Source organism: Rhinopithecus roxellana, chromosome 11 (assembly GCF_007565055.1).
Source record: "Rhinopithecus roxellana isolate Shanxi Qingling chromosome 11, ASM756505v1, whole genome shotgun sequence".
NCBI lineage: Eukaryota > Metazoa > Chordata > Mammalia > Primates > Cercopithecidae > Rhinopithecus > Rhinopithecus roxellana.
In genome coordinates, this window is record NC_044559.1 from 37,696,706 (window position 1) to 37,839,902 (window position 143,197).

The 143,197-nt window shown below is 48.4% G+C and overlaps 3 protein-coding genes across 5 annotated transcripts; 1 reads left to right on the forward strand and 2 right to left on the reverse strand.

The window, feature by feature from the left end:
• Positions 1 to 4,096: 4,096 nt before the first annotated feature.
• Positions 4,097 to 5,687, forward strand: LOC104682317 (26S proteasome regulatory subunit 4). Its single transcript, XM_010388894.2, has one exon. It carries the CDS (start codon positions 4,126 to 4,128, stop codon positions 5,446 to 5,448), a length of 1,323 nt encoding a protein of 440 aa, XP_010387196.2. The 5' UTR covers positions 4,097 to 4,125; the 3' UTR covers positions 5,449 to 5,687.
• An 11,720-nt stretch (positions 5,688 to 17,407) lies between these two features.
• Positions 17,408 to 24,001, reverse strand: C11H10orf82 (chromosome 11 C10orf82 homolog). 3 transcript variants are annotated; one of them, XM_010388893.2, is made up of 6 exons: positions 23,779 to 24,001; positions 21,959 to 22,024; positions 19,370 to 19,588; positions 18,469 to 18,655; positions 17,889 to 17,986; positions 17,408 to 17,773 (listed from the first exon to the last, which is right to left on the reverse strand). In XM_010388893.2, exons 2-6 carry the CDS (start codon positions 22,011 to 22,013, stop codon positions 17,628 to 17,630), a joined length of 705 nt encoding a protein of 234 aa, XP_010387195.1. In that variant the 5' UTR covers positions 22,014 to 22,024; positions 23,779 to 24,001; the 3' UTR covers positions 17,408 to 17,627. The 3 variants fall into 3 exon arrangements, with proteins under 3 accessions (XP_010387195.1, XP_030796159.1, XP_030796160.1); XM_030940299.1 differs by lacking the exon at positions 23,779 to 24,001 and adding an exon at positions 23,625 to 23,689; XM_030940300.1 differs by lacking the exons at positions 21,959 to 22,024; positions 23,779 to 24,001 and adding an exon at positions 21,185 to 21,257 and having other exon boundaries at positions 17,414 to 17,773.
• A 921-nt stretch (positions 24,002 to 24,922) lies between these two features.
• HSPA12A (heat shock protein family A (Hsp70) member 12A) lies at positions 24,923 to 100,045 on the reverse strand. Its single transcript, XM_030940302.1, has 12 exons — positions 99,880 to 100,045; positions 62,919 to 63,004; positions 61,229 to 61,356; positions 57,390 to 57,576; positions 55,094 to 55,198; positions 48,656 to 48,772; positions 40,161 to 40,332; positions 36,109 to 36,195; positions 35,474 to 35,578; positions 33,496 to 33,754; positions 30,111 to 30,214; positions 24,923 to 29,132 (listed from the first exon to the last, which is right to left on the reverse strand). The coding sequence occupies exons 1-12, from the start codon at positions 99,917 to 99,919 to the stop codon at positions 28,495 to 28,497; spliced, it is 2,028 nt and encodes a 675-aa protein (XP_030796162.1). The 5' UTR covers positions 99,920 to 100,045; the 3' UTR covers positions 24,923 to 28,494.
• Positions 100,046 to 143,197: the final 43,152 nt, after the last annotated feature.

Sequence of the window (143,197 nt, forward strand, 5' to 3'; positions counted from 1 at the left end):
GAGGTCAGGAATTCGAGACCTGGGCAAGATGGTGAAACCCCATCTCTACTAAAAATACAAAAAACACACACACACAGACACACACACACACACACACACACACACAAATTAGTGGGACATGGTGGTGCACACCTATAATCCCAGCTATTCGGGAGACTGAGGCAGGAGAATCGCTTGAACCTCACCTGGGAGGCGGAGGTTGCAGTGAGCCGAAGTCACGCCACTGCACTCCAGCTTGGGCAACAGAGCGAGACTCAGTCTCAAAAAAAAAAAAAAAAAAGAAGAAAAGGCTGACTTGCATGAGTTATTCTTTAAGAGTAACAGATACCAATGACAAAGAGCTAAGACAGGCCATAGCCTCAGAGAAGCTATATTTTAAGTGGATGCAACTAAAGATTAGTATTCAGAATACATAAAAGAACAACCCAATAGAAAAATGGACAGAGGTCACAAACATGCAATTCACACAAAGGAAAACTGAATGAAAAAACTTGAGATTCAACCTCACTAGTAATCAGGGAAATACAAATGAAACCAATAAAATAACATTCACACTTGTCAGATTATCCAAAATATACCTTCATCAATGAAAAAGAATGAACTAGGATCCATATGTATCAACATGGGTAGATCCCCAAAATGTCCTGTTGAGGACAAAAGCAAGTGTCAGGAAGATATCATTTAGATACAGAAATTACAACTTACATACATTTCTATTTACAAAATACTGTTACTCACCACATATGAGCTACAAGATATCAAAACATGACCTACAAGGCCATTTAGAATCCTTCGTCATCCTGGGGGTAAGCATAGTACCCAACAGGTAGTTTTTCAACCCTCTCCACCCTTCTCCCTTAAGTAGTCCTCAGTGTCTATTGTTCCCATTTTTGTGTCCATGTGTGTTCAGTATTTAGCTCCCGCTTATAATTTGGTGTTCTGTTTCTGTATTAGTTATCTTAGGATAATGGCCCCCAGGTGCATTGCATCCATGTTGCTACAAAGGATATGATTTCATTCTTTTTTATGGCTGCATAGTATTCTATGGTATATACGTACCACATTTTCTTTCTCCAGTCCACCATTGTTGGGCATCCAGGTTGATTCTATGTCTTTGCTATTGTGAATAGTTCTGTGATGAACATATCAGTGCATGTGTCTTTTTGGTAAAATGATTTATTGTTTTGGGGGGGATATATACCAAATAGTAGGATTGCTGGGCCATATGGTAATTATGTTTTAAGTTCTTAGAGGAAGCTACATAATGCTTTCCACAGTGGCTGAACTAACTTATATTCCTACCAGCAGTATATAAGTGTTCCTTTTCTCCACAACCTCACCAACATCTGTTGTTTTTTGACTTTTTAATAATAGCCATTCTGACTGGTGTGAGATGGTATTTGACTGGTTTTTATTTGCATTTCTCTAATGATTAATGATGGTGAGCATTTTCTCGTGTATTTGTTGGCCACATATATATCTTCTTTTGAGAAGTGTCTGTTCATGTCCTTTGCCCATTTTTAAAATGAGGTTATTTGGTATTTGTTTGTTGAATTGTTTAAGTTACTTATAGATTCTGAATATTAGACCTTTGTCAGATACATAGTTTGTGAATATTTTCTCCCATTCCATAGGTTGTCTGTTTACTCTCATGACAGTTTCTTTTACTGTACAGAAGCTTTTTAAGCTATCCACTTGTCAATTTTTGTTTTTGTTGAAAATGCTTTTAGGGACTTAGTCATAAATTCTTTGCCAAGGCCAATGCCCAGAATGGATTTCATAGGATTTCTTCTAGAGTTTTTTTTTTTAATTTTAGATCTTGCATTTAAGTCTTTAATTCATCTTGAGCTAATTTTTGTATATGCTGAAAAAAAGGGTGTCCGGTTTCAATCTTCTGCCTATGGCTAGCCAGTTATCCCAGCATCATTTATTGAGTAGGGAGTTCTTTCCCTACTGCTTGTTGTCAATTGTTGAGATCAGGTGGTTGTAGGTGTGTGGCTTTATTTCTGGGTTCTCCATCTTTTCCATTGGTCTATATGTATGTTTTTGTACCAGCACCATGCTGTTTTGGTTACAGTAGCCTTGTAGTATGGTTTGAAGTCAGGTAGTGTAATGCCTCCAGCTTTTTTCTTTTTGCCTAAGATTGCTTTGGCTATTTAGGCCCTTTTTCAGTTCCATATAAATTTTAAAATCATTTTTTTTCTAATTCTTTGAAAAATGACACTGATAGTTTGATAGGAATAGCATTGTATTATAAAATGCTTTGGACAGAATGACCACTTTAACAATATCAATTCATCCCACCAATAAGCATGGAATATTTTTCTGTTTGTGTCATTTCTTATTTCTTTCAGCAATGTTTTGTAATTCTTGTTGTAGAGATATTTCACCTCCTTAGTTAGCTGTATTCCTCATAACTTTATTCTTTTTCTGGTTATTGTAAATGAGATTATAGTCTTGATTTGGCTGTCAACATGAGTGTTATCGGTGTATAGAAATGCTACTGATTTTCAGACATTGATTTTGTATCCTGAAACCTCACTGAAGTTGTTTATCAGTTGTAGGAGCCTTTTGGCAGGGTTTATGGGATTTTCTAGGTATAGAATCATATTGTCTGTGAAAAGAGATTGGCTTCTCTTCTTTTTTGTATGCCCTTTACTTCTTTCTCTTGCCTGATTGCTCTGACTAGGACTTCCAGTAATAATTGAATAGGAGTAGTGAGAGGGGGCATCCTTGGCTTTTTCCAGTTCTCAAAAGAAATGCTTCCAGCTTTTTGCCCAATCAGTATGATGTTGGCTGTGGGTTTGTCATAGGTGGTTCTTGTTATTTTGAGGTATGTTCCCTCGATGCTTAATTTGTTGAGCGTTTTTAACATGAAGGGATGTTGAATTGTATCAAAAGACTTTTTCTCCGTCTATTGACATGATCATGTGGTTTTTGTTTTTAATTCTGTTTATGTGGGTGAATCACATTTATTGGTTTACATGTGTTGAGCTAACCTTGCATGCCAGGAATAAAGCCTACTCGGTCATGGTCAGTTAACTTTTTGATGTGCTGCTGGATTCAGTTTGGTAGTATCTTGTTGAAGATTTTTGTGTGTATGTTCATCAGGGATATTGGCCTGATGTTTTCTTTTTTCACTGTGACTCTGCCAGATTTTTGTATCAGAATGATGCTGGCTTTATAGAATGAGTTAGGGAGGTCTCTCTTTTATTTTTTGGAATAATTTCAGAAGGATTAGCTCCTTTGTACATCTGGTAGAATTTGTCTGTGAATTCATATGGTCCTGGGCTTTTAGAGGTTGGTAGACTTTTTTATTAATGATTCAATTGCAGAACTTGTTATTGGTCTATTCAAGATTTCAATTTCTTCCTGTTTCAATCTTGGGAGCCTGTGTGTGTCCAGAAATTTATCCATTCTTCTAGGTTTTCTACTTTGTATGCATAGAGATGTTCATAATAGTCTCTGAGGATTTTTTTTTTTTATTTCTGTAAGGCCATTTGTAATGTTACTTTTGTCACTTCTGATTGTGTTTATTTGGATCTTTCCCCTTTTTTCTTTATTAATCTGGTTAGCAGTCTATTGATCTTGTTTATTCTTTCAAAGAACAAACTTTTGATTTTGTTGATCTGTTGTGTAGATTTTTGCATCTCAGTTTTGATCAGTTCAGCTCTGATTTTGGTTATTTTCTTCTGGGAGCTTTGGAGTTGGTTTCCTTTTATTCCTCTAGTTATGGCATTAGTTTGTTAATTTGAATTCTTTCTAACTTCTTGATTTAGTCATTTAGTGCTATAAACTTTCCTCTTAACACTGCTTTAGCTATGTCCCAAAAATTCTGGTGTGCTGTGCCTGTTTTCATTAATTTCAAATGATTTTTTTTCTGCCTTAGTTTAATTTTTTGCCCAGAAATCATTCAGGTGCAGTTTAACTTCCATGTAATTCTATGGTTCTAAAGGATCTTCTTGGTATTGATTTATATTTTCATTGCGCTGTGGTCTGAGAGTGTTGTTGTTATGATTTTTTTTTTAATTTGTTGAGGCTTGCTTTATGGCTGAGCATGTGCTCAATCTTAGAATATGTGCCATGTGGACTTCTGGCAGCGGCAGCTCAAGTGGCAAAGGCAAGATGGGTCAAAGTCAGAGTGGTGGTCATGGTCCTGGAGGTGGCAAGAAGGATGATAAGGACAAGAAAAAGAAATATGAACCTCCTGTACCAACTAGAGTGGGGAAAAAGAAGAAGAAAACGAAAGGACCAGACGCTGCCAGCAAACTGCCACTGGTGACACCTCACACTCAGTGCCGGTTAAAATTACTGAAGTTAGAGAGAATTAAAGACTATCTTCTCATGGAGGAAGAATTCATTAGAAATCAGGAACAAATGAAACCATTAGAAGAAAAGCAAGAGGAGGAAAGATCAAAAGTGGATGATCTGAGGGGGACCCCGATGTCAGTAGGAACCTTGGAAGAGATCATTGATGACAATCATGCCATCGTGTCTACATCTGTGGGCTCAGAACACTACGTCAGCATTCTTTCATTTGTAGACAAGGATCTGCTGGAACCTGGCTGCTCGGTCCTGCTCAATCACAAGGTGCATGCCGTGATAGGGGTGCTGATGGATGACATGGATCCCCTGGTCACAGTGATGAAGGTGGAAAAGGCCCCCCAGGAGACCTATGCGGATATTGGGGGGTTGGACAACCAAATTCAGGAAATTAAGGAATCTGTGGAGCTTCCTCTCACCCATCCTGAATATTATGAAGAGATGGGTATAAAGCCTCCTAAGGGGGTCATTCTCTATGGTCCACCTAGCACAGGTAAAACCTTGTTAGCCAAAGCTGTAGCAAACCAAACCTCAGCCACTTTCTTGAGAGTGGTTGGCTCTGAACTCATTCAGAAGTACCTAGGTGATGGGCCCAAACTTGTACGGGAATTGTTTCGAGTTGCCGAAGAACATGCACCGTCCATCGTGTTTATTGATGAAATTGACGCCATTGGGACAAAAAGATATGACTCCAATTCTGGTGGGGAGAGAGAAATTCAGCGAACAATGTTGGAACTGCTGAACCAGTTGGATGGATTTGATTCTAGGGGAGATGTGAAAGTTATCATGGCCACAAACCGAATAGAAACTCTGGATCCAGCACTTATCAGGCCAGGCCGCATTGACAGGAAGATTGAGTTCCCCCTGCCTGATGAAAAGACGAAGAAGCGCATCTTTCAGATTCACACAAGCAGGATGACGCTGGCTGATGATGTAACCCTGGACGACTTGATCATGGCTAAAGATGACCTCTCTGGTGCTGACATCAAGGCAATCTGTACAGAAGCTGGTCTGATGGCCTTAAGAGAACGTAGAATGAAAGTAACAAATGAAGACTTCAAAAAATCTAAAGAAAATGTTCTTTATAAGAAACAGGAAGGCACCCCTGAGGGGCTGTATCTCTAGTGAACCACGGCTGCCATCAGGAAAATGATTGGGAAATTTCTCAATCCCTGAAAGGGATGAGGTTGGGGGAGTTGCTCAGAAGAATCCCTGTTCCCATTGATTTTTATTAGCAAAGCATCCTGTGTCTTTTGGAGTACTATGTGTAAGTGCCCATTGGGTGGTCTGTCTGTTGGTCACTGCAGCAGTCTGCTTCCCAATAAAGCGTGCTCTTTCACATAAAAAAAAAAAAAAAAAAAAAAGAATATGTGCCATGTGCTAATGAGAAGAATGTATATCCTGTTGTCAGGTAGGGTGTTCTATAGATGTCTATTAGGTCTATTTGGTCAAGTGTTGAGTTTAAGTCTAGAATATCTTTACTAGATTTCTGCCTTGATGATCTGTCTAACGTTGTCAGTGGGATGTCAAAGTCTCCCACTTGACTTGTGTGGTTCTCTAAATCTCTTTGTAGACCTCTAAGAACTTTTTAAAAAATGAATCTGGGTGCTTCAATGTTGGGTGCATGTATATTTAGGATAGTTAAGTCTTCTTATCAAATCGAACCATTTATCATTATGTAATGCCCTTCTTTGTCCTTTTTGATCATTGTTGGTTTAAAACCTGTTTTATCTGATATAAGAATAGCAACTCCCCTGCTCTTTTTTGTTTTCAATTTGCCTGATAGGTCCTTGTCCATCCCTTCACTTTGAGCCTGTGGGTGTCATTGGTATCATTACTTGTAAGATGGGTTTCTTGAAGACAGTTGTTGGGTCTTGCTTCTTTATCCAATTTGACATTCTATTTCTTTTTTCTTTTTCTTTTTTTTTTTGAGACAACATCTCGCTCTGTCACCCAGGCTGGAGTGCAGTGGCGCGATCTCAACTTACTGCAACTTCTGCCTCCTGGGTTCAAGGGATTCTCCTGCCTCAGCTTCCTGAAAAGCTGGGACTACAGGCGCCCGCCACCACTCCTGGCCTTTTTTTTTTTTCTATTTGTAGTAGAGATGGTATTTCACCGTGTTAGCCAGGATGGTCTCAATCTCCTGACCTTGTGATCCGCCTGCCTCGGCCTCACAAAGTGCTGGGATTACAGGCGTGAGCCACCAACTCTATGCCTTTTAAATGGGGTACCTAACCCATTTACATTTAAAACCAATATTGCTATGTGAGGATTTGATCCTGTCATTTTGTTGTTTGCAGGTTGTTAGGCAGACTTGATTGTATAGTTGCTTTGTAGTGTCAATGGACTTTGTACTGAAATGTGTTTTTGTGATGACGGGTATTGTTCTTTCATTTCTATGTTTAGTACTCCCTTTAGAACCTCATATAAGGCAGGTAGTGGTAACAAATTCCCTTAGAATTTGCTTCTCTGAAAAGGATTTTATTTCTCCTTTTTTTATGAAGCTTAATTTGGAAGGATATGAAATTCTTGGTTGGAATTTATTTTCTTTAAGAATGCTGAAAATTGGCCCCCAGTCTCTTCTGGAGTGTAAGGTTTCTGCTAAAAGCTCCACTGTGGCCGGGCGCGGTGGCTCAAGCCTGTAATCCCAGCACTTTGGGAGGCCGAGACGGGCGGATCACGAGGTCAGGAGATCGAGACCATCCTGGCTAACATGGTGAAACCCCGTCTCTACTAAAAAAATACAAAAAACTAGCCGGGCGAGGTGGCGGGCGCCTGTAGTCCCAGCTACTTGGGAGGCTGAGGCAGGAGAATGGCGTAAACCCGGGAGGCGGAGCTTGCAGTGAGCTGAGATCCGGCCACTGCACTCCAGCCCGGGCGACAGAGCGAGACTCCGTCTCAAAAAAAAAAAAAAAAAAAAAAAAAAAAAAAAAAAAAAAAAAAAAGCTCCACTGTTAGCCTGATGGGATTCCCTTTATAAATGACCGGCCCCTTCTCTCTAGCTGCCTTTAGGACTTCTTCTTTCTTTTTCTTTTTCTTTCTTTCTTTCTTTCTTTTTTTTTTTTAGACAGAGTCTCGCATTGTCGCCCAGGCTGGAGTGCAGTGGCGCGATCTCAGCTCACTGCAAGCTCCGCCTCCCGGGTTCACGCCATTCTCCTGCCTCAGCCTCCCGAGTAGCTGGGACTACAGGCGCCCGCCACCTCGCCCGGCTAGTTTTTTTGTATTTTTTTTAGTAGAGATGGGGTTTCACAGTGTTAGCCAGGATGGTCTCGATCTCCTGACCTCGTGATCTGCCCGTCTCGGCCTCCCAAAGTGCTGGGATTACAGGCTTGAGCCACGGTGCCTGGCCAGGACTTCTTCTTTCATATTGACCTTGGAGAATCTGATTACAATATGTTTTGGGGATGGTCATCTTATATAGTATCTCACAGGGAGTCTCTGAATTTCTTGAATTCGCATGTAAACCTCTCTAGCAAGATTAGGAAATTTTTCATGGACTATATCCTCAAATGTATTTTTTAAGTTTGCTTGCTCTCTTTCAGAAATGCCAGTGAGTCCTAGGCTTGGTCTCTTTACGCAATCCCATATTTCTTGGAGACTTTGTTCATTTTTTAAAATTCTTTTTTCCTCATTTTTGTCTGCCTGCATTGCTTTGAAGGAGTGGTCTTCAAGTTCTTAGATTCTTTCTTCAGGTTGGTCTATTCTAATTGCTGTTAATGCTTCCAATTGTATTATGAAATTCTTGTAGTAAATTTTCTGTTTCCGGAAGTTCAGTTTGGTTCTTTCTTAAAATGGCAATGTCATCTTTCAATTCTTGGATCATTTTATTGTTTTCCTTGGATTGGGTTTCAACCTTCTCTTGTGTCTCATTGAGCTTCCTTGCCATCCAGATTCTGAATTCTATGTCTGACATTTCAGCCATTTCAGTCTGGTTAAGAACCATTGCTGGGGAGCTGGTGTGATCATCTGGAGGTAAGAAGACACTCTGGTTTTTAGAGTTGCCAGAGTTCTTGCACTGGTTCTTTCTGTGGGGGCTAATGTTCCTTTATCCTTTGAAGTTGCTGTCTTTTGGACGGGGCTTTTTGTTTTCATGTTCTTTATTGCCCTCGAGGGTTTGACTGTGGTACAGGTTGGGTATAGTTGAATGTTTGTTTCTGGATGCTTTCAGAGGGCCAATACTCAGCTTGACACTCCTAGGCTGCACGCTTTAACCCTGGGGGGCTGGGACTGGGCCCATAGCTTTTTCCTCTGGCCCCTTGAGGTGGAGCACCAGCTGCTGTAAGGGAACCAAGGTGCTCCCAGACTGCTGGCAACAGTACTCTATTGGATGCTGTGGGCTAAAGTGGTCCAGGAGGGCAGCAGAGGGGCTGTGGGTAAAAGGACTCAGGCGGGATAGCACAGGGGCTGCAGGTGAAAGCATTATGGTGGTGGTCACTGGTAAAAGTGCTTCAGTGGGGCGGCTGAGGCTGCCCTGTGAGCCAGCACAGATCAGACTCACCCCAGTTTGTTGGAAAAGACAGCTTTGCTCTCTCCAGGTCCAGCAGCTAACAAAGGTCAAAGCCACCAAAGGAATATAGAGAGCCTTGGGGGATAGGTGTCTGTGACCGTGTTCCATTGCAGCTGACCCTGCACAAAACCACCTGGGCTCCCTGCAGGTTCAAGCTCTGTTTCCGCCCACTCTCTGGGCAGTTCCCCCTGCCAACTCAATTGTCTGTGGATGTCATGATGTTTTCTGCCACTAGGATCCTGGAGGTCCGTGGTGGGAGTAGGCTGCTCTGCATTTCCTTCTCTCGCCCCTTCCTGAGGAGCCCTTCAGAGCCAGGAATGAGTCCTGGTGCTCCACAACCCCATGCAGGGTTCCCAGCTTCCTCCCCCTTCAGCCTCAGTGTCTGCATCATCTCTTTATCCACCCTCAGTGCATTCTGTCTGAAGACCTGTTCAGAGTATGCTGGTCTACCTGATACTCTGATCTCTTCCTGGCTGCACCTAGATAGCCATGTTGTCCCAAGTGCCATATTTGTTTACTTCTTACAAAAGAACTTGAAGAAAATATGATAAAACATTCACCTTTGCTAATTACAGTGGTTATAGTGGTGTTTGGCAATGTTATTTTGTGTTATTTTAATTTTTTATACACATTTTAGAGGAAAGAGAAAAAAAGAGAAAGATTTTGACTGACTGGTTCTAGGGAAGCTGAAAATTCAGAATACATAAAGAAAAGGACCAGCCGAGAGGGTTGCCCACGAGCCTAGATGGATGAGGTCTACAGTATTTTGGGATTCAGGACCTGTGGCTGGTGAAAGGTGATTTAGTGGGTTTCTATGGCTGAGCCTTTCCAAGATGGGCCCACATCTGTATTTGGATTTACATCCTGATTTAGCTGCCACTGTTCCCCAGATACATAGCAAGAGCCTCCCTCCTCTTTCTCTTGAGGACCTATGTCTGTCACATCAAAACTCTCCATTCTCAGTTTCTGACAGTCTTGCCACTTGTCCCTAGTGTCATACTATCATCCCTATACCAAATGGCACTACTGATAAGGACCAAAGCCAGGACCCGGGCAGCATCCTGCGGGAGCCAGCCAAGACTACAGTTGTGTAGACGTCTTTATTTCATAGTATTAACCTGCCTAGGAACAAACCACATAATTCCACGGAGATCTTAACTGAATCAAGATGTTAACAGTAACAAAGGTGCAATAAAAAGCCCTTCATTGAGAATCAGGCATCTTCCTCCTGTCTTCCCAGCCTCCATCGGGAGAAAAAAAATGAATACTTTACAAAGCTATTTCATAAAATGTCATGTTAAATGAACAACAAATTACTTTTTCTTTTACTAGCTTTTAATGCTAATAGTGCCATTTATTCCTGACCTTCAGAAATATGAGATATTTTAAATGACAACATAAAAAGGGTTCTTATTTGAAAACTCAGGCTACTTTAGACTGCATATTATTACTTATAAGTATAGCATGTGCCGGCATCATTCATTTCAGCATCCCATTGATATCTAACTGGTATATATTTCAGTTGACATTTATTGTTCTCCTGCATACGTGTCAAATTCCTTAATGCTGACTCTGACAAAGGCAGAGCACTTGGTATATATAAATTACATTTGCTACCATATAATCAGTGTTATCTATTAGAATGCTATTTGTGACAAATCATATTCAAAATAAAAATTGAATTGATTTTTCTGTTATTTTATTATTGTGCCACTCACAGCAAGCCTTTGATTGAATTTTAAACACTTTAATGCTCTATTTTTGTTTGAGGCAGATCAGAAATGGGGTTTGTACTATTCACAAAGCTAAAACAATTTGTAACACAACGAAAATCAAATTTCAAAAAGCATTTTTATTTTCAAGCCAAGGGAATAAATTTGGTAAAGCTCTAGTTACGGGGCCCACAACTTAACGACGAAAGCTACACACGCACGTTTAATTTCTATGCATCCATTTTCATCTAAATTAGATTTTAACTTTAATGCAGGGTATGAAAAGCCTCTACAATTCCTTTGTTTCTACCTTTTCTTTCAAGCAATTGCAGGCTTTCTCCCGATGAATACAAGCTACACATCATTCTTTGTCCCCCTCCCTCTTGCCAGTTGGTCTGGGCTACCTTCTCTGTGTTCTGGATACAGAGGATCTCTGTTTCTGAGCTGCTCTGAGGAGGTGTCTCTCAAGGAGTGCCTGCTTCACCCATGTTGCTTACAAAATAAATCACACAGCTGGGTGCGGTGGTTCACGCCTATAATCCCAGCACTTTGGGAGGCCAAGGCAGGTGGATCACCTGAGGTCGGGAGTTCGAGACCAGCCTGGCTAACATGGTGAAACCCCATCTCTGCTAAAAATTAAAAAAATTAGCTGGGTGTGGTGGCAGGCACCTGTAATCCCAGCTATTCGGGAGGCCGAGGCAGGAGAATCACTTGCACCTGGGAGGCGGAAGTTGCAGTGAGACGAGATTGCGCCATTGTACTCCAGCCTAGGCAACAAGACTGAAACTCTGTCTCTAAATAAATAAATAAATAAATAAATCACATACAACTAGATACTGGCTAGCATCATCCTCTTGGGTTAATTTTTAGTTTAAAGCAGGGGTCCGTGAATTAAAGCCCATGGCCACCTGTTTTAGTATGACTCAAATGTGGTTTTTTACATTTTTAAATGTTCTTTAAAAATTCAAGAGATAAGTAATATTTCAGGATACAAGAAAACTATATGAAACTAAAACTTTAGTGCCCCTAAATTTTTGTTGTAACACAACCACCTATTCATTTATCTATATAAGTATGTCATAGGTATATATATGAGATACGTTTGTGTGTGTGTGTGTGTAGCTACTTTCCTGCAAAAATGGTAGAATTGACTAGTAGTGACAGAGACCATATGGCCCATGAAGCCTAAAATATTTGCTATCTGGCCCTCTATAGAAAAAGTTTTCAAACTCTGGCTTAGAAGAGAGGGTCTTAGTGATTTACGTCCTATTAAAAGGGTTGGCACCTTCAGGACAGGAGGCTGAGGTGGCCCCCAAATTGCTGCATTCATGACAATGAGACTAATAGAAAAGTTTCTTGAACACACTGGTTAAAAGGTCCTCAAAGTGTTCATAAGTAGATAAAATGGAGGGGCAGGGAACAACCAAGGAAAACCAAACAACCCCAACCTTCACAAAGCTGTAGGTGTGAGATAAATATGCACGAATTGTCAGAATCGCCCTTAGGCAAAAAGGTTGAAAAATATTTTATGGTCACAGCAATTGGGTTGAGTTTAAGCACATGGAAGTGGTTTCAGACAAACTGGTACTGGGCAAGGGGTTACAGCAGATAGACTCCAGACCGTAGAGTCAGGGTCTAGGACTGTGGAGGGTAGAGGTTCCTGCAGTCAGACAGAAAGACTGGGAAGAGCGGCCCGTGTGTCCTTCAGGATAGCACCCATCAGAAATGAGGTGTAAAGGACATTGGACTGGGTGCCCAGCTCCCCTAGACCATGGAGTGCCTGGTGCCCCTTCCTCATGGTGCCACAGACTGGTCAGGAGAAGTGAGGGCAGGCTCCCTCTTCGTCTTTGGAGAATCCCGACAAATCTGGTTTGAATCTAAATATGGATGGAAGCTGGTGTACCCCCACATTCTTCTCCCCCACCTCCACATGCTCCATCAACTGAAAATAAGAGGCTACCAAGGAGAGGGCAGATGGATGGGGTCTGTCTGCCTGGGCAACCTTGCCTAATGATAGCTCACGCTCATGGGTTTTTCACTCTAGACCTGGAACCAAGGGAAACTTTGGATTGTTTGGGGATAGCTAATATGCTTAAGGAACCAGAGGCCATCTGGGAAAGAAGTCAAGACGCTGGCTCTTGAAATTCTGGGGGTGAGACAGGGGTCGGATGAGCAAGGCCTAAGAGCAGGGCAGGGAGAGCAAGGGTCTTCATCCCTAGTGAACCTTTCAGCCTTCGCCTTTGTGGCTATTGCTGTCTTCTAGTACTTTTCATTGTGGTCAACAGGAGATGGAAGGCCTGCAAGTTTTATGCCTGCAAAATGCCATGCTAAGCCCTTTGTGTGAGTTATTTCATTAAATCTTCCAAAATGGCCTCATGAGGAAGGTATTATCGTCATTTTATAACTGCAAAGACTGAAGCTTGGAGCAGTTAAGTTTCTTGCACTGGATTACTAGGCAGTTACGAAGCACAGACTGGTATGAGGACCCCCAAAGCCCAGCTTTCAGCATCGTTAACCCCAGTATACTGACTCCGGCACATTTATTATACTTTTGTGTTCCTTGCTTATCCTTTCATCTCTTTTCTAAGTTGATTCGATGTTGAAACCATGAGCCATTTAGTAGTAGTTCATGTTACTGTGACAATGGCCACTGAAGAGATCCACAGGACGTCGCAGTCCAGGCATGAAAGTTAAGTGTGAGACCCTGGCCTCAGACTGCCTGAGTTCTATTCCTGGCTCTGCCACTTATTGTCTGTGTGACTCTGAGCAAATTGCTTAATCCCTTTGTGCCTCAGTATCCCCACCTATGAAATGAAAGTGATTTATCCTGATTCAATAAGCTATTCCAGACAAAGAGCTTGAGCAGCAGCAAGCACTCTCCTCACTGGCTGTTGCTATTGCTGTTTTCCTTGTTAGCTAATCACACCTGTGCCGCTTGCCTCACAGGGCAGAATCCCAGGAAGAAAGCTGCCGTGGTGCAGAGGGCACCCCTTCAGGAGCCAGGAGCTCTGAACCCTGTTCTGCCAATAACTCACTATGTGGGCTCCAAGACATTACCCCTAATACTCTCAGTGCGTGTCATCTACAGCAATTTTTCCAGGTCCTTTTACCCAAATGGTAAATGTAATTGATATAACAATATTTACTGAGCATGTGTGGGCCAGACTGACCACCTGCCTAATCTCTTACTCTTTATGCCCACACTACTGGGTAGACTCTTTTGTTATCTTCATTTTAGAAACTAGGTATATGATGCTAAAGAGGTTAGGGAAGGTGTTCAGAGTCACAAAGCCAGAAAAAAAAAAAAAAACCAGAGCTGAGTTGGGATATGAACTCAGAGAGTCTGACTCCTGTCCACACACTTCACAGTTGTGCTTGAGTAAAGTTGTGTTAAAGCTGTGATTAAGGTCCCACTTATAGCCAGCTGGCCACGACTCTGCAGGATGGGGAGTGGGGATGGAGAACCATGGCATCCCCTCTCCACACTGGTCATGAAGAGAGCTGTCAATTCTTGGCCGGGCGAGGTGGCTCACGCCTGTAATCCCAGCACTTTGGGAGGCCGAGGTGGGCGGATCACGAGGTCAGGAGATCGAGACCATCCTGGCTAACATGGTGAAACCCCCGTCTCTACTAAAAATACAAAAAATTAGCTGGGCATGGTGGCGGGAGCCTGTAGTCCCAGCCACTTGGGAGGCTGAGGCAGGAGAATGGCGTGAACCTGGGAGGCGGAGGTTGCAGTGAGCCGAAATTGTGCCACTGTACTCCAGCCTGGGGGACAGAGCGAGACTCCGTCTCAAAAAAAAAAAAAAAGAACTGTCAATTCTTGCACAGAAAAAGGAAGAGAGGAAGAAGTGACCCCAAAGGAGCACTTGATTGCCATGGAGGTCAAACTATCCCAACAAAAGGCCCAAGTCGGCCCCAGGAATGTTCTGATCAGGTAATGGAAATTGTTTTTAGTGGCAAGAATGAGCTCATTACAGATGCAGCTTGTGCTAATAATGATAATTTACTGAGCAGTAAAATCACCTCTCTACCTCCCCCGCCAACAGACGACACTCTAGAAATTATAGGCTAGGGAGAAACAGAAAGGATAAAGATTAAGGAAAAGATTTGCAATGCGGAACTGCTTAAACAAAGGGAGTTACAGATTTGCACATTGAACTCGGTGATCTTAATCACGAAGTTGTAGAATAATTAGATACTGTTAAAGAATTGCTTAAATTGCCTTTATTCAATTTTGTTACCTCTATCACTGGGTTGTTTTTTCTGGTTTTGTTTCAGTTTTACAGCTCAAGTCATTTTTTAAAAGTTGGTGCAAAATGAATTAGTCAGTGACTTAAATATGGATGCACCATAAGATCCCATGGATGGAAGTAAGATATGGGCAGTTGCAAGGGGTCATTTCAGTCCTCACACCCCGTTAATTTCATGGGCAAAGACCCTCAATAATCTTGAGGCCCTAGGAGCTATCTGCAAACTGGGAGAGGGGGTCGGGCACACATCCATTCCTGTCTCTCATTCCTGAGAGGCCAGCACAGATGCAGCAGGCTGGGCCACCCCCTAGTCCTGGCAGTGGGGAGATCTAGCTCCACTTTTCCTTTACAAGATTGTGGGTTTTAACTCTTCCAGGGTTTTCAGAACACTGAGAAAAAATCCCGACAGTTCACTGAGTTTTGCCTCCGCCCTTGGAAGGGAATGCCAGCTACCCTCTATTGAGATGTGGCTTTTTTTCCTTTGAACGCTTTTTTTTTTTTTTTTTTTTTTTTTTTTGAGACGGAGTCTCACTCTTTTGCTCATGGCTGGAGTGCAGTGGTGTGATCTTGGCTTACTGTAATCTCTGCCTACACGGTTCAAGAGATCCTCCCACCTCAGCCTCCTGAGTAGCTGGGATTACAGGCATGCGCCACAATGCCTGGCTAATTTTTGTATTTTTAGTAGAGATGGGGTTTCACCATGTTGGCCAGGCTGGTCTCAAACTCCTGACCTCAGGTGATCCACCCGCCTCAGCCGCCCAAAGTGCTGGGATTACAGGCGTGAACCACTGCACCTGACCTTTCTTTAAACATTTAATCTCTAAAATATTAAAATATCTTTTAATTCAAATAGGGATATTTTTAATGACTTTTTTCTTGCTTATAAAAACAATACCTATTGTCTATGGAAAATTGAAAAAAGCATAAATAAATAAAAGTAACCAATAGGACCATCATCCAAATGACCACTGCTAGCATTATAGGTTAGTAACCCCCCCACCCTTTTTTAAAAACAAAAAGCAGGATTATAGTGTGTATGAGTTTGTGTGTCTGAGTAACATGCACAGGTCTGGTGTTATTGTACAGTTTTATGACCTGCCTAAGGGATCCTACGTAATTTTATACAACACCATTTTTCCATCATATCATTTAAAAATAATGAAATGTACCATAATCCTGAACCCTGTGGGGAAGGTGCCGTTATCTGGTTTTGTGTGAAAATCTCCCTTTACACACATTCCTGGTTGTTTTTCTAGACAAAGGTTCTTAACCATGCCTGTGGTGGGGACCCACGGCAGTCTAACGAAACCCGTGGGCCTCTTGTCAGAACAATATTTCCAAATGTTTAAAGCAAAATACATAAGATTACAAGGGAAACAATATTGAAATATTATCAAAATATTAAAAAGAACAAATTTATAAAACAGCCATTTGTTTCTTTATTCTTATATTGAATAACAGTATGTGAGAGAGTAGATATAGCCACTATATTTAACCACCATGATTATAAAGAGATGAGCTTTAACATCATTCAAGCTGTTTGCAGCCAGAGCCACGTGATACATAAAACATCCGTGACTGCTCTCAGGCTAAGGTGACAGGTCCTGCAGTGGTTTGTGGCTTACATTCATCAAGGAAGGAAATACTAAATTTCGCCTGGAGGTTAGTGAAAACAATGATGTAACTTTTTTTCTCATCAAAGTTCTCTGACCTTCTGACTTCTACCCATGGAATCATGGGAGCCCAGGATGTCCAGGTGAAAATTCTTGCCTTGGAAAAAACCTCCCAGACCCAGACCCAGCTTGCTGCCTCGTGTGGCTCTGCATGTTTCTGAGCAGATGACAAGCGGATGACAACGGTCTCATTGTCCCAGGAGCTGTTTTTTTTATTTCTTCTGCATGCGGATGGTTGCTGAGGGAGGTCAGGGTGCCTGCTAGTGGCAAGAGCATGTTATCCAGTGTTACAGCTTGAACCATGTCCCTCAAAAAAAAAAAACCGTGTGAAAGTCCTCGTCCCGGTACTTTATGTGACTTATTTGGAACTAGAGTCATTGCAGGTGCAATGAGTTACAATGAGGTCACAGTGGAGTAGGGCATGCTCCCGATCCAGTGCAACTGATGTCCTTGTGAGAAGATGGCCATGTAAGAAGAAGGCAGAGAGGCACCCAGGAAGCCTGGAGTTAGTAGCAAGAAATGCCAACATGGCTGCAAAACACAAGCTAAGAATAGGTGAGGAAGGATTCCCCCATGGGTTTCAGAGGGAGCAGGGCCCTGCTAACACCCATTTTGGACTTCCCGCCCCCAGAACTGTGAGACAATAAATTTCTGTTGTCTTAAAGCCACTCAGTTTGTGGGACTTTGTGGAGGCAGCCCTATCACACCAATATAGCTGGTATCTGCCAACTGGATATCCCCTTCTGGGGACCGGGATTCTGGAAAACCAGGGCTGGGGTGGGCGTGGTGTCTGTGTCACTGTCAGTAACATGCCAGGACCCAGAGACTGTTTGGTCTTCAGTGAAGATCCTGGCCTGGCTGCAGTGTTACCTCGGGGGTTAGGAACCCTAGCTCATGGTCAACATAACCTGGAGAAAACCCGCACAAGAAACTTCAGCATGCAGAAAGCAGCCTCTTTATTCCCACATGACAAAAAAAAAAAAAAAAAAAGGTCTTTATCATTAATGACATGCGACTGTCAACCACTCAGGATGCAGGCGGCAGTTAAAAAATTCTTATTAAATTTCTTTATTGCTCATTGGGCATGATTCCAACACGAGAACGGCAGGTTTCGGAAGCCCCACTTAAAGTTCACCTTTCCCTGGGAGACGCTGCGCTTCTAGCCTTCTGCATACTTTGCGGAGGACAGTGGCTCTAGGTAAATCTTCCCACTGCATGGTATACTTGGCCTCTGAGCACAGCCACATGTCAACGGAGTTCTGGGGTCCTCTCTCAGGGGCCTTCCAAGGGCAGGGCAGCTTCCATCTAGGAGAGAAACCATCCGTGTGAGTTGAAGGCACCTGGCCCAGCTAAGCCGAAAAGCCACTGCACACATTTCATCCCCTACAGTAGTAGGAAGGAAAGAGACAGCCCTCCTCACCTGGAATAGAAAAATCGGGATATTTTGGCAGCAGCTCTTCATGCTGCAAAACTTTTGGAGAAGGAGCAGAAGTTTTTGTGGAGCTAACTCCGTATATTCTAAAACAAGAACAGAAGTCACGAAGTTATGGACCTTTCATTCAGAACAGAATAAGAATAAATATAAATACAATATATAAGAGTAAATATGTGAACATGGTATGTTTATTTCCTTACAATTTATTCTAAAGGCAAAGATCATCCTCCTCATTTTGCAGAAGAGAAAACTGAGGCTACTCAGTACCCTTGGGCCGTAAGCCACTGCCAGGATGGTAGCCCTGCTGGTTTTTACTCCCAGCCCTTCCCTGCAAACCAGCAAAGACCACAGGTAGAGCTGCGGGAGAATGCTGAGCACAGGTCAGGAGCAGGGGGCAGCTGCCTACTGGGGAAGCCCTGAAACTACAAATGAGGCACCTTTTCTAAGACGAATCACACACATATCGTCCTAGTGCTGGGATGGGGACATCTGGTAAACCCCTGTCCTGGGTTTGCACTTCTCCCTTTGATCTTGTGCCTGGGGTGCCGACCCAAACCAGACTCACTCTTCATATGGTTTCAGATGTGCTTTCTTGGCCCTCTCTGTGATGTCCAGGAAGTCCTTGTAGCAGTTTTTGGCCATGACAGTATATCTTGTGCCACAGCCAAATTCAGTGACCCTGGCTCTCGGTAGGTAGCCTGCCCAGCCAGGGACTGGAGGCTCCTGGAGAGGTTTCTTTACATATTTGCATTCTGTAAAAAGACACCATGGCACAGAGAAAGCAACTAAAAAATGTTATCCACTAATCCAGAAGCTGAGGCCTGAAAACTTGTGACTTGCCTAGGGTCTCCTAGTTCTGAGACCAGCACCCTCTCCGTAACCAGGACTATGCTCTGTCCCCTAGAAATGTTTGTTTCTGGCCAGGCACTGTGACTCATGCCTGTAATCCCAGCACTTTGGGAGGCTGAGGTGGGCAGATCACCTGAGGTCAGGAGTTCGAGACCACCCTCGGCAACATGGTGAAACCCTGTCTCTACTAAAAATACAAAAAGTAGCCGGGCATGGTGGCATGCACCTGTAGTCCCAGCTACTTGGGAGGCTGAGGTGGCAGAATCGCTTGAACCTGGGAGGCAGAGGTTGCAGTGAGCTGAGATCGCACCACTGCACTCCAGCCTGGGCAACAGAGTGAGACTCCGTCAGAAAGAAAGAAAAGAAGAGAAGAGAAGAGAAGAGAAAAGAAAGAAAGGAAAGAAAGGAAGAAAGAAAGGAAAGAAAGAAAAGAAAAAGAGAAAAAAGAAAAGAAATGTATCTTTCTCATTTTAAGAAATGGAGCCTTTGCGTTTGGCACTGACCCCTGGGATTTGGAACTGTGTGGGATTCTGGGTACTCTGGGGCAGCTCAGCTGGCCTATGAGAATCTGCATGGGTGACCAGGGGTGAGGGGAAATGGTTTCAGGACACTGCTACCCAGGAGCAGGGGGTGGTGCTGCTGATTGTACTGGTGCAGGGCCCGCAGGACCATCTCCTCGGAGTTGACAGGCTTCAGTTTCGGGGCAGTGGCCACTGTGCAGCAAAATTCCCGCAGCTGGTCTTTATAGCGCTGTGTTTTCTCCTGGAAAGTTTTCACACAGTGGTTCATGTCATCCTCCCTGGACGTTCCTTGGCAGCTGAGGAATGGTACGAAGCCTGCAAGAGCCGAATGGCATCACGGCCTTCAGCAAGACTGGCCAGCAAGGAATTCAGAGCCCGCCTAAACTCCCCAGCATTTCAGCCCACCCTTTGGCATTTCTTCCTCAGCCAACAACACTACATTTTTCCAAAGGCCATTAATACAAACAGTGCTGTTGTTTCCACTGTGACTGGGCCCTCCCAAGGTCACAAAAAATGACCTTGGAGCTGGGGAGGGAAGGCCCATTTCAACAAAGGCGGTGACAGTAATACTCTTTGAATAGCAAAGCCCCTGATGTCAGCCTGATGGAAAATGGGGAAAGCATTTAATGGGCCAAAATGATAGTCTAAGGAGTAATTGAAATTATTCATCTTTTTAGAGAGAGAAAGCTTATTTTCCTCGACACTTCCCAAATGCAATTTGGGATCTTTCTTGCCGGACCATCAGGAAATTGCAGGCTTATTAAGAGCAGAGCCCTATTACACAAAAAGGTAAATTCATTATCTGCAAGACCCACTCCTAGCACAATTTTTCACCATTTCCCACCAAGTAACATATAATCATTACAATTAGTATGGGTAAAACACAACTATTTACTGAAACTGGAGGCTGAATCCTAAGTACTATAACATTGTCACAATAAAACCATTTTTTTTTTTTTTTTTGCAGAACAAATGAGGAAAACTGGTTAAGAACTTGGTTTTAAACTGCAAAATAAATAAATAAATCTCTCTCCTTATGGAAGCCCAACATTTTTGCCATGGTCTCCAGGAAAACAAAACCTGACTTGGGAGTTGAAAGTAGCAATCCTCACCCCCTGAGCCCTGCAATAACCCCCTCTGGAAGAATCTAATTACTAATCTTGACAGTGTTGGAAGCTTTCCACACATCGCCCAGTCTCCCCAACCCTTGGACGATTAAAAGATATCCTAATATTAGGAAGACTCTAGAGGCCTTGCCACAGTGGTTTCCCTGCCATCAGGGCCTACTTTGATCTGCCTAGGTTTTATATTAGTGCATATATGCACACACACAAACATACAAGCTACCTTTACTGAGTCTCGCTAAGGACCAAGACATTTAAAATAGGTTATGTATGCTGGCTCCTTTAATCCTCACAACAATCTTATGGTATCCCATGTAGTGGGTTGAACTGTATCCTCCAAATAGATATATCCAAGTCCTAACCCCTGGTACCTGTGAATGTGCTCTTATCTACAAATAGAGACTTCTCAGATGTAATTAAGGGTCTAGAAATGAGATCATTCCAGATTTAGGGTGGGTCCTAAATCCAATGACTGATGTCCTTACAGCTGAAAGAAGAGGGAGACTTGAGACACAGGGGGAAATGCCATGTGAGGATGAAGTGACTGGAGAGATGCTGCCACAAGCCAAGAACACTGGGGCCACCAGAAGCTGGAAGAAGCAAAGGTGGGAACCTTCCCTAGCGCCTTCAGAAAGAGCATGGCCCTGCGGGCACCTCGATTTCAAACATTTGGCCTCAGAACTGTGAGGGAATGCATTTCCATTGCTTTAAACCACCTAGTTTGTGGTAATTTGTTGCAGTGGTCCTAGAAAACTAATACATCCATTTTATAGAATGTTGTACTTACCACAGAGAGGCAAGTTACAGTCTCATCGACGGTGGCCAGAGATTCGAACCTCAGCTTGTCAGAACGCAAAGCCCATTCTCAACCAGCCGTTAGGACCAGGATGAGGCTGGGCAACCTTGGAATATCCCCCTAGCACCACTCCTCCTGAGAACGGCTGTATGGGAGAGCCAAGGGTCTGTGGGGACCACTGGGTTTGTCACCCACAGGGATATGACTTAGTAAGTTCTCAGTAGCCCAGAAGCCTGAGGAGGAATAGCCTCTAGGTAGGGCAACCAATTGTCCTGGTTTGCCAAGGACTGAGGAGTTTCCCAAATGCAAGATTTTCAGTGTTAAGGAAAGTCCCAGGCAGTCCCAGGACAAAGGCAGTTCCAGGTAGACCAGGGCTGTTGGTCAGCCTTCCTTTAGGGGATGCAGGAAAGGATGGGAGCACAAGGATAACCTTTGTGGAGGACTTGAGAAAACTTGGGGAGGACAGGGCCTCTACTTATTCGTGTGTCTATTCTCATCACATTGTGTCTATCCTGGTCCAGATTCTTTCAACAGGCATTAAGTGCTTCCTCTGCATACCAGGCCATGTTGTCTAAGTTCTGCCTCTCAGAACCCAGCCATCAGCCATCTTCAGCGATGGAATGCTCTCAATGCATGTCTCAAAAGCTAGAGCGCCTAGACTGGTCCAGTTGGCTGCACAGACAGAGACAGTGGGTCAAGGCAGGGACAGAGACCAGGACATGGGTTCCCCTGCCGGGCACAGCTGTAGAGCACATCCACACTTACCGCTGTAGCCTGGTGTGATTGGCAGGTTTCTCATGAAGGTCTTAGAAGGCTCCATGATTTCGCTCTCTGTTAGTGGAGGGAAGAGGGAATGAAATGATCTCATCAAAAGTCACTACCTTAAGGAATTACTGTTGAGTGTGCACAAGCTCTTGGAAGTGGAAGAATGACTGCCAGGGGTTGGGCCTGAGAGGCAGCACTACCATCTTACCCAAAGCCAGTGACATAGCTGGCTTCAGTCATAAACCAATGACCTATTACCAAGGGCCCATCACCTTTTCTGTTAACTTGGATAACAGTCTGTAGATCACACCTACCAGCGTCTCCTCTCCCTGGAAGCACCCTCCCCTCCATCCAACCTCCAGCCATCCAATAATTGTGAACTAGACTCATACTATGGCTGTGATACATGATAGAGGCTGGGAATGCAACGCTGAGCAAGCCCAGAAGCCCCTGTGTGAGGTTCATGAACCTCAGGGGAGGAGAGAGATGAGGCCTGCACACCCCAGGACTCCCTTCTTGATCCAGGTGAAATCAGGTTGCAGTGGTGATGTTTGCCAGCCCCCACCATCACTCCTGGAACATCTGACAATGTCCAGAGGCATAGTTGGCTGTCAGAAGTGGGGGATGGGATGCTACTGAACATCCTCCGGCACACACACACACACACACACACACACACACACACACACGCACACGCACGCACGCACGCACAACAAGGGAGAAGAAGTTCTGGCTTGAAGGAATCAGGAAGTCCCAAAAGGCAGACATGGAGTCCAAGGAGGGTAAGCAGAGGCCACCCTCTGCTTCAGCGGGCTCCACTGAAACATCAGTTTATGTGAATGCTGTTTCTGCAATAAGACACCTTTCCTCTTTGGGCATCGCTGGTCATTCCCCCCAAGTGGGCTGAGGCCTTGCCAAGTCCTGCCTGCTGAGCCAGTTCATCTCTTTAAAGCAATGCCCTTGAGGCTGGAAGAAGAGGATTCAGGGTAGAGGGGAGGGCCACAGTCATGGCTTAGTCAGCAATGATGGGGATTGTTAAGACAGTTCAGCCCCTGCCAGGCTGACAGCAGTGAGGACTGTGCCATGTCTAGGCCAGTCTAACCCCTGGCATCACGTACCTGGCTCCTGGGAGGAAGCACTGAGCCTGGAGTCAGACAGACCTGGCTGTGAGACCATGTCCCACCCATACTGACCAGCTGCTTACTTTTCTGAAAGCTTTCCACGCTTGTTTAGTCCTCTCAACAGCTCCGTGATACAAATGCTATATTATACCCATTTCCCGATTTAAAAAGGCAACAGACAGGGAACACGGGCTATGCCCATGCAGTTGCAGCAGAACCGCATTCTCCTTTAATCCCCACAGCTTCCCTAAGAATGAGTTCCTGTTGGAACCTCCATTTTATAAATGAGAAAAATAAGGCACAGAGAGGTGAGGTAACTGTTTCAGGGCTCCAGAGTGAAAGGGGGTGTGAACAGATGACCTCTAAACTCTCAGGGACAGGATATGTTGCCCAAAAGCATCAGCTGGGGTAAAAGCCTGCCCGGAGGTGGGCAGGGAGGAGGGTGGGGAGAGAGGCGATGTCCTGAGAAAGGGGGCTAGGAGGGAGTAGAAAGTACCAGCAGGACCCCTCCTACCACCCTCTTCCAATCCCACCCCAGCGCTCACCTGGGCGGGGCTGGCTGTATCCGGTGCCCACCTGGCCTCTGCCTGGCCGCCCAGGATCCCTGCCTTCCACCAGGCCTTTGTGCGCTCACCCCGTGGAGCACAAAGGCCCCACCGCTGCCAGCCTGCCCCTCCCCCACTCTTCCCGGGGTCCCACCTGGAAGGTGGGTGAACGGAGTGAATCTGGGGCGCTTCCCCCAGCGCCCGGCACAGCCCGCCCCGCCGGTGTAAAGTCGGGCATCTGCGCAGCAAACATCTGGCCTCGGAGCTGTCCTCCGCGCCTTGGCTGCCCCAGCCAGGGACAGGGTATGCAGAGGGCTCTAGGTCAAAGCGGGCGTTTTTGCGGGTGGAGACACCGCGGCGGCTGGGCCTGCTGGTCTGGCTAGGGAAGCGGGTGGGCGGGAACAGGGGGCGGGGCCGGCAGTGGGCGGGAGGAGGAGAGGCCTGGGGGCCCCGGCGCCTCCAATACAGAAGCTTCCTGGGCCTAGCAGCCCCTCCCTCACTCTCTTGTTAGGAGAGGCAGATTTTCAGGTGGCCGGGACAGGTGAAGGCAGAGAAGAGTGGCTGTGCACCTGGGGAAGGTGAGTCATCCTTCTTTCTAATCACCCTTGGTGGGGCACCCAGACTTCCTCTCATTGGATTGAAACCTACCAAGATGTCCGCCCTATGAACCAGATTTTGTGGGGGCGGGCACGCGCTGGCTGCTTCCTTTACAGAAAACGACGCTGAAGCTGCGCTACTTCCAGGACACGCTTGTTTGCTGCACCTCCAGGCCTTCCCTATCTCTACTTGTCTAAAAATTGAATTGCAAATGAAGGCTGGTGGAGCCTACCACCATTTATACCTCTCTTTTATCACCCCATTTAGAAATGCCTCGGGCCATCAGGAAGCTTTCAGAGCCAACTCTGGAGGGTGACTCAGGTGTAGGCTCTGGACACAGCCAGTTTCACGTGAAGGCTGGGATGCCCAGGGGCAAGAGCCCGGCCAGGCCTTCTGCATGTTTTAGTGACTTTCACTGGGGTGCAGTGGCATTGGCAGTGGTCACTCTGCTTACCTGCCCTCCTTCTGGCTAGATCACTTTCTTCTAGAGAAAACGGGCTCTGTGCATATCGATGGGGCCTTGGTTCCCAGCAAACAGAGGACCTAGTCTTGTTAAAGTAACTTAATAAAACGTATAGCACCTGGAAAAAACTGAAACTCTCCCTCCACCACCTGAGATGGGGTAGAGAGGGCGGTCAGTACTGATGTGTCCATCATGCAGTTTACAAACCCAGGATGGGCGAAAAACAATCTGGGCCACATGAGATTCAGAGTTTTGCTTTATTAGGCATCTGTGAAGACAAGAGTTTGCAGACACAATCCTGTCTGGTGGTGAACTGCTGCAAAGTTCTGTGAAGTTTGAATTTATCTTGTAGTGAACGAGACCCCAGTAGCTGATATTTTAGAATACTGGTCCATATTTCAAGCAGATGAGAGGTGTGACATTATGGCCAACAACTTTTATACTAGCCACCCACCTAAGCCATTTCCCAGCATACATATGCAGCTTAATCACAGCTATACATTTCTACAATGTGAAATTCGATCTTTGACTAATAATGCGTTTTGACTCCTGTTTACATTGGTGCATGCGATTCTTTGCTACCCTGGCAATTAACCAGACCTGGACTCTAAAAGCTAAACTTGGTCTAAATAACATTCTAAGGGTAAGGCAGCCTCTATAATCTGGACTCAGCCATCATTTTGCAAAAACAGTTGTATGGTTCCTCCTGTTTCCCCTCCTGTCTGTAACCTGTCTGTTATTCAGCATTTATTTATGCCTGCTGTGGTCGGAAAGGGCAGTTACAAGGGAAAGCCTTGCTGATTCCGCTTCCTAGAAAGGTGAATATCAGATAATATGTCGGGGACAATTGAGTAATAGGTCAAGACAACAGGCCTTGTAGATGCTTTCTACGATTAGAAAAATGTGTTCAAGTGTACTTATCCAGTGCTCTTATTCTAGAATATTCCAGTGGGGGTAGGGATGGATTTGGGGGTTTTGTTTAAGGACTTTGACAACTGGGGCTGCAACTCTGTGGCCAAAAGATAAAATTATCATCCTCTCCATCACCTGTCTGCCAACACTGCAGATTTCTATCTGCTCATTTAAGAGAAACAGTACACAGGGAGATAGCGTTAATGCAAGGCGGGAAAGGCTTTACATTAGCCCAAAAAAGAGGGGCTTGGCCATGTTACTCACACTTACACTTAGCCAAGCAGAAAAGCTGGGCTTATGTACCACTTGGTTTCTTTCTTTGACCCTAGCATCCTGAAAACATTACACACAGTGGACCACGCTTTGCCCTCAGAGTGACTACTCTGTCCCGGAAGGAGAGGTCAACGACCCCTGAGGACGCAAAGCGTTTCTTCATTTGTTCTGTGCAGTCACATTGCTTCCAGACCCAGAACATTCAGCTCTTAAAGTCTGCACAGGAGAATTGATAGAATCTGCTCCTTTCGATGGAATCTGTGACTCTTTGGGAAGGATGTGCATGGAGAAGGGTCTGATGAGGCTCCTGATCCAGGCGTTCCATGTGTGTTCAGTGTGTTCTGACCCTAGGCACCTCTGTCTATTGCTCAGTCTTGCGTACATAGTCCATAGCTTGGCATTAGCACAAACTGATGCTTAGTGAGCACAATTAAGAAATCAAACTGTGGAAAATTAAGGACAGTAACAAAAGTAGCATCAACAAAAATCAAGGATCATTTTCCTTTTTGAAACAAGAAAAGCACATCATAGAAACAAAGATTCTGTACAATATTCTAACATTATATGTACATAAAATTATATTACTCATAACTACATTGAAAAGTCTTATTTGTAGAATATGGCTGGCAACAAAGAAAGACCCATACCATTTAGCGTTTGAAGCAGGGCAGGTAGCAAGAGAACACTAGCAAAGACACCTTTGTGCCTGGATACACAATCCCGCTACTAAGTTACGTGACTAACCAGCACTCTCTAGTTCTGTGGTTTGTTTGTGTTTCACATTCTAGTAGGGAGTTCTGCAGCAGGCGATGTGAAAAAGAAGACATGGTCAAATGAAATGTGAAATGCTGTTTAAAATCTGCATATTGGCTATGATAATGGGTTTGTGAATCCAAGTTGCATTGGAAGTTCGCTCATTCTCCATTCATTATGCATGCCTCCAGTGATTTAATGAATTTCAGCAGGTGGAAAAAACAGCTTTGAACAGATCAGATGGGCTGTGAGTCAGATTCTTGATTCTTTTTCCTCATTTGGCTCCTGAATATTGCAGAAAACTGGTTTTGTACAGTGGGGAAGGAGAGAGTGAAGACCCTCCAATTGGTTCCTCAGTCAGCTCTGTTCTTGGTGTCCCTTTCTTGCAATTTTTTTTCCCTCCCTTGGCCCTTCCTGTGAGGGTTAAAAGTACCATCTCCAAGCCAGGTGGAGCCCCAATCCCATTGACCAAGAGGGCAAGGTATGGGGTCACCTTCACGTGTAAGCACTCTTCCTAAGGGAGCCCAAAGGGAACACCTGCAGAGTGCAAGCTGTGGTCTGTGTGTGAACTTTCACGAAATCTCAAGTTAGTATTTCTCCAATTTCAGTTGAACCATGATGCAGTCTACACTACAAATGCAGATTCTGGTGCAGTTGGCCTCAGTTAAAAAGGGCCCAGATCCAGGAACCCGTTTTGAACACGCACCCAGGCAATTCTGAGGCAGGCAAGCCACAGGCCTGCTGTGAAAAAACAAAACAAAACTGACTTAATCCATCAAGTATAGATCTACAAATTATTTTTAGAGAGACTTGAAAAACTGAAGGTTTTAATGAAACATTGCATAGCACAGATTCTCTTCCCAAATTTCACCCATGTATTCCTTTCAAAATGTGGGACTCAATGGCCAAAACTCTTAGGGAGATGAAGGTGAGTGGGAAGGCGGGGTTAATTTAAAATCTGTCTGCTTTTCAAGGTAAGGGGCTCTTCTGGATGCCTGGGCTTGGTGATGCAAACAAGACCAATGGCAACTTCATTTTCTTACCCAGAATTCCTACTAGGGTTCACTAGAGTTACTTATGAACTCAGAAATCAGGGCTGGGCATGCTGGGAATTTATATCACAGCACAGAATTTGGGATACGTCAGTAACTCTTTACTATCTATTTCCATCATGGCAAGTTTTCACCTGCTAAGAATGTGAGGTATCAGCTCTCCTACTCGCAAAAGCCCTGGTGGATTACCCAAGGCTACGGTTATTCTTCCCCAAACCTCCTTGCTATTTAAATTATATGAGAACCTAAAACAGTGCCCAGTGTAGGCAGCCTTCTACCACCAGCTAAAAACATTCCCAGTTCCCACTGAATCACCACTTTTAATCACATGATGATGAAATTAACTGCAGATGGGTGGCATTTTATATTGACTGCCATCCAAAAAATTTAAAAAGAAAAGTCTCAGATGAAGATCTCCTCCTGGTTCAAAGATCTCATTTTAAATCTAGAAAGACAGCAATAGGGCATCCTAAATTCTACTTAACGGAGATCTGTTCAAAGCAGTGCAACCACTGCTGCAGCAATGTACTGATTTCCCTCTCTGTGGCCGTTTCACCACTTTTGTACCTATGAAACTAGCTGCTCCTCCAGGATCCTTTAATTTTCTATGCCTAAACTTTAATCTTAATTTCTGTTTTTCTGACTCCAATGTGCCCTCAAAAGTCACTAATTATTTCCAGCCCTGATTGTTCTCATCTTCCCTGCTGAAATTCACATGAGCAATGGCGAGGGTCAAGGTTAGGGAAAGAACAGTCAAGGTTGAGGTCAGCAGATGCAGATAAGTTGAGTCCCAGGGGGCAGGCAGCGGGGCAGAGGAGGGTTAGTAATTTAAGAAGTCGATCCCAACTTTGACACTCTTCGAAGTGGCTATATCAATGGCTGTGGCTTTGATCTCCGTGTCCCCAAACTGCATAAGGGTCTGGATCTCCCTCCGGGCAGGCACTGCGGTGCCACTGGTCCCTGTGAGATCCAGGCGAAGTGTGCCACACTTCTTCACCCCGGGATCAGTGATGAAGCTGACGTTGTCATGCTCAGAGCTGTAGATGTTGATGACAATGACCAGCTGGGAGGGCTTGGCCGGGGTGTAGCTACGCTTGACCAGCTCACCCAAGGCCACAGACTGGTCAGCGGAGATGAACTTGTCGAAGACGTCGGTGCACCACCGAGTGCCATCCTTCACCAGCAGCTTCTCGGGCGGGTGCTTGCCCTCCACGTAGCGGTTCAACACGCCCACCCCATAGGTGAGCGGCGATCGGCGAACCTTGATGACCGCGGGGTCCAGACCAAAGAGGACGGCGCCCTTGAGGATGGTGAGGCCCACGTCTTGGGGAATGATGATCCGGCACTGGTCCCCAAAGGCAGCCTGCACCGCCTGCTGCAGGAGGGGCGCCTCGGCAAAGCCGCCCACCAGAAAGAGGAACTTGACGGTGGACACCTCGGGCTTCTGAAACAGGTCCCCTGGAAGGAAAGAGGCAGGGAGAATGTCCTGTCACCAAAAGCCAGCAAGGAAGGGGGAACTAGGCTGCCTGCATCTGTGGGGAATGGACGAGACCACTTGTGCCAATGGGAGGGCAGGCTTACTCTGAGCTCCTTGAACAGAATCTTTGCAGAACTGGTCTTTTAAAGAAAGGGAGTTTACACACCGATATGTTACGGAATAAAAGCCAGAGCTGCTGCTAAGTAGAAATGCATTTTAACAGATACATGGTGATAATTTTAAGTAGAATTTGGTTTGCATAAATGAATACTCCTAAAGCTCTCCAAACTGTGGTTCTGTTGGGTAAGTCAAGGCAGGCTGTTATAAATAGAATTATCTGATTTTCATAAAAATCCCATCCCACTCCTAGAGAGTCTGATTTGGTAGGTGAGGGATGGGATACTGAACAAGGTCCCCGGTGAGTCTGCTATATGTCCGTGGGTACTGCCACCAATGTAGCAGGATAATGACATGACCAGATTCCATTTGCCATCTCGCAGAACTTCCTTTGGTTCACACAACAGTTCCTTCTTCCCTAGCAGGGTGAGGATGTCTAACATGTCCCAGTAAAGCAAAGAATATGCATTTCCTAGGGCCTGCCACTCTCAGGTAACATTGCCCCAGAGCTTCCAGCCCTCTGATCTTTTTTGTTGTTTTAAAGTTTTGTTTGTTTATTTAATTCTTCCTCTTTGTCATTACCAGCTCTCTGACTTTTGAGGCCAAACAGAAAGCCTGGATGCTCTCAGCAGCTTTGCAGTACAAGGAGAGGGATCCAGAGTCTATGCCCAGCAACCTCTCCCATACATGGCCAAGCCCTGCCCAGTCCTGCGGGTCCCTTGCCTGTGGCTCCCAGATCCAGGCCAACCTGACTCCACAGGCACCAGCTGGTGATGCTGGAAAAGTCCGTCCCCTTTCTCAGTTCTGCCTTGCCGAGTGGCCGAGCCATGGCTGATACTTACGGAGATGCTCAATGATGCTGTCGATGGTCGGCTTAAAAAGGGCATTCATGGCATCTGGACTCATCCGCAGCATCCCCTGCGAGGACCACTTCACAAAATCCACACTGCAGGAGCATAGCATGGAGAAGAGCAGGCAGTGAGGGTCTACATGATACCCAGGCTTATCTGCATAGACACATGCCCTGGCAGAACATCTGTCACACTTAGCAGGCAGAAAGGGGGTTGAAAATCAAAAGCACCTTTGGAAACCCTAAACTGCCAGGACCTGGACCCTTAGAAGCTCAAAAGCTAAGACGTAATCTCTTCTCTGTATCTTAAGTTTGGCTGTGACCGACCTTCCCCTGCGATAGTGGAGGCCAAAGTCTAGTGCAAAAGACAAGGAGATAAAGGGCTCACTGTCTCTTTTGCAGGATCACACTTTGAATCCAACAATATTTGGATTCAAGCACATTAAAGGCTCCCTGGAGAGTTTATTGTACTGCTACTTATGGCTACAAATGTGTGTGCTCAGGTGCATATCCTCAGCCCTCCAGGCACCTGTCAGGTGACAGAGTAAGCCTAATTATACTAGGTGGCCCTCACGGTCTCTGTCCAGAAGCAGCAGTGTGGAGCAGAGAGAGCCTTGGACAGGAATCCAGGATTGTGGGGCTCTGGCCTGGCCATCACCATTGCGGAGCTCTGGGACTTCGGGCAGATTAGACTCCATTTTCTCCAAGCCCTGTCTCCATGTCTGGCAGTCAAGGATAACTGCACTTGCCTTACCTCCTTCACGGGGGTTGTTGTAAAGATGAAGTTAAATGCCATGTCTGTGAAAGCACTCTGGAAACTTTCTGGCACTAAGCAAATGCCAGGGACTATGTATTCCCAAACCCACAGGGCATGCCCCGCCTGTTCTCAGAGGGCAAGCAAATGGCGCCTCTGTCCCTGATGCAAAGCACACACCAGCAGCTTCCCGGCCACACGTTCTAGATGCTGGATGGGAATCTAGAACGTGTTGGAAAGGAATCCTTTCCATGGCATAGGCCAAAGGACAATGCGGTATTGTATGGAATGACCCCATGGCTGGCTGTAGCCCATTTCCTTAGTGGGAGGGTTGACAGGCCCCAGAACTGTCAACCTGTGCAGGTAGGTCTTGGGATTCCACACAGAGGACAAGTGCCCTCTGGGAGGGACCAACAGGGCAGAGAACATCAGCCCAGGAAGAGGGTCCAGACTGGCCCTGCTCTAAGGGCAAGAAGACCTGACATGAAATCTGCTTTGGTTTCCACTAAAAGGAACCAGGGCTTGGCCGACTCCAGGTCTGGGGTAGGGAATGTACAAGATGAGCCAAGAGTGTCTTCACATACAAGAAGGCAAAGACACTGTCGACCACCACAAATGTCGTGTCAAAGGGACTCAGAGCCAATGTGAGGAGGCTCCTACTGGCCGAGATGGGACAGTTTGGGTGTCAATAAGGATGGAACTGTCATGGTTTAAAATACATTAAATCCTTACATTCTTTTTTTTTTTTTTTAGACGGAGTCTCGCTCTGTCGCCCAGGCTGGAGTGCAGTGGCCAGATCTCAGCTCACTGCAAGCTCCGCCTCCCGGGCTTACGCCATTCTCCTGCCTCAGCCTCCCGAGTAGCTGGGACTACAGGTACCCGCCACCTCGCCCGGCTAGTTTTTTGTATTTCTTAGTAGAGACGGGGTTTCACCATATTAGCCAGGATGGTCTCAATTTCCTGACCTCGTGATCCGCCTGTCTTGCCTCAAAGTGCTGGGATTACAGGCTTGAGCCACCGCGCCCGGCCTAAATCCTTAAATTCTTAATGATACTCCCCCTTATACCCTCAGAGGAGGAAAAATTCATTAGACACTTTGGTGGATACTAGGAAACTGATTCTTTTTTTTTTTTTAACTCATAAATGGAGGTTGAAAAGCAACCCATTTATCCTGTCTTCCCTAAGTGAGCTGTAGTTCAGGGCAACCAAACCACTGAGGAGCCAAGTTTCTCTCTCTGGGAGTATTCTAGCAAAATAAACGAGAAGGAGTGATAGACCAAGATGGTGGCCACGTGGCCGCCCCTAATGCATTAGTGAACCAGACAATAGTCATCAATGGCTGCTAACATCACAAAAGGAGAGATGGGCAGACACTTCGTGTCCCCTGATGGGAGGCAATAGGAGGAACCACCACCCATCAGGCAGATATGCCAAAGATTCAAACTTGAATCTGATTAAACCTCTAAGTCAATCTGCCAACTTGCAAAAAGAAAAAAAAAGCCACAGGATAGAACTGCTGTGTAACACCATGGACATGAGATAAGCAAAGCCAAGATTATAGGAAACTCCAATCTAAGGACAAACTACTAGTTTTGCCATCTAAATAAATTGTGAAGGAAAAACCAGGAGGGGAACCTATGTTAGTGGGACTTGAGGGACGTATCAGATAGCTGCTATGTACAGCCCTCATTTGGATGTTGATACAGAGTAAAAAAAAAAAAAAAGACAAATAGAAAAATGTTAATGTTAACTAAATATTTGATAATATTGAGGAATTACTGTTAAGTGTTATCATGGTATTGTGGTTGTGATTTAAAACTTGTCTCCTTCAGAGGTACATACTGACATAGATGAAATGACCATCTCTCTAAGATCTGCTTTAAAATAATTGGATTGAGACTAGCCAGGAACTGACCAGTTGTTGAAGCTGGACAGTGGAATATTTTACAGGGTAAATGTCTGACATGTTCCCTTACAAAAGGTTTATTAGAAAAAGGTAATTATGAAATGTGATAGGTAAATCCGTCTGTAGTCATCATTTCATGATGGATAGTATATATATATTTAAAATGTTTAAGAATATTAGAAATCTATTATTTTTATCTATATTTTTAAAATTCAGCTTTAAACTATCTTCTAAATATATTCATTTTGCAACAAGCTGAGACACAAAATCAGTCAAGGGACTCAGAGTGGCAAGAAACCTAGACTCCCACTGGATTAATTTCACAAATACTTATTGAGCACCTACTGCATACCAGGTTCTCTGCTAGACACTGGGGAAACAGCAGGGGCCAAAACTAAACTTCGCTGCTTTCATAGTTTCTCTGTTTTTAGCGGACACATAGATAATACTTGCCAGGTCCCAGGCATTGTTCTAAGCACCCAACATGTATGAATTCACTGCATTCTCACAACAACCCTTGGAATTACATGGAATTATTATTATCCCTATTTTCCACGTGAAAAAAAAAGCTGAGGGAAGAGAAGTTGAATCCCTTGCCCAAGGTCACAGAGCCGGTGTGTAGGACTGGACCCCGAAGTCCACACTTCCTTCCTCTCTCCCATCAGCACAATCCACCCACTAGAATGTTCAGAGCCCGAGGTGATGAGCCCAACTCACTTGCTTTTCCGCAAGGCGTGCTCCACACTGTGCCCGCGGAACTTCTTGTAGTAGTCAATGAAGGAGAAGGGCAGGGTGATGTTCAGCGGGTTAGTTCTGTCTGGGGCGGCCGCCCTTTTGCGAGACTCAAACGCAATCATTAAGTCAACCCACGCTGCAGGGCGTTTGATTTTGAATTGTTCAATAAAATCCTCTCCAAATATTTTATACAGAAGTTTTTCGAATTCATAATCTACTCCTAAGGATCCATAGGGTCCGCCTGAGTTGAGAACAGAAAGGGAGGCTGTGGTGTTAAAAACCACTGGAAAAGGCCGGGCGCGGTGGCTCAAGCCTGTAATCCCAGCACTTTGGGAGGCCGAGACGGGCGGATCACGAGGTCAGGAGATCAAGACCATCCTGGCTAACACAGTGAAACCCCCGTCTCTACTAAAAACTACAAAAAAAAAAACTAGCCGGGCACGTGGCGGCGCCTGTAGTCCCAGCTACCCGGGAGGCTGAGACAGGAGAATGGCGTGAACCCGGGAGGCGGAGCTTGCAGTGAGCTGAGATCCGGCCACAGCACTCCAGCCTGGGTGACAGAGCGAGACTCTGTCTCAAAAAAAAAAAAAAAAAAAAAAAAAACCACTGGAAACCCAATCCAGACTCTGAGAAACAGGCCCACCTGTTCATCTCTGACCCGCTTAGCAATGGGACTGCAGCTATAAGTGTTTACTTACATTTCAGAACCCTGCGCTGCTTTGCTTTCCATGCGAAAAAACTTTTCCCTACAGAAATCTCTTGTCAGCAATCTTTTATTATTTTATTTTTGTTTTTCCTTTTGTTTTTTGTTTTTTGTGAGACAGAGTTTTCGCCCTTGTTGCCCAGGCTGGAGTGCAGTGGCACAATCTTGGCTCACAGTAACCTCCGCCTCCTGGGTTGAAGCGATTCTCCTGCTTCAGCCTCCTGAGCAGCTGGGATACAGGCACACACCACCATGCCCGGCTAATTTTTGTATTTTTAGTAGAGACGGGATTTTGCCATGTTGGTCAGGCTGGTCTCAAACTCCTGATCTCAGGTGATCCACCTGGCTCGGCCTCTCAAAGTTCTGGGATTACAGGCATGAGCCACCACTCCCAGCCAACAATCTATTTTAAATCAATTACATTTTTTTTTACAAATCAATACTTTTATCTAACTAAGATCATCATGGTATTCCAACCTGACATCCAAGGGTGGGGGGAGTAAAATCAGCAGGCCTGGTCTTGTCCCTGTGTGATCCTCTAATTGCTCATTATCCTTTCCCCTCCAGCCTCCCAAAAGGGAAACAGCATGTTCTTTGGTTTGGCAATCTTTTTTTGAGAGTCTCGCTCTGTCACCCAAGGTGGAGTGCAGTGGTGCAATCTCTGCTCACTGCAACCTCTGCCTCCTGGGTCCAAGCAATTCTCCTGCCTCAACCACCTGAGTAGCTGGGGCTACAGGTGTGCACCACCATGCCCAGCTAATTTTTGTACTTTTAGTTGAGACGGGTTTTCATCATGTTGGCCATGCTGGTCTCTAACTTCTGACCTCAAGTGATCTGCCCACTTGGCCTCCCAAAGTGCTGGGATTACAGGCGTGAGCCACCACACCTGGCCAGTGGTTTGGCAATCTTGATCCAAGACAAGGTGAAGCCTCCCTAGAAAGTTCACCTTAGCATGGTCATGGGCAACATCAAGTTACCATCTCATCCTTTCAGAATTTTCAGAAACCAACACCCTTGGCCAGGATCTGAAACAGGCTCGCTTTCGGCCGAAACCCAAGTTGTGGTGGTTTGTGTTTTAAAGAATGTTTAATTGCATTTTGCTTTCCAATTTCAAGCAGACATTAGTATCCTCCACCGCCTACGATCCCACATGTTAGTGGCATTCAAGAGAATAAAACAGAGTTATCTGAAACAAGTAAAAACAGAACTGCCTGGAAACGGCTCAGGTATAAGAAAATCAGCCCTGCAGGGGCTCACCTGTTGCTTTATACAGTTCCTTAAGGTGTCCCTCCGGTAGCCGGATCTGATGGACTGTCAGGTCTACGGTGCCACCGCCACTGTCCACAACCACATACTTGTCACCTGGCACAAAAACAGCCATCTTTTACACAGTTTGCCAACCCCATCTGAAATAAGCTGGTGGGTGGTAACTAGGTAGACCCAGCTAAGTGCCCTCAATACTTCTCATTAGCACAATGGTTTTGCTAATTGGCAGCTCCAGGAGTTAACCACGACTAAAGAGAATGCAATCTGCCCAGGAGGACATTTAGGCATGGATGATGGCGAACCCAGGTGAGTGAATCTAAGATTCACACATTGCTGCATACCTGGCATGTACTTAGTGGGCAGTTTCCTGCCACGTGAACAGTGAGTGCCCTAAAATCATCTGCGTTTCACATAAGACTTACTCTGGAACTGATCAGTTCGAATCCCTACTTGGTTTTACAACATGCAAAATAACAGCTCCCAAAAGAGCTCTCCCTGCGTGAGTGGTCTTTAGAACCCACTGAGTTTGAACATTTTCCAAAAGTGCAAAAGGGACAAATGGGAATGGCTTTTCGCAAGCAGCACAGGAAAATCCAGCAAGAGCAAAGGACATTGAAGGACGCTACCTTCCTCCAGCTCGGACCAGATTTCTCCTATGACATTCTCCACCAAAAAGGTCCGACTCTGCCGATGACGCCGTACGTGTTCCTTAGCTAGTGGCCGACAGAAAGAAAATGACGACGGGTAAGAAAGCATGAAAAAGCAGAGAGTCATCTGCAGTCAGTAGAGGCAACAGCATGAGGAGATTTAGGGATGGAACATTAGTGACATTTGACCAAAATAAGTCAATACGATGTCAGGAATCACAAAGCCAGTTCTTTCCAGAGAAAGCAATTTCCACCGGCCTTCCTCTATTCCTCGGCTTAGCCTGTGCCCAGCTGAAAAGCCTGCCCTGATGAGATTCTCACAACCACCCTTGGAATTAGGTGGAATTATTATCCTCATTTTCCACGTGAAAAAAACTGAGGGATGAGAATGTGGTCAAATGTGACCCTACCCTGGTCACATTTTTTGGAGAACAGGTTAATGAAATCGCCTAGTTTCCCGGCTTTGCTGCCCCAGGGAGGAAGCTATCTGCCAAACAGCCGGCAGTGCGTTCAGTTAAACAATTCCACATCAAGGAATTTGGGGTATGTTTTCCTAACATGGACCCCTGGATAAATGGACTGGGGGCCAGATCCTGACCCAGCTGAAGCCAATATGCATTGCGACCACAAGGTGGCGCATCTGGGCCTGGCAAACCCCTGTGCTGCCTTTTCCATGAACACAGGGATGACCTCCGTTCCTGCTATGGCTTGGGGTGCTGAGTGGTGGGGACGCCTGTGTGGCTGTGACAGGGCACAAATCATTGTCCCTATGTTCGGAGAAGGAAATCAGGTCAGGAGAGGTTAAGGGGCTTGCAGTTCCCACAATTCCTTTCTTGCAGTCTGAAATGAACCCTCAGACCTTAGGCCCTCGTGCCTTTGAGATTTAACAATTTACAGGGAAGGTGGAAAGAGCAGAATAATGGAATGTCTCGAGATGAGACGGGTGCTGTGAAAGGGCACCTGGGGGGCGGCAAGGCACCGCCAAGGTGGGAGTTTGGGCAAATCGACCCTCTGGGCTTCAGTTTCCTTGTCCATAAAATGGGGATATTAATAGTTGGCTTAAATTCCTCGTGGGCAGAACAAGGACTGAGTCTCCAACGTATCATCAGCCAGCACACAGTAGGTGATAATGAAGGCAACACGCCAAGTGTGAGACTCAGTACTCAGCAAATGATAACTGAGGGCGATGGAGGGCAGCCCCTGATGTTACAGGGGAAGGCTTCGCTGTCCATGGCTCTGCTGCCCCATCCCACAACCTCGCCCCCTCCCAATATTCTGTTGTTGTTCAGTCCCTAAGCTGGTGCTGCTGATTTTGAATTGTTCTAGAAACCCCTCTGCTGCTGGTTATCCAATAAAGCACCCTTGACCCTCTGGCCTCTTTCAGCAAAGAACACAGTGTTTACAAAACAACTTCTTCCCTGGGGATTAGAATTGCAAACACCAGGCCAGCTCCAAGTTCTTCTAAATCAGGGCTTGGTTTAGAGTGGAGAGGGAGGCATCCCTTGATTAAAGAGTTCCTGTGGGCCTGGGAGAGCTCCCCAAACTCGGGGCCTCTCTCCTGCTCCCAGCACGGGCTCCAGATGAGCCTGCTGCAGACTTTGTAATGGGCATTTGGTTTTCTTTTTTTCTTTTCTCTTTTTTTGAGACAGTCTTGCCCTGTCGCCCAGGCTGGATGGAGTGCAGTGGCACGATCTCGGCTCACTGCAGACTCCGCCTCTCGGGGTCACGCCATTCTCCTGCCTCAGTCTCTCGAGTAGCTGGGACTACAGGCACCCGCCACCACGCCCGGCTAATTTTTTGCATTTTTAGTACAGATGGGGTTTCACCATTTTAGCCAGGATGGTCTCGATCTCCTGACCTCGTGATCTGCCCGCTTTGGCTTCCCAAACTGCTGGGATTACAGGTGTAAGCCACTGCGCCCGGCTGGCATTTGGTTTTCTAAAGCCATCTAGATAGTTTAAAAAATGGCATTCATAAAATACAGCCAAGCGAGGCTAATACGACATGTACTGAGCTCTCAAAAATTAGCCAAGTTTTCAGGCAAATTAAGCCTCAGATTGTGAAAAATGTATCCTTTATCGATCCCATTCAATCCTTCACGAGTAAAATCATGCTGACAGCAAACCCTGCGATGCTGGAGCTGAGCACCACCTCCATTTCTCCCCGTGGCACCCACTGGCCTTCAGTCACGGAGGAGCATTGAGGCATCTCAGGTGCTCCTGGTTAAGTGCTCTGCCAGGCTCTCCCCAGACAGCACTCGTCTCCTGGGAGAGAGGTTCTCACTGTAAAGTGAGGCTGTCGCCAAACCCACTGCCTCACTGCCCTTCGGAGGGGCGGTGCCCGACAACTTGAGGATTTCAAAAACCAGGAAGACCCTCTGAGCACACAGAGACAGCAAATTCCACAAGCCACAGGACAGGAACACAGAGCAGTGTGGGGGCAGATGTGATACATTAAGGGAAAGGAAATCAAAAACTCTTAGGGAAGGCAATCTTTTAAAAACAGATGTTCCCCCTAAAATGTGTTATACTCACAAAAAGTTAAAAACAGCTATTCTAGAATTAGCTACTGGTCATGAATTTGTGTTTGTGAACAACATGAAGAATCAGCATGTAAGATATAAACTTAGTCTTTCCTCTTTTTTCCAGTGAAAACAATGAAGTTTAAAATTTAAATAAACCTCTGAGTATTCAAAATGTGAATGCATTTGATTTAGTCAGCAATAAGGCTAGCCTCGGTGAGCCTTGAGGAGGCCGAGCATTGGTAGAAAGGGGCAAGTCAAGTCCTCAGCTCTTAAAGGGAAGCTCTTTCCATTCATTCTGGGTAAATCAGATCTAAGGCGTGAGCACACCACTCCTGGCAGGCTAGGGCAGCAGCCTGGTGACAAGGGAGTCTTTTGCTACTGCTTTGTGGCTGAGGTTCCCAGACTCCTAAATCTTGGGATTGAAATACAGACGGGGGGCCTCTGGGGCAGAGTTGCTTCTCTCAAGAGCAAGAGGGGAGGCCTGGAGGAGGCAGCCTGAGACCATCTAAGCAGGAATACACATGGGCTCAGGGTGAGCCTGGCCTGGTGCCTTGGGAAGTGCAGGGACGGGCCTTGGGTGTGGGGTCCAAAGAAAAGTTGGGAACAAACTTGTGGCAGGAACAACTCAGCAACGGTCCTCACTGATGCCTTCTTCCCTCTCCTCCTCCCAGGCCTGGGGCCTTCTGGTGGGGGATGGGGGTGAACATGGGTGACAGGTGGGTATCTGCCCTCAAAGCCCTCGTCTGGGAACAGAGCTCAGAGCTGCAGTGCCCAGCGCCACCCCCACAGTGCTCCCACTTAGCGCCCATGCTCACATTGGTGTCTTGACCCTGACAGGGCATGTCTGCAAACCCTATAGCCCTCAACACACCCACAGAGCCCTGGATACCAGGGAACCAAGTTCCATGACCAAGGCCATGACCCACTTGCCTGCAGGTAATTATTAAAGAGAAAAAGCTTTTTAAAACCCCATCCTGAGTCTCCCTAAGGCAGTGCTCCTTCCCACAGCTAAGCGAGCATCACCTAGGTCAGGAAAGTCAGCTGGTTTCATCTGCATTTTAAACTCTCAGCGAAGACACATAATGAGCTCATCACACATGAAGCAGCCCAATGAGTGAGTCAGCAATAAATCAACAGTCTTAATGGAGAATTAATAACAGGCAATGGAATTAGATTAAGAATCTGTTAATACACAAGAAAGATTAAGAGCCTAGTACAATGCAAGGCCAAGAACTGCTCTCAGGCTACCCTCAGGTTCTTAGAGAGAAGCTCCCCATCCCCAGGCATTTGGTGGGTGATGAACCAGGGTAACCATGCCTCCATTTATGGGGGTCCTTGGAGGGGCCAGGTAGGGGGGCTGAGCAGAGAGGTGCTTAAAGCCCACCTCCTCCTGGAGTATCCTGATTCTTCACTGACACTAAGTGCCTTTAAAATCATCAGAGGGAGAGAGACATCCAGGGCTTGGGAGGGAAGGAGAGCAGGAGGGGGAGAGAGAGAGCAGAGGTACCCTGTGTAAACCCAGCTCCTACTGTGTCACTGCCGCTGTACCCATTGACGGCTGCCTTGCTGCTCAGCTCAATCATCTGGTGTAGCCGCAGCTTTCGGCAGTAGATAGAGGCCGCCTCAGGCTCCAAGGCAATGATGAGCTGCTCCGAGTTCTCAGGTGAGACCAGGCCTGCCTGGAAGACAGAAACAGAGGCTGGGACCCAGGGCCCCCTGGGCCGGCCTGCTCACAGGACACCCATGCGTGGGCTGACATCCCTAAGGAGGGTGCATTTGTGCTGTGCTTCTGTGGGACATTCTCTACACAGTCCTCTGCACAGTGTCATATCGGGGTGCCTCGGTACTGGCCCCAGGCCAGATACCCAAACACCCCAGGGTGGCCAAAGAAAATGTACAGGCACCCTGGGGAAACGCCAGGAGCTCTGGCTGGGGGGCCTCTTGCACTTCGGGCCTACTTCTTTCACAGCTGAGCAGCACCATGGGGAAGGGCAGGGGGAATACGGACTGTAGGATGCACACGGGCTTCCACGCTCCGGTGGTTGGAGGCACGGAGTTGCAGAGACCCCAAAACTTTCCAAACCATCACAGGGTGGGAGGCAGGTGATCTGTTCTCAGTTGTAATATACCACACGGTCTGACCAAGTCGGAGCAAACCCCTATGTTTGGTGGCCTCGGAAACAGACCATGGCTGGGCCTCAGCAGCGCAAGCATTTGATTTTGCTATCTGGGTAACCGACCTGTTATCTCCAGAGCACCAGGAGGGTTCCTGAGATTTGGCTACTGGGGGTGTCAGATGAGCAGTGGCTCCAGGCGGAAGCCCCTCCTGGAATCTCATAGAGTCCCTCATTCTCTAGAGTGCGGTTGAGTCAGCAAGCAGGTATCTTATTCAAAGCCGCCACCCTTTAATAGTTTCATTATACACATATATCACATATGTAATAAATATTCCTTTAATAATCTGATCCCCAAGTTCTCATCTGTGGCTCCCATCTGCAGACATTTGGGGCCTTAGCCTGTAGTAGGCAGAAATGCTTCTGCTCTGTGACATCTGACCTGTCCCAGTCACCACTCCTGTGGGCCTTCAGAAGAGCCAGCCCAGGAGGCCCTGGGACAACCCTTCTGAGGATGCTCAGACAAACAGCATGGCTGGGCCTCTAACCAGCTCCCTGGCACCTCTCATGGCCTTGAACTGCAGCAGGAGGCCCCACGTGCTTCTGGAAACCATTCAGGCCCACGAGTGTCCTCGGTTGCCAGCCCAGTTGCCCACGGAAGCACACTTCATCCCTGCCACTGCCATGCTGCTGACTTTCTGCCGTTTCTTAGGAATCTTGGGATGCTGCCTTCATACCATTCCTACTGGGAGGAAGGCCTCGAGCTGTATACCAGACCCCTGGGGTTTAGTGCATTCTTCTTGCAGACCAGGTTCAGAAGGTCTCCTAATGTCACACACGCACAAATAACCTCTCACCAGGGGAAGCCAGTCTCATCATGGGCAGAGGGGCTTGGGAGGTCCAATTACTGGGCAAGGAGGGAAGGGGATCTTCAGGTATTAAGAATGCAAAGTGGCCAGGTGCGGTGGCTCACACCTGTAATCCCAGCACTTTGGGAGGCCGAGGCAGGCAGATCACCTGAGGTCAAGAGTTCGAGACCAGCCTGACCAATATGATGAAACCCCGTCTCTACTAAAAATACACACACAAAAAAATAGCTGGGCATGGTGGGGGCGGCACCTGTAATCCCAGCTACTTGGGAGGCTGAGGCAGGAGAATTGCTTGAACCTGGGAGGCGGAGGTTGCAGTGAGCCGAGACGGTGCCACTGCACCCCAGCCTGGGCAACAAGAGTGAAACTCCATTTCCAGAAAAAAAAAAAGAATGCAAAGGACCTTCAGGGCTATTTGTCAACTCCTTCACTTTACGTAGAAAGAGAAGGAGGGTTGCCCACTGTCCCGGTTTGCCCAGGATAGAGGGATTTCCTGGGATGCGAGACTTTCAGCGCTAAAACTGATACTACCAGCAGGCAGGTGACTGAACATCTTCACTCTGTAAATACCAAATGCCTCAAAATGGCAGAACCATATTTGGAAGGCTGACGTTATAAAATCAGGTAAGAACCACCACTCTCATGTCCTGTACTGTCCGCGGCGAACCCTCTTCCCATCACCTAGTACCCTCCGCTACGGCCAACCACCCGGGCAGCATCAATGCCCATCAGCTCAGCCCATGGGTCAGAGAGGCTGGATCTGCCCTTAGGCGACATTGGTCAGCAGGGCCCTGACTCAGGTGCGTGACAGGATTTCCCACTGCCCCCTATTCAAGCAAGTAAAAGTCCCCCCTCCCCAGCTTCACCCTCACAGGGTCACATTAGACATCCTTGGCACAAACGTGGCTGGCGGTTAAAGTGAAAGAGGACGTGGCTGTCACACGTGCAGTGCCCCCGGGAAAGGTGAAGCCTCTGAGCCTGGATCCCAAGGGCCCAGGAGGAAGAAATCCCAAATAAGACCAAGAGGGACCCCTTCCAAGGGACAGCTCCTGTGCTGATTCTTCCATCCTTGTAGCTTGTGGAGTCAAGGACCTCCCAGGAGAATAGAAGCTCCAAGGGGAAAGCTTCCACAAAACGGGGTAAAAAGGGCCAACTTGTTGCAAAGAAACTGCCGGGCCTGTGTGTATACAATTCTCCTCCAAAGTTCAAACTTGAAACTCAACTGAGGGCGGGGGCAGACCCATGAGCGGAGCCCAGGGAGTTGGTGTGAGGGAAGAAAGGCAAAGACCCAGACGCTACATTACGGTTGCCACGTCCCACTGGGATGTCAGCCTGCCAGGTGGGACTTGCAGCAGTGAGGCCCCCTGCAGGGCCAGAAAAAGCAAGATGGGCCTGGGCCACGGCAGCAGGGACAGGGATGGGAAGGGAGAAAGGGCGCCATAAGCTCTGCCCCTTGCCCCCTCTTCCCATACCATAAGCGCCACCCCCATCCTTCTTCTCACACCATAAGCCCCATCCTATCCCTCTTTCCACACAATAAGCTGTGCCTCTCATCCCTCTTCCCAAACTGTAAGCTCCACCCCCATCCTTCTTTCCACACCATAAGCTCTGCCCCTCATCCCTCTTCCCACACTGTAAGCTCTGCCCCCATCTCTCTACCCACACTACCCCTGAAATTGAGCAGGAACTCTGACTTAGATGGGAAATCTTTATATGGAAAATTAGATCCAGCAGTCCAGAGGGGTGAAGAGCCCTGTGTAAAATTCTACAACTCGAGGGCATCCAAGTGTGCCTGTGTGCAACTGACAATCCAACAGAACTGTCCTCTGCCCAGGACACTCTCACATCCTGAAGACACTCAGGCTGCCCCAAGTCTGTGGAAAATAGCTTGGGCTGGCCCCCTCAGGGGAGGCCTTTCATCTGTCCCTCTCCAGCTGGGCTGGCCTCAGCTCCACGGCAAAAGCTTTGGCCTGTTTCCACAGGGGGTTCCCCACTGTACCAGGAAAAGGATGCAGGCAGGAAGCAAAGGTGAAGAGAACCCCACTCCCAACGGCAGGAAAAGGCAAGGTCACGGCTCCAGGCAGTGTCTGGGAGGCCCAGGACAAAGTAACCACGCTCCTTTGCTTCCACCAGCTCCTGTCCAGTGAGGGGCTGTGTCCCACCCACAAACCCCCATGGAGGTCACAGAAGAGAGCTGAGAAGGAGAGGTGAGAAGAGGCAGCAGACTCTGCACAAATTTAACCTCCCCAGGAGTCCCAGAGCTGCTGCGGACTCTGAGAAAAGGAGGAAATGCTAAAGCATCGCCCAGGCTCTCAAAAACCCACCTGTCTTTCTCTCTGGACAGAAGACCCAATGCCTGGAAGTGCAAGCTCCGTTTCTGCATTAACACTTGCAGCCACCCTCAACAGAAGCCCTCCATCTGGCAGCCCTCAGCAAACCTATGGGTCTGTTTGCCTGGGATCACGCCAGGTCAACTGCAGCCGCAGAACACTGTCTCTGTCTTTGCTGATTCTGCCTTTGGAGAAGGTACCTCACGGTTACTACTCCCGCGTGAGCCCTCCCTCCACTGGGGCCCCTGCTAAGCACTTAACATATTCTGTCTCCAGTCCTATACACCAAGCTTGTCCAACCCATGGCCCACAGGCCGGGCCGACTTTAGATACAGCCCAACACAAACTTGTAAGCTTTCTTAAAACATGATGAGATTTTTTTTTTTTTGCGATTTTTTTTTAGCTCATCAGCTATCATTAGTGTTAGTGTATTTAATGTGTGACCCAATACATTCCTTCTTCTTCCAGTGTGGCCCAGGGAAGCCAAAAGATTGGACACCCCTGTTACTAACAGTGCAGATACGTGTAGCCTCTCCCGCAGGATGGTGGATTTTCTAACGGCAACGCTCAGTTCTTCTTGCCCCAGAGCACACAGTAGGTGTTCAGGAGGTAGCTGTCGAACGAATGGACCCACCAGCCCTCCAGCCAGCCTTTCTTCTGCAGTTTCCTGGCCCTCATCCCTGCATTCCACAGACACGACCTGGGGATGGATTCTACATACAGGAAGTATCTGAACCAAGAGCATATGCTGCCCCATTTGACTCCTCCAAGAATTCGGGGCTGCAGGAGCACCATCGTGGTAGCTTTTTAGAGCCTTCCTCTGTGATCACGAGTTTCACTCAGGAGAAGCACGTGAGAAAACCACACTCCAGGGAGACTCAGGAGGGGAGCAGGTGGTGTTTACACCAACTACTCTGCTCCTCTGCCTTGCAATCAGCCAGGAGAATCTGCCACTGTGTCCACAGCTGAGAAAAAATGGCCAGATCAGTTAAGTGCTCTGCTGGTCTGTGGGCAGGCTACAAAAAGGCTACAGCTGCAGCAGTTTGGGGTGTTACACTATTTTGTTTTCCTGATGACCATTTTTCACCGCAGCTTGTTCAGAAAGGGAGGCAGAAGAAGCTGCATCTCCATGTTAGATGAGATCATTGTACATATGGGAGCAGCATTTATTTAACAGGTTTCCGCAGCCTACTAGAGTTACACATTTTAGGCAAAATGCCCTTAGACATAAACTGGACTATTTCCTATCCACAATCCCCTCAGCTTCAGAACAGTCTCCGGTTCTAAGTCTTTTCTAAAGGCCTCAGAAGAGGGATCAGCTGTTCTTTCTGTCACCATCTTTTCACTGAATGCTCTTAAAGGGTGTAAAGATGGCTTGAGTCCGGGAATTACAAAAGATAAAGGTTTAACCCATCTTTTCAACAAGCACTCAACACGAGGCGAGTTTCTGGAGTTTCACTGATGAAACTGCATCTGTGCACCCTCTCTGCAGCCTTTACAGGCAGTGAGCCATAGCCTGCCCCAGCGGAGGTCCCAGAACTCCAGACCTGCTCCTCACATCATCTCCCAGCTCTGCTTCCAGGCTGCTTTCTCCTCCACCTGACAGGTGGGAGGTTCAAGTTCAGTCCCCACCACTGCCCCACAAACCTGTGCTCAGGAGGCTTCTGATAAGCCTGGAAGGAGGGGCTCCATTTTTCCCACACAAGCAGAGTAGACGTGACCAGTTCTCCAACTGTCCTACTGGAGCAGCCACTCTACCTCATCTTACCAGCTCTCCTGCCTGAAGTCGGGCCCATGGGATGGGATGCACTTTGGGTAGAAGGATCAGTGGGCAGCCACCGCCTTGCAGAAGGAGACAGATGTCCACCTGATTCAATACCTTTCACATACACGGGTGCCTGGTGGGTACTCGCAGAAGCTGCTAGGCTGAGAACTATGTTCTGTGCTCGGACACTGTATTAGTCGGGGTTCTCCAGAGAAACAGAACCAGTAGGCCAGTGGGGCATACAGACACACAGACAGACAAATAATTATAAGGATTTGGCTTATGCAATTATAGAGGCTGAGAAGTTCCAAGATCTGCAGCCAGCAAGCTGGAGACCCAGGAGAATCCATGGTATAGGCTGGCAGGCTTGAGACCCAGGAACAGTCAATGTTTAAGTTTGAGTCCAAAGGCAGGGAAAAACAAACAAACAATGACCCAGCTCAAAGGCAGTCATGCAGGAGGAACTCCCTCTTACTTGGGAGGGTCCGTCTTTTGCTCCATTCAGGCCTTCAACTGATTAGATGGGGCCCACCTTCCTCAAGGAGGGCCATCCACTTTGCTCAGTTTATTGATTTAAATGTTGAATTTTATCACAGGAACACTCAGAATAATGACTGACTAAATATCTGAGCATCCTATGGCCTAGTCAAGTTGACATATAAAATTAATCATCATCTTTCTTATTCTGTATAATAATGGGGGATGGAGAGAGAGTAGAGAGATGTTAATTTTGCCCATAGAGTTGCAAATTTCATTTCCACTTTGTCCTAAGACTCTCCAGAAGACAGGCTAAAGAGACTGCAGCAATGTCTGCAAAGCAACTGTGCTTCCCAATGCACCCCTCTCCCTAACCCACAAGTATGGAAGGTTTCAGTGAACCATTTGGCTGTGAGCAACCCAAGAGCTGGATCCCTGCCTTGGCTGGGTATAGAATCCAGTGCCTATCACAGTCCTGACAGAGATAGGTCTCTAGTATAGTTCTGTTTAATGAATAAATAAATGCATGAACAAAAAACAATTGAATGATCGCTGCCATCTTTAAATCCACTCAGCGGCTGTCAATGGAACAAAAGTACCAAACCAGAACTGCAAAGGATCAAAAATGAAGCTGCAAAAACACTGTACCAAAGTCAGCTGGCCTCGAGGAAACAGCATGTCTCTGGACTTCTGAAAGCAAATTCCCCACATTCATAAACACAGCTCACATCTGTCCTCACCCAAGAGCTGCAGGCCCTTTTCTCTCTTGAGGCACCTATTTGATTCCACCAACCCCCAGGGACTTGGTGTCCTCCTCTGTGACTCCCCAGTGTAAGGGCCCCACGCCTCCTGTCCCACCTCTTGGAAGAGTCAGCCCAGGGCTCTAACTCCCCTGACAAATTTACCAGCCACTGCACCTCTTTTTTTTTTTTTTTCAGGCTATAAATAAGAATGACCTTTTTGTGGGTCACACATTTGTTGCTGAAGTCTTCCTGTGGGTTGGGAAAAGAGTCAAAACCATGAATCTTGAATATTCTTCCTGGGAAAAACTCAGAACGCTGAGCAGCGTCTCTGTAGACAGCTGTGCCCCGATGCCCCATTTCTGGGCCCTGCCAGAAGGTTGACACTATGGAGGTTGTGCTCCGTGATGCCCAGGGCTTCTGTGAATGGCTAAACTGCATTTTTTTTCTTCCGTTTTTAAAGAGCTTGCCTCTCTCTGGAGCTTCCACCCTCTTCCTTCATCCCTATAAAAACAGATCTATTTTTGGCAGGTACATACACTGAGCCAGATTCTCACGCTGCACGGAGGCAGGGGAGTGCACAGGAAGCAGCCTGGGGAAGGGGAGAGAGTGCAGGGAGGGGACTCCTCGCCCTTGACTGCATGCAAGTTGAACTGCGTGCTACTTGGAGTCAAGCCTTCTGAGTGAGCGCTGAATGCAATTCATGATGCTGAGGTTCCCATGGCCATTCAACTATGCTGGGGTTCCGGGTTGACTCTGCGGGTCACAAACAAAATCAGAGGTACGACGCCTGGGAAAGGTGGGCAGGATGCTTTCTGAGAGGCATGACAGCGGGGAGGGGACATCTAATGACTCTGGTGACTTGCCACACAACCCAGCCTCAGCTGAAGACTCAGAAAACCGACTCTCAACACACAGAGAGCTGACCCAGGCCCCAGGCATGGGTGTTCATACGCCCAGGGGCTTAAATGCAACAGGAGCCAGCTCTGTCCTGTCCTAGGGACCATAACAACAGGTGAGCATGGCCTGCCATTCCTGCCTCAAAGCCAGACCCTCACAGCAGCCGCCCCCCAGTGCCCACAGGGATGGAGTGGCCACTGGCACTGGAGCATCTGTCTCCCTGGCCAACAAGCGCCTGTGCCTGGTATGCCCCTTGGCCATGCCACCGCCCTCTGCAAGGGTCTGCCATCTCCAACACAGCCCCTGCTGAGTGAAGCGTGCAAGGAACAATCACACTTCCTTTCTTTGCTGCAGTAGACATGCAGTTTTCAGCCTCCATGCCAAGCTGAAATGCCTGGTTCTCGGCCAATGGCCTTGGCTTGCTTGCTTTCTTATTCAAATATTCCTGTTTCCCAAGCCTTTCCCTTAAGATTATCACTTCATTTCACCCACAGAGAAATGTCTCTGAACCACAGCTTTGAAATCCTAGCCCTGGAGACTCCGCAGTAGAAACATGACCTGGAAATGTAGAAAGCCAGGAAGGAAACTGAACACAGCTCTTGTTGTAGAACTGACCCCCATTGCTCCCTCCTTGAGGAACGGGAAGGTTCCTTGTCTCCCAGCCCCCACCCTGCCTAGGGGAGCCTCCTTGCTGCCTCCCACGGAGGCCAGTGAATGTGGGAGGTACCTGGGCGGGGCTACAGTCACCACCCTGGGCATCTTGGGTCCTTCTCCTCTGGCTTCCACCCACCCTGACCCCACCCTCACCTGGTAGGCAGCTTGTCTCATGAACTGCTTGGCCGGCTGCTTCCAGATGGCAGGCACCGTGATGACCCATCTGACATCAGAGTTCTCGAACTCTGAACCCGCCTGGTCACTCAGCTCCTGAAGCCAAGGGAAAGAAATGCAACAGGTCAAGTGGCAGCTGGTCCCTGGGGCAGCCTCCTGTAGCTTCACTGAATCCAGGCTTCCCGCCAAAGCTCTTCAGGAGCCAGTTTCAGGCCCCCCCCAAACTTATCAGCATCAGAGAGCAAAGATCTGTTTCCTGAATATTCAGCAAGCAGGGAGCTCTAGCCCCTTTCCCTCACTGAATGGGACCGTGGGCTGGAGAGAGGAGGATCAGAGGAAATCCCTTTGGCCACTTCCTAATCATGTGACTTTGGACAAGTGACAACTTCTCAGGCCTCAGTTTCCATATCTGTGCAGTGGGGATAATGCCTAGCTCCCAAGATTGTTGAGAGGATTGATGATTTATGGAGAGCTACAGTTACTGAGTGCTTAGCATGTATCTGCCACCTTATTAAGCACTTTGCATACCTTGTCTCTATTCATCCAGTGAAGAATCCTGTTAGAAAGGGATTCTCTGGCCGGGCGCGGTGGCTCAAGCCTATAATCCCAGCACTTTGGGAGGCCGAGACGGGTGGATCACGAGGTCAGGAGATCGAGACCATCCTGGCTAACACGGTGAAAACCCGTCTCTACTAAAAATACAAAAAAACTAGCCGGGCGAGGTGGCGGGCGCCTGTAGTCCCAGCTACTCGGGAGGCTGAGCCAGGAGAATGGCGTAAACCCGGGAGGCGGAGCTTGCAGTGAGCTGAGATCGGGCCACTGCACTCTAGCCCGGGCAACAGAGCAAGACTCCGTCTCAAAAAAAAAAAAAAAAAAAAAGAAAGGGATTCTCACTGTGCCCCCTTTCCTACAAATGGGGATACTGAGACTTTGATATGCTCAGTACCTTTTTGACCACTGTACAGTTAGAAAGTAGCAGAGCCAAAATTGAGACCCAGAGTCTAGTCTATCGTACTATGTACGATAAATGAATGACAGTGTTGGTTGGTATCCTTGGGGAAGAGCTTGGTTTTTGGCTGTTGATATTATGTTCTACAGTTGGTTGAGCCATGAGGGTTCTTGCTTGTAAGCATGTTTGCAAGGATGATTTGTGGGTGTACATAAGTATGTGCTATGTACAGTTAAACACTTATAGTACTATATAATATTCATGTTGGCTAGCAGTAATATTCATGTTGGCTAGTAGTCTATCTTGACTCCATGAAGGTCTGAGTTATGAAATGTGGTCCCATAGCTAAACAGTGCCTGGTCCACAGTGATGCTTACCAGCTGGTGGCAGCTATCATCATTGTCATCTACCTTATGCAAGGCCAGCATTATCAGGGGAGTTTTCCCAACAGGAAGGGAAGGCTATGAATGATATGACCTCATCAAGAACCATGCGGCCCTTAACTTTTGGTTAAGGTTAAACCACATCACTGAGGTCCATGCTGATAAATGGGCTGAGCAGAAGCATCAGAGGTTCCCACCTGGTTCACACAGACAAAATATGTCACTGGAGGACTTCTTAGACTCAGTATTCCCATCTGTGCACGGAGATCATAAAACTAACCCACAGCATTACTGGCAAGATTAAATGAAAACACATGAGGAATGTCTGGCCCAAAGACCTCTGATAAATGCTAGTTCTTTCCTTCCTTTCTTTTCCCCTTGCCACATTCACCAGACAAATCTGTAATCAAACCCAAACACACACCAAGGCACTTCTGTGTCTAAATCAGCTCTGGAGACAGAAGAAAGATTAATAGACTGATGAAAAAACAAACAAAAAGAATTCCTGACAGTGTCTCATTGTTCCTATTGTTTCAAACAGTTATCTTGGGTTTGGCTCGCCCTCTTTCTCTCCGAACTAACTTCCTCTTTGATCAGTAAGTGATTTTTTTTTTCCTTTACTTTTTCTAAAAATTTGTAATAAAAATGCTTCATGGTAAAAATATACACACCATATTCATCACCTTAACCATTTTTAAGTGCACAGTTCAGTAGTGTTAAGTACATCCAGTAAACTATTTTAAAACATCTTTCCAAAAACATCTCTGCTTTGGACCAATTTTTTATCATCATATTTTGTTTCCTTGCAGGTCTGCATTGGGTTTGAAAAAGCAGGTGAGGGTATGATGTGTGTCGGGAAGATTCTAAGCATGGTGCCCATTGCCAGACGGGCGATTTTAAACTCTTTAAAAGGAAAAGGGTCCAAAATACACATGATGGGCTTCCTTGAGCTGACTAGAGAGTTTAGAGGAGCTGTCAGTTCCCCAGCGGGTAGGGAACAGCTTGGAAGGGAAAGGTGCCAGCATTAATTAATTGACTATCTCATGTGTCAGGCACTGTCACGGGCTTTCCTTCATGACCCACTGGGCGGCTTCATTTCTGTGACTCTTGGACATCCCACTTGAGTAGATATCCTGCCTTTGCTTATTCCGGCCAAGCAAGCCATAACCCCCTCCCTCCGACTCCAGCCAGCCCCTGGCAAGGTCTAGCTCCTCCTATACATCAAACAGCTTTTTCTCCTGGAATTTATTCATGGCATGTTCCCTGCTGGGAGGAGCTACCTTTGAAAGAAAGGTGCCAGCAGGTTCCCTGGAGCCTCTCTGGCTGAGCTGAGGAGTTCACAAACAACCACCCACATGGCCACTTGACCTTCTGGGGCCATTCCCTCCACCTCCTCCCTCCCCTTCTGAGATGGGCTGCTCACTCCTTTCCTGCTGGCAAACTTGAAAGGCACCAACATCCTGGGCTTTCTGAGTCCCACATTTCCCCCCAGTCCCCATGGCTCCTCCTCCTAACTCAGGAGCCCCTGTGGGCTCTGTGCTCTGTGCTCCTTCGCCTGCCTCGGCGCCCACAGACACATCCTCACGTGGCCTCCTGGGCCACCAGGTGCTGAGCGTGTCCCTCTGCAACCTTCGCTCTTCTGGCAGACCTGGGTCCACCTCGTTGTGCCCCTCCCCTTCTGCCCTTTTGCCGCCTGGAACAAAGGGGCTGACCCCTTCTCCACTTCCAAGCAGGCTTCATGACGCTTGACGCTTGTCTCTGACTGTGGTCACCTTCCCGAACCAGTCCCCTTCCTTCCCCCTCCCATGCCTCCTCCCCCGACCCCACAACGACCTTGCTGCCAGGCCCCTCCCTGCCCCTTGTCCCCTTACTGGTGGAATACTGTTTGCCCAGAACCCACTCCTTCCCAGCCTGCGGGCCCTCTTTCTTCTTGGTTGTCGCAGTCCTCCTTCTTGCTCCCCGAATGACCCCGTGGCTGTGTCTCAGAGCCTCCCTCTCTCCCTGCAAACAAACCTGCAGAATGAGAGGGCTGCCTCCACACCGCCCACCTCCACCCTGCAGGCTCTTGGGATTACTGGGGTCTCTCTATGCTGTGCTCTGAATGTGTCCCCCAAAACTCATGTGTTGGAAATGTACTCCCAGTGCAACTGTGTTGGGTGGGTGGTGGGGCCTAATGGGAGGTGTTTATGTCATGAGAGCTCTGGTCTCAGGAATGGATTTTTGCACTATAAAAAGGGCTTGCGGCCGGGTGTGGTGGCTCACGCCTGTAATCCCAGCAGTTTGGGTGGTCAAAGTGGGTGGATCACAAGGTCAGGAGTTCGAGACCAGCCTTGCCAAAGTAGTGAAACCCCATCTCTACTAAAAATACAAAAATTCGCCAGGCATGGTGGCACCCACCTGTAGTCCCAGCTACTTGGGAGGCTGAGGTAGGGGAATTGCTTGAACCTGGGAGGCAGAGGTTGTGGTGAGCCAAGATCACGCCACTGCACTCCAGCCTGAGCAACAGAGCAGGACTCTGTTTAAAAAAAAAAAAAAAAAGGCTTGCAGGTTTCAGGAGTGTGTGAGCTCTTTCACTCTTCTGCCTTCTGCCATGTGAGGAACAATGTTCCTTCCCCACATCCACATCCCCTGGCAAAAGGATGCTGCATTCAAGGGTCCATCTTAGAAGGAGAGACAGGGCCCTCATCAGATACCAAACCCACCAGCACCTTGGTCTTGCACTTCCCAGCCTCCAGACCATCAGAAATAAATTTCTGTTTTTCATAAATTCCCAGTTTGTGATATTCTGTCACAGTGGCACAAAAATAGACTAAGACACTTGATATGGTGTGGCTGTATGGTCCCCACCCAAATCTCACCTTGAATTGTAATAATCCCACGTGTCAAGGGTGGGGCCAGGTGGAGATCACTGAACCATGGGGGCAGTTCCCCCATCCTGTTCTTGTGGTAGTGAATAAGTCTCACGAGATCTGATGGTTTTATAAAGGGGAGTTCCCCCGCACAAGCTCTCTTGCCTGCTGCCATATAAGACATTCCTTTGTTCTTCCTTCACCTTCCACCATGATTGTGAGGCCTCCCCAGGCATGTAGAACTGTAAGTCCATTAAACTTTTTCCTTTATAAATTACCCAATCTCAGATACGTCTTTATTAGCAGCATGCGAATAGACTAATACAACACTTCACTACTATCTCGGTGGCTCTGTCACTCATTCCCCCATTAGAAATCCTTTGAGGACTCCCCATTAACCAAGAAGTTCCTTGGCTTGCCATCCGCAGCTCTGTACTATCTTGTCTTGAGCTCACGGCATCCTGGCTTTATCCCGCAGCCTTACTCTCCTTCCACCCCAACTGCTTTCTTCCCACAGCTGTTTGTCTGCTGCTTTCTTCCTTCTAGGCTGAGCCTGTGCCATTCCACCAGCTTGAAATACCCACCCTTCCAGTCGCTGCCTATCAACCACACCCCACCCTGCCCCGAATTCACCTCCTACAGGGAGCCTTCCATGACGCTCCCCACTGGACAGAATCTCTGCCTCCCCCAGCACCCGCAGTTACCCCCTCACCACTCTGACCCTGACCACACACTCCTGTATACTGAGTTGATTTATACACTGCCATACTTGTATAGGATTTCACACATTAAAGGCACTCAAAAAACAGGTACTTAAATAGATGAAAGTAATACCATGTTCTCACTTCCTCTGTCTCCCTCTGACCCTATTTCTAGAATTCACTAAATTTCCTTTAGTGGTCACACAATACCAAATGCTTCTGAAGTTCCCAAATCTCTTTGGGTAAAGCTCAAAACATCAGGGCTCTTTAATCATCTGATCCCCACCCACTGGTCTCCATGCCTGTGGGAGGAGACACAAGTGGATAGCCATATTCCACTTCGAAATTAGATGCTTCTGGCATTTCAGGCCATCATGACCACAGACCTTTGTGGGGGTGACCAAGGGGGCTCACACTATTAGCTTCTTCCATGGGGTCTGGGGGAGCAGAGGAGGAGGGGGAGGAAGGGGAGAAATAGCAGCCACCATATACGCAGTGCCTACTATAGACCAAGCTCCAAGCGGGGCGCTGCATGCCCACTCCGATTTGCTGTCCATCAGCCTGGGAGGTACAGTGATCCACCCCACTCTCCAGTTAGGAAAGTAGATCTTAGAAAGATTAAGTACCTTGACCAAAATGGCAAGGCTGCTAAGTATGTTTCCTGCCGTTCTTTTTGTTTTACTGAGATATAATTTCCATACCACAAAATTCCCAGTTTTAAAGTGTGTAATTCAGTGGGCTTTAGTGTATTCACAAGGTTGCGCAACCAACCCCATTACCTAATTTCATCACCCCCCAAAAAAACTCATATCCTTCGGCACACGCTCCTATTCCCACTCCCCGCAACCCCTGGCAGAAAAAGCCTCTGCTTTCTGTTTCTGTGAAAGTGCCTGTTCTGGACATTTCATACAAATGGAATCACACGGTATGTGGCTGTCTGTATCTGGCTTCTTTCACGTCACATGGCGTTTTCAAGGTTTCTCCATGTGGCAGGATGTAGCAATAGCTCAGGCCTTGTTCTGGCTGAATAACATTCATTTGTAAGACAGATCACATTTTGTTTCTCCAGTCATCAGCGGATGGGCATGTGGAGTTTTTCCGATTTTCGTCATAGTGAATAATGTTTCTATGCACATTCATGTATACGTGTGTTTGTGTGGACAGCATGTGGACTGCTTCCACTTTTCATAGTTATGAATAAGTTGCTATGCACATTCACGTACATGTGTGTGTGTGAACATCTGCTTTCACTTCTCTTAGGTATCTACCCAGGAGTGGAGCTGCTGGGTCCTATGGTAACTCTGCGCTTTACTTTTTTAGGAATTGTCAAACTGTTTTCCAAAGAGGCCACACCATTTTACATTCCCACCAGCAGTGTGTGAGGGTTCATCCTGCTGTGTTGACTCCAAAGCCCACACTCTCCCTCCAGGCTGTGCCTCCTACCCTGGCCAGCAGGTGCAGCAGCCCGAGACACGGAGCTGGCATGGGTGCCACTGCGTAGCACACAGCTGGCTGGCCTCAACTATCGGTCCTACCTTCAGCGCCTGCTCCTTAAAGTACTGCAGGGCATAAGCAAAGATTTCAAGGGCTTTGACTTTCTTGCCATTTGCTGCCGTCAGGTCTGTATCCATGGTGAGGTCCTGGTAGGAGGAAGAGGAACAATAGTAAGAAGAGGACAAAGGAGAAACATGTCTTCTGGCTTTAGGGACTGCTCCAAGGGGACCTAGAGGATCCTGGTGAGCCACGTTTGTGTTCCCCCATGCCTAAAGAGGCAGATTAGGAGGGCGCATCCCCTCAAATGGGGGCTGGCAGCTGTGTCCCCTGTGTTGGGGACAGCTCTGGCTATCCCCTCCAGGCCCTGCCTTCACTGCTCCCTCCTCTCCCTCTCTCTCCTGGATCCTCTGGGAGCAGAGGTTTCAGGGGCAACAGTAGAAGTCAGGAAGAGAGAATAGGCAGCAGGTGCCACTCCCCATGCAATTTCCATACTATTTCCACATTCGAACACACACGGTCATGCTCAGGATCCCCCCCCGATGGAGGCCTAATCGTACCAACCCACTGCCATCCATGATGCTAAACAGACGAAGCTTTCATTCCCCATTACGCTGCCAACCAAGTCACCAAAATAGAAGAGCTCCTATTTTAAGGCTTGCCCTGTCTAATCCGCCAGGAGCCCAGCATCACTGCCTTCCTTTCTCCACCAAAAGTGAAAGCAGCTGCTGAGTGTGGTCCTAGGGAGAGGATGCTCTGTAGAGCCCAGATGCTGGTGGATGGAGGTCATTAAAAAATGATGAGAAAAGTCCCTGTGGGGTAGAGATGGGCAGGGAGTGAGAGCAAAAATCAGGAGGAAGCCCCCAGGTCTCCTGAACCAACAAGCTCATTACTGCCAGGAAAAAAAAAATCACTGGGGCCTCCAGACTGATCCAGGCTGGGTAATTATGCTTTGCCTTGGGAGTGAAAATGGGCATTGAGTTACTAAGCCAGCCACGTGGAGCTCGTCTGTGGCATCCTGACCTAGCTGCACTTGCTCTCTCCTCCCAGGCATCTGCCTTCTGCTCCTGGTGCCCAGCAAACATACCCCAGCTTTGGGGCAGCAGCTCCCAGGCTTGGAAAGGTGGCCAAGCGCCAGGAAGCCATGGCTCTGAATTGAAAAAAATCCGTGCTTCCTTCCACCTGCCATCCTGATACTCAGCATTGAATCCCATTAGGCGAAACAGGCACAGTTCATTTCTAGCAGAACTCGGTCTGCACCACAGAAGGACAACCACGCCGATGAGCACAGAGCCTTGAAAGGCAGGGTGCTGGCTGCTGAATTTACCACTTTATGTTTGCTTTGTCATCTGCAAGTGCTCAGCAGACAAATGAAAGCAATTTGAATAGGAGCTTGCACTTGACTAGAACTTAATCTGCACCAGGCACGGCTCTAAGAGCTTTACATGTTTTGATTCCTTTAATCCCTACAATATCCCCATCAGGAAGGCACTGCCGTTGTCACCATTTGACAGAGAAGATAAAACAAGGCAGGGAGAGGTTAAGTAACTTGGATTACATTTCTCAAAGGTACCAGTGGCCAGATTTAAACCCAGGCCATCTGGCCCTAGAGTCTATGATCTTAAACGTTATCATCATCCTGCCTTTCTAAGCACTGAAAGTTAAAGAAACTTTATGGAATAAAATGCTTAACTCAAAAAAGTTCCGTCCTATCCCTATCCTTTTCTACGAAGCTTCGGGGTGGCAGGGGGTGCCTATTTGATGTAGATGTCTTACGGAACACTGGCTTGCTGGGAGCAGAGGCCACCACTCTGGGAGTTGGACCTCTGATTATTGGGCACTTTCATGTCCTGAGCTCCCCCTCTCCACAGAGAACTGGATGTACCAGTTGTTCCTGGTTGTTACATCCAAACTGGTTAGTTAAGAGCTACTGCCCTGAGCTCCCCACATGTCTCTAGCCCCCAAGTGGATCCTTCATGATATGTGGATCTTTCAATAATCCAGAAGCTAAAGGGGGAACTCCTGGCATGGCAGGAGGCCCCCAGCACCCCACTCCTCTGGTATAACCGGGGTCTACTCTGATAGGTCCCTTTCTAAGACAAATGAGTTGTTAAATATTCAGAACATCTCCCCGCCCACATGCACACTGGAAAGCATCGCATATTTCACAAAAGCACTGTGTGCGCCAGGTTGTGTCTAAAATCAAGGTAAATGGACACTGATTTCTGCTTGGGAGAGACTGGAGCACCCCCTGGGTTGCATCCCTTCCCCACCCCAAGGCTGAAGAAGCCTTGGCGCTCCACTGTGGGAGACCTGGGGCCAGGGGAGAGGCTCGCTCACCCCAGTGGTGTGCAGTTTCATCTTGAACTTCTCCAGGTACAGCCACTGCTTGGCCTCATTGGGATCCAGGTCATGGTAAAAGTCCCTGGCGGCATACCCGAAGCTGTGGAACTTCCTCTCGGGAGTCAGCAAGATGGTGGTTGGCGTCTTCTGATTGGACACACCAGGATCACCTCCCTCCCATCGCCTGCCACCAACGGAAGCAGAAGTTATGGGGCCTTCTTTCAAAATCCCAGTTCAGGCAGCACAGATTTGAACACCTACTGTATGCATGAGTGTCAGTGATGTGGGTGCCCAGACGCACTCTGGTTCAGCTGGATGAGCAGCTGCTAGAGACACAACTTCAGTTAAAAAGGAGATGAACTGGACAAGTGGAAAGTTCTTGCTCAGTAACAAGCTCTGCCTTAATGTTTCATTCCATGCTTACTGAGCATCTACTCTAAGCATCTACCTGTGTACCAGGTGCTGGCACGAAACTTTTACGTTTGTGTCTTCAAATAATTCACAATTTGCAGCCGGGCGCGGTGGCTCAAGCCTGTAATCCCAGCACTTTGGGAGGCTGAGACGGGCGGATCACGAGGTCAGGAGATCGAGACCCTCCTGGCTAACCCGGTGAAACCCCGTCTCTACTAAAAAATAAAAAAAATTAGCCGGGCGAGGTGGCGGGCTCCTGTAGTCCCAGCTACTCGGGAGGCTGAGGCAGGAGAATGGCGTAAACCCGGGAGGCGCAGCTTGCAGTGAGCTGAGATCCGGCCACTGCACTCCAGCCTGGGCGACAGAGCGAGACTCCGTCTCAAAAAAAAAAATAATAATAATAATAATAATAATAATAATTCACAATTTGCTAGGCACTGTGTTTTCAATTTGCATATACTGCTAGCTTGAATCTTCTTTGAAACAGGGTAGGTATAAACAAATGCATAATTACCTGCCTTATGAGATGCAAATAAGGGGCCCAAGGTGCCAGCTGGTGGGGCAGAGGAAAGAATCCAGGATTGGGGGGAGAACTGAAGAAGAGACAGACAACTGGATCTCAAAGGAGGAAAGGATACTCCAGGCTGTCAGAGGTGGGCCAGCCGGGGCATTCGTGGGGAACGTGAAGTGATTGCATTGGTTGGAGAGAGTGTGTGGGTGGGAAGAGTGACTGTGAAAATGGGAAGAGTGAGAAATACGATTGGGAAAGCGGCTGGAATCAGGCTGAGGAGAACCCTGGGGACTTAGACATTTACTCTGTGAACAATGGGAAGCCACTAAAGCTCTTAGAGCAGGGGCATGACAGAATCAGAGCTGCTGTTCATAAGGGCAAACTGGGCTAAATGGAGGGGAAGGGAAACCAGGGGGCTCAGACTTATCCTGGAGCAGAGGTGAAAGAACCATAGAAACAGAGATCGCAGCACTCTGGGGAACTGAGGTGGGAGGATCGCAGTGAGCTATGATCATATCACTGCACTCCAGCCTGGGCAACATAGCAAGACCCCATTTCTAAAAAGAAATGAGAGAGAGAGAGAGAGAGGTTGCAGTGAGAGCAAGGGAAGGGTGAAGGGGAAGACAGGAAACTCAATGCATTTGCTCACCTTTCGGGCCACTGCAGAGAGGCCAGGGCCACCAAGAGGCCAAGCTGTTCCTTGCCCAACCAGGTCCTGGCTCCTGGCCTGCCGCTGGACATGTGACCCCATGCACAGCCCGTGCACCCTCAGGTGGAGATGCAGTGCAGGAAGGAAAATGAGCCACTTTCCTCGCCCACTGGGGAGGTGGCCATGCTCCCAGCTGAGCCCGGACCTGCTCCCAACCTGACGTCATTAAGCATCAGTAGGACCATGTCAGTCCAGATGGAGCTCTGGCCTCCACCGAGATTTGCCACTCAAATGGGTCTGGAATCATCCCTGACCAATTTCCTTGTCAAGCTCCATCAGGATGCTGCTCCTACCCAAGGAGCCAAAGTCCCCGAGGTGACTGCACTGAGACACAGGGATGGTCCCAATGCCAGGCAGCTGCTGCACACACTGCCCTTCACAAATGGAATTGTCATTAATATTAACAGTGGCATTGTCAGCAGAGAATGACCCCATGAACTTTTTCCCTTCAAATTTGTATTCCTTCATTCCTACTTAGTACAAAAAAGAGTTAACTTTCTCACTTATAACATGTCACATTAGCATGATTATGCTACTATGATTGAAATAAAATTCAGGGAGACCCAACCAACCTCCCTCCAACATCTCTCCCATGACTAAGGTATCACCTCTAGAGGCCCTGAACTATGGTGGTGCTTCGATAAGTACCACTCCCCAAGCAAGTTCAAGGTTATTTCCATTCCTTCTTTTCTGTTTTCACTGCATGACTATTCTGTGGAAATAACATTTCTTAGAACAACTACATAGAAGCTGATAAACACTGATTCTAGCCTTTAATGGCGTATTCTTCTCCACTTGGATTTTTCATCTTGGGGGTCAGTGGCGGCAGCACAGACCCTCACAGCATCTATCTGGCTAAATGGAAAGAGATTCCTGGTAACAACTGAACACCAAGGGCGATGCTGTCATCAGAGTTGGCTATAGAACCGGCTTTTCATCATTTCCTGATGACATGACACCCAAGAGTTTCTGTACCCTCTTAGGACAACAGCTTCAGCCTGAGCCACATCTGGTTTTCAAGAGGAAGGATGAGACTTAAACCAAGATTGGGGTGGGAGTCACTTTTATTATGAGTTGTGCTTTCCACAACCCTTTATAAAAATTCCTAAAATACAAACAGCTGGGTGTGGTGGTATGCACCTGTAGTCCCAGCCACTTGGGAGGCTAAGGCAGGAGGATTGCTTGAGCCCAGGAGTTTGAGGCTGCAGAGAGCCATGATCACACCACGGTGTTCCAGCCTGGGCAAAAGAGCAAGAACCTGTCTCTAAAAAAAAAATAATAACAACAACAACAAAACTAAAAAATCTTAATCTAGGAGCAATACTAAATTCCACAATTACTCAGTTGAAGGAACTGCAAGCCAGTTACAATGTATCTTCAGAGTCATCCCTTGGAAATGAAAAATTGGGGTGATAAATCCTTGGCTTCCAAAGATTTGAGGGGTTGCACCCTGCAAGAAGGTCATGGGTCAAGCCTGGGATCCCATGGATGGGTAGCGCTGGGGGCCTGCAGGGTGCTGGGTGTGTGGGGAAGGGAAGGGAAGGGGGCATCCCGGCACAGAGTGCATCCCAGGAGGCCCAGGGCAACTTTGCCTATGGGGCCACTTGGTTGATATTCGCCTCATGCTGCTTTCTCTCCAGCAGGTGCTTTCTGCCTCTGGCTACCAACACCCCAACACTTCTCTTCACTTGATGAAAGGACCAGCACCTTACCTGTTTTCATTTTACTACATGTTAAGCATTTAATAGACAATCTCATTTCATTTGCCCACACACCTCGTGAGGGAGGTATTGTCAGGATCCCCATTTCACAAATGAGGAAACAGGTTTACCAGGTTCAGCAATTGCCTAAAGTCACACAGTAAGTGGCCAAGCTGGCACCTGGATCCCTCCATCACAGACATCACAGGTCTGCACCTTTCACCCAAGTCACAAGCTGAATTCACCTGGGCCAGGCTTCAAACATATTGCCCAGGTCCCTCCCCAGACCAACTAAATCAGAATCAAACCAACATCTTTTCAAACCAGGAGCCTGGAGCCCAGAGATCAGAAATGGCTTGTCCCAAGCGGCATGGTGAGCTTGAGCCGAGCTGGAACAGAATCCAGGGCCCTCTTCCTAAGTGCCAATCACTGGCTCGTTGCCTGGAGTCTCCACAGGTGCAGTGGTTGGCACCAGCCACGTGGCCCTCCCACCCACAGCACTCACCTCATCACATGGATGCATTCCGGCTCCTTGGTGAAGCTGTAGGCATAGCCACTGGATGTCGTCCCAAAGTCGATGGCCACCACCACAAGAAATGCCTGCTGTTCTGAGACGCTGGAGTCAGTGTCGTTCTGCAGATATACAGTGAGGCATGCGGGGTGTGGAAGGGTGGGCCTGGCTTTCAGGCAGACACCCCTGGGGAGTTTCACCTTGCCTAGCTGTGAACTCCTTGCAGACAGAAGGACATTCGATATTCCAGCTCAAGTCTACCACCTGGAGAGCCCTGGGGAGAAGGCAGCCCACCCTAGGCCCCCGCCTGAGTGGCTCGGGGAGAAATGGGGGCACCCCTGAGACGAGGGCCAGGCTGACTGGACAAAGCCTGCAGCTTGCCCAGTCCTCTCTATCGACCATGCGTGCACACAGCTGATTACAGAAATTCTATCAACAGGGCTGGTTGCCCAGCGGTTCCAAGCCCCGCTGCCTTCCGCAAGACCCTGTGCAGACCTCTGGCCACTGCCAGGAGCATTTTGCTAGCTGTGCCCTCCGTACACCCAGGTGACTGCTCTATCTGTGCTGGCATTTCGTGCATGTGAGCAGGGCTGGGCATCCCAGGACCATGCCCAATCCCACCAGGCCAGCCACATGCCCCACTGTGGCTGCCAGGGCCCAGGGCCTCGCCTCATCTAAGTCATCTTGGTCAGGCCATTTCAGGTTTCCAAGCTTTTCTCTCTTTTTTTTCAAGCAGTTTACACTTTTTTTTTTTAACTCCCACAGAACTCCAAATTATAACACCAACAAATGTTGGAGGGGAAGGGTAAGAATGCCACCCGCCTGGCCTCTCCTCACACTGCTCCCCTCCCCCACAGCCCTGAAGCTCTTACAGGACAACTTCAGGGTGCAAAGCTTGAAAACCACAGAACCTGGCCCTAGGGAACCAATCCTCCCAGTTGGCCCAGGGCTGAAGGAGTTCCCAGGGTGCAGGACTTGCAGTGTAAAGGCCAGACAGTTCCAGGCAACCAGGACAGGCTGGCACCCCCACCTAGAGGTGACTCCGCAGTTCTCCTCGGGTCTTCTTTGTGCACCTGCACAGCTCACACAAAGCTGCCCTGTCTTCCGGGCACTCACTCGGGTTGGCTGCCTGTGCATCTATGTGCACACCCCTCTTAACAGCTGCCCCCTAACATCCATCTTTCCTCATACAGGGCAGGGTGGGAGCAACAGCCCCCCTCAATGCATATGAAGCCCTGCTCAGGGCTTCTCTACCGGGCAAGTTGTTGCAGAAGCGATTATACTGCCAGGGGCTTTTGGACACTGCAGAAAACTGCAGTCAACAGAGCCCATGTATCTCACCGATTCACTAGCCAGAGTCAGCGGCTTCCTTTCAAGAGGACGCCTCACAGGCTCTGACCCTGAATCTTTAAAGGGCTTCTCCCATCTCACCTACTTCTGTGACCCACCCAAGCCCCTGCTCCAGAAGCACCAGCCACAGCACAGAAAGCCTTCCCAGGCCCAGAGTTGGGGAAGGGGCTTGGCAGGGCTCCCGTGGCCAGGACCAGGTCAATTTAATCTCTAACCAGTGAATGTGAGAGGCTGTCCAGCAGCCTGAACTGTGAGATCAGACCCAGAATGCAAAGGAAGTCAGTATGCACATGCACGCACGCACGCGTGCACACACACACACACAATTTCTTACCACAATATGGGAGGGGGACAGAGGCGTTATTCCTGTGTCCCCAAGACTCCGGGCTGGAGATGAATATGCAGATGTGGGAGCCGTTTCTGAAAGGAAAAACAAAGTCACCTCCTTATAAGTCGCATGGGCTGACCCAGGGGGAGGAAATGAGGGCTACATGGCCTTACTCCTCCAGGCACTGCGGCCTCTGCAATGCCAGCTCACGAAATGGGCAAGGCCCAGTCCCAGCCAGGAAGGCAGGATCATCGTCCCAGCACCCCCTTGCATTTGGTATTTAGAACTTGACCAAATGAGATGTTCCTTTCCTCCCAGTCGCCACCAGGCCTCTCCCTCTGTGCCACTCAACCCAGCTTAGTTGGAGATGCTGGTCAGTGCCTAAAAGCCCCAGCTCCTGGCTGTGTTGTCTGTGGGGCCAGAGGCTAGGCTCCATGATGGACTCACAGGACCTGTAGCCACCTGAAATTATGTCAAATTTTTGTGTGCATTTTCTTGGAAGAGTATCTACAGCCCTCGGGTTCCCAAAGGGGTGAGGGGTACCTCCCCTTCAAGGAAGAGCAACCCCTGTCCTAGGAAGGTTGCATGTGATGAAGCTTCAGAAAGAGCGTCCTAGCAGATGCGCCAGCTCCTCCCTCCCCCTGCCAGGGAATGTGAATTCATCTCTCTTCAGTGATACTGAAGGTTTGGGACCTTTTTCAATCATAAAAACCACAGCAAAAAGGCAGACAGATCAGCATTTCTAGCCCCTGCAGATGGGACGCAACAGCCACGAGGTCAAACAGGCGAAGGGCCAGCAGCTATGCAGCAGGAACACCATTTTGTCTGTTCCTCTGCACTCACCATCATTCAGGCCTAGCATTTTTCTGAAGTCTTCCCAGAGCCCAGTGGCTCTGCCCCAGGAGTGGGCCCCCCGGGGAGAAAACACACTCTCCCCGGCCGGCATTGGAACGCACTACTGTGCTCTCCCTGCCTGCTGCCTAGGGCTGGCAGGGCACAGAGAAGCTGAGTGAGGATTGTGTGCTCCCACTGCAGAGACGAAGGCCGGGCGCTGGGCACCTGCAGCGACCCAGCACCACCCTCGGTGCTCTGCACATCCTGCTCCATTTAGTACATACGTACTGAAACCTGCTAGGAAGAAATGGGTAATTTTCCAAGGCAATACTTGTGGTCAAGGAAACCAGAAGGTTTGAGGTGTCTGAGAAGAGCCTGTCTGCTTCTAGGGGAGCAGGTGGAATGGTTCCATCTGCCTCTTCTGCTAAATCACTTTGGGTTAATCCCAGGCTCTTGCTGATTTCTTTTTCTACTTGATGAGAACTCAGGCAGCATCATTACAGTGGGTACCAGACAGGCTGTAGGAATGAAATGAATCATGCAAGAGGGAATGTGAAGGCTCAAATCTGCAGAGCCACCTCCCACTCTCTGTAAGCTCACAGCATCTCTCCTCCTGATGAGGCTCAATTCCTATCTTGGGGAGAGAGAGGCACAGTCCAGTAATTACAGAGGCAAAATCCAACTTGCTGGGTAAAGGACTTGAATAGACATTTCTCCAAAGAGAATACACAAAAGACACATCAACAAGTATATGAAAAGATGTTCAACATCATTAGTCTATAGAGAAATGCAAATCAAAACCAGTGAGATATGGCTTCACACTGACTAAGATGGCTATAGTTTTTTAAGAAAGGAAAATAACAAGTGTGTCAAGGATGTGAAGAAACTGGAATCCTTGTGCACTGCTATTGGGAATGTAAAACGGGACAACTGCTGTGGAAAAGAGTCTGGCAATTCCTCAAAAAGTACAGAATTACCATATGACCAGCAATTCCATTCCTAGTTATCTACCCAAAAAACTGAAAGCAGGGACTCAAGGAGATACTTTTATGCAAATGTTCATGCAGTATTATTCACAATAACAGAAAGGTGGAAACACTTCAAGTGTCCAACAACAGATAAAGGGATAGGCTGGGTGCGGTGGCTCACGCCTATAATCCCAGCACTTTGGGAGGGCAAGGTGGGCAGATCACTCGAGGTCAGGAGCTCAAGACCAGCCTGGCCAACATGGTGAAATTCCATCTCTATTTAAAAATACAAAAATTAGCCAGGCGTGGTGGCATGTGCCTGTAGTCCCAGCTACTCGGAAGGCTGAGACAGGAGAATCACTTGAACCCAGAAGGCAGAGGTTCCAGTGAGCTGAGACTGTGCCACTATACTCTAGCCTGGTGACAGAGCAAGACTCCATCTCAAAAAAAAAAAAAAAAAAAAAAAAAGAGAGATGAAGGGATAAACAGAATGTGGTATATCCATATATTTCATTGTAAAAAGGAAGGACATTCTTATACATGCTACAACATGTGTGAACCTAGAAAATATGCTAAGTAAAACACATGGATGCAAAAGGACAAATATTGTATCATTCCACTTATAGGAAATCTCCAGAATAGGCAAATTCATAGAGACAGAAAGTAGATTAGAGGTGACCAGGGGTGGGAGGGAGGGAGAAATGGAGAGTTCTTGCTTAATGAGTACAGAATTTCTCTTTGGGGTAATAAAAAGTTTTGGAAATAGTGGTGATGGTTGCACAACATTGTGAATATAATTGATGCCACTGAATGGTACACTTAAATTGGCTTAAATGGCAAATTTTATATTATACATATTTTTTAAAAAAAACTTTATTGAAAAGTTTAAATCAACTTGCTCATCTGGGAAGGGAAGCTATTTCTGATTTCTATTAGCATCCACGACTAACAGAATTGCTATTAGCCGTGGGCGCTAATTGCTCTTGAAAAGAGAATGGAGAAGTCAGCTCCGTTTCTAGACCAGCCTGCTGAACTCCACCATCTTTGCTCATCTCCTAGCACAAGGGAACCCCTTCCATGAATGCAGGGGGATCTCTGCCTCCCCACTAGGGGTTCCAGCCAGATGGTCCTTCCACCTGTTGGTGAGAGGTCCTTCCTGCCCACAGCCCTTGGGCAGCCTGCAGAGAAATGCCATCAGCACCAGGAGCCACCCTCTCCACCTGCTACCTGGAAGGCCTGCGGCCATGTGTCCACATTTGCACAGACGGTCCTGAAAGAAACCAAATGTCTAATTGCCCAGAAAATCTGGTGGTGGCAATTAGCAAACAAGCTATTATCTGCAGACAAACCATCCACCCCGCTGCTGCTTGGTTCTAATTATCCCATCACTCAGCCCTTCTCAGAGCCCTGGTCTTCTCACTGATTTGCAAAACAGCCAAGGTTGGGCCACACACGGAACACAGTGGGTCCCCAGGGGACTCTAGGATACTTTGAGGCCAAAAGGCAAAGATTTTTTGGTTCTCCTGTACCTCCCCCCAACCCCACGGCAACTGGGCCAGTATTAAACAAATCATTTGACTTGCTGATCACCCAGCTGGGCCTAGAGGCAGCTAAACTTCATGAACTTTTTCCATCAGAAGTTAAAATTCAGCTACACTGTGCAATGATTGAAAACTGATCTGCACAGAAGGTATGGAGCAGTAACCCACATCTGTGTATCTGTGAATTCCAAATCAAAGATAATTCACCAGCAAATGTCCATCAGCACAGCCCAGAAATACACACAGCCAGTAGAGACATGCTGCTATTTCTCTACTTCACTACTTAGGATGTCAAAGTGGTGCTCAAAACTTCTCAGGGGAAAAGCAATGGAAAGGCCTGTCTCACCCCCTGAGGAGAATGGGGAGTTTAATTCTGATGTGTCCCAGCAAGGCTTGAGATCTTTCATTCAGTAGGTAAATGATGAGAAACAAAATACAAAGGGTCGACAGAATATTATCTATTAATCTATGCATATCTGACAGATAAAAGCTAACGGACAACAGGAGAGAACTGATGTATGTAATGCCCTATACATACCAAGGGTAGGCTGTGTGTCCTGGCTATCAATTATACAGAGGCCATTATCCACAGCAAGGAATCCCAAATGCCATTAAGTGTGGCCCTGCCTCCGCTGCTTCTATAAAGCTAATACAACATCATCTCCCTTGGGACTACTCTCACCCAGGGAATAGTCCCGTTCGGTCCCCAAGGGTTGACTCAAGACACACTAGGAACAGAAGAGAAAGGCTAGGTCAACACCTCGACACAAATAGAGTTTCTTAGAGTCGAGGCTTGGAAGAAAGAAAGGAAGCTGAAGAAAAGAAAATCCAGACCCTCTGTGGAGGTAGAGAAGGAAGACTGCTAAAAGACAGGTTAAAGAAAAACGCTCTGTCAAGAAATGTGATCAAGGACAGAGCTAAAGGAGCTAGGAGTTTTAAGAAACACCTACTGTACTGTTCCAAGTAGATTAAATAAAGGCCTACTCAAAGCATCTTCCACTTCGAGCACTAAGTTACTCTGAAATCCCATAATACAGAAAGATTTGATGTTTTCACATCAAGGAATCAGAGAAACATTGATCCTCTTTTTTTTTTTTTTTTTTTTTTTTTTTTTCTGATGGAGTCTTGCTCTGTCGCCCAGGCTGGAGTGCAGGGACATGATCTCGGCTCACTCACTGCAAGCTCCACCTCCTGGGTTCACACCATTCCCCTGCCTCAGCCTCCCAAGTAGCTGGGACTACAGGCACCCGCCAACACAGCCGGCTAATTATTTATTTATTTATTTATTTACTTACTTATTTTATTTTATTTTTAGTAGAGACGGGGTTTCACCATGTTAGCCAGGATGGTCTCGATCTTCTGACCTCATGATCTGCCCACCTCGGCCTCCCAAAGTGCTGGGATTACAGGCGTGAACCACCATGCCCGGCTAACACTGACCCTTTCAGGAGCGCAAACTACCAGCCACAAAACCATGGTTAAGCGAAGGGGGAAGAGACCTTTCTGGGGAACAAACAGAAGAGCTTTCTGGGGAACAAACAAAAATTAATTATCATGTCTCCTTTGCTATTAGTTATGTATTAGATAATTTAACATCACTTCAGTCTTGTAGAGCTAGTGTGCAGATGATCTTTCTTAACTTTAGTGAACATAAAACTAAGGTGATGAGGGTGGTTATAGATTCACTCATAAACCTGGAACACGCCACCCCAACACATTAAACAATTTTTGCCAGAAAGAGGGGTATATAAAGAAATGAAAATATTTTTGCAGCAATGTAGAGGAAAAATAAATAAAAGTATCAAATCCTGGCCAACAAGTCTCCTGCCCCAGGATTTCTTACAACCCTAAACCAGGCAATTGAGGAGGAACTAGTTTAGCTTGTTAGGTTAATCCTCATCGCTGGTCTTAATGGCATAAGGATTAAAATGCAGACTTCATCTGGGTTCCCGCTGTAAAATGCAACCCATATAAAATTCAGACACATTTTTATGTGTTCCCAGCTCTAATGGCTTTAATCAAAGCAGACGTTCTTAAAATAAAAAATAGTCTTGATAAGAGAACCTCAAAGAGAGCCATAATTCATGAACGTGCTTGCTGTTCTCCTCTGCCAAAGACATTAGTCAGCAAATGGCCGTGAGCAGAATCGTAGACTCTCGGAGATACACAAAATCAATTCTGCTCCATAAATACAACATGTTTAAAGATGAAGACAGAACCATAGGGCTGACTTTATTCTACAAGGTTCCAGGCTCCGAGGAAATGTGACAGGTGGTCTCAACAATAGTGACATGCTAGTTTCTCCAAACAGTCCTTCTTGTTAGCTTTCGGATGTATGTATCCATCAAATAAATGCCCAATTTCAAAAGGAGTTTTAAGGTGTAGTACTTATGATTTTTAAAAATATAACATATATATACACATATTTTCATTTCTTTTTCCCTGCTGGCTGTCAGATGACAGGCCTTTGCTGACGATTGCCTAAAATCAGGCTATTTGAAAAAAACTCTCTCTCATTCTTTCCTTACATGCCTGCCTGCAGTGTCATCTTTGAACACTGATCAGCTCAAGGTCATATGTCGGTTACTGGCAAATATCTTTTCAGAAGGAAAATAAAAAATCTTTTATTACCCTATAACAGGCTTCATGGCTAGCTGAACTAATGCATTATTACCGTAAACTGAACTTCCATTTCAGTAAATAATTTATGGGCTGTTTTTAATCACCATGGTGGATGTCCAGAGTAAATGGAAATTTTATTGGCATGAACCAGGAGACCCTCTCACTACAAAGAACTCTGAGTGTAAAATAACCACTCTGCAAATGCTAAATAATAATTATGGAAATGAGCATTTACCATGGCAGAGACCATGGCCAGCATCAAGCCCAGGCCAAGTTGGGGGCGGCACCGGGCCCATCCTGACACGGGGTAGCATCTTCTTGTTACCCCTCCTACCTCCCTGAATAGTCCAAGAGATGAGATGCCCCAGGGAGAGCAAGCTGGGGCAGCTGAGTTTCCCAAGACAGGAAAAGCCCGAGTCTCTGCAATCCCAGACTGTCAGTGGGGTGGATCACAGTCTCTCTCCTAACTGCAGGTTCCTGCACTGGTTCCTGGGCCTCCAATTGTGCCTCTACACATCCAGGCAACTGCTGGGAGAGCTGAAGACACACTTGCTTGACCAACAGTTTTACTGCTAATTTTCACGAACTATACTCTGCAACCTCGCAGCCCTGCCTTCCAGCATCCAGCATTTGGAGAGGCTCTACCAGATCACCCTACATATGGCACTAAGATGTTTCTGTCTGTCCTCCGGGCTTCTCTCCCACGGACTCTGCTTGTTGGGGCAGGGCCAAGTCTTACTTCATCTCTAATTCCTTAGCTCCTGACATGTCACAGGCACTCCATGTTGGACGGATGGATGGATGGACGGGTGGATGGGTGGGTGGATGGATGGGTGGGTGAGTGGATGGATTTTTTATGTGTGCCCAAAAGTGGACTCAGTGACTATCCACAGACTACGAGGGCCAGCGAGTTCTTTCCCAACTGAGGCATCAACTCTCTTGAGTTGGGATATTAGTAACACACATGCCATGCTGAGTGACCTCCAACAATGTGGGATCAGCTTCCAAACCACCCAGGTCTGCCTCTCTCCTCAAATACCCCTTTTGCCAGTAAAACTACCACCGCTCCCAAATGGGAGAGTCCCTAGACTTCCTCCCTTCTCATTCTACCCCCAAGCCCTGTCATTCCTTCATCTCTTGCATTCACTCTCTCCTCTGCTAAGTCACCACTACAGCCTTGGTCCAGATCCTCCTGAACTTTCAGTCTCCCTATCCTGGGCCTGCCCCCTCCCCCAGCCACACTCACCCTGCAGTCAAAGCCATCTGGTCAAAATCGAGGTCTGCTCACCTAACTCAACCTTGTCAGGGTCTTCCCCTGATGCCCTTCCCTCATGGGATAAAGTCCAGCACACTACTGACCCCAGGCTTTTCGAAGTCCACCCCACCTCCCTCTGCAGTCTCTTCTCTCTCTACTGCCCCACATCGCTGGCCATATCAAACCTATCCACAGGCCTTCGAATATCTGTGCTTGATTCAGCCTCGACACTGCACATGCTGTTCTCCTGACTAGCGTGCATCCTGCTTCTACAGCAGGCAAATTCTGCATCACCCTTCAGGGACCTCTACCTCTACAAGTCAGCCCCCTCTTTTGAGAGAGAAGAGCCTTCTCAGCTCCCCTGGTTCAGATGAGAGAGGAACTTGTACATCAGTTCCTGGTGATCAACCGGAAAACCCAGATCGGGAAAACTCGACCAGAGAGACAGGTTTCTCCTAGAGATAATCATAAGGAAAATATACAGGAAAGGAGGGCAAACCTACGGACCAGAGAGTCTCAGCTCTGCTGTGCATCAGAACCCCCCGAGGGCTTGTTAAAACACAGATTAACGGTCTCACCCCCAGAGTTTCTCATCCAGTAGGTCTGAGGCTGGCTGACAATTTGCATTGATAATGAGTTCCCAGGCTATCCTGACTGCCCCAGAGACCAACTGCGACAGCTTAGAAGAGACTTAAAACACACACCAACTCCAGTAAATGCAATGGATGGACCTTTAGTGGATCCTAACTCAAACAGTCAAAAAATGTTACATTTGTGAGCCCATTAGAAATGTAAACACTGATCAGACATTGGTAATGCTAAGGAATTATTATTAATAGTATAGTTACATAATTTTTAAAAGAGCCCTTGTCCTCTAGGGATACATTCTCAAATGTACAGACAAAACAATAGCATTTCTGGGATTTGTACTAGAATAACAGGAGAGGGAAGGGGCAGGGATTAAACAAGGTTGGCCATAAGTTGATAAAGACTAAAACTGGTGACAGATTCATGAGGCTTCAATATAATATTTGCTCTGCTTTTGTTTGCTTAAAACTTTCCATAATAAAATAATTGTGATTTGAATGTGCCAGTTACATGGAAGCTCCAGGAGGGCAGCTCAATGCTTTTCTTCTGCTGTCCATCAGAGCACCCGGCCCATACACGGTGGTGCTCCACACACATTTGGCAGAGGAATGGACAAACCAATAGGACATAAGTTCATTGAAACCTACACATGTGGACTCTGAAAGCTTGGGAAGGTTTTGGACCCGGGTCTCAGGGTGGGTGAAGGGCTTCCATCCAGTAGGCTTCTCTGGGGCTGAGCCTGGTCAGCCCAGTAGACTAAACAGCCCTTGGAGGAATCAGAATTTCAGCAGGCACCCACTGGCCCCCTCGCAGATGACGAAACAGATGTCCAGCCACCAGCTGAGCGGCTCCCACTCTGGGATGGGCTCCAGCCAGGTCTCAGGTACAGGGCCCTCTGGTCATCAGCCGACAGCTCCTAGACTTTGTAGCCGCTCTATGAACCCAGGGCCTCAGAGGAGTCAGGGGGGCATCCTCCATCCCCTGCTGGGTCCCTCCATGTCTGAGAAACAGTAGGGCCTGCCCCTGCAGAGAGGCAGGATCACTTAAAGGACCCTGACATGTCCATTTGCTTTGTCCTTCAGACTTGCTGACAATGCGGGCTCTTTTTTGGTTCCATATGAACTTTAAAGCAGTTTTTTCCAATTCTGTGAAGAAACTCATTGGTAGCTTGATGGGGATGGCATTGAATCTATAAATAACCTTGGGCAGTATGGCCATTTTCACGATATTGATTCTTCCTATCCATGAGCATGGTATGTTCTTCCATTTGTTTGTGTCCTCTTTGATTTCACTGAGCAGTGGTTTGTAGTTCTCCTTGAAGAGGTCCTTTACATCCCTTGTAAGTTGGATTCCTAGGTATTTTATTCTCTTTGAAGCAATTGTGAATGGAAGTTCATTCCTGATTTGGCTCTCTGCTTGTCTGAGATCCCAATGCTCTAAGGGAGGGGCAAGATGTAACAGCCTTGGCATCTTCCCATGGTTCTCACCCCAGACAGGAATGGCGAGCTGAAATGCTGATGTCAGATGCCACCCTGTGACCCTCTGTACTCTAAGCACAAGCTCTGAGTCCTCCCGAAAGGCGGGGATGTGTGTGTGTGTGTGCATGCGTGCATGCTCCTGTTGGGGACAAGGGCACTGGGTTTTCTGGCCTTAGCATTGGGATGAGTGGAGGGGGCAGGCCAGGCAGTCATACGTGGGCTGCAGGCCAAGCGGCATGTCTCCTAGAACCAGGATGGCTTTGGAACAGGAACAAAGCCAGAGTTGGCTCTTCGGCTGCTGCTCTTTAAGGAACAGAAGGAAAACAAAATAGCTCCTGAGAGGATGAAGAAAGTGGAGGTGTGGATGTTTGTGAGCCTGGGGACACCGTGTCACCTCCCTCTGTGCCCCCTCTCCCTCCATGAATGTGAGAACTGGTATTCTCAGGGAACCCGTCACTCTTTAGCAATGAACACAGGAGCCAGTGAAACTCTGAAATAAACACCACCCCCCACCCACCATTTTCCAAATTCCTTCATGGAGTCAGATATTCATGCATTTTTTGTTTACTTTTAGGTTCTTCTGAAGTTTATTCAAACTCAAATTGTTAATTCAAAACCACTAGAAATATACAAACCCAGCACTCTATCAGGAAACCTATCATAGTTGGCACTCACTGAATGTGTATTTCATGCATGCTAAGAGCCTTAGAGGTGTATCTCATGGGATCCTGCCCTGTAAGGAAGGCTGCTATGAATTACTGTCATTATTCCCATTCTGTGGATGACAAAATGAAGCCTAGAAGGGTAAGAAAGAAGCCCACATCCTTAGTCAGGATGCCACCCAGGTGGACTCAGAGCTCTCTGACTCCAACCCTGCACACCTGCACATGCCCAGAGCCACCAGGGCATCATCTCTAACTATGAGACAGGTGTGAATGTAAATCCCCATTTCACAGATGAGCAAATAGCTGGAGGAAGTCAGGAGTCACCATCACAGGGCAGCTCCTGGCTGTCTCCATCTGCAGGCTCATGAGACTATGTGGCATATTCTTTGGTCTGCAGAGCTCTGTTTCAAAAACCGTAATTCTCCCTCAAATCCGAAGATCCAGGTAAAAGAGGCACATGTTGGTAAGAGAGGCGTTAGAGGTACTAGCTCAAAGTCAGGAAAGCCTGAGCTCAAATCCCACCATGACCACGTCCTAGTCGCATGCCACTGGGTGAGCTATCTGTATCTGTAAAACCTGACTCATGGCAAGCACCCAATACATTATGGATGTTATTTTGTTTATTATTATAGTCACCATCATCATTATAAAATCGTTCCAACTGCTGCTGAAAAAACGACTATGTGCTCACACAACAAGACAAGCAGAGCCTCCACCTTTGCATAATGTCAGCAAATACATTTCCTTTACGTTTTGCTTCTCTGGGCTTGTTAATCAAAGCTGAAAATTCCCACCAGACAGGAACTTGGCAAAGGGAACCTTCAGGAAAACTCAGTGATAGGAAACATGAGGGTCGGTGCTGCCAGGAGTAAAGGAGACCCCCAGCCCCAATTTCCCACTCAAGCTGTCTGCTCACCCCAGGGAACTTTCAGAATAACCTAGAAGAACTTGAGAGGCCATATGACCACAGCTTGAGCCTTCCTGTATTCTACAGGGAAGCCCAGTCTCCATTCCAAAACTCATTGGGTCAATGTAAAGACTCTCCAGCTTCAAGGACAAGATTCCACCTGCCCGGGCCTCTGGAAGCCCTGGGTTTGGATTTCCCCAATTTTATCATGAACAGTCTTGTGACAGTTCAGTCTTCAGAGGCCATGGCACCGCCAGTGCTGCCTGGACTGAGGCTAAAGAAAGGGCCGAGGCCATTCCAGGCCAATTGGTTTCCCCCTGAGCAGAATCTTTCACCTCCCAAACACTCACCACCTGTCCCCGGGGAAGGGAAAGGGAAGAGGAGGTAAGGGTCAGGAAGGTGAAGGTTCACCCTTCTTCAGCTAAACCCTCTCATGAGAGGGAGATACACCATCTTCAGGCAGGAAGGAGAACCCTTGGCCACCATGCCCTCCAAACCTGGGTAACTCAGGCACAAACCTTCCACTCTGTGCCAGTGCCCAGGAGGGCAGAGGCTTGAGCACGTTAAAAATCCCTCTGCAGCATTCCTTAATGGAAGAGACATCCCAAAACAGTTGTGCAGTTTGCGCACTGCACAAAGGCACCAACCTTGAGGGGCATCTCCCAAGCAAGGCTGCACCTACCCAGAGGTAAGCATTGCTATTTTCTTACCACAAAGGCATCTTTTCAAGCCATGAAGGGCTGCACTGCCTAGAGCGGGCCCCTTTTTTTGAATTTTTGTATCTAAAGCAGATTTTTCCTAATTCACCCAAAAAGTAGCCATGGCACTTAATGGTCAAAAAAGGGAAGAAAATGCTAGGTAAGGTACTAAGTTTCCCACAAGTAAAGCTCAAACGGAGGCCAAGCAACCACTTAACTGAGCTCTAGAAGAGGAACAGAAGGTCAGAAAAACTCAGGGGTGTGGGGTGAGAACTAGAATTTATGAATCGACACGAGATTCACGGAACACTTGCTACATCCCAGGTGTTGTAGAGGCGGAGGAGCTGTGCTGAAGTGCAGTGGCGTGGACCTCAGAGGGCTGGTTCAGACCTCGGCTCAGCTCCCTGCTGGTCTTGGTAGATACTGTCAAGATACTGCTGTGTCCACTCAAAATCCATTTCCCACTTCTTAACTAAATGCCAATATTTACATTTGGAGTGTGATCCCTCCTGATAATGGGGCAGATCCCAAGTAATCTAAGCCAATCATGGCAAGCCTCCTCCCGCTGCCAATGAGAAACGTGGGAGGGGGTTTGTGACCCACAGTCCTGACTGATGGGACACGAGGGGAAGTCGACCTGGGGCTTCTGGGAGGAAGTGAGTACCCTGAGAAGAGGGTGGACGCACAGGGGTGTGAGGCTGCACCTGCAACTGCCACCTTGCCACCAGCACACAGATGCAGCCACCACCAAAGGAACCTCCCTCCGTCCTTGAAGGGGTCCATGAGCTGCCAAATCAGCCTGCCGGGCCCCTGGACTTCCCATTCTGGTCATAATTTCCCTCTTCTATAAACGAGACAGGATTGGGTTTTCCATGCTTTGCAGCTAAACACTGATTCATAGTGGTGCAATCTTGAACAAGTTACTGAACTTCTCTGGTGCTTGCTTTTCCTTATGTATTAGATAGGGATAATAATAACTCATACTTCCCAGGATTAATGAGAATTAAATAAGAATAATGCAGGCAAAGGTCTTAACAAGTGTAGCTATTATTACTTACACAGCATCTCATTTTATCTTATTAAACAACCCAATGAGGTGGGAAACAGGTAGTTGTTAGCCCCATTTAACAGCAGAGAAGGCCGGGCGCGGTGGCTCATACCTGTAATCCCAGCACTTTGGGAGGCCAAGGCGGGCGGCTCACGAGGTCAGGAGATCGAGACCGTCCTGTGAATGGTGAAACCCCGTCTCTACTAAAAATACAAAACATTAGCCGGGCGTGGTGGCGGCTGCCTATAGTCTGAGCTACTCGGGACGCTTAGGCGGGAGAATGACATGAACCCGGGAGGCAGAGCTTGCAGTGAGCCAAGATCATGCCACTGCACTCCAGCCTGGGTGACAGAGCGAGACTCCATCTCAAAACAAACAAAACAAACAAACAGCAGAGAAAACCACAACACAGAGATGTTAAGCATCTTCTCCAAATCACACAGCCAGCAAGTGCCTGTCACCAGTGCCTGAGCTCCTTGTCTCCACCACATCCCAGCCCTGAGGTTCCTGGACTCTGTGACTCCCGCTCAAGTCTGTACTGCTGGCAACTTGCAGCAAGGAGCAGTGAAAAAGTAAAGGGCTTTACTGGGAGTGGACCTAGGGAGTAAGGGCTAATGGGTAGGAGTTTCTTCCCAGGATGATAAGAATGTTTGGGAATTTAATAATGGTGATGGTTGCACAATCTTGTGAATACTATAAACCAGTGAAATTTATGTGGTGAGTTTTATATGTGAATTATAACTCAACTAAAAACAAATCAAAAGAGCTGTTAGAATCAGCCTTGTAAGGAGAACTGCCCCTGTTCCCTTGCCTTCAGGATCCCAGCCTCCTCACTGGGAATGAACTCAGCCACCGCCACCCACTCTGGGCACCGCCCCCTCTCTCCTCCAATCTCTGTGCCTGGTAGAGTTGGCCACAGCTTTCTCCCAGGACCTATCCAGTGGTTAATCTAGCTGCAGACTCCAGACTCTCCAACTGGGGCTGGGGCAACAGCTGGCTGGCACTGGCCTCTCATAGACACCCTGCTCTTTGGCAATGTAAGAACACAGGCACAGAGCCGGGGCAGCGCCCTAGTCAGACAGCTGCAGTTTCACTCTTCCCCTAAATGCTGGGAAGCTGGACAGCCAGAGCAGAATGGCCCCACTCCTCCCCAGGGCCGGACGTGCCATCCTGCTGGGGTGCTGCAGGCTGACTTGCTGGTGCTTCCCCTGACAGATCAGCTGTTTCAAGCTATGCCAGAATAAATGCTAGTGAAAGTCTCAAAACCTGCAGTTGTAACTAGCCTTCTGCAGACCCACCTTTGTCAGGAGGGCAAACTGTACAGCATTAAAACATTCTGCTGTGTGACCATCTGCACGTGCCAGCTGTAGCTAGCCAGGTCCTGGGCGAGGAGGTGTGCAGGAACCTGCCTAAGAAAATGCTCCTTCCAGGAAATAAAGGAAAAGAGAAGGCCAATGCTAAAAGGGGCTCCAAGGAGCTCTGGAGGAGGACAAGCCAGGACCACCCACTGCAGCCTGGAGAGGAGGCACGATGGGCGCTGCCCAGGATGCAGGGACACCCCCAGAGGCTAAATGTTCCGCTCAGAACAGGCAGCTGCAGCACAGAGAGCAAAGACTTCCATGTCAGAAGAGAGGACACAAAGTCCTTCCAGAGACTTTTTAAGACCTTTGAAGTCTAAAATCCCTAATCACTTCTTACTTTGTAAGCACAAAATCTTCAATGACAGACTTACATTTGTACAAAAAGAATTAGTAAACTGGGTTAAGTTACTGATTAACTTTAGACTTTGCTAAGTATGCATGACAAAATTTCAAGGGTAACTAATCTTTTTTTTTTTAATTTACTTATTATACTTTAAGTTATAGGGTACATGTGCACAACGTGCAGGTTTGTTACATATGTATACATGTGCCATGTTGGTGTGCTGCACCCATTAACTCGTCATTTACATTAGGTGTATCTCCTAATGCTATCCCTCCCCCCTCCCCCCTCCCCACAACAGGCCCCGGTGTGTGATGTTCCCCTTCCCGAGTCCAAGTGATCTCATTGTTCAATTCCCACCTATGAGTGAGAACATGCGGTATTTGGTTTTCTGTTTCTGCGATAGTTTGCTGAGAATGATGGTTTCCAGCTGCATCCATGTCCCTACAAAGGACATGAACTCATCCTTTTTCATGGCTGCATAGTATTCCATGGTGTAACTAATCTTGAAAGGAGTTGAAATTGAATCCCTAACTTCAGAGCAGTAAAGGGAGACAAACACACAAGACACTGAATGAACAGTTCCTCCTGGGGACCGAATGTGCTCAAAGTCTTTTCCCAAGGAATCCACAGGTCACAGAAAGGCACCTCCCAAGTCTCCTCCACAGAGCACAGGACCCAGAGATCACCCAGAGCACCCCACCTGAGGCCAAGCAGCTGTGATGAGGCCAGCAGAGCGCCCCCTCTATCCCACCTTTTTTATATTGTACCAAGCCAGCTCCTGGCCCAGAGAAGGCAAAATACTGACCATCAAATTTTGATGAGCTTTTGCATTTGAACTTAAAACAAGTCAATCTCACTAAAAACAAAACAAAACGAAAACCCGGGTGTGCGTGACTATAGCAGGGTAAGAGCAAACAAACTACAAACTCATCCTAATCCCCATTCCTCCCCTCCCCAGCACTGAAATGCAAATATGAGTCTCTCCAAACCCTCTACTGAGCTGCAGTGGGGACAGCAGGCCTCAGAAACATATACACTCCAGGAAATAATGTACACGCTGTGTTTAGGGGCCCTGGGGAGGCCATGCAGATGGCCCCAGCTGCCATAATATTCACACTCATCATCATGGGTGCTCACACACGCTGGTGTGTACATGCTATAAAAGAATGAGAGAAGACACGTGGCCTTCCAGGACCCCTTGTTCCAGCCCCGACACATCAGTCTCCACAGTGCTTGGGTCCAGGGAATGAGACTTTATACCTCGTTACCATGCACAGATGGACAACTGCCCAAGTTCAGGCAAGGGAGGAGGTCCTGGGCACCCAGGGTGGTCTGTCTCTGTCTTTTCACTACTGCTGCCCCACAGACCTGTCCCTCCCAGGCGCAGGCCTGCCTGCTTCATTAGGCAAGGGCAGCTTCTCTGACTTCATTGTTATCTTTAACAGCTCCGTCTGGACCTCAATCAATCAGGGGCCATCTCCTCTGCAGAGAGGAATGCTCCAGAGAGGTCAGGTGCAGGGTGACTAGCCTGACTTCCAGCAGGCACACAATCCTCCCCCACAGAGCCCAGGATGTCTGTGCCCAAGGTGCTGACCGCTGGGAGGTGACCACAGGAATGCCTTGGACTTGGAGAAGTGGGAGCTGGTGCTAGGGACACCCACACGAGCCCACGGCTTCAATCAACCCTTGTCTCCCTGCCTCTTACTCTCTCCACAGACCTGGTCTGGGAGGGTCCTGAATGGCATGGACACCACAGTGAGGACATTCTGGGTTAATGAATGAGAAGAGTTCCAGGAGCTGACCCTGCAACAGGAAGACGGGTGGTATGACCCGGAAGTTCATCAGTGGGACCAACCAGGGCCAATGTGAAACATCCCCTGCACCCTACACCCGGTGTGCCTGTCCTGAGCCCTCCTCTGCCCATCTCCACCCAGCTGTCATCAGTCTTATCTTGTGGACATGCATCACACGAGTATTTAATTCATAAGAATCTAACTATGAGATCTCAAGTCAAAACATAGCGGGATGATTTCAATTTAAATATTAAATCAAATATTAAAAAACACTGTAATTAAAAGCCCTGTAAAATTCTCTTTTGCACATGGACTCTTCATAAGACACCATGGTAAGTGCCACAGAGGTGTTAGGACAGACTGACATCCCTGAAGCGGGTGGGGGAAGGTAGCTCCAGGAAGGTGATGCTTGGCTGGCTCCCGGGAGGGCAAGTTTGCTGAGTGAAAAAGGTGGGGATTAAATACCAAGCTGAAGGAACAGTGAAGGCAAAAGCAGAGTGGTGTGAAGAGCTTCCCAGAGAGCCTTATACTCTCCCAGCTGGTGTCACTGCCCCCAGGCTGTCCCCCTGGATCACATCACAACCACCAACATCATCACATCACTCCCAGCCTCAAGCACCTACTGTAGCTCTCTATCTCCTTCATATTAGATGCAACTCTTTAACCAATCAGACTCCTCCATTACCCCCTAACCATTGCCCCCCATCATTCCTGTCCTCACACAACCCCCTGTACATCTGTGCTCTCTGCCCTCTGGGAAGCCATCTGCCATCCCTCAGGCCTGGCTTGTGCACTGTCTGTAGGGAGAGAGGGGCCCACTGACCTTCACGTGGGAGGATTTGACCCTCATGCTGCCCTCCAAATAGGCACAGCCCCAAGCTGCTCTTCCAGGGGCAGGGGATGGGGTGGAGGACCCCGAGTTAGCTGGGTTCTAGGGACACACCCAGTTCCGCCCTCACCAGCTCTGTCACAGACAGGACTCTGTCTCAGGCCTCAGTTTCTATAAGTACATACCAGGCTAACAACTGTCTCTCGCACAGGGCTGCTGTGGAGACCACAAGGGGTGACCAGTAAGTAAACTCTAGCACCGAGCTGGGTGAGGTCAGGTGCTCAGGAAGCATGGGACCTCCCCTGACATTCATTCCTGAGACCCACTGCGCACACGTGCTGAGGTTGTAAAACTGAATCTCCAGCCTGAGGACCACTAAGCCTCAGGTGGGACCAGCAGCCCTGCTCCTGCAGTCAGCCTCTCCACCCATTCCTTAGATCCTAGCTGCTCCCAGTACCGAGCCACCTCCAAAGAGAAGGGCTATGCTTCCAGGCCCATCTACCATCTTGCCCGATGCCCACCTGAGGGCCCCTGACCGCAGGGGGTCACCTGTGCCCAGGCACAGACAGCACTCTGCTGAGCCATCCACGGCTGCGTGGCCCCAACAGAGGCATACTGGGCAGCACTGGCCTGAACTTCAGAAAGACACAGCTTGGGCTACTTTTCAAGCAGCCCTTCTGCACCTTGTACAGAGCCCTGCACCTGGGGAGGGCCCAGCCCATCTTGCTTCCTGGCTGTTTGATGTCAGGAAGCCACTGGATCTTGAAAGCGGCTTTCTTGTGGCTGGAGGCAAGGCCACAAAGGAGTGTCACAGATATTTCCAGGGCAGAGATGAAGAGAGAACACACACTTTGGGCTCAGAGACCAGAAGGCCACCACCACTCTCTCCCCATGGGATCTTTTTTTAAAACTTAAAAAAATTTTTTTTACTGTTTTAAATGTTTCTGATACATTATATTTGTACCTATTTATGGGTGCCTGTGAAACATGGTTGCATGTGTAGAATGTGCAATGACCAAGACAGGGCACTTAAGGGCTATGGGTTTTTCACCAAGATTCATGATCTTTTGAGTCTCCATCTCCTCATCTATAAGAGAAGACACCCTTCCCCATGGTGCTGGATTTTGTGACAGCCCCCCTGTGAGCTTTGTCCCAATATGCCTGGCCAGTCCGGAAGGCTCCCCACCAAAGGGTTAACAGGGGCTGCCTCTGGGTGTGGGGTCCTGGCTGTTTCCTCCTTTCTTGCTTTGGATAATATTTCCTATAGTGAACACGCAAGTCTTCTGTCATGGGAACCAAAGTTGTCTCAGGTTTTACCCCAAACCTCCCCAGGACAGTGTGGGGCAGAGGAGACAAGTAAGTGACGCTGGCTTTCTCCTATCCCTTCCTGCGGCCTCACTAGGTGCCCTGCAGCCCAAAGCCCGAGACTCCAACTGCTCCCAGCCATAGCACTGGTCCTGCCCCAGGTCTTTGCCTGCTCCTCAGTCTCCTCAATCAGGATCCCCAGCCTCTATCAGCTCCCAGTGACCACCTGGCCCCCAGACCCTGAAGGCCAACTCTCTGCCTGGCAAATCTCCCAGCGACACCATGGTGCAGGCTCTTTTTCTCAGCTCCGATCCCCAGGGTAAGAACCAGAAGCTCTGGAGGTTTTGAGAGCTGCCCAAAGCCTCACAGTGAGGAATAGCAGAGCTGAAACTCAAACCCAAGAGCTGTTCCCACAATACCACTTTGCTTTACACAGAAAATACAGCACAAGGATCCCGCCTGGAAGGGGCTCTCAAACTGCCCCATCCTGCCAGCCTCCTCCAGGGCCCAGGAGCTCCACTTGATGGGAATTGCTTCTGGCTTCAACACTTAATTCCCCAAATGTTCCCTGCCTGAAGTGAGCCAGCCTGTGTTAAGAAAGAAGTCCTGCCACCCTGTAGGGTGGGGAGCACTCTGCTAGGGTCCCAGGCCTCAAGCTGGGCCCCCATGGACCCAGCTCCACCTCTGAGCTTCCATCGTTAACATCAGGTCAGCGTCCCAGTGTTGTTCAGTCGCCAGACTTGAAAACAAGCCTGAAGCTGGCATGGCAGTGTGCAAGGGAGGACTGCGTGGCCCCCAACAGGCTCGGGGCCCTGAGAGAAGGGGGAGGCGGGCAGGGGAGGGACACCGGGAATTGTATGCTTATTCACAGATAGAAAGGGTTCACAAATTCTCTCCTCTCCAAGGAAGATAGGACTGGGGAGAGATGCAAGGACCGAGGAGCTTTGCTGGGAGAAGGAGTGGGGCTGGCGGAGGGGGGCACTATCTTGGGACACAAAACCCAGAACTACTTCCAGCGAGTCACAGGGTGAGAGGGATATCCCACTGCCAGGGTGACTGTATTTTTGGCTTCTGGGTTTATGTTTTGCAGTTTATTTCTGCCTCATTGCTAATATTTCATTAGAAAGTGGCTCATCCTTCCCCCACCCTCTGCCCACACTCTAATATTTTGGGGAGGAAATCTTAAAAAGACCCCAGCTGTACTCAGCATGTTTGCGTGCTATCTTAAGGCCTGCCTCTACCGGAATAGGACTCCCTTTTCAGAATGCAACTCAGTTAGGAAGTCAAGTTTTTTATCTGAATACTCATTCAACATACAAGGTATATATATATATATAAAACAGGCCAAGTAGGACAAAGTGAATTCTGACATTCCCATGGTTCCCTACCCAATCCCATCCTGCTGGCTGGTCTTCCCTCCCAAGAGCTTCAGGCTCTGTCCCCCAGCATGTGGTACTTTGTGATCTCACCACTGACTATTTATCAAAGGCCCAAGGAGGGCGGTGTTGGGGCAGAATCTGTGCCCATGACCAGCCATGACTTTGTGGGTTCAAGTTTGAATAAACTGCAAGAACCCCAAAGGAAGACCTACCAGAAGCTTCTAACATCTCTCAGCCTATTCCTTCCTCTGTCTCTGTCTCCCTCCCCCATCTCAGCTGCTCACTCTACCTCTCTCCCCACGCATGCATACACATTCAAAGTTATATATGCACATTCCCAGCAGCCTCCCCTGAGACAGGCCTGGCAGGACCCCACCAGCCCCAGCAGTAAAAGGTCCTTGCTGGGTCTCTGATATCACCACCTACTACCCCCCTTGTGAGTGCTCCCCAAAGGGTTGGTGTCCTTGGGTAGAACATCCCCAATTTCCCACGTCATTCTAGGGGTGCCTGTCAAACCACCAGGCCCAAGTTGGGGGCTGCCCCTCAATGTTCCTATCTTTAGCCCCTGCCCATCCCCAATATCCCATCCAGACAGCCAGTCTTGGCTTGCTCCGATGAACGGCATGGCCCTACTGCCACCAGGTGTGCTCTCGGGCTCACTGTCACTTTCTAGGTTTCTGTTTCTTCATCTGGAAAATGAAGTTGGCTCACAGAACACTGAGAGCTCCCACACCTCCACCCTCCAACCTTAACTATTTCTCACTCTGACAATCTAAGTCACACTAACTAACGTGCCGATGACGGATGAAGACCCCAGACTGCACAGCAACACCTCCCTCAGATCTCTACAATTCAGTGGTTCCAAGACACTTATGTTTTCTAAGAAGTAAAATCTGCCCCCGTCAAAAAACTGTGGATCTAACAAAGCGTTATCCCATTTTGATTTTGCCAAGAACAGACATTAAAACTTTTATTAAACCTATCATCTGCTACTACATTCAATTCATAAAAGAAAGAAAACTAGGACTATATCAGTTACCTATTGTAATCCAAAATATTTTTAACTCCAAAATTTAGTGGGTTAAAATAACAACAATTTGCACAGAATTCCACAATTTGGGCTTTTCTCACCTGGGGTCAACTCATGCAGCTAAAGTTATCTCAAGGTCAGCTGGCACTAGATGGGCCAAGACAGGCTCACTCATCTCCACGTTCACCTAGGCTGTCGGTCAGGGGCCTCAGTTCCCCTCTAGGTGGCCTCTCCAGCAGGACAACCTGGACTTCCTAAATAGCAAAGGACAAGTGAGCAAGCTCTAACACACTGACAGGCATTTTCAAGCCTCTGCTGGCTTCCTGTTTGCCAAGGTCCTATCGGCCAAAACAAATCACATAGCTGCGCCCTGAGTCCAGGTAGGAGGAGATGACACAAGGATGTGAGTACAGGCGCCCCAACTGATGATGATTTGACTTACGATTACTTAACTTCATGATGGTGCAGAGGCGATACACATTCAGTAGAAACCATACTTTGAGGAGCAAAACAACCACTTTGTTTTTCACTTTCAGTACAGTATTCAATAAATTACGAGATACTTTATTATAAAATAGGCTTTGTGTTAGATGATTTTGTCCAAGTGTAGGCTAATGTAAGTGGAGTTTTTTTGTTTTTTTTGTTGGGAAAGAGTCTTGCTATGTCACCCAGGCTGGAGTGCAATGGTGCAGTCTTGGCTCACTGCAACCTTGGCCTCCTGGGTTTAAATGATTCTCCCACCTTAGCCTCCTGAGTAGCTGGGATTACAGGTACACACCACCATGCCTGATTTTTTTTTTTTTTTTTTTTTTTTTTTTGAGATGGAGTCTCTCACTCTGTTGCCACTGTACCCAGCTAATTTTTCTATTTTTAGTAGAGATGGGGTTTCACCATGTTGGCCAAGCTGGTCTCAAACTCTTGACCTCATGATCTGCCCGCCTCAGCCTCCCAAAGTGCTGGGATTACAGGCGTGAGCCACTGCACCTGGCCAATTTTTGTATTTTTAGTAGAAACAGGATTTCACCATGTTGGCCAGGCTGGTCTCAAACTCCTAACCTCGTGACCCACCTACATGGGCCTCCCAAAGTGCTGGGATTACAGATGTGAGCCACTACACCCAGACTTGTAAGTGTTCTGAGCATATTTAAGGTAGGCTAGGCTATGATGGTCAGTAGGTTACGTGGATTAAATGCATTTTCCACTTAATGGTATCCTTAACTTACAATGGGTTTATCAGGATGTAACTCCATCATAAGTCAAGGAGCATCTGTACCTGGAGACACGATTTATTGTAGGTTATTAATTCAATAAGCTACCACAAGGACATAATGTCAGAAATTCTTTTTCAGATGGAAAAATTTAGCTTCGTGCAAACCTAGTACACAGTCACCTGGGTAACTTCCTCAGTGACGAATGTAGGCTTCAAGCATCAGAAGTCATCATGAACTAGCCCAAAGTGGGGCATTTGGGAAACACAGCACTGATTATTGCATTCTTTCTTTTTTTTTTCTTTTTTTTTTTTTTTTTGAGACGGAGTCTCGCTCTGTCGCCCAGGCTGGAGTGCATTGGCCGGATCTCGGCTCACTGCAAGCTCCGCCTCCCGGGTTTACACCATTCTCCTGCCTCGGCCTCCCAAGTAGCTGGGGCTACAGGCGCCCGCCATCTCGCCCGGCTAGTTTTTTGTAGTTTTTAGTAGAGACGGGGTTTCACCGTGTAGGCCAGGATGGTCTCCATCTCCTGACCTCGTGATCCACCCATCTCGGCCTCCCAAAGTGCTGGGATTACAGGCTTGAGCCACCGCGCCCGGCCTCTATTGCATTCTTTCAAACTGAGCCAGAGGTGACCTCAGAATCCTCCTTAACACAGCTCTCTATAACACAGCTCTCTAGATAGTTTCTTCCCTATTGGTCAGAGATGTAGACACAATTCAAGTCTACGTGCCATTGCTTATCTAAGGGTTTTCTTTTAAAAGAGGACACTGAAGAAATAATGTTTAACCCAAAGGAATGTGGCACCAAATCAAGTCTGCATGAGTAAAAGATTCCCTGATGGTGGAACTCCAGGCTCTGTGACCAGGGGGAGGTGTGGGGAGCCTTCCAGAGTCCTCAAACCACCCCCTCCAGGGGCCCATCTTAATGCTTCTTATGTGCCAGACAATGAGCCTCCCAGGGCAAGGGCCCTCACACACCCCTGCAGGTAGCCTATGGCAAGGCGAGACATGGGACCCTCATTTTAGGCCAAACCTCACTAGTCCTGGCACTCTGGGTACCTCACACAAACATGGGTTGCATCTCAGCTCTCATTTCTAGTGGGTTCTCAGCCTCTGTCTGGCAGCATTGCCCCACCCAAGGACTGACAAAGGGCACCCTGCAGGCTCCATCTCTCCCTTCTCCAGAGTCAATGAGGAGCACGCTGGGAAGATCACAGGAACCCACCCCCAATCCCTGGCTGGTAACAGCCCCAGGGTACAGGCTGGGATACTGTCATTGGGTGGACCCTGAAAGTCCCTCCCTATGGGGCATGGTCCAGGCCTTGAGATCCCCCACCATTGGAGGTGGGACCCTCTGCAAACCAGAGGATCCTGAATGACAAAATCCTCCCAAGTTGGAAATACTCTGCACTGACATGGTGGTTACATGACTACAGTTGATCTTTGAACAACATGAGGGTTAGAGGCACCCACCCCCTGCACAGTTAAAAGTCCACACATAACTTTTGACTTCCCCAAAACTTAACTACAAATAGCCTATTGTTGACCGGAAGCCTTAATGATAACATAAACGTCAATTGACACATTATTTTATGCATTCATGAAATACCTAAATTCTCGATTTTTTCATATTTCTAGGCTATGCAGTAAATTGTCACAAATCTCCAAAAAATGAATAAATGGACCTGTGCAATTCCAGGCCATGTTGTTCAAGGGTCAACTGTATCTACATTTGTCAAAACTCTTGGAACTGTACACCCAAAAAATGTGAGTCTTACCTTAAGTAACTTAGACCTCAACAGACTAAACTTTATCAAAATCTCCCAGCAAGGAACCCCACCTACTTAGCCAGCTCCACTCCCCAGTATTGACCTTTCTGAGTACCTCGTGTGTGCCCTGTGGGTGTTTTAAATAATAAAGATGGCCAGGCATAGTGGCTCACACCTGTAATCCCAGCACTTTGGGAGGCCGAAGCAGGTAGATCGCTTGAGGCCAGGAGTTTGAGACCTGTCTGGCCAACATGGTGAAACCTCATCTCTACTAAAAATACAAAAATTAGCCAGGCATGGTAGTGGGCACCTATAATCCCAGCTACTTGAGAGGGTGAGGCAGGAGAATAGCTTGAACCCTGGAGGTGGAGGCTGCAGTGAGTTGAGATGGTGCCACTGCACTCCAGCCTGGGCGACAGAGCGGGACTCCATCTCAAAATAATAATAATAATAATAATAATAGTAATAATAATAATAAAGATGATACCTAACATTGCACACATTTTGTGTAGAGGACAAATTCTTTATATATGTGACCTTATCTAATTCTCAGACCCAACCTGTGAAGTGCTGTGACCCGTACTGTTCTTTTTTTTTTTGAGATGGAGTTTCACTCTTGTTGCCCAGGCTGGCGTGCAGTGGCGCAATCTCGGCTCACTGCAACCTCTGCCTCCTGGGTTCAAGTGATTCTCCTGCCTCAGCCTCCCGAGTAGCTGGGATTATAGGCATGTGTCACCATGCCCAGCTAATTTTGTATTTTTAGTAGAGATGGGGTTTCTCCATGTTGGTCAGGCTGGTCTCGAACTCCCGACCTCAGGTGATCCACGTGCCTTGGCCTCCCAAAGTGCTGGGATTACAGGTATGAGCCACCGCGCCCGGCCTGACCCATACTTTTGAGATAAGGTCACGGGGATCCAGAGAGGTTGAATACCTTGGTGAGGTCAAGGCCAGGTGTGGGAGCCAGGACCCAAACCAGGACTTTCAAACTGAGCTAAGCCCGTTTCACTCCACCAAGTGCCCATCCAACACTAGCTCCCAGGGATGGGGTGTTCAGTGCTATTTTATACTTAACTGAGGCCCAGAGAGGCTATATGACTTGGCTGAGGCCACTCGGCTGGTAAGAGGTGGCACCAGGATTTGAACCAAGTATTGCCTTATTCCAAAGCCCACTCTGTCCTACTGCCCACAAAGGAGGCCTGGGGTCCCTCACACCCCATTCCATCTGCTGGGCTCTCTTCTCAGGGACTGCCTGGCTCTGGGTGACTTCCTTCCCCAGCTGTACCCACCCCCAACCTGGTCTAGCAGCTTTGCTGGCCAAGACTACCAGAGGCTGACGCTGAAGGATGGACAGTCAAAAATATCTTCGAAAGCATCTCGCCATTGCTGGTCTGAAACAGACAGACTGAGGCTGTGGGACGAGGGCCTTTCAAGGGCCTTTGTACAGCCCAGGAACCTGGCTATGAAGCAACTGGGCCCTCCTGGCTTTCCCAGGCCAGGTCAAACATGGCTCCCACCCTCCCAACGTTTCCTGGGGGAGAAGTTAAGGAGCTGGGGCAGGGAGGAATCAGTGTGCTCCCAGGTGTGGGCCAGCTTCTCTGAGCAGCCTGTTCCCATGGTCTGTTCCAGGGTCCTGCTGCGTAGGCCCTTGTGGACTCAGCCAATGGTACATCCTCCACAGCTGGCCACTTGGCCTCCCCTGGAGGGCCCTGGAGTTGGTCCTTGTGCTTAGGCAGAACTGGCCCCTGACCATGTTGGTTGCCCATCTTTCTGGGCCTTGGCTCTTGGCAGAATGCCTGTTTTAAAAGGTATTTTGCTTGCAGGTAAGTAAACCTTCTCTGGCTAGAGGAAGCCAAAAAGGTACCTTTACAGTGAGGATCCAGGGATGGTGCCCAGAACTTAAACCAGCTGTCAGGTCTAGGAGGGGAAAATGAAGCAAATGACTCGGATGAATGATGCATCCCTTCTGCTGCTCTCTAACTGCCAGCCTCAGGGAAACCACCACCAGACCTGATGACCGTGGTCCCTTCAAATGGGTCCAGTGGCCATGTGGACTGACTACAGCCCATCACACACCAGAAGAACACGCCAAGGGTCTGGGCATTATTCTCATGCGAGGGACCCAGTGGTCAGTTACCCCATGCAGCATGAAACACTTACACGGGAGAAAGTAATTTTCTCCAAGAAAGAACAAAAGAGCAAAACTTCTAACAGGTAGTCTCTTTTTTCTCCATGCATGTACAGCCGGAATCCAGACATTCTTTACTGCACAGGCCTTACTCCAGATACCTGCACTGTTAACTATTTGTGGGAGACAATTACTCTGACCACCAGAGGTTGTGCCCCGCTAACTCCCCCTCTCTCAGCAAGGTAACCCTTCTTCTGGCCAGGGCTGGCTGTTTCTGGGTCAAATCCTGATCATGCCTGAACCTTGGGGCCTCCTCTGGGAATCTGGACTTGGAAAAGAAAGAAAAACAGATAGACATCAGACTTCTTGTGTACCAGAACTTCTCATTTCAACATGGGGGGTCATTGTAGGGGGCCACATTTGCCCTAAAGATGGGAAGCACCTAAAGTGGTCCTGCAGAGAGGAGAGGTGGGTGACATGCAGAGCAAAGCAGAAGTAAGAGACAGGGCCAGGGGTGGTGGCTTATGCCTGTAATCCCAGCACTTTGGGAGGCCAAAGTAGGCAGATCATTTGAGGTCAGGAGTTCGAGACCAGCCTGCCCAACGTGGTGAAACCCCATCTCTACTAAAAACGCAAAATTAGCTGGCTATGGTGGTGCATGCCTGTAATTGCAGCTACTCCAGAGGCTGAGACAGGAGAATCATTTGATCCTGGGAAGCAGGGGCTGCAGCAGTGAGCCAAGATCGCCCCACTGCACTCCAGCCTGGGTGACAGAGCAAGACTCCGTCTCAAAATAAAATAAAAGAAAATAAAAATAAAAAAAGAAAGAGACAGAGGGAAAGAAAACTGCCATGTTCCCAACACTTTTCCCTCCTAGACCTGGCAGCAGGTTCAAGATTCAGGAACCATCCCTGGACCCTCACTGTAAAGGTACCTTTTTGGCTTCCTCTAGCCAGAGAAGGTTTACTTACCTGCAAGCAAAATCCCCAATTAAAACCTTTCAAAACAGACATTCTGCCAAGAGCCAAGGCACAAAAAGATGGGCAACCACCCCTGTCAAGTGAGGGAATACACAAGAAACTAGAAAAAAAAAGCTGGGCCTGCGGTTCCACCATTGCAGAGTGTTTTATTCACAGCAATTTGACTTGGCACTGCATTCCTTTGAATTAAGCATTCTTCAAATACTTTTTAAAAATGTAACTCCTGCCGGGAGGGACAAGTCATGAATTTGTTAATGGCAAAGAGGTTTGGATCCTTGTGCCTTCTCTGAGTGACTGGGAGTGGCTGGAGGGACTGCTGGAGGATTCTGCAGCCATTGCGGAGTTCAGCTGGAAAGCGTGCAGAGGGAGTCGGCAGACCTGGATTCTGATTCTGGCTTTGCCAGGTGTCCTGGGGCAGTCTCTTCCCCTCCTTGACCTCAGTTTCCCCATCTGTAAAATGAGAGAGTGGGCCCAGAGCCCAGCCCAGACATTAGACAACCTGGTCCCATTTAGCTGTGGATGTATCCATGAGCTCTGTTTTCTACTGCTGGCCCAGGGAAACCACCACCCGAACTGATGACCATCGTCCCTTCAAATGGGACCAGTAGCCACGTGGACTGACTAGAAGCAGTTGTTTTCTGAAACTTTCATCTCTCCTTTGGGAACAGACTCCTGCCTGATGGTTGTGCTGTAAACAGTTTCTTATCCCAGCCAGCGGAGATGGCCACTAAGGGACAATGACAAAAGGAAAGAAAAGGAAGGAAGTGGCCAGAGGAATTTAGCCTTCAGCCTAAGGAAACCTGGGAGACAAGCAAAGAGAGGCCAGCCTAAGGCCTCAGAGGCAGCAGGCTGAGCCCAAATACCTACAGCTTCCCTGTCCCAAACAGAACCAGCTGCCTGGGTACAGGAAACACTGTTCCTTGTCACAGAGAAACCAGTAAGACCACGAGGTCTGATTTACAAAATATAGGAAGCCCCAAGGGACATCATTTAATTGTCAGTTTATAGGAAGCAAAGGGCACTGGCATAATCCACTTCCCTCTGAGATCTTGGGTGCTAAGTGGGTCGGTGAAACAGGAGCTCCATCCTACAGAACTTATTTCTGGAGTCTCTGTTTTCTGACATTAAAATTCTGAACATAACTGACAAAACTACCCAAAAAGTATGCAAACATCTGGGAAGCAAAGCAGTCTCAAAAGTTCAAATGACTGAATAGGAAGTGACTGTAGGCTCTTCCTATTGGCTTTATTTGAGGCTCCACCCCATATCAGAGCAAATATTTTTTAAACGAACACTCATCCCACATCAAATATAAATACAGACAGTCCTCAACTTAGGATGATTCAACTTAGGGTATTTTCAACGTTTTTCTAGGTTAACAGGGACGTAACCCTATTGTAAGTCAAGGAGCAGCTGTTCAGGCATTTCTGCTATAAGGGAGCATATTTTCCTACAAATCTTCACATTCTACAAAACCATACACTAAAAATAACAGGATTCATGAGGAAAACAAGGTCAGTGTACATCTCTCCACACCCGTGGAACCTTGCTACCAGAACCTTTCCAAAAACAATAACGGGGCACTCACTTCTTAGGGGGCCATTCTCATCAAAATGCAAAACCCAGCAGGGCACAGTGGTTCACACCTATAATCCCAGCACTTTGGGAAACCAAGACAGGCGGATCACTTGAAGTCAGGAGTTCGAGACCAGCCTGGCCAACATGGTGAAACCCTGTCTCTACTAAAAATACAAAAATTAGCCGGGCATGATGGCATGTACCTGTAGTCCCAGCTACTTGGGAAGCTGAGGCACAAGAATTGCTTGAACCCAGGTGGTAGAGGCTGCAGTGAGCCGAGATCGTGCCACTACACTCCAGCCTGGGCAATAAAGCGAGACTCTGTCTAAAAAAAAAAAAAAAGGCAAAACCTATCCAGGGTGTCACCCACACACCCACACCCATCATTTTGTTATAGGGACATCTTCACAGCTCCTTCATCTGCCCCCTCAGCTGCCCACAGAGCTTCAGGGCATGGAACAATACTAAAACGGCCCTGACTTACACTAAAGGAAGTTGCATCTACAGATTTTCAGCTTTTTTTTTTTTTTTTTTTTTTTTTTTGCTTTTGCTTTTTTCATATATTAGCCTTTAATCATGAAAAAAGTGCATCCTGGGCCGGGCATGGTGACTCACGCCTGTAATCCCAGCACTTTGGGAGGCCGAGGTGGGTGGATCACGAGGTCAGGAGATCGAGACTATCCTGGCTAACACGGTGAAATTCCGTCTCTACTAAAAATACAAAAAATTAGCCAGGTGTGGTGGCGGGAACCTATAGTCCCAGCTACTCAGGAGGCTGAGGCAGGAGAATGGCATACACCCAGGAGGCGGAGCTTGCAGTGAGCCGAGATCGAGTCACTGCACTCCATCCTGGGCGACAGAGCAATATTCCATCTCAAAATTAAAAAATAAAATAAAATAAAAGAATTAAAAGAAAAAAGTGCATCCTGATCTATCAAGTGCAAACATACTGGGAAAAATTGAGAATGTGCCAACACAACTTTTCTGAATACCAACATCATTCTTCATTTACCACTTACAGAAACACATGTTCTAGCACAACAAACAAATAATTGTAAGTGTCAGACAATCATTGGGCACTTGCAGAAAGTCTTAAAAAGTGAGATCTAACCTACAAGTTGTTTTAAAGCATAATATAGATTTCCAAAGTTTGTAGTTTTAACATTTTTGCCAAGCCAACTCTGTTGGATTAAAAATAGCCACACATTATTTGCAGGTCCTCTCACTAAGAGGTGGAGGCAATTTCTGCATCCCTTCTATCTGAGCTGGCTTCAAGACTTGCTGTGACCACCAGGATACAGCAGAAGTTTTTTATTTTATAGGACTTTCCAGGAAGGCCTCAAAAGGCCTTGCAGCTTCCCCTCTCATCCTCTTGCTGCCCTGGTGCCAGCACATAAAGAAGCCTGAACTTGCCTCTTGGAGGATAAAAGACCATGTGGAGAATGAAGCCCAGCCGACAGCCAGCACCAACCCCCAGACCTGTGAGTGAGGTCATCTTGCACTACCCAGACTAGTTGAGCCATTAGAGTGTTGCAGTCACATGAGTGACCACAGGGAAGACCAGCAAAACAACCATCCAACAGAGACCTGCCCAGAGAATCATAAGCACATAAAATGACTATTGTTGCCAGGCACAGTGGCTCATGCCTGTAATCTCAGCACTTTGGGAAGTGAGGCAGGAGGGCTGCTTGAGCTCAGGAGTTTGAGACCAGCCTGGGCAACATAGTGAGACCTTGTCCCTATTAAAAAAAAGAAGAAGAAAAAAAAAAAACCCCAGGCATGGAGGTGTGCGCCTTTAGTCCCAGCTACCCACAAAGCTGAAGTGGGAGGATCGTTTCAGCCCAGGAAGCAGAGGTTACACGAACCAAGATCACGCCACTGCTCTCCTGCCTGGGTCACAGAGGAAGAATTTTAAAATAAATTAAAATAAATTTTTAAAAAAAGACTATTGTTTTAACCCATTAAACTTTGGGGTGGTTTGTTACATAGAAAAAGCAAATATAATGTAACATTTTATAGACATTTCAATAATTTGTTTAATGCATTGATTGTTTTCCCTGCTTGGGAGGCAAGAAACCTTTTTATTCAGCTCTCAATGAGTCATGGGCCCCTCAGAAGGTGCTAAACCAGCCCTGAAAGTAACGGTGTCTCCAAGGACCCTACTGAGGTTGAATAGATGTCAAGGGTTGATCCATAATCCAAACTCCAGGGAGGGCAACATGCAGCAGGTGCACGAGGAACCTGACCTAATGTATGACACGGAGGAGGAACCATTTCCAAACTTCAGACAGCTCCTGAGGGCGACAGAAGACTCTCCAACACCCCCAAACCTAGGCAAGACTCCAATCTTTCTGGCTATGAGAGGCTAGATGATAGCCCCCTGGAACCGATGAACATGTTATCTCCCATGGGAAAAGGGAGTCTGCAGATGTGATTAAATTAAGGATCTTCAGATGGTGAAACAATTATGCAAGTAGGCCTTATTAGAGGTCCTCATACAAGGGTCCTTCGTAAGGGAATAGGAGGAGGATGGGCAGAGTCAGAGAAGGGATGTGGCAATGGAAGCAGGGGTTGGAGTGATGGGCTTGGAAGATGGAGGAAGGGACCACGAGCCAAGGAATGGAGGTCACTTTGAGAAGTTTGAAAAGGCAGTGAAATGAATTCTTCCCTAGAGTCTCCAGAAGGAAGACAGTTCTGCCAATACCTTAGTTTTAGCCCAGGGAGACCCATTTTGGACTTATTCCTGACTTCCAGAAATGTAAGATAATAAATTTGTATGGTTTTCAGCCATTAAATTTGTGGTAAGTTTTACAACAGCAATAGGAAACAAATGTACTGGATAATTCCTTCTGCCTACAAGAATGTAACTTGGACAGTTATTCACAATAACAATAACAGCCAATAATAATTGTTCATATTAATTCAATGTCTACTTCATGCCCGGCTCTACTCGAAGTGCTTTTCATGTAAAAACTCATTTAATCCTCATAAAGACCATATGAAGAAGAGACTGTTATAATCCATCCTTTACAGATGAGAAAAACTGAGCCTTTATGGAGTTAAGTAACTTGCCAGGGTCACAGAGCAGGTCAATGACACAGCACAGATTTGAACCCAGGCAGTCTGGCCCCAGATCTCACATTTAACTGCTACACTTCCCAAATTAACCTAACAATGATAATAAAATGACTGGAAGTTACTGACAGCCCTCTATGTACCAGGCTCATACCTAAGCTCTTTACAAATACTCTCTCATTTCATTCTCCCAGCACCCCAGTGGAGCAGGGATTATTAATCGTCCTTGTCTACAGCAGAAGAAACAGATGCAGCAATGTTAAACCCAGATGTTACAAGCATCTGAGACCAAAGCCCAGGTTTAACTGCACACCCTACTGCCTCCCTCATCCCTCTTGAGGCCCAGATGGCTGAGAAGACAAAGATAAGGAGCACAACCACATAATTCACCTTCCAAACTGAGATACTTAGAAGGTGAAAGATACCACTATTACTAATTTCACTAGGACAAGAGGCATAAACTAGAACTATTTCAGCAATCCAGGACATATGGCCACCCTAAAAATAAGGGGACTAAAATCAAGGCACAAACTCTGCAGATCAGGATTGCCTGGAAGGAGTGCCATGGAGCAGCTGCCAGCCCCACAAGACATCTGCGGCTGCCAGGTCACAGTCAAGGCTGGAAGAAGAGGGGTGGTCCTGGCAGAGCTCAGAGCAGCATCTGCAGAGCTGCAGCCTGGGAGTCATTTGCAATAACAGGAACGCAGCAAGGATCAGCAGGGCCCGCTTCAGTGGGGCGGGTTTCAATTCTGAGCACTGCCTGCACTTCCTAGGTGTCTCCTCGCTGGCCCTGCTCTCTCTTGGGGATGCCCAGGCCCGGGGGTGCCCGCAGTGGCAGGCGCTCACTCATTCCCTGCCACATGCTGCTCATTCATTAAAAGCCCCTGCTTCCTCCCTGCTGTTCTAATTATGCACAGCAGTAATAAAGATGCTTTCTCCCTTACCAAAGAGGCCTGTTTATATGAGAAGAGAGCATTTCGCCCCCACAAGATTGAGTCGTCACTCCAGGCCTTATTGGAATCAAAGCAGCTTCTCTTCTGAGATTGTCCAAGCCCTGCCTGACTCCCCTCCAGCTTGGCCCACTCCTGAGCATCCACATTACCAGGAGCGCTACTGCAGAATGGGCAAGATGTAGATGCCATTGCCCTCTGCTGTGTTCCCTCATGTCTTGCTGACTGGTACTCAACAAAAAGTAAGACATTTGGCCGGGCGCGGTGGCTCAAGCCTGTAATCCCAGCACTTTGGGAGGCCGAGACGGGCGGATCACGAGGTCAGGAGATCGAGACCATCCTGGCTAATACGGTGAAACCCCGTCTCTACTAAAAAATACAAAAAACTAGCCGGGCGACGAGGCGGGCGCCTGTAGTCCCAGCTACTCGGGAGGCTGAGACAGGAGAATGGCGTGAACCCGGGAGGCGGAGCTTGCAGTGAGCTGAGATCTGGCCACTGCACTCCAGCCTGGGCGGCAGAGCAAGACTCCGTCTCAAAAAAAAAAAAAAAAAAAAAAAAAAAAAAAAAAAAAGTAAGACATTTATTGAACACCTACTAGTGTCCTTAGTAAAAATATGGAAATGAAAGACATAGTCCATGCCTTTCTCAGGAGAAAGGGAATTGAGAGAAACAGTACAAGGTTTTAGGCTCCATGGCTGACTCACATCCCAACTCCAGCATTCACTGGTTGGGCAAGTTAGTAAGTTTCTCAAAGCCCCTAATTGCCTTATCAGCAAAATGGGGTAATAATAATACCAGCCTCATAGGGTTGCTGGAGGAGTCAACGAGATACAGGCATATAAGGCTGGTACATCGTAAGGGCTCAACAAACACTAGTTGGAATTACCAACCATTAAGCACCAAAGGCTTTGGGACCACACAGACAGATCTCATCCCGATGGATGAGCCCAGGAAGACTTCCTGAGAGGTGATACCTTAACTAAGTTTTGAAGGATGAGTAGGAGTTTGCTAAACAAAGAGATGATATCCCAAGCAGGGAGAACTGCATGTGTTGAGGGCCAAAGGTGATCACAGGGCTCTGGGAAACACAAGACACTGTGTGGGGACACACACAGAGGGCATGTGGGGACCACCAAGGCTGCAGACACAGACACCGCAGCAGGTGTTGACAGGGAAGTGGATCCCACGGCCAGAACCCTAACTGGCAATGCCCACAGCATCACCTTGACCTTTGCTTTATTCCTTTGGGGGCTATAAACCAGCGCCCTGTCACTGCCATCTACAACTTGGTGGCTGTAGGAAGCAGGGCAGCCACTCTCTATTAGCTGCAGGCCTACTCAACACAAGTTGCTGAGGGCCTATGACATGCCAGGCACATGCCAGGAGAGGCTGTTCAGCTTGATCACCTGGGGCCTGCATCCCATGGCCTAGGTCCCTACCTTTACTCTGCCCACTTCCAGTTGTGCGCTGCTAGGACTGTCAGCTTTTTCCTCTGTGAAATGGGGATAACAGGGCGCCCCTCACAGTCATTCATTCAACAATAAATATGGGTCAGGGCTAAATGATATAACTCAATATTCTCAGGTTTCAGCATACACTAAGTCCTCAATAAATGTCAATGTTTAAAATGTTTATTTTTATTAAGATGAACCTCCAGGATGGCATCTCCAAAGCCCAATGTCAGGCCTCGAGAAATACCCTCAACCCAGGCAAAACTGCCTGCCCACCATTCCTCTCCTCAAGCCCCTGCCCTGGAAAAAATGACTTGGTTTCCACTCCCCAGGCCTAGCCCTGACTTGGTCACCATAGGAGCTATCCCTATCTGAACCACTCTGTCTACTCCCAGTTCATCTCACCATTATAGGGCTCCATGTGTCAACTCACTCAGGTCAACGGGGAGGGGGCAGGATATAAGGTCATCTCAAATTTTGCTGTCCAACACCCAGACCCTCAAGTGTGGCCCTTCAGATTTTGTAAATTAAGTAATTTAAACATCTTATTAAGAAAATTTGCAAACATACACAAAGTAAGCAGAATAGTAACGAACCGCCACTCCCCATCACCCAACTACCACATTTTGCCATTCTTGTTTCATTGGCACACACCTCTGCCCACTCCCCACCCCACCCCACCCCAACTGCACTTGTTGGAGACGATTTCATGGCCAGCCTTTCTGACACCACCCCCCAACACCACCTACCCACCACCCCCCAACACCACCTACCCACCACCAAACCCCTCCCCAACCCAGGACTCCCATTGCTCACAAATCCCAACAGTGCGATATCTGTGGCACCCATTCTTTTGCACCAAAAGCATTCTGGAAATCCTTCCCAGGAAGCACAACCATTTTTATGTCCTTAATAGAGTGGTAACCACTGCGCACGTGCATAAGGGCTGTATGCACAGGTTGGTGCCCTGGAATCAGTTGGCCTGGGTCCCAATCAACACTTCCCAGAAGTGTGACCTTGGATAGGTCACTTAAACTGTATTCAGATTTCCCACCCTGGAAGGGGAGAATGCTGGTAACAGGTTTCTTGTGAAGCTTTAAAACAATAAAATAATGCATGCTCTTTTCCCAGCAATGAGGAAACCTTAGAAATAGGTGTGGGGGTGGGGGGCAAGCCAACTCTGCTCCTATGCAATACTATTCACATCCTCCATTTTACAGAGAAAGGGAGAGGTGCCCAGAGGCACGGTGAGCTGTCAGGGACAGCCCGCTCATCAGGTCGGTCTCTGTCCTAAGTCCATACACCTGGAATTCTCACTGGCCACCTTGAACTGGAGATGACTGGAAGTGAAGAAACAAATAGTTCAGAACAGACCCAGAGGAGTGGTGACAGGTGGCCCAGCACACCAGGTATGGGTGCCCCCATCCTGGACAGGATTTCTCCCAGCACTGTGTGTGTGTGTGTGTGTGTGTGTGTGTGTGTGGTAGGATAGGGGTGCTGCATTTGATTTACAAGACAAAACAGTGTTGGGAAGGGTGTGGGGAGTGGGTACACATTCCTGCCCACTTCTGATTTGACAAATCCTATGCCCAACCTTGCATTTGATATCATCGCCCACTCTATCCCAGCATGAGAGCAAGAAACTGGCTCACTAATTCTCAGGCGTTAGCAATTCAACGCCCCTACTTATCGTCCTAAAAAAAAATTTTATTTTCTGACTTAAAAGAAAAAAGTAGAAAAAAAAAAAAGAGTCAATCCAGTTGCTGAGTGACATTCAGACAAAGACAGCTGCCAGTCCATTGCCTGTGTTCGCCAGCTGAGGAAGAGTACAGGCGGAGGCAGACTGGGTGTATGTTTGGGGACCTGGGCTCTCCGATGCCTCTCCCTGGAGTGAGCCATGTCAGGATCCCCCACCCCCCATCCTGCACTCCCCCACCACTGCAGTGCCGCGTGGGGAGGCACCTCCCTGATCCGCAGGAACAATGGGCTGGGGTGGGGGCAGGTGCGGCTTGGAGTGCAGCAGAGGGTGGGGGCCGCGGGCCCAACAGCAAGACAGGGAACACGGCGCAGATGGTGGCTGTGCTGCCACTGGACTCAGTTTCTCCAGCTTTTGGGGCTCCGCAGAGCCGAGCGCTCGTTTGGTGGCTGAATCTCCCTTGCGTCCGGGCATTTTAATTTCATCCTCGCAGGCGGCTTGCCTGTCGCTCCCGGGAAAGCTGCCTGGGCCGCGCTCCTCTACCCGGCGGCCGCTCCCGCCGAGGCCCTGCAGGTCAGGGACGCGCGGCGCCTCCATGCGCCTAACTTTCCCCACTTGGGACCCACAGGAAGACAGGAATCCTGGCCAGTCGGGCCCTCCGTAGGAGAAGCCTTGATTTACAGCCCTGGGCTCCGAAACCTGCTCCTCCTCTTCCCGAAACCCCATTCCCCGTCCTCTCCGGCTCCCCCACCCTTCGGAGCCCTAATCACGCTCCCCAAAGAAAGCGGCCCTAGCACATCTGCAAAATGCGAGCGTCTGTCCTCCGCACTGGGTGCCTCCTCCTGCCCCCCGCAAGGAGGGGACCATCGAACCCCCGCCGCTTCACCCCTCCCCAGCCTAGTGAGTCCCTGGGGATGGGCAGGGAGGTGGGTGAGAAGCCCTTCGGCCGCAGCTGCAGCCCCCACTCCTGGCGCGAGCGTCCGGCTGGGGTGGGATAGGGCGAGGGAACAGGTCCAAATTTCCGATTTCCCCAAGGCTCCCACTCCTGCCTCGCTGAGTCACGAAAATTAGCCGCTGGGGTCACCCGGCCACCCGGCGGCCGGCCCTTTACCCGCCCAGCGCGGGTCTCCGCAGCCCATCGCGCGGGGGCTGCACACGCGGGGCGGTCCTCAGCCGCACGCGCGACCGGCCCCGCAGGAGGCGCCACCCGAGGCAGGGACCTACCAGGCGCCCCAGCGGGGGCTGCAGTCCCCGCCGCGGAGTCTGCACCCTGGCGGGGCGCAGAACACGTGACCCGCGGGCCGCCTCCGGTCCCCCGGACCCCGGCCCCGCCGCTGCTGACCCTGGCCCCGCCCGCCAGAACTGGATGCAGCGCGGGCGTCCCCACTTCTCCACGGCGCGCGAGGGGGTGCGGGGCGCAGGGCCGAGCGCGCCTCCACCCTCCCTGCCCCGCCAGCCGGGGCCGCAGGACGCGCAGCCTGCGCTCACCTCGGGGCCCGTCGCTGCCGCCGGCCTCCTTGTCCGCCATGGTCGCGCAGCCCCGGCCCGCAAGGGGAGCCTCCGGCGCAGCGCCCGTGCCCGTGAGGGTCTCTGTCCGCGTCCGCGGCGGCGCTCGGGCCGTGTCTGAGCCGCCGGGCAGCGGGAGGGCTGCTCTGACGCGGCCGCCGCCGCAGCCACGGCTCCTCCCCGGGCCCCGCCCCGGCCCGCCCCGGCCCGCCCCGCGCCCCTCCCCTCCGAGCTCCCGCCGGCCGGCCCAGAAAGGTCGGGGGAGGAGGGCGCCGGGAACTGCCCGGTCCCAGAGCTGCGCTCCCCGCCCGCCCAGAGAGGCCCACTGGAGCCCGGCCTCTCCTCTCCTGGCTTCGGGACCAAGCTGTCGCCCCGCAATCAGCCGCGGCGGGGGTGGTGGCGCGCCCGGGGCTGCGCAGCGGGAGCTGATTTCAGGCCCTCGGGGCCCCGCGGCGCGTCCGCTCTTTGGAAGGCACCGAATGGCCAGGCCTGGAGCCCTTCAGCAAGCCCAGCGCGCCCAGCGCTCTCCCGAGGACGCCCGCGCCAGTCCCCACCGGCTTCTCTCTGTCCCCCAGGGTCCCAAGGGAGCGGCCCAGGACCGGCGCAAAGGCGGGCTGGGTGGACCCCGGCGCGGGTAGGACCCAGGCTGCAGACCAAGGACCTGCGCGGGGACCGAGCCCGGGGCACCGCCTCCAGGCCGCCTGCGGGACTCCATGGCAACTCCGGACCCAGGGAAGTGCTTGCCGCGGAGGCTGAGTCGCGCCTTCCATATATGGGATCTAGCTGGGCCCTCCTTAGAAGTCTGAGAATAACGATATTAATAATGCAAGGCTTCAGTGGTGAATGATTCATACTCCCTGTCCCCGGCTCCTCCACACACACGCGCCGCTGGCACCTGTTTGGGCCTGGCCAGGACCCCCTGGGTCCGCGGTGCCACCACCCTGTCTTGGCAAACGAGGGCAGTAATGGGAATCCAAGGAGCACCGTCTCTGGGTCCTTTCCGGGTGCCTGGCACTGTGCTACCTGCCTGGTGCTTTACCTCTATCTCCTTTCCTCCCCATAACTAGCATTTTGCAGATAAGGAAGCAGGATCGGCAGGGTTACAATATTGCACCCAGCAGGTGAGTCGCGGAGCTGGGATTCCCACCCGGCTGTAACCACCAGCATCCCTCACTTCCAGAAATGGGTGGCATTTCCCAAAGATCACCTAGGGGAGGCTTCATCGTACAACCCCGTTATGGATGACAGAATTGGCAGAGAGCTGCTGCCAGAGCCTAGAGACCAGGTGATGGTTGAGTGACAAGTTCAAAACACCAAACTTGTCTTCTGTCTGCCTGCATTAAAAATCTCAAATGTACAGTTCCTGGTTGTGTGTGAAACCACAGTCAAGTTACTTAACCTATCTGAGCCTCAATATTCTCATCTGTGAAATGGGTATAACAGGAGAACCCACTTCAAAAAACTGAAGATTAGATGAGACTATGCATGAACATGCTTAGCTTGGGATCTAGCACATGGTAAAAATCATTAAGTCACTGATGGCCCCGGAAGGCCCTCCCTGCCTGCGTGCCTGCCACAGCCTGCCCACAGCTCCCCCACCCTCCTGTCTCACCCCTTCAGTCCAGGCTTTGTGATCTCGTCTGCCCCCACCCTGCTCCAGCTCCAGCCGCTCTGATTCTTCAATCCCTCTCACCCACCCCTGCTTCTCTTATGCTGGTATTTCAAAGACATGAAGATGTGCTTGATGCCTGGATCACCCATCCCCTCATCTCACCACCAGCAGCAACCTGAGAACCACTTCTCCTCAGCATGAACTGCCCAACTCCAGGAAGGCTTCCCGGCATACCCGTGCTGGCCAGGGGGCCCCTCCTCAGTGTCCTCAAGGCACTCGTTCCTCCCCATCAGACCAGGGCATCAGAACATTGGCCTTGGCAGCCTGTCAGAAGCAGCAGAAACCCGCAGCCCCTGCGCATCTGCCTCCTGCTGCGGAAAGGCCTTGGGCATCACCTGCCCTTACAGGACTTCCAGCCACAGTGACATGAGGGTGCGTGAGAAGGATGTGAGGTGACATGCAGGCCCCTCAGTGCTGGGGGCAGAGAGCAGAACACTTTTGATTTGCAGGGGAGCATGAAAGGCGGCGCACACTCTGCCTGGGATTTGCCCTCACAGTCTTCATGCTCATCACGCTAATTACGACGCGCCCTGCTGAGCACACGATCCGGGCCGCCAGCGAAGGCCTGTTGTGGTCTCACCTAGCTCTCATGGTGGCCCTTGCGGTTTTGCAGGAGAGGAAAGGGAAGCATTCAAAGGCTGAGGCACCTGTTCAGGCAAGCTCTGGCCATCAGCAGCAAGGCTGGGGTTCGAGGCCGAGCACGCCACATCAAGGAAGGGTTCCCACCTTCCTCCCTGGAGTCTTCTTCCCCAACAGCAGCCAGACTGAAAGCATGTCATTCTCCTGCTACAACGTCCTACACAAATTGGCCTCCTGATGCCTCAGTGACCTCAGCTCCTTCCACTCTCCTGTTGCCCCAAAAGCCCCACCTCGGCAGGGGGCTCACTCCCCAGGACACATCCTTCAAGAGAATCAATCACGTGGCTTGCTCCTCCCAGAACACTCTATCTAAAACTGCTGCCTCGCCCCCACTGGGAAGAGAGTCCCAGGAGAGCAAGATCGTGGACTGTGTTGCCAGCTCTATCTCTGTGTCTAGAACAGCACCTGGCACATGGCAGGCACTTAATAAATCCTTGATGCTGGACCGGCTGAATCAGTAAGTGAAGCAGGAACACAGCCCAGCACACAGACATTCTGCCAATTCCCGGGGTTCATGCCTTTCCACAGCCCCAGCTGTCTCAGAGCACGCCCAGACTCGTGAGAGGTTGCTGTGTACCAAGTTCCCTCAAGCTCTCCTCCAAAGACTCCTCCTCACAGTGCTCTCTGTGGGTACGCTGCAGCGCCCTCTATACCATCTCTTCTCCACCCTCCACACCCTCCACAGGCTGTGGACTGTGGTAGTAGGTGGAGAGAATGTTACACATCTCGGTTGGATAAAGTCCTAAAAAGTGGTCCAGCCCAGAGCCAAGTCACCACCTTCTAGTTCCCTTCCTGCTGGTCACTCCAGCTTCAAGGGCCTGCCCTCAGGTCCCCAAAGAGCCAGTGCCTCCACTGGAAGCTTATTCTCCACTAGTTTTGCCAGGTAACCAACGCTATCTCTTCCTACAGGCCTCAGCGTGGATGGCACTTCCTCCAGGACACCACCTAGCCCTCCAAGATCACATGAGGCCCCTCCTCGCTTCTCTGTGCCCAACCCCCCATGCGCTCCTATCTTAGCACTTATCACAACTCCGAGGCCAGTAATATTGTTAACCCCACTGTATAGATGATCAAACTGAGATACAGAAAGGTTGCTGAGCTCAGAAGCTGCAGTGCTGAGACTAAACCTCTGAGACAAGAACTCAGGTCTCTCCAGCTTCAGGTCACCCACCTCCCCCTCTAGCTGCCAGCTCTCCAAAGCGGGGCCAGCCATGTCCGCATTTGGAGCCCCCAGACCCTAGGATGGTGCCTGGCCCAGAAAGCAAAACACTGATGGAAAACAGCGCCCTCAGCTTCAGGCCTTTCTTACCCTCTCTGGGATCCCGTTCACCCACGGCCCCACAGACATTTCCCTGCCAACAGACTCCCTCTCTGCTCTTCAGCCCCCAAACAAACCCCCACCACATCCATTCATGCAAGTAGAAAGTCAGAGTCCAGAGGCAGGCCCAACTAACTGCACCAGACAGCCAGGGCACCCTGTCACCTGCAATAACTGCCAACTGTGGAAAGGGCTGGACATGCGGCACAGTGTGGGTAGGGGAGGCAGCTGAGTCCTCTGGCCCCCAGCTCAGAAGAAACGGAGGATAATTGTTGATGGGCCAGACGCCAAGGGGAGTGAGTCCCGGGGTACGCATCAGGACGAGGAATGAGAAAAGTACGACAGGAGGAAGCAGACAGAGAACATGAGGTCAGCTGGACCAGGGTTCAAGTGGGCTCAGCGGCTCTCTGTCCACCTCAGGGGACCTGGGACATACCTCTCTGGGTCTGTTTCTTCACCTATAAAAAGGGTCCAGTAATGATAGGTAACATAATTATGGGAGATAATATATGTAAAACATTCCATTTAGAGTCAGCCTATATATGCCACAGTGAATATGACTTATTTAATTTATATATTTGGACCACAAAAATGCCATTTCCTTGTATATTATAAATTACAGAATGGATCTAGGCAAGACTTTCTTGGCTGATAAAGACACACAGAAGATATGAGTAGCTTTTTCCATTTTAATTTTTTTTTTTTTTTTATGTTTTTGTTAAGCTTAAGAAACACTGATAGGAGTTCGAATCTGAACTTTGACATAGGACACTGCCAGTCAAAGCTGCTTTGGACTTTAGGATATGCCACCAGAACGCTGTCCATGAACTGATTATCATAAAAGTGACTCATTTATAACAGGACTGAGATTCAGATTTGCCAAAGCAACATAAAAACTTGCAGAGAAAACCTGGGCAAATGTCAGCCTCCTTGACCTCCAACTGTCAGTGCATTTTAAAAAGCCAACCTTACAGCTGAATCATGGTGGCCAGTGTATACATCCTCCCTGGTCTTCCAGTCCATCTGGTGTGAATCAGCCTCTCCATTAACATTCCAAAACAACCTTCACATGTACAAAGTGAGCTGCTGTGCAACTCTTTCAGGGAAAAATTCAAGGGCCAGAGGAAATTATTGCTCCGAATATCACCATCACTCAGGACTGCAATGTAAACTTTAGAAATGCCTTCTCAGGTAATGGAAGGTTATCCAAATATTTTTCATAAGTATTTCAAATAGCAAAGGCTCGTCTATGGTGAGTCTTGCAGCCGCATTCTCAGAAGTGCTCAAACCCTGGCCCTGCAGAGCTGCTGGTTCATTAATAAGACGGGACATTCCGGAAGCCACATCTCAAGGAGGACAATGCAAAGTGAGACAAAGGTTCAGAGAAGAGAAACTGGCATGATCACGTGGCCAGGAGAGTTTTCACAAGGGCTGCAACTCACCAGACACAATGAGAGCCAAGGGTTTCATGTTATAGAGAAAAACGACTTTCCCCTTCTCCAGTCCACAGCCCAGTGCCTGGCTTGCAGTAGGTACTCAGTAAATGTTTGTGGATGGAATGAATAAATGGCCCAGTAAATAAATAATGGAGGTCGGGCACGGTGGCTCATGCCTGTAATTGCAGCACTTCGGGAGGCTGAGATGGGCGGATCACTTGAGGTCAGGAGTTTGAGACCAGCTGGCCAACATGGTGAAACCCTGTCTCTACTAAAAATACAAAAATTAGCTGGGCATGGTGGTGCATGCCTGTAATCCCAGCTACTTGGGAGGCTAAGGCAGGAGAATTTCTTGAACCTCGGAAGTGGAGGTTGTAGTAAGCCAAGACTGCACCACTGCACTCCAGCCTGGGCAACAAGAGCAAAACTCCATCTCAAAAAAATAAAAAATAAATAAATAATAAAAATAAATAAATAATGGAGTGGAAATATGGGCTCAGAGATACTAAAGCTCTTGTTCAAAGTCACACAATTAGTGACAGAGCTAGGGTCAAACTCCAGCCCCCTGACCCCCAGCCCAGTTTAACCCTTGACAGTCGCTGGCCTCTTCTGCAAAATACAAAGTGAAAGATAGCTCGTGCTAGCTGTGATTACTTGGTGATGACTCACTGGGGCATGTATGCACAGTTGTGTGTGTAGCAAGCCCGTGGTCACAGCATTTGCCTGGAGGAGAGGTGCAGGCAGCACCCAGCTGAGGAGGAGACCAATGACCTAGAATAAGGGTGTTACCTGAGCCAGGGGTCTGAGAGCTTCAACAGCAGTGTCCAAGAACAATGCTTGCACAGGTCTCCAAAAACAACAAGAGTTAGGAATGTACGTGTAAGTTACCATCCTCATTGCTACACTTCTCAGGGAAACCAGCACTTTTCTCAGTGGCTTCTGCAAGAGTGAGCCCACATATTGTCTATCTTTGGGTCACTGGATGTATTAGTCCATTTGCACACTGCTGACAAAGATATACCCGAGACTTGGAAGAAAAAGAGGTTTGATGGACTCACAGCTCCACATGGCTGGGGAGGCTTCACAATCATGGCAGAGAGTAAGAAGGAGTAGGTCACATCTTATATCTTATATGGATGGCGGTGGGCAAAGAGAAAGAGCTTGTGCTAGTGAACTCCTCTTTATAAAACCATCAGATTTCATGAGACTTACTCACTACACGAGAACAGCATGGGAAAGACCTGCCCTCATGATTCAATTACCTCCATCCGGGTCCCTCCCACAACATGTGGGAATTGTGGAAGCTACAATTCAAGATGAGATTTGGGTGGGGACACAGCCAAACCATATCACTGGGTTCCTGGTGGCAGCCCTGTGGGAGCTGGGACCAGTCACTTGTCCCTGGGCCTCAGTCTCCTTGTCTGCAGAGCAGACCCAGCTCTTCTCCCTGCCTTACCCCCTGCTGTCTGCTCTCCTACCTGTGTCATCCCACTGATTCACCTTGAAGGGCAGCTCCTGAGAGGGGCGCTCCCCACCCAACCTGTGGTTCCACATCATATTATGCCACCACATTTCTCCACGGTACTTATAAACTTCAAAGTCATTTTGCAAATCTGTTTATGGTGAGCCTTCCTCACTTGCTGGGCTCTTCCTACCAGCAGTGGTGAGAATGAACATTGATCAAACAACTGCTATGTGCTGGGCATCGCTCTGGGAACCTCACATCCATTGCCCCATTTATCTTCACGACCATGCAGATGAGAGAACTATACTGTTGATGTTCCCCATTTTACAGGTAAGGAAACTGAGGCCCAGAGATTAGGTACTCAGCTGTTGTGACCTAAGGAGAAAGGGACAGAGGAAGAATTTGCCCCATGGCATTCTGAGCTCAAGAACACGTATGTCTGTCATACCTCCATCTGGGTGCAGCGGTGTCCCCAGCTCCTAGCACAGCACCTGGCACATGGCAGGGCCTCAAGAAACGTGTTGAATGAATGAACAAATTGTCAAATTAGAAGACAGAATTACAGTTCACAAACCACCCTCACATCTCTCCTCTCGCTTGAATCATGTAGCGGCACTGAGAGGCAAACATCACTATTCCCCAGGTTTTTAAGATGAGAAAACCAAAGGTCCAGTGAGACCAGGAGCAAACTTGCCTGGAGGTGGATTCTCTGTGGACGGCTTTAGCTATTTCATTTCTTTCAAATCTTGTGCCTTATTTAAAAGTTGCAGGCTGTATGTCTAGCCAAGGGTGCAAGTCTCTGTTCTGGAGGATGGGGTTTGTTAAAGTCGTCAAGAATAAGGCCTGCTTTAAGAGATACAAAGTGAAATTTAGAAGACAAGAGGGTAAAATGGATTACTGTGCTTAGAAATGCTTGGTGATACAGGATAAAAATAAGTACAACACACCCAAATACAGGATGTTCGCTCACATAACTAACACAGAGAACGTCTGTCACATTGCTTATGCCTGTATGGAAGGGGATATGATAGTTTGTGTACCTTATGTTCATGAGCTACCAAAACATGGTGTGAAGGTTGGCCTGACAAATTATGCTGTGGCACATTGTCCTGGCCTGCTGCTGGCCTGCAGGTTTCTCAATAGGTCTGGCATGGGCAAGATCTATGAAGGCCAAGTGGAGGTGACTGGTGATGAACACAATCTAGAAAGTACTTATGGTCAGCCTGGTGCCTTTACCTGCTATTTGGATGCAGGCCTTGCCAAAACTACCTCTGGCAATAAAGTCTTGGGGGGCCTTGAAGGGAGCTGCAGATGGAGGCTTGTCTATCCCTCATGTTACTCAATAATTCCCTGGTTATGATTTTGAAAACAAGGAATTTAATGCAGAAGTGCATCGAAAGCACATCATCGGTCAGAATGTTGTGGATTATATGCATTTCCTAACAGAAGATGATGAAGATGCTTACAAAAAGCAATTCTCTCAATACATAAAAAACAGCGTAACTGCAGGCATGGAGGAGGTGTAGAAGAGAGTCATGCTGCTATGCAACAGAATCCAGTCTATGCGAAGAAACCCAAGAAAGAAGTTTAAAAAAAGAGAGGGGCAGGGCGCAGTGGCTCACACCTGTAACCCCAGCACTCTGGGAGGCCAAGCGGGAGGATTGCTTGAGCCCAGGAGTTTCAGACCAGTCTGGGCAACATAGGGAGACCTCATCTCCACAGAAACTAAAAGTTGGCTGGGCGTGGTGGCGTGTGCCTGTCATCCCAGCTATTTGAGAGGCTGAGGTGGGAGGATCGCTTTAGCCTGGGAGGTCGGGGTTGCAGTGAGCTGAGACCATACCACTGCACTCCAGTGTGAATGACAGAGCAAAATGAAGAAAGAGGAAGGAAGGAGGAGGAGGAGGAAGAGGAAGAACACGAACAAGAAGAACAAGAAGAAGAAAAATGAGAGGAAGAGGTGGAGGAGGAGGAGGAAGGAGGAGGAGGAGGAGAAAAGGAAGAAGAGAGAAGGAAGAAGAAAGAAGAACTAGTAGTGGGTGACAGTGGCGAAACTGTCCCAAAATGTCCCTTGCTCAGAAGAAAGATCAGGTAGCTCAAAGGAAGGTGTGCTTCCTCAGAGCTCAGGATCAGGCTGCTGAGAGCTAAACTAAACAACAATTTTCCATGAAGATTTTTCAAATAAAGACAATGAACTTATGGACCAACCAGCAAAAAATAAATAAATAAGTAAAAATTAAAGTTGCATGTACATTTTGCATTCTATTCCACAATATATCTGTTTTCTCAACAAAACTAACATTTTAGATTTCCATTACTTGTTTCTAAAATGTTTTACTGTGAAAAATTTCAAGCATCCAGAAAAGCAGAGAGAATGCTATAATGACCCCTCAGGTACCCATCACCCAAATTAATTTTTAAAAATCAACTCTAAGTAAAATTGCTTTCCCAGGAAAAAAATAATAGTTGCTATCATTTGCACTTTATGTGTAAATATGCTGACATGGTTTGGATGTTTGTCCCCTCCAAATCTCATGTTGAAATGTGACTCCCAATGTTGGAGGTGGGACCTGGTGGGAGGTGTTTGGGTCATGGGGACAGGTCCCTTATAAATGGCTTAGCACCATCCCCTTGGTGATGAGTGAGTTCTCAGTTCACTGACTCTTCCTCTGCTCTCTCTTGCTCTTGGTCCTACCATGTGTCGTGCCTGCTCCCCATCTACCTTCCACGATAATTGTAAGCTTCCTGAGGCCTCGCCAGAAGCCAAGCAGATGCCAGTGCCTTGCTTTCTGTATAGCCTGCAGTGCCATGAGCCATTTACACTTCTTTTCTTTATGAATCATCTAGTCTCAGCTATTTCTTTATAGCAACACAAAAATGGACTGACATGTATGCTCACTTAGTTTTCACAATTCTCCCTCTAAGAAGTCCATACTTATATTGGCTTCTATTTCAGATGGGGACATTGAGGGTGGTGAGGTCAAGTCACCTGCTGGAAATCTTGGGGCTAGAAGGGGCAGAGCCAGGAGTCACCCAGAGCCAGTTTGCTTAACCACCAAGTGGCCCTGTCAAGAGCCTGGAGGTTAAGTAAGTGCTTTAAAACAATTTAAGGAAATGGGGCTATGTCCTCTTTCTTTGAGGCCTAAAGTTTGCATTAAAGTCATATGGCTTCTGGAAATATCCCACGGCAAGTCAGCCAAGACACCTGGTCATCCCTTCATCCTCCCCTCATTTATTCTCCTTCAGCCTCTCCCTCACTTATTCATTCTCTCCGTCAATCATTCTCTCCTTCCATCAGACACATGCTGTCACATAAAATCTAATCAGACACAGGCCCAGTCCTCAAGAACCACTCAGACCTTGTGAAAGAGAGAAACAAACATAACCAAAATTCAAGGCAGACTTCAACCAGGACCCTCATGTATGAAATTTACAAGAAAATTTCACCTACCTTCTGCTTCAGGGAGCAAAAGGGCAGGGGGCAGGGAGTACAGACGTTAAGGACATGGGTTGGGGAGTTAGATTATACTTGCTCCATCCCCGCCTAGCTGTGTGGCCTTGAGTGACTCATCTACCCTCTCTGATTCACTTGTAAAAGAAGGTTGACATGAACCTTCTTATACTAGGACCATTGGAACATTTCCTTAGATAATGCTTAACCCAGTTTCTGCAACAAAGGAATCTCTCCATCAATGTTAGCCATTATAACTGGCCATTACCTATAGCCCACTCTCAGTAATGACTCCTGACCTGCCTGAGTGAGGCAGGAGCTTTGTAAGAGAATGTACGCATTTGCAAGCCAGCTAGGATGTTTTCCTTAACAGGAATTTTCTCAGAAAGTCTGTAAATCAAGAAAATAAAAATCCTCAGCCTTCCCTACTCAGCTGGCCAAGGTATGTTGGCCACGTGTGGGAAGTACGATCTGGTGGTCAGCGGAGCAGGGACAAAGACACCCTGTTGTTTCATAGCCTGGCGCTGGCAAGCTGGTATGCTGGCACAAATTCCATGATCCTGCAGGGCAAACCCACAGGCAGTGGGGCCAGGATGGCCAGGGCAAGGCCTGTGGGCTCAGACAGGCCTGTGTCCCATTCAGCCTCTCTCCAGGACATCCCTCTTCCTGGGTAAGGACCAAGAGGACCCCGAAAAGACACCTGGCACACTGAGTACTTCACTAGCTGCAGTTATCACTATGATCAGTGGTGAGATAACACCCGACCTGGGCTCAGGATCCCTGGCTCCAAGACCAGGTTCTGTCTTTTGCTGTGTGGCTTTGCACAGGTCACCTAACCTCTCTGATGCCCAGTCTCCCCATCTGTACAATGAGGACAAAAATCACACTTATTCTTCCTGCCTCATCCTGCCTGTCATAGACCTGGAGTGGAATCCCAACTTTGCCACTTCTTAGTTTGTGATCTTAGTTATTGTAAGCCTTATTTTCCTCATCTGTGAATGGGAATAATTATGGCACCCACCTCCCAGGGCACAAATTCCATGATCCTGGAGGGCAAACCCCTGCAAAGAGTCTGAAAGTAAAGTAAGTCTTCTAAAAGAATTCAAGGAAATGGGTCTATGTCCTCTTTCTTTTGTGAAGAGTAAGTGAGACGATGCGTGTGGAGTGCGTGCTCTGGAGTCTGGCACGTGGTACCCACTCCAGGATAGAGAAAGGAGCTCCTCGGTAGAGAAGGGCTGCGTCACTAGGAGTCTAATCATATGAACACTCGCTTCCCTTCGGTGCTTGCTCATTTTCTGCTGGGTACTAAGTCAAGCACTCAGCTACCTCATTTCACCTTCCCAAGAGAGCCGGCCTCATGCCAGGGCAGGAGCAGCCCTTGTAGGCAACATGGTGGAGACATGGGATGGGCCTTCCTCTCCCCACTCTGGCAGGGGTCAGCTACGTGCAATTTAGTCACCACTGGCTACACAGCCAGGCAATGCCCCCAGACTGCTCCACCAAAGTCCTTCCCAGGCCAGCAGTGTGGTGGGAGGGAGGAGAAGGAAGTGGACTCTTCCCTAACCAGCCGGTACCTGGACAGTCTTCACTCATAACAGACGGAAAACACACTGTGTTGACCCATCCCCCCTCAGCTCACTGCGAGGATGGAAAGCGCTAAGATCTGGATAAAGATAAAAGGGCCAAATAAAAGAAAATTACTTATTTCATCCCCCAAAAGGTTTGTTATTTTCTATGTTTCCTATTTTGTCTAGTATCCTGATAAAGTTCTAAGTTTAGAGCAAAAGAAGAATTAAAGAAAAAAATCAAAATATTAAGCTGTTTAAAAGTTAAGTTTCTGGTTTTTAGAAACTAAGAAAATTGGGGATAAGAAGAAAAATAGACACCGAGTAGGTTGTATCAATGTGATCTAACAAGTATATAACGTGCATGTGAGCCTAAGTGTGTACATGTAAATGCATCTGTATCTCTCAGAGTCCAAGAACTAAATACTCAAAAGTCACAAAGAAATATGATCAAGAAGAAACATATAGATAAATAAAAATATGAACAAAATGACCGATCTCATCAGTAATTTATTTCTGTGTGTATATGGTTAGACACTTATTAAACACAGGGTAGGTTATAAAACAATAGAACAATAACCTCTAATAATGAGATCACGGTAGAGTCTATACTTTCATACATAAATGGATGGAGCCATCGTAAACTAAGGAGTTGCATACTTTAGGAAATCATATATGGTAACATTTAGGAAACGCTGACCTTCTCTTAGAAATTATGTCAAAAGAGAACAACTATACTTATCCATGTATTATTATTATTATTATTTTTTGAAACGGAATCTCACTGTGTCGCCCAGGCTGGAGTGCAGTGGCACGATCTTAGCTCACTGCAGCCTTCACCTCCCGTGTTCAAGTGATTCTCACACCTCGGCCTCTAGAGTAGCTGGGATTACAGGAACCTGCCACCATGCCCAGCTAATTTTTGTTATTTTTACTAGAGATGAAGTTTCACCATGTTGGCCAGGCTGGTCTCCAACTCCTAACCTCAAGTGATCCACTTGTCTTGGCCTCCCAAAGTGCTGGGATTACAGGTGTTAGCCACTGCTCCTGGCCTATTCATGTATTTTTAAATGTTAATTGATCCAAGGAGTACATTGAATAAAATTACAAACATAAATATGAAGGTGGTGGCCAGGCACAGTAGCTCACATCTGTAATCCCAGCACTATGGGAGGCTGAGATGAGCAGATCGCTTGAAGCCAGGAGTTCGAGACCAGCCTGGCCAACATGGTGAAACTCCGTCTCTACTAAAAATACAAAAATTAGCCAGGCATGGTGCTGCACGCCTGTAGTCCCAGCTACTCAGGAGGCTGAGGCACGAGAATCGTTTGAACCCAGCAGGCAGAGGTTGCAATGAGCCAAGATCACGCCACTGCACTCCAGTCTGGGTGAAAGAGTGAGACTCCGTCTCAAAAAAAAAAAAAAAAAGTGGTGTAGTAACAAGAGAAAATGTCACTTATTAAGCAGGGGGTTGGGGAAGAGGCTAAGTGCAGTGGCTCATGCCTGTAATTCCAACACTTTGGGAGGCCAAGACAGGCGAATTGCCTGAGCCCAGGAATTCAGGACCAGCCTGGGCAACATGGCAAAACCCCATCTCTACCAACAAACAAACAAACAAACAAATACAAAAATAAAGAGCCAGGCATGGTGGGGTACACCTATAGTCATATCTACTTGGGAGGCTGAAGTGGGAGGATCACCTGAGCCCAGGGAGGTTGAGGCTGCAGTGAGCTGTGATTGTTGCACTGCAGCCTGGGCAACAGAGCAAGACTCTGTCTCAAAAAAAGAAAACAAAATTGTAAAAGCAGAAAAATCATCCGTACATAATGATGATGACCACTAAAAGTATGCCTGCATACTAACAGCTCCTAGCCTGTAGAAAGATCAAACAGTTGCGCTAAAGTGCAAGGATAATGAGGGAGGCTTTGTTGCTTCCAGGTTTCCTTTAAGGCTTTAGAATCTTTTTCTATCTCCCTCTTTCTCTGAACTCTGCCTGGAGACCGATGCCTCTCACTTCCAGGGAAGGGTGGGGGGCTGTATCCTAACTCAACCGTCACTCTGCCTCTTGCCATTTGATTTGGTTCCTAAATTGTGTTACTCTTTCTCGAAAATGCAGCTCTCAAAACAAACTGGCTGGTGTGCTTGTGAGATCAGAGACAGACAAGCTCCAGCAAATACTTGATTCGAGAAAACACATTACACTGTATGCTGGGGCCAAGGAATTTCACATTTGAACAAGAAATGTCAGTCCCCACAAAAGGCCTTCTGAGGCCCCCAGAGTGAGCTCAGAATGGCTGCCCTTCCCTGAGCCTGCTCGTCTTGGCACACAGGCACCCCCTGGGCACTGGCCCATGTGGGTGAGGCTCACTCTACCCCCATAACCCAAGGCCTGCAGCCACCTCTCAGCCTGTTCTGAATCTCGTGCCCCTTTGAGAATCTGATAAGTGCTTAGACTTTGCAAACTGTTCTGAAGGGTTTATAGATCTACATGGTGGGAGTTCATTCATTCATCCATTCACTCATTCACTCATTTGTGCACTAAAACAAGCACGGATTAATGGTCTGTTATGTATTAGGCCACAAGGATAAATACAAAGGTGGGAAAACACAGTTCATGGTCTTCAGTGGGAGATGAAAAGCAGGAGAATACAACTTCCAATGAATTGAGGGCGGGCCAGTCCAGGTATAAAGTTGCACCAATCTCAAAAGCTAATATTGAACGCTTACTAGATGCCAGGCATCCTTCTAGGCCTTCTCCAAGGAGTATGTAAATCATTGTGGATTATGTTTAATTCACTTAATCTTCCAACAACCCTAGAGACAGGTAATAGTATTATATTCATGTTACAAGCTAGGAAACAGAGGCACAGGAAAGGTTCAATAACTTGTTTAAGGATGGTCAGCAAAAAAGTTGGAGACCTGGAACTCTTACCACTCTGGTGCTCAGACTGGTAACCAAGCAGCCTCTGCCACAGTAGGCTTAGCTGGGGGCAATGGGGGATGACCTGCAAATGGGAGAAGGCCCCCAGGATTCCTGGAGTTCTCTCTGTGAATTGGCATGTTAGTGTTATGGATTTTGCCTGTGTCCCAGGAGCTGGGTTAACTGCATAAGCCTCCCAGGGAGAAGCAGCTCTCACATGGGCCGACCCCTCCAGGTCCAACAGACAGGTCTGATGATCAAAATCCAGACACCAGAAACTGTCCACGTAGGGCGATGCTGAGTGTACCCATGTAGACAACCAGGCCCCTCTCCCAAGGTCACCTGACTTCCCTCCAAATGCCCTTCCCTTCAACAGCAAAGAGTGAGAGGGGTGATCTCCAGAGTTACATTCACCATCCACACATGGCAGGAGGCTGGACAAATGCAAAATCACCTGGAGACAGAATGTCTTTCAGGCTGAAACCAGGAAGAAAGAGACGCAGTGGAGGTCAGGGTTAAGAGTACCGGCCTAGGTTTGATTTCTTGCTCTGTGACTTTGGGCACTGCTTGGTACCTTGGTTTGGTCACCTGTAAAATGGGGATAATAACTGTACCTACTTCGTAGGGATGTGATGAAGACTAAAGGCTTTCATACATGTGCAGAGACAGTGACAACACGAAAGAGCCAAGGATTGTCAGTTGCTATTGATTAGAGACTGAGCAATCTATTAGCATGGCCACATCCAGATAAATACAAATCTCATCTATTTCTCTATCTATGAAATATGTGCATACAAAATATGTGCATCTAAAAGACTAGAAGGCAATGCACTAACATATCAATAGGAGTAGCCTCTGCATAGTAAGATAAGTGACTTATTTTTTTCTTCCCACTTCTCCACCCCCACAACATTTTCAATAGGTAACATGTTTTTCTTTTATAATAAGAACAGGATCAATAAATGATTATTTAACATCCACCCAACAGAAGTGGGACAGGTGGTTTAGAAGCAGAGGACAAGGTTGGAAAGGATGTCTTAATGCTAGGTGCCTAACAGTGTTCAGGGAAGGTACGTCGATCCATGGATTTCAGTCTCTTTCAGACCCATGTCCTGCCTTCTCTGCCATCGCTAGCTCTGCTCACCCTTGCCCCACACTCAGTCCCCTTTCACTCTGCCCATATGGAGGCCTCCTATTGGCATTGCCCTGTGACTTCTGATTGCCGTTTGTGAATCACCTACTATGTACCAAGCTCTGGGAGGCTAATTCACTGGGTGAGCTCTGAGCTGAGGTCCAGAAAGCAAATGACTTGCCCAGGACCACCCGGCCAGGAGGTGGCATGGCTGAAATTCACACACACATCACCTATCACTTCAAGTCCAGAGCTCATCTTACTGGACAGCTCCATGATACAGGGAAGTCTTGGGTTACAGGAATATGAGGCTAGTGGGGATGGTTCCTGGTTTACGGTTGGAATCCCTGCCTGTGGATCATTTGTGTTTTTGTGCACGTGCATACATATGTGATTGTGTGTGCATTCAAATGCACTCTAAAGAGAGAGGGAAAGAGAGGAAGTGAGAGAAAAAGAAATTATATATATATCTCTCTCTCTCAAATGTTTCTCAAAGACTCTAAGAACAGAGAGCAAAACACAGAGCTTGCTCAGGTTTTTTGAAGAATCAGAGAAACTGAATTTAAAACCAAGGATGAATAAACAATAGAAAAGCCTGATCCTGTGGAATGCTCTGGGGTGAAGGCAGGCCTCGGCTGATTCTAGATTCTGGTTCCTGACAACAGAATCTTGGAAGTTCAAGGTCAGAAGGAACTTTAAAGGTGATGTTGATGCAGAAACCCCTTCTGCTGCACCCCAGACAGCCGGCTTGTTTCAGTATCTCTTTTGATTGGAACTCAGGACCTGAAGAAACAGCACATTCCCTCGTCTCAGAGAAATGTCAGCAGCTCCTCCTCTCATAGCTGTTTTCTCTTTGGTCTTAATTTCACCCATGGAGTAATGCAGAATAAATCTGCGCTTCTATCCAAGAAAGTTTCTGTATCCATTAAGGTATCTCCAGCTGCAAATAATCAAAAGTTCTAACTCAATAACAAGTCATTTCAGAGGTAGTTCTGTCTCCATCTCTGTGGCTCTGCCCAGTTTCACTGTTAGCTTGACCTCAGGAAGTCAGCAAGATGGCAGCTGCCCCTCCCTGTGTGCTTTGGAGCCACTCAGTGTCCAGAGGAAGAAGATGTTAATGTCTTCCTGTGGGTCTTTCTTCCCAGAAGCCCCCCAGCCGACCTCTCCTCACTTCTTATTGGACAGAACTAGATCTCATGACCACTCTGAAGTCTAAACCAATGATGGGCAAGGACAATGGAGTTACCTTAATTGGTTTAAGTGGATCTGGGCTTACCTCTGAGCTGGGGACAGGGTCACCTTCCATGAGGATGAACAAAATCAGGGCTCCTCGATCAGGGAATAAAGGGGAAATGGATGTTGAGTAAATGACAGTGCCTTTGACAGCATCCAGTACTGGGGTTGCAGAGGGAGAGAAGACATCTCCTCAGGTGGAGTTCAGTGGTTTGTGCTTGATATGGTTTGGCTGTGTCCCCACCCAAATCTCATCTTAAATTGTAGCTCCCACAGTGATTCCCACATGTTGTGGGCGGGACCTGGTGGGAGGTAATTGAATCATGGGGCTGGGTCTTTCCCATGTTATTCTCGTGATAGTGAATACGTCTCATGAGATCTGATAGTTTAATAAAGGGGAGTTTCCCTGCACAAGTTCTCTTTCTCTTGTCTGCCGCTATGTGAGATGTGCCTTTCACCTTCCACCATGAGTGTGAGGCCTCCCCAGTCACATGGAACTGTGAGCCCATTAAATCTCTTTCTTTCGTAAATTGCCCAGTCTCAGGTACGTCTTTATCAGCAGCATGAAAATAGACTAATACAGTGCTTACCCAGGATCCACTCATTCTCCTTCTGCCAGAGCAGCACCTATTTTTGCTCTGAGGAATGAGCTCCTCCTTGAGGCCCTCAGCCTAGGAACTGTCCTCTTCGAGGCATGGTTAATCAGCTTCTTTGGTGATTATGCGAGCTGCCCCATATCTTTCTAGTACATTCTTTTTTATAGCTTCAATAGCCAGACTCAGTTTCTATTACCTGCAGCCGAAGAACTCTAACCAGCCCATCAGACTCAAGGGCACTGAGAGCTCCCTGGTTCACTCTCCTGTGCTGGTAGCAGCCTAAGAACAGTGTGCAGAGCCCTGGAGTTTAGAACCCAGGATCAAGAGTCAGAAACTGGATTCATAGCAATCCTCTGACTAGCTGTGTGACCTTAAATAAGTCACTCCACACCTCTGATCAGTCAGTCCCTGGAATCTCCTGGTTCCCAGCAGGACTGGAAAGAAAACACATGAATGTGCCCTCAAACTCAGGACATCCCACTAAAGTTGGGGGTCCTAGTCATAAGCCACAATGCCCCATGTACTTGCTCAATGAATTATCAAATTCCAAATCACATCACTTCTCAACACCTCAGTTTTCTTTCTGTAAAATGAGAACACTAACAGCATCACCCAGGGTTTTTGCGTAATTACACAGAACGATATTTGTGAAAGTACTTTCTACTCTGTTAATGCCACAAAGTGCAAGGGATGGATACTCCCAATATCTGCTGGAAACATTAGCTTATTTATTCACCTAACAAAACAAATGGTATTAAAGTATAAATGTATGCAGTCGTCCCCTCTCCCTGCTTCTGCTTGGTGCTTGGGTTTCTAGGATATCAACGGAGATAAAGGATAAAACACATGCGGATATGCACTCAACTGGAGAAGCCAGAGGCTAGCTAGATGTATGTGGGGAAAAGAACTATAAATTTTCATTGAAGTTTAAAAAAGAAAAAAGTAAAATAAATAAATTTTTAAAAACATCCTTGATCTAAGCTTGGCATGGTGGCTCATGCCTGTAATTTAGCACTTTGGGAGGCAAAGGTGGATGAATCACTTGAGCCTGGAAGTTCAAGAGGAGCCTGGCCAACATGGTGAAACCCCGTCTCTACTAAAAATACAAAAATTAGCTGGGTGTGGTGGTGTACACCTGTAGTCCCAGCTACTTGGGAGGCTGAGGCAGGAGAATTGCTTGAACCTGGGAGATGGAGGTTGCAATGAGCCGAGATCACACCACTGTACTCCCACCTTGGCGACAGAGCAAGAGACTCCATCTCAAAAACAAAAACAAAAACAAAAATTAGCCAGGCTAATGAGTGAGGAACTCATCTACATAGTGAAGAACTCATCTAAAAAAAAAAAAAACCCAAGAAATTAGTCAAGCATGGTGGTGCTCGTCTGGCTGGAGGATAGCTTGAGCCCAGGAGGCAGAGGATGCCTTGAGCAGATATCGTACCACTGGACTCCAGCCTGGGTGACACAGCCAGACTGTTTCAAAACAAAAACAAAACAAAGCAAAATCTTTGATCTAAAAGGTGAAGGTGGAAGAAAAAACAAAACAGACCTTAAGAAGAAAGTTCGCAAACCTAAAGAGGAGAGAGATGCTGGAGGCGGCTGTCAGGAATATGAGAAAAAGAGAGGTGGGGGAGGGAGAAGCAGGCAGTGATAAGAAAAAAAAAGGATTTTTCAGGTTTTGCTGGATGTTAAAGAATGTTCCCCTTTACATTTTCTTGAGAGTCTACAGGAAAGTTTTAATTTGCTTTCAATTATGTTTGGATGTTGTGCTGGTCTTTGAATACAGCATTGTGCTAAGGCTGGCCTGAATGGCAGCCCAGTTTTTTGCAGCTTCTATACCAATATTCATTGAGTTCCTTTCACATGCCAGGCACTGTGCTAGGCTCCAAATACAGCGTGGCCCTTGTCCTCACAGACCTTTGGCATAGCATAAACCACCTGGCCTGTCCCCTGCCTCACTCTCCCATCCTGGTGGTCACCAGACGGGACAGACCTCCAGAATGGCTCCTCTTCAGCCCCGTGGGCACCTCCTCAGAGGAAGACCTTGTCACTCCCCACCTGGATGACTGTCAGTTCGTCTCCCGGCCTCTGGTCCCGATCCCTCGCCCCCAATCCATTTTTACCCTGCTGCAAAAGTGTGTATGTTTTTCTTTTTTTGTAAAATACATACCTGATCATGGCTTGCCTCTATTTTAAATGTTGACTTCCTCCTCATCCCTTACAGGATGAAGTCACAATGGCCATGCTCTGGATCCAGCATGACCCATGACCCTCCTACCCCACATCCTCTGCATCTCACATGTCTGCATTTCCACACTGCCTGGAAACCCCACCCTGGTCCTCTTTCTTGCCTTAGAAACTCCTCTTACTCTTTCTGTTTTAATTTTTTTGAGACAGAGTTTCCCTCTGTCACCCAGGCTGGAGTGCAGTGGCACAATCTCGGCTCACTGCACCCTCTACTTCCCAGGTTCAAGCGACTCTTCTGCCTCAGCCTTCCTGCCAGCTGGGACTACAGGCACGTGCCACAATGTCTGGCTAATTTTTGTATTTTTACAAAATTAGTCACAAAATTTTGTATTTTTACAAAATGAGTTTCGTCATGTTGGCCAGGATGGTCTCGAGCTCAAACGATCCACCTGCCTCAGCCTCCCAGAGTGCTGGGATTACAGGCGTGAGCCACCATGCCTGGCCTTCCTCTTACTCTTTCAAAACTCAGTAGGGTATTCCTCCTCCGGGAAGCCTTCCCTGGTAATCATTTGCCCTCATCCTTACCTTGAACAAAACTCTCTTTTCCTCCTCTAGGGCAGTTCTCTCTTTACACTCAGCAATGACTTGGGTATGTCTGTACCTGATACTCAGCTGCCACCATCTTAAGGACAGGATCTACATCATGGTCACCTCTAGCACAGCTCCAGACACATGGTAAATGCATAAAGAAGTTTTGTTGCTGATGGTGACAGAGCTGACATACCTGGTACGAACAGATATACCCTGGTGTTGGTAGGAGGCAGCCCAACTTAGTATTCAACTTGAACTCAGGCATGGTGGAAACTTGCTACTTCTAAATGGATCTGGCTTTGTTTTTCTATCTCATTGTACATGTGGGCTAGGAGAAGCCAAATGATCTTTTAGCTAATATTTTAAAATAAAATGTTTTCAAATGACACCAGTGAAACACAATCATTTTCAAGCAATAATAACTGACAATAAATGTAAAGAAAAATCTCTTGTGAAAAACCCCTACTCCCAGATACTACTGCTCATATTCTGAGAGTAGCCTCTGCAGACCTCTTTTCTCTGCACACATCACTTCTGTTTGTATAGTGTGATATGATTCAGTCTCTCCATGCATACAGAGCAGGGCCCCAGCTTCCCAGAATCTGGGTGGAACGGCTCCCAGCAGGGTGGGGCCGGGGGACCCTCTATTTGGGGACTTGGCCCTGGGCAAATACATAGCTGGCCCCAGTCCCAACTTGGGGCCATCTCCAGGCAGACACAAAGGGGTCATTTTTCTCTCCCTCATGAACAAAATGTGCTCTGGACTAGGTTTTTTTGGGTTATGAGATTCAACTGAATTGGAAAAGATCATCTGAGGTTTCTAAGAAAGTCAGATTTAAAGACAGCATAGACTGAAGCTTTATTTTTGTCCAAAATAATCATGAACTATGAAAGCTACTGGCTGGAGGCTGGGGCACAGCAGGCTTTCGTGGAGAAAGAAGAAGCACGAGTAAAATGTAGATACTGATAGGACCATGGCATTATGGGAGGGGCTCGGCAATGAGCCTCTCTTACTTCCCTGCATCCTTTGGTGGGTGTTTGTACCAGGAAGTCTATGACTGTAGGCTACAAATGAGTTAATGTCAGGATTTATCCAGTGCCAGGGCTGAGTCTCATGGGATCTCCCAGTCGTCCTCATGGGACCCTCTATTATGGCTCCCAAGGCAGTGGTGAATTTCCTTCTAACTCACTATGGAAAAAGCCCTTACACTGGCACTGCTCTTACGGAAGTCATAGCTGCACGTGTTATAGATTTATACTTTGATCCAGCAACCCCACATCTAGGAATCTGCCTACAAATACAAACCAACAACATCAAAGGTTATTATCGAAGGACGAGTTGTGATCGCAAAATAGTGGAAACAACACAGATGATCATTCATAGACAAGTTGAAAATAAAATACGGTAGATTCACTCAATGAAATTCTATGCAGTCATAGAAATGAATGAAGAAAAGCCCTATCAATAGACATGCAGCAATTTCTAGGACATATTAAGAAAAACAAGCAAAATGCAAAAGACTACATAAAGAGAGTATTCTATGTTTTGTGTTAAAATGGAGTGGGGAAATATACATATATATTTATGCTCAGTTTTGCAAAAACAAACACAAGAGCGATACACTGGAAACTAACAAAATGGAGGGGGCAGAGTGAAAGGGATGGGGATGATGGTGAGATATCTTATGATGTCTTTTCATACAGTTTTTATGCCTTTTTATACAGTTTTGACTTGGAGTGCTTTATATATCCAAAAATCAATTTAAATCCAAAGGGTTTTTAAAGAGCAAACCCTACATTTGACATAAATAGAAACAAATAAATCTTACTATCCATCGTATATGAGTAGTAGAGATACAGTATAGCCACACACAAAAATCATTCATTCAAGTAATTCTGGATGTAGTACTCTAACTTCATATCTTTAATATACATTTTCTAATGACAAAAAGAACACAAGGAAATCTTCAACTTAATTTAGCAGGCTTGTCGTGGATAGAAGTAATGGTGCTGTAATTCTGAAACTATTCTTTTGTGTAGTGAAGGATTGAATAAATGAGTAAAGACATGATGTGGGGACCAGTGTTTTGACTTTAGAGAGGAGAGATGCAAATATAGAATGGTGAAAGGTGAGGTAAATGCATGCTACTGGATACATCTGTATGTACTCATGGTTTTGAGAACAGCCTAGTTCTGTTCTCTGGAAAGACCTAGAAGCAATGACACTCCAGTGACAATAAGCACACCTAGTGCCCAGGTTTTGGTTTCGAAATACCATTCCCCACCCAAAAGCACATGGGTTCCTTGGTGATATAGCTAATTCCAGGACTGGGGCACGGAAAGTCTAAGTTAAACCTGAAACATCAAAAAAATTTTTTTTAATTAAATAAATAAAATAAAACCTGAAACATCATACCGTGGCAGAAAGTAGTCAAAGACCAAAGAGGCAATACTAAAAACACAGATAGGCCAGCATGAAGGAGCTCCCACTGGCCAAATCCGGGACCATAGGAAGGGAAAAAAGGAAAAATGATAGCAACTTATTATAATAAACTGAATTTTTAAAATAGATCTAGGAGTCCATAATAATATTAAAAATAAAAGATATTTACAGAAAGAAAAAAAGAGGGCAGAAAGGAAGATTTTTAGAGGCACATGGGTGTTGACTGCACTATTCTTATAATTTCTCTGTAGGTTTGAGAACTTTCAAGATTCAAAGTTGAAGGAAAGAAGACACACACGTGTGGGGAAGGACACACCAGTTAGATGCTGAGAAACCTGCCGGAGCCTGTTGTTCTCCAGGGTGGCGATGGCGCCCCCTAGGGAGGGTTTACAATGAAATGCCTTTCAGTTCTTCCCAGACAGTGTTCCCAGGCTTGCCTTAGCGTAGACAAGCACAGACATACATATTCTTTCCATTTTTGCCCAACAGGAACACATTGTACGCTGTTCTACACCTTGGGTTTTCCTCCTTGCAACCTGGTAGTTGGACATTGCTTCATAGCTGTGGAACTGCTGCATTCCTCTCCACAGCTGCTTGTGGCTCCAACGCACAGATGGACCATCCTTCATGCAACCAGGTCCTGTTTGACGGCAAGCACTCCCTCTCACCATTCGGCCACATTCGCCTTCTCACCTTTCCTGCTCTCCACCTCCTCTGCCCCCTCTCCTCCCTTACCCACCCTCAGTGCTGAGTGTGATCATGAATAGCCACCCTGACACTGGGGCATGAACAACTCATCCAGTGTTGCCTGAGACTTTTTCACTTTGGACACTGAAAGTCCTGGGTCCTAGGCTGCTGGTTAGGATGACCAATTCATCCCGGTTTGTCCAGGACTGTCCTGGTTGAAAACTGAAATTCTGGCACTCCGAGAACTTCCTCAGGCCTGGGCCAATAGGGACAGGTAGTCACCCTACCTGGGAGCAAAGTGGCTACTGGCTTGGAGAGGAGCCAAAATGTGCCTCTGGAGGACTTTACCCCCCTTCAAAAGCTCCTCTGGATGCCCCTACCCACCTCCCACCTCCAACTTAATGTCCTGTAAGTAAGAAAGGGACACTTCTGTCCATCTGTGTCTTCAGACAAGGCTGCCCCACAGCCCTCACAGAGACTGCCTGGTCCCCTTCTTGGAGGCATTCAGAAGAAAGTTCATTGCTCCCCCAGTGGTTTTAACTGCCTGGAAATGACATTAAAAATTAACCCAGATTGGCCGGGCGCAGTGGCTCAACCCTGTAATCCCAGCACTTTGGGAGGCCGAGACAGGCGGATCACAAGGTCAGGAGATCGAGACCATCCTGGCTAACCCACTAAAATATACAAAAAACTAGCCGGGCGAGGTGGGGGGGCGCCTGTAGTCCCAGCTACTCGGGAGGCTGAGGCAGGAGAATGGCGTAAACCCGGGAGGCGGAGCTTGCAGTGAGCTGAGATCCGGCCACTGCACTCCAGCCTGGGCGACAGAGCAAGACTCCGTCTCAAAAAAAAAAAAAAAAATTAACCCAGATTGTCATTTCCTCCCCACAATTCAATCAGCTTGGCATGGCTCATGGGAATCTCATTCTTTTAATCATGTTTCTCTTCAAACTCACTCTTGCTAGGAGTAAGGAGTGCCATTCACACATCTTTGGTTCAAATCGTCTCTCACCTACTCTGGCCTTGTCATTTAATAAACTAACAATTTTGTTGAGAGATTTCCTTTAAATAAAATGCTAGGAACTTAAAAAGAAAAAGCTCACACTGGCATCTGCAGGGCCCCCAGGGAACTGCTGGGTTTGCATCCACCAGTCGACCCCAAAAAGATCCATCAGGCTGACAGCCAAGCCCATTGCAGTGGGGAAGTGGAGACACAGTCCCCAGGGAACTGAGGAGGGTCTGGGGTCTGACCCTCTGCTGGGGTCTGCCACCCAGTTCATGACCCTGAGATGGGCTAGGGTGGAGAGTGGAGGGCTGCAGGCCTCTGGGGGCTGGAGTGGGGGCACCTGATCTCACTCTAGCATGTCTCTGATGAGTCTGCTTCACAGTGTCTCCTCTCCTCATTGGCCTGGAGGAAACAGTGGCCCTGGGGAACGAGACCCTGAGAAGAGGCAGCAAAGAGGCAACCAGAGGACAAGAGCATGGGCCATGGAGACTGGAAGAGGCCAGAAGGCTGCCTGGGAGAAGGCTGTCTGCTGACTTGTTCTCCTTGGCTCAGGCGCTGTGTTCATCCCCCTTTCTCCCATCCTGTACCCCTCCCCAACCAGTGATGGTGCAGACAAGCAGCCTTGTCCCAGCAGAGCTAAGGCAGGGCAGACAGGAGAGGACCATCCACCCCAGCTGCTGGGTGGAGGCTTGGCCCTGGGACCTGGGGAGCCTCCTCAACATTATCTCCCCGTCCTTCCCTTCTCTGCTCCCACTAGCCTCAGCCAGCAAGGCCAGCCCTACATTCCTGCTGCAAACAGCCTGGGGTGGGGCACAGCAAGCTTTTAATTTGTCTGCAGAAATCAACAACAAGGGAGGGGAGGTTGTTGGTTAACTCTGCACGGTCACCAGTGCTTTAGGCCTCTGCAGAAGAGGCAGGAGTTGGCTCAGAACCCAGACTCGGAAGTCCAGGCCACAAGGGGGCTTTAACCAAAATCCCAGGCAAAAGACCCCTTTGCTTCTGATGCCGCATGTGGCTTCAGGATGGCATGACGCTTCATGGCTTCAGATGGCATGATGCCACCTGGGCTAATTTACCAAGGGCTCTGCGAACTCTCTCGGCACTATGTTCCCTAATTGCACCCTTTTTCAAAAGGGAGTAATTACCCCTTCTAATCACGTGTACCCCAGTATCTCAGAGGCAGGGCTACAAAAGCAGCCTTAAAAAGTCTGGCAGTTCCTCAAAAAGTTAAACACAGAATTATCAAATGGCACCCCTGGTCCACTCCTAGGTATATATCCAAGAGAACCAAAAACAAGTTTACACAGTAACTTGGACACAAGTGTTCACAGCAGCACTATTCACAATAGCCAAAAAGTAGAAACCACCCAAGCGCCCATCCATGGGTGAATGGAGAAAATGTGCTCTCTCCATACAGTAGAACACGATTCAGCCACAAAAAAGAATGAAGTACTGACATATGCCATGACATGAATGAACCTTGAAAACATTATGCTAAGAGAAAGATGCCAGATGCAAAAGACCACGTACTGTTTGATTCCATTTATATGAAATATTCAGAGTAGGCAAATCCATAGAGACAGAAAGCAGATTAGTGCTTGCCAGGGGCTGCGGGGAGGGGAAAACAAGCAACTGCTAATAGGTACACGGTTTCTCTTTGGGTGATGAAAATGTTCTGAATTAGACAATGGTGATGGTTGCACAACACAGTGAATATCCAAAACCCACTGACTTGTACACTTTAAAATGGTGAATTTTCTGTTATGTAAATTATGTCTCAATGTATTTATTTATTCTGAGACAAGGTCTCTGTTATCCAGGCTGGAGTGCAGTGGGGCATTGATGGCTCACTGCAACCTCGAACTCCTGGGCTCAAGTGAACCTCCTGTCTCAGCCTCTTGAGTAGCTGGGACTATAGGAGCCTGGCTAATTCTTCTATTTTTGTAGAGTTTGGGGGGTGGGTTTCACTATGTTACCCAGGCTGGTCTTGAACTGCTGGCCTCAAGTCATCCTCCCACCTCAGCCTCCCAAAGTGCTGGGACTACAAGTGTGAGACACTTAGCCCGGCTCAATTTTTCTTTTTTAAAAGCAGCCTGCTGAGATCACCCTGACTTTGGCCCTAGCACAGCCCCCTATTGCAGGGCCAGCTTGTTCCTCTGAGTTATCTTTAACTCCAAGTCTCTTCTTCCCGGGACTCCCCTGCTGTGTATTGCCCTCTTCTCTCTCTCTTCCACACTGGCCTGACCTGTAGGACTGGACGTTGTGCTTCTTTCCCACTCCGAATACCTTCACTGTGTGGGATGCAGACTTTCAAAGCAGGTGTGGAAAGTGACAGCCAGCACAGCACAGGGAGACACAAACATCGGACCATTCACCACCTCTGTCCTTAGAAGTCTCCTGGCCCAGACACCACTAGGATCTTCTGACTGACCAATTGTCACTCAGCCTCCCCTTCCTCCAGTCACCAACCTTCCTGCGAGGTCACTTGGACCCTGTGCTGGACCTAGAGGGCCCCCTCTTCACAATCAGACAAGCCTATGGTGTGAGCTTGGTGGGGGGTTCTTAAGGAATGCTTTCCCCACCCCTTGCTATGGTGTCATCACCAGATCCTCATTCCAGCCAAGGAAACGAAGGCTTAGAGAAAGTCAAGCACCCAGCTGCCAAGCAGTGGGGTTGGCTCTCCAACGTAAACCCCTATGGTCTCCCATTCTGAGGGCCAGGACTTGGGGTGAAAGGTCGCCACCTTGAGGGCTGGGGCCCGGGGTGGTGAAAGCACCAGAATGTTGCTCTCCTGGGCTGTGTCTTCCTGTCTGGCTCTCACTTTTACTGGAATGATGTCCCCACCCCCATCCCTTTCCCTGACATTCACTCAGCCCAGGGCAGCTGCGGGATCGATTCCCCGTCTAAGTACAGGACTTAGAGCACTTCGTGGCTCAGAATCATGCTAATTAGGTTTAGGCAATAGAGCTCAATAAATTAGAGCAAAGTAGCTATTGATTCAGTTATCAACTCTCCTGGAGATGCACGAAGCAGCGCTCCAAAGACAACAGGGAGAGAAACACACAAAACCCTTCTGAAGCCCCTTGACTCTCCACAGGTTGGGTTTCCATAGTTGCTTGGGGTGTCGGGAAGAAAATGCAGGCTGAGGAAGGCATCTGCTCAAGTGCAGGCCTTGGCTCCTTGTGCTTCAACTTCTTTCCGCCTTCCATCTGGGTGTGCTCGCTAGAGTGCCAGCTCTCCAAGGAAAGCTGCAAGAGGCGATGGTGCCACAGAGCTCCAAGGTCATTTGGGCCATTCCCGACTCTGAGCAGAATTAGGCAAATAAGGAGAGAGTTATCCTTGGGGCCGGGTGCCGGACATGCTGTCACAGCCCCATTGATCCTCAGAAGAGCCTGATGGAGGAATGGAGGAGGTCTGATGTGAGCCCTTGTGGTGGATGCAATAACCAAGACTCAAGAGAGGGTGGTGACTTGCCATGGTCACACAGACACCAAAAACAGGGCAGGGGCCTCTGGCTCTCGAATGATTATCAAGAGTTTGGCTTATGCAGCCCCTGTGAGAGCCGCTGGTGAAGTTCAAAGGAAGCCCTCAGATGAAAGGCTTCCTGCAGACCCGCCAGTACAGACAGAAGGGGCAGATGTGGGGAGGTCCCACAGAGGACACCCTGTGTGCTTGTGAAGGGGCGGATCAGAGGCTCGGCGGACACCCAGCTCCTGGTGGGGCCAGTCCAATGCCCTCCTTGGGTTTGGGAATGTGTGAGATGCTCAGAGAAGGATGCAGGATGCTTCAGGATGATGGCTCAAAGCCAGGTGGCACATGGGGCAGCAGGAAGTGGACCCATGAGGCAGCAAGGTAGGGTGGGGGTGAGGGGGAACCGGGGCAAGGTGGGAGGAGGCCGGGGGGTGGCAGAGACACCAAGCTCCAGCTGGAGTGCTAGAGTCCGCTCTTCATAAAGGTCCATGGCTGCCGGGGTGTCCCCACCATCTCTCCTCCAACCTCCTGTGCACTGTTCCCATAAGCCCCTCCCCAGGTGCTCGGGGCAGCCCTCTGCTCTTGGAAACAAGGGGCCCAGCCTCCCCTCACCAACCTCAGCCTTCTGTGAATTTGCTTTAAACATGGAAGCCTCAAATGCCTGAAAGCCTTTTCTAAGGATGTCTTCGGGTCACTTACAAGCCTCTCTGGGGGGAGATGTTTACTTTTAAAAGGAAGAATGACTTCTTTTAGCTGCTGCAGGCTGTATGTGCTGGTGGAGGGGGCAGGGGACAGCAGGGTTGGGGTGGGGCTATGGGCTGTGTGTACTGGGGGAGGGGGCAGGGGACTGCAGGGTTGGGGACTGCAGGGTTGGGGTGGGGCTATGGGCTGTCTGTACTGGGGGAGGGGGCAGTGGAGAGCAGGGTTGGGGTGGGGCTGTGGGCTGTATGTGCTGGGGGAGGGGGCAGTGGAGAGCAGGGTTGGGGTGGGGCTATGGGCTGTCTGTACTGGGGGAGGGGACAGTGGAGAGCAGGGTTGGGGTGGGGCTATGGGCTGTCTGTACTGGGGGAGGGGGCAGGGGACAGCAGGGTTGGGGTGGGGCTGTGGGCTGTATGTGCTGGGGGAGGGGGCAGGGGACAGCAGGGTTGGGGTGGGGCTGTAGGCTGTATGTGCTGGGGGAGGGGGCAGGGGACAGCAGGGTTGGAGTGGGGCTGTGGGCTGTGTGTGCTGGGGGAGGGGGCAGTGGACAGCAGGGTTGGCGTGGGGCTATGGGTGTGTGCTGGGGGAGGGGGCAGTGGACAGCAGAGTTGGGGTGGGGTATTCTCAAATGTGCTCAAGGGACCTCAGTTTGCAAACCCTGGACTGTGGCTCCTGAGTCTGTAGATGCAGACAGAGGTGGGCACAGGCTCAGAGAAACCCAGAGATGCCCCAAGTCCATGGTTCAAAGGCCCCGCCTATTTTGCCTCCAACATAGGGCCTGACTGGGCTGCCACAGTGACATGCTCTGAAGAGAGGCACATTCACAGGCGAGATAAAACAAGGACACTGGCTGGGAGCTGGGGCCATCAGCAGCCACTGGCTGTGGAGGCCACACAGAGGGGAGGGGAGGACAGGGGCCCTGACGAGACACTGGGGCCAGAGGCCAAAACCGAAAACCTAGGGGTATGCCCACCAGCAAAACCAGTGACAGGCCTGGGTGAGGGGTCACCCTCCTCTGGGAGCTGAAATGGGAACTGAGGAAGGAAGAGAAGCCACTGGAATATTTTAAGCAACAAAAGAGGCCAGGGCAGAGCCTGGGTGTGAATCATTTCCAGGGCCTGGACAGAGGGCCCCTGGGAGGATGTTTCCGGAATGAATACATCCAAAAGGATGGGACGGCAATTGCGAAATCCCATCACGGGAAATCCCTGCCTGCCAGCATGTTTACCAGGAGCCCAGGGATGGGGTGAATGAGAGGCAGTCCCTGCAGTTTCTCTCTGCAGGGGAGGGAGGTTTCTCTCCCAAACAAGGGGTACTTGCTGGTCAAACTACAAGGGGCCCAGATAGAAAGGCAGAAAAGGGGATAATGGTGAGGGAGTACACCCCCCAAGTTGCCTTGGGTTCCAGAAGCATGGAGTTGGGAGAACTGCTGGGTGGGGGGGCATGGGGAGTGGCATCCCCGCGCCTACATTTATGTGGGGCCTACATTTATGCCAACTCCAGTCCAGGCAGGCTGATCCAGGGGCTGTGCTGTCTCAGCCACGGCCACACCTGAACAGTCCCCACTGTATTTCCCATCTCCACATTCCCAGGTGAGCTACACTCAATAAGCTTACTGTGGGAGAAGGCAGAGGCAGGACAAGGCTGGATGCCAGGCCATTCCCTGAAATGACAGCACAGGACAGGAGTGGGGGTAGCGGCGAGGACAATGGTGGTCCCGCCTTGGGACACTAAGCAACCTGGGTGTCTCTGGGACATTCAAGTGGAGATGTCCAGACAAGACTGGATCACGTGGGTCCAGGGACCATCAGTGCAGGGACGGGGGGACTGTGAAGCCACTGAGTGAAGGAGCTGATGTTGGATCCTATGTACAGGTGAAGAGAGGAGGGCCCAGGACAGAGTCCCAGAGCCCCAACACTTGGCAGAAGAAGAGGATCTCAGACTCTACCCCACTTGCTCCTGGGACCAGCAGGGCTGGCTCTGCTGGCAGAAAATGCCAAGCAGACTCTATGGAGCTGCATGCCAGGCCCAGACTCAGAGCTCTGTCTCCAGGAAGATGCTTTCAGGGAATATTTGTAACAGCCCTTTTGCAGATGTTGAAACTGAGACCCAGAGAAGTTAAATCACAACTTGAAGGCAGGAGAGCAAATGAGGCTCGAAGCTGTCCGGCTCCAAAGTTCCAAGTTTTATCCCTGGGCCCTATCTCTGCTCTAGGAAGGCCTGTGGTCGCTCCTTCCTTCCTTCCTTCCTTCCTTCCTTCCTTCCTTCCTTCCTTCCTTCCTTCCTTCCTTCCTTCCTTCCTTCCTTCCTTCCTTCCTCCCTTCCTTCCTCTCTCTCTTTTCTTTCTCCCTCCCTCCCTCCTTCCTTCCTTTCCTGCCTCCCTCCCTCTTTCTCTCTTTCTGTCTTTCAAAACAGGGTCTCCCTCTCTGTCGCCTAGGCAGGAGTGAGTGTTGTGATCACGGCTCACTGCAGCCTCAACCTCCTAGGCTCAAGCGATCTTACCAACTTAGGCTCCCAAGTAGCTGGGACTATAGGCACACACCACCACATCTGGCTAATTTTTTTCTTTTTATTATTATTTGTAAAGACGAGTCTCACTATGCTGCCTAGGCTGGTCTTGAACTCTTAATCTCAAGCAATTCTCCCACCTTGGCCTCCCAAACTGCTGGTATAAACAAGCATGAGCCACCGCACCCAGCCACCTGTGGTTCTTCTGAGAAGGGGCTCAGTGAGGACCAGGGCCCCTGGCTAGACTAAAAGTGTGGGTGGGCCAGGGGACTTCCAAACACCTGCAGCCCCAGCTGCTCCCGTTGACTCCCCCTGGGCCCTCCTTCCTCCCACTCCTTTTCCTCTGCATGGGAGGCAAGGTCCCAGGGAGGCAAGGGCAGGCCCAGATGGGCCCAAGCATTTCCTCAACCACTGAGAGGCCCAGGATGAACTGGCCTGGGATGAGGCCCTGCTAATGAGCAAAGGCTTCAGTCCACTGAGCAGTACACGGTAGCATAGAAGAAGGCCTCATACACCAATAGCAAATTGCATTTCCTTCTCAGAACCCTCGGCTCTGGTCTGGTACCTCCAGGCAACAACAGCCTGGAGGGCAGACAGGACAGGAGGCCTGGGAGACGCACCTTACTCAAAGCCAGACTGGAGAGTGGAAATTGCCTTCCCAGCTCCCAGCGGGTTTCGAGAAGGTAACATGACCAGGGTGCAGTTCCACCTCCCTTCTGTCGCCTCTGAACCTTGCCTTGGCCCATGGCCCCTCCACCTCAACTGATGCTAAGTAAGCGAAGTCTCCTCCTCCTTATTCCCTGGCCACCCTGCCCAGCTCACAGTGGGGGCCTCAGCCAATGGTCATCAACTGCAGCCTGAGAAAGTCTTTCTCACTGACTTGCCCCAAGAAGCGATTCCACTCAGCTGACAATTAGGAAGCTCTGGGTGGTCCCTGGTCCTGGGCAGGAGCAAAGCTGCAAAACAGGCCACAGGGAGCTCAGAGTGCCTGTGGTGATGACAATGACAATGATGGTGGTGACGATGATGACAACGATGGTCATTATCATGGTGACGGGGTGGAGAACTTGGCGCCAGGAGACCTAACTACAAATGATAACTACGCCACCATTCAGGTGGATGACCTTGGGGAGGTTACTCACCCTCTCTGGTCTTGAGTGGCATTCGCTGTGACATGGGGTGGGGGAACCTGCGCCTTGGCAAGTGCTTTCTAAAAATATTTGCTATAGAGTACTCTGTGAGGGTCCCAGGTGATACTGCACCAACACCTAGTTCAGTCCCTGACCAGTGTGGTCCCTGACCAGCAGCATAAACATCTCTTGGGCACTGAATAGAACTGCAAATTCTCAGGCCCCATGGCAGATCTACTGACCCAGAGACTCTGGGTAAGGTCGAGCAATTGCACCTCTCACACCTTTGCCAAAGTGTGAGAACCCCGGGAAGAGAGAAATGTCAATGGTGTCTCGGGTCTCTTCACAGATGTGGCTCTGCTAGAGAACCGGCCTTTGGAGCATAAGTTCATGGCCCAGATCGATCTCTTAGGAGGAAGGATTGGAGAGTAGGACATTGAGAGGGAGGCCTTCTGTGCACCCCTTAGCTCACTCACGAGAAAAACCCAGGTCCACCATTGAATAAGCTCCTCCCCCAGTCCCATGCCTGCCCACGTGGCCCTGGCCTGACTCCACCCAGACCCTGCAGGCTGCACAAGACTTGACCCTGCACAAGACTCCACCCTGGCCCCTGCAGGCCCTACTCCTGCCGGCTCCTGCACCAGCCCCTCGTGTTGGCTGCACTGCCATGGCATAGGTCCAGCTGGCACCCTGTCACTCCACTCCCTCCCCTAGGGCCCCAGGTCACCCCAGCCCCAGCCAGCTTCCCAGCACTGCTTCTCCACTCCACCCACTCACCACAGCTCAGCACTGCTACCCGCCCACTGCCACTGCTCCCAACTGTGCTGCTACTTTGGGGGACCCCAGCATTCCTTTGCTCCCTCCTGCCCATCCTGTGGCTGTCTCTGCGGAGTCACTCTTTATTAGTGTCCTCCCAGACACCTGGCACAGGTGCCCCGAAGGGATTGGGCCGGAAGCCAATAGCAGCAATTGCTGCCATTTACCAAGTGCTGATTCTGTACCAAGAACGTGAGAGTCCCTTATATCAGTTATCCCACCACTCAGAAACCTGTGGATGGGGCCTCAGGACTCCCATTTTACAGCTGGATGAATTGAGGGTCAGGAAGGAAAGATCCCAGGGTCACACAGGGCCACATAACCAGTGAGATGGGAGCCTGGGATTTGAACTCCTGCCTGTCTGGCTGCAGAGCCAGCTCTCTCTGTCACCCCACACTGTCTCTTCTTAGAGAGCCCTGGGGAGGATGGGGGCCAGCCAGTGGGCAGCCTAGGAAGGGAGTCTCTGTAGCTGGAAATGGCCAGTGTATTTTCTTGAAACAGGAAATCTAACATTGACTGTGAAGTTTGTTTCCTGACCAGTTCTGTCTGTTCCCACTGACAGCCTCATGATACTGACTTTTAGGACACCCAGTGAGAGGGGATGGAAGAAGGACCTCCTCTCTCTCCCCACAGGAGTGCTGGGTGAGCCCTGACTTCCCTCAGTACTCAGATGCTGGGAAGGTGCTGGGGCCATTTCATTTGCTTGTTAAAGGAAAGGCTGAGGCCAGGGGGCCAGAGGATTTGGGGACATCAGGGCACAGAAGTTAATAGGGGGCTTTCAAGCCCTTTCCAACTCCTCCTTGAGACAATGGCCGGGCCTAACCCTGCAGCCCCCATGACCTCTCTTTCCCTGGGGTCTTATGAGGGCTCCAGCAGTCATGGAGCTGTGCTTTGTACTGTGGTCCCCAGTCTGGCACAGACTCTCTTATGTGACTCCACCAGGGACTTGACTGGGGGCAGCTGAGTGCCATAAAAGAAGTTAATGTGGCCTCAGGGTGGTGGTGGGTGAGGGGCTTTGGGTCTACCTGCCATCCTCTGGGTCCCCTCTGGCCTCCAGTTATGTGACTCATCCCATTGGTCTCTGTCCACTGAGCTGACTGCCCCACGGGCCTTTGAGTGTCCCCCAGTACCCAAGGCAAGTGCCATGGCTCCTGGTTCCCAGGTCCCTGTTTCGGGTGACCACCTCACGCCCTCCCTGACTCAGCACCTCTGTGGCCCACCCCTGGAACTCCTGTGGGACACAGGCAGGTGTCATGGGTGGACAACAAGGAGCATCTCAGGTCCGTCCGCCTGGACGTCTCCCTCTGCCTCGGGATTTCGCTCAAAGCGGCCTCCAGCTCTTGGCCGCTTCCTCCCGCTGGTCTCACCCCCCACAAACCTCTCCCAGGCAAAGCAGAATGCTTTCTCCTCCGCCTTCCTGTCGCCCAGGAACCTCACTTCCATTGTATCCAGAATTCCTTCTATTTATGGCTTACAGTAAAAGTCTATGCTCAAAATAAGCCGGCATTGATTCCTTATATTTAGAAGGAAGCTTTGGAATTCAGAAAAAGTTGTTTTTCTTAACAAAACCCAGCGTTCGAGACTATTGTTTTGCCTAGAAGACAAAACCAAATGGAAAGCCTAAGTTGATTGTCAAAGTGAACAACAAATTTATTTTTGTAGCAGAAGCCACCACTTCCCTAAAGCACTTAAGCCATTGATTCACTGGATGCTACAGAGCATCAAAATACAAGAACAATTAAAAATACACAAGTTTTATTTTTTTAATTGTTAACTCCATATACAATGCTTAAAACTCTAAAAACTGGACTTAATGTAATCTTAATTAGAATCATAAACACTATTTTGGAATGTATTTCAGATGTATATCCTTGAAAGTGTGATGTAAGCATGATAATTTAGGGATGTAAGGCATCATATAAGATGCTTAATGTCTGTACCAGGAAGCTGGACTGGATTCAAGAATGGGAGATATTGACAACCTGGACTTGGTTCAAGTTTGCTTTTAATTTGATTTCCTCCAGAAGCATTAAGGAAGCAATGCACAGGGGAAGTAGGTTGTAAGAAAGCTCCTGGGTAGACCATGGCTCCTGTGCAGCCCGCTGAATTGTTCTCTGACATGAGTAGGCAGAGATGCCAGCCAGGCTGGAGGGGCACAGAGCTGCAGACGCACCCCTTTTCTTCCCTGCCTCATCACCATCCGGGTGTTAAATTCTTGCCGTGTGGCACTGGGTGTTCCCCCCACATCTGAGGCTGCACCGCAGTCTCCCATCTGTGCCCCCTTGGGAACTTTACACGGACAGCTCAGGCATGGCCTGTAACACTGACAAGCAACCATAATATAAATAATAAAAGAAATCACTTAAAACAGTATCTTTTAGAATAATGATTGCTGCGTGTTTCTTTGCAAATTCTGTAGTTTTCAAACATTAGTCCTCAGGTGGACGGAGCCACAGAGCAGCTGCTGCTGACCTCTTCCTCCTCCTTCCTACCCCACCTGGTGCCTCCACCCTCACACCCAGTTCCCAGGAACCTGCCACTCAGGCCTCCTCGTGCCCAGACCAGACAGGGACATGTGTGGACTTCCAAGGTGTACATATCTCCACCATGGCTGATTTTCAGCTACCCACATGATGTTACCGAATATGGAGTTGGGAAGAGATACACGCCACTACATTTCCATCCCAGAGCTGCAACAGACACAAATAAGCTTAAGTGCATAGATAACAGTCAGATCAGATGCACAAAAACAATTCAAAAATGCTGAGTTTGTTTTGTTTTGAGACGGAGTCTCACTCTGTCACCCAGGCTGGAGTGCAGTGGTGCGATCTCAGCTCACTGCAATCTTTGCCTTCTGGGTTCAAGCGATTCTCCTGCCTCAGCCTCCCGAGGAGCTGGGATTACAGGCGTGCACCACCATGCCCAGCTAATTTTTGTATTTTTAGTAGAGACGAAGTTTCACCATGTTAGCCGGGCTGGTCTTGAACTCCTGACCTCATGATCCACCCACCTCAACCTCCCAAAGTGCTGGGATTACAGGCACAAGCCACTGCACCCAGCCTGTTATTTAACTCTTAATAACGGTTGTGCTTAATAACTGGCCCACAAAATCCCTGCAAATTTAACAACTGGTTCACAGGAGGAGCTGCACATCACTGGGGGGACTTTGGTTGGCCACAGCAGCTTGGGAAAGGGGAGGTGCCTGCCCTGACATTAGCCCCAAGATGGTTATTTGACATTTCCAAGCTGTATATTGTTTAAATACGCATATGTTTTTACTGATTGCTAGTAGGTTTTTTCTTCCATGAATGCACTTAATGTTGCCTAATGCAGTTAATTCACCAAAGGATGACTGGGCACTGACTATTCCCACCAAAACCTCGAGGTGGCGCTATAACAGCCGACCTTACACAGAAGGTTCAGAGAAGGAAGCAGTTCTTCAAAGCAGGCTCAGTGTCCTTAGGAAACCAGTTCAAAAGGAGCTGCACTTTGGCTGAAGCTTTGTGTAGTCATTCCTGTCAGCACATTCCCCATAATTCCCACAACCCAAGCCTGGCTTCTTCAAAAAGTCCAGGCCAGGCGTGGAGGCTCAAGCCTGTAAATCCCAGCACTTTGGGAGGCCGAGGCAGGAGGATCACTTGAGCCCAAAAGTTTGAGAACAGTGTGGTGGGCAACATGGTGAGACCAGCTTGGACAGCATGATGGGACCCATTACAAAAAATAAAATAAAATAGCTGGGCGTGGTGGCATGTGCCTATGGTCCTACCTACTCGGAAGGCTGGGGCAGGAGTATTGCTTGAGCCCAGGAGGCTGAGGCTGCAGTGAGCTGCGATTGCACCACTGCACTCCAGCTTGGGAGATAGAGCGACCCTGTCTCCAAAAACAACAACAACAACAACAACAACAACAAACCCAGAAACAGAAAGAAGTCCATGGCAGGGTGGAAGGGTCTGTCTGCCCTTGGGTCACAAAGGTCTTCAATCCTGATGCCTGATACAGGTCAGTTAGCTCCTTTCAAGTTAGACAGCGAAACATCCTTCTTCAATTCTCAAACACCCCCAAGTGTCATCACTCAAGGCACGTAGTTTCCAAGCCCTCCAGGGCCTTCATCGGTGGTTGCTTCCCTTTGCAACATCATGAGCGACACATTATGGCTGAACTCCAGGGGGGACGTGTGGGTGTAATGAGCCACCTGCCAACACGGAAGGTCCAGCGCAAGCTAGATTGAAGTTGATCCGGGTGCCCACCCCAAACACAAGAGTACCAGGGAGGGAGACAAGTGCCCACCGAGGAGACCAGGGCCAGTGGGGCCTGGGTGAATCTTGAAAGGGGACAGAATCGCCCTGACAGGGATGGCGAGATGAGGGTGGGGCACCGCAAGGCTGTGGTCCCTCCTTCAGAGAGAACCACATCACATCCCTGCTCCACTGGACTTGGGTGTGGCCCCGTGACTCTGCCTGATGAGACATGAGGGCAGTGACACCCTGCCCGGTCACTATATTCTGTCCCTTTGCCAGGAGGCAGGGAAGGTTGCAGGTGGCGGCCACTCTGTCAGCCCTGGGCCCAAACGAAGACAACCAGAACAGTGTTGCTGCCAGCCCGCGATGGAATCTAGGGGCCATTTGCTCCCAAGCTTTGCTTTGTCTATCCTATCAACACCCAGGCAGGTGGGAGAGGTGAAGGAAGCTCCAGAAACTGAATAACGCTGGGCATGTGGGGGAATGGCACGAAGCCCAATGTGAAGGGAAAACAAGGCGGGTGTATGTAAAGAGGAGCTAGCAGGGGGGCGAGATTCCTAAGGGCTTGGAGCGCTGACTGCACTCAGCCCCTGCCCCCCGCCTCCACGTGGGCCCATGGCACCACTCACTAGGAGACTGCAGCCACCCTTCCCCTAGAACATGGACAAGGGCTGACCGGCCCTCGAGGAGTTAGACCTACCTAGAGGAGGCAGGCACCCAGGCCGGCCACGAGTCAGAGACCACTAATTCCGCCAGAGCAAGGTGTTTAGGCACTGCGTCCTTCTCATGCGAAAGACAGAGATCCCGTTCATTGACGGGGACTGCCCAGCAACAAGGAACAGCAGTCACTCCCTGCGTAGCTTCAGGGCACTGTCGCAGACCATCTCCTCCATCCTCCACTATACCTGGAGCTAGTCTAAGATCACGAGAGTTAGTGTAGCCTCTGAGTCCAATTCTCAACCTTCCTGTTTCATGGACTCTTCGGTCATCTGAGGAAATCTATAGAGCCCTCCTCAGAACAATACTTTTATTTGTTTTTATTTTATTATATAATTATTATTATTATTTTGCGACAAGGTCTCTCTGTCACCCAGGCTGGAGTGCAGAGGTGCAGTCACCACACACTGCAGCCTCCACCTCCCACACTCAAGTGATCCTCCCACCTCAGCCTCCTGAGTAGCTGGGAGCACAGGTACACATCACCACACCCAGCTAATTTTATTATTATTATTATTATTATTTTTGTTGTTGTTGTTGTTGTTGTTGTAGAGATGGTGTCTACCTATGTTGCCCAGGCTGGAAAATAATGTTTTTAAATGCATAAAATAAACCAGGTAGGATTACCAGGGAACCTAATTATTTGTTAATATGATTATCAGATCCTTTTAAAAATTACGATGTGTGCTTCTTCATTAAAACATTAAATAACAAAGATGTAGTAGAATTACATAACAATCACAATTTGAAGTAGATATTTCAAAATGTTTACAGGAAAAGTAATGGGATGTAAAACTATCTGTGATTTCCACGGGTGACAAGTCACGGGTATTGCTAACATTGTTTGGTTTGTTCTCTACGTTTATAATTGAAAGTAATGCTAAATTTCAGCCAGAGATGAATGCAAATAAGGACATAAACTTTTTCCTATTCAAGTTCACTGACCCTTTCACTCCTAGCCCCATCCTGTCTGGGCGCAGTAATTCATGCCTGTAATCTCAGTGCTTTGGGAGGCCAAGGTGAGAGGGTTGCTTGAGGCCCGGAGTTCAAAAATTTTATGTTGCCTTGGCATCCATTTTGAGTCTAACTGCTACCTAGTGAGACCCCTGCCTCTACAAAAAAGAACCTTTTTAAAATTAGCCTGGCATGGTGGCACATGCCTGTAGTCCCAGCTACTTGGGAGGTTGAGCCAGAAAGATCTCTTGAGCCCAGGAGGCCGAGGCTGCGGTGAGCCATGCATTGCAGCCTGGGCAATAGAGTGAGACCCTGCCTCTTAAAAGAAAACAGAAAAAAAAAAAAAAAAAAAAAGGATTTCCTCTGGATTTACTCTCTCTACTCCCCAGTCAGTGCCGATGATGATGATGATGATGAATGCCGCTCGGTCAGGCCTCCGTGATTTCATCCTGCATATTCTCAGATGGTCCTTTGGTTCTCTAGTTTACCCGTGGGGGAATCACTTGTCTCAGTGAAATGTCTCAATAAAAACTGAAGTGGAGGAGCGGGGAGGGGTGGCGCAGGAGCCCCACAGCCTTGGGTCCAAGGTGAGACCAAGGGCAGCCTCTGCCATAGCCTGTGTGGGTTTCTCAGGAAGCCTTTTTCTCTGTCCATCTGTGGTGTGGTGATTGCTTAATTGTCGCTAAAAGGATCAAATTCAAACCACTCAGCCTCTCTCCTTCATTCTCTTGCCTCACTCCAGTTTTTAATCAATCTCCCAGCTGTCAGCCACACCGAGGGCCTGAGGGTCTGCCATGGGCTCTGCCTTTTCTGAGGTTGGGTGGCGGGTGTCCTCAGCCACCTGCACTGCAACTTCCCAGGGGTCCTTGGGTCCAGTTATTCAATCTGACTCAACAAACAAAGCTTTTCTTAAAAACAAGTCTCCAAACACGCAAACCGTAAAGGAGAAGACTGATTCATTCTACCAGGTTAAAATTAAGATCATAACATTCATCAAAAGACAGTAAAAAGGAAATCTCAAACTGGGAGATAATATTCCTTACACCTGTAAGTGACAAAGGGTTAATATCCAGGATGCATAAAAACTCCTACAAGTCAGTCTCAAAAAAACAACCCAATTTAAAAACGAGGGAGAACAATGGTTGGGCACGTCACAAAAGAGGCCCACAGGAAGGGCAAAGAGATGTTCACAGAGATGCTCAACCTCAGCTGTGACCAAGAAAATGCAAAGTGAGACCATAAGGAGATGGGATTTTGTGCTCACTAGATGGACAAAATTCAGAAATGTGACTATCCCAACGGTTGGTGAGGAAGTGGGTGAGCACTGGGGATCCTTACACAAAGCTAGTAAGAGGCTGATTCGACTGTTTTAGAAATTTGGCAATCTCTGAAAAGCTGAAGGTATGTGAGCTTTGACACAGCAACCCCACTAGCATAGCCTAGTGCCTGTACCCAAGCCTGCGTATATGAGAAGGCTGATAGCAGCACTTTTCATCATAGCCAAAACCGGGGAAGGGAGTTGTCCTTTGACTGAAGAATGGATAAATAAATTGTGGCACAGTCACCGGGTGGAATATTATCTAGCACTGCAAAGGAATGAACTACAGGTACACCCAGCAACAGGATGATGCTTAGCATTGTAATATGGAGCAAAAGAAAAAGCAAGTAAAAAAAAAATTGCCTCCCGTGTGACACTATTGTCATAAAAGCCAAGCAAAATTCAGGTAAGACTCATAGACATGCTGTCAACTGCTTTTTAAAAACAAGGGAATAAATAAGATGCTATTCAGGGTGGGGGCTACCTGCTCGGGGAAGGGGACGGGATTACCAAGGCTTGTGCAAGTAGATTCACAGGTGTCAACAATGTTCTACCTCTTAAGCTGGGTGGTGGACTCTCGGTTTCAACAAAATCCCTGAGTAGACACTGAGACTGACTCCCAGGCATTGTGCTTGGCAACACACCAAGCCCAGGACACAGGGTCACCCTCACGGGGGATACTGGAAGCCTTAGAAGTAACCTCAGAGAGGCAGAGAACATGGTGGGACCCCAAGGCGAGGGAAGGGGAATGACAAATGTCTCCTGCCAGTCAGATGCCAGGTCTCTCTACAGCCTCTCCCACGTAAGCCACACAAGCAATGTGTGAAACGGATATCAATCACATCCAGCGCACAGACGGGCAAACTGAGACTCCGAAAGACGAAGCCGTTTCTCCAGGAAGTGCCGACGGGAAGGGCTGGGGCTGAGACACCTCCAATCCAGGTCCCTCTCTCCACACCACGGACGTGGTGCTGTGGGGATCAAGAGAGGCTTTGATGAGGAAGTGACGTTGGAGACATGTCTGGAAGAATTTGGAGGAGTCAGCGGCCGAGGAGCCTGGATGGCAGAAGGCGGCCTGTGCCCTGGCAAAGTGTGCAGCAGTATGGCTCGGGACACAGTGAGTGGCAAGAAGGACAAAGTCTGACTTACGTGGCCCAGCTTGTGGCCCAGGGTCTGCCCACAATTACTGACCGTCAAGCACTGAATGAATGAGTGTGTGGGTGGACTTGGCTGGAGCACACGCTGCACATGGACAAAGAGCCACAGCCGTCAACTGCGGCAGCTGCAACGGTCCCCTGACCCATCGTCCCCACCCCAGTCCACTCTTTCCTGCTAGCCAGGGTGAGCTTTGTAAAACATACATTGGTGCACATTCTTTCCCAGATCCAAATCCTCCAATGTTGTCTGTGATACAGTCTTAAGTGGGGGGAAAAAAGAGCAAGCAACAGAATGTTGTGTTAGTATACCACCATTTATGGGTATTTTTTGAGACAGAGTCTCATTGCCCAGGCTGGGGTGCAATGGCTCCCTGCAACCTCCACCTCCTGGGTTCAAGCGATTCTCCTGCCTCAGCTTCCTGAGTAGCTGGGACTACAGGCATGTGCCACCACGCCCAGCTACTTTTTTGTATTTTTAGTAGAGACAGGGTTTCACCGTATTGGCCAGTCTGGTCTTGAACTCTTGACCTCAGGTGATCTGCCCACCTCGGCCTCCCAAAATGCTAGGATTACAGGTGTGACCACCAGGTCCAGCCCATTTATGGTTTTTAAAATTACATAATTACATCTATTTTTTTCTTATGTATCCAAAAGATCTCACTGGAAGGACACATCAGGACCTGGTTGCAGTGCTGACCTCTTAGGGAACCAGACAGCTGAGTGGGACAGGCATGACTGGCCATGTGCTTGTCAATCCCATTTCCTCTTCCTGGACACACAAAAGACACATTTCCCAGCTTCCCTTGTGGCTAGGCTGGGGCCATGTGACTTGCTCTGGCCAATGGGCAGTGGTTGGGGTGAGGCATGTCTCTCCAAGGCAGGCCCCTCTTGACCTAGGAGGCTGCTTGCCCTTCAAGTGGCAGCGTAGGGTCTCTGAGCACTTTCCAAAGTCCATTGCATGATTTATCTGTTCTGCAGAGCATTTCTCACATCCTGGTCACTTTCTTGTTTATTGGTTTCTCTTCCTACTAACGTGTAAGCTCCACTACAGCAAGAAGCTCATTTGTCCTGTTCATTTCAGTAAGTCCAGCACTTAGAGTAGTACCTGGACCCTGTAGGTGCTCAATAAAGGTTTGTTGAGTTAATGAATGAATGGATGAGTGCATGAAAGAATGAATGGATGAGTGCATGAATGCCTTTTAAGATTGGCTTGCGGTTGACATTTATGAAGTCGTCTGCCTAGCGTCCCTTTAGCAAGAGTTGTTCCTTCCCGTTCCCTCCACATGTTGCCCTTGCAGTTGGGGACTTGTTCTTCTGGCCCCAGCTGATTGGCTAAGGAATGAGTCCCCGGCTGAGCTGGGCCAATGAATCCCTTCCCTGGATCTTTGGATTAGACGGGATAGATAGAAATCCACATAGACAGAGCCTCTCCGTGTAGGGTTGAGCCTGTAATGCTAACCTCGGATCTGTCAGTTGGGGCTGGAGATGCTGAGGGCAAGTGACTACAACAGCAGATGGGGAGGGAGCCGCTGCCAGGCAGGAGTCAACAGGAGAAACCAGAGAGGCCCCAGTCCTGCTGGCCCTAGGCCCTGCTGTGTTCCTCTTTTCTTGGCATCATGAGGCACCCCAGGCCCTAATAACGAGTTGAGGATCAACAAGAGGCTCTGGAACCTGGATTCCAGAGGACACATTTCCTGGCCTTTGGGAGGGGCGTCCTGGAAATCCTCATCATGCCCCGCTCTGAGATGGCTTTGGGACTTGATCCCTGCATGTCCACTCTCAGATTCCTTTCCTCCCCCTCCCACCCACCCCCGCCATCATTCAAATGTCCAAAGCTTCAGGGAGTGGGGGAGGAGGAGTGTGAATTCTGGAACACAGCAGGGACTGATGTCTTGTTCAGGAACGCTTTGGCCGCCACAGCCTAGTGCTGCTGTGGGAGGAAGGAGGAAAGTCCCGA

Excerpts from the sequence above, each read along its gene's own strand:
- LOC104682317 (XM_010388894.2), top strand. The coding sequence starts at position 4,126 with ATGGGTCAAAGTCAGAGTGGTGGTCATGGTCCTGGAGGTGGCAAGAAG.
- C11H10orf82 (XM_010388893.2), bottom strand. The coding sequence starts at position 22,013 with ATGGAGCCTTCTAAGACCTTCATGAGAAACCTGCCAATCACACCAGGC. Across the intron at positions 19,589-21,958 it reads AATCACACCAGGCTACAGCG|GCTTCGTACCATTCCTCAGC; the intron begins GTAAGTGTGGAT and ends CGGCTCTTGCAG. Across the intron at positions 17,774-17,888 it reads TCCCGATTTTTCTATTCCAG|ATGGAAGCTGCCCTGCCCTT; the intron begins GTGAGGAGGGCT and ends TTTCTCTCCTAG.
- HSPA12A (XM_030940302.1), bottom strand. The coding sequence starts at position 99,919 with ATGGCGGACAAGGAGGCCGGCGGCAGCGACGGGCCCCGAG. Across the intron at positions 57,577-61,228 it reads GAATGCATCCATGTGATGAG|GCGATGGGAGGGAGGTGATC; the intron begins GTGAGTGCTGTG and ends CGTTGGTGGCAG. Across the intron at positions 35,579-36,108 it reads CTGGTCCGAGCTGGAGGAAG|GTGACAAGTATGTGGTTGTG; the intron begins GTAGCGTCCTTC and ends TTTTTGTGCCAG.